Source organism: Uranotaenia lowii, chromosome 3 (genome assembly GCF_029784155.1).
Source record: "Uranotaenia lowii strain MFRU-FL chromosome 3, ASM2978415v1, whole genome shotgun sequence".
Lineage (NCBI taxonomy): Eukaryota > Metazoa > Arthropoda > Insecta > Diptera > Culicidae > Uranotaenia > Uranotaenia lowii.
Window position 1 is genome coordinate 334,652,351 of NC_073693.1, and position 122,007 is coordinate 334,774,357.

General features: G+C 34.6%; 3 protein-coding genes across 3 annotated transcripts; all 3 read left to right on the forward strand.

Moving 5' to 3' along the window:
- The first annotated feature begins 37,547 nt into the window (after positions 1 to 37,547).
- LOC129757713 (uncharacterized) lies at positions 37,548 to 94,180 on the forward strand. The gene is made up of 2 exons (XM_055755002.1): positions 37,548 to 37,792; positions 92,834 to 94,180. Exon 2 carries the CDS (start codon positions 92,847 to 92,849, stop codon positions 94,092 to 94,094), a length of 1,248 nt encoding a protein of 415 aa, XP_055610977.1. The 5' UTR covers positions 37,548 to 37,792; positions 92,834 to 92,846; the 3' UTR covers positions 94,095 to 94,180.
- Positions 44,673 to 45,815, forward strand: LOC129753854 (uncharacterized). The gene has a single exon (XM_055749702.1). The coding sequence runs from the start codon at positions 44,673 to 44,675 to the stop codon at positions 45,813 to 45,815; it is 1,143 nt and encodes a 380-aa protein (XP_055605677.1).
- A 13,796-nt stretch (positions 94,181 to 107,976) lies between the features above and the next one.
- On the forward strand, positions 107,977 to 109,721 carry LOC129755871 (32 kDa beta-galactoside-binding lectin lec-3-like). Its single transcript, XM_055752561.1, has 3 exons — positions 107,977 to 108,542; positions 108,631 to 109,004; positions 109,078 to 109,721. Exons 1-3 carry the CDS (start codon positions 108,445 to 108,447, stop codon positions 109,083 to 109,085), a joined length of 480 nt encoding a protein of 159 aa, XP_055608536.1. The 5' UTR covers positions 107,977 to 108,444; the 3' UTR covers positions 109,086 to 109,721.
- Positions 109,722 to 122,007: the final 12,286 nt, after the last annotated feature.

Sequence of the window (122,007 nt, forward strand, 5' to 3'; positions counted from 1 at the left end):
TTTAGTAGGGACATCTAAAGATTATGAAATTTTTTTTTTTATATAGATGGATAGAAGGTTAGAAGAAATGAAAGATGGTGAAAATGAGCGGGTAGAATTTGTCTAGAAGCATTACCATCACATACCAAATTTTTGTTCCTCACGAGCCTACTACTATGAAGTGGTAGATACAGATAGAGTTGCATCTACCACCACACATTAGTAGGCTTAGCGTGGTCCGCGGACGGACGCGTGACGCGTGCGGACGAACAAAAAGATGGTATGTGATCGCTCAGATAAGCTCCCTTTAACTCAGAAACGCATCTATCGATGTTTAAGTCTTCTCAGTTTGTTATCTTCGCATTCGTTACATGCGGGGTTTCGCATGCAAACCCCGCATGTAACGAATGCGAAGATAACAAACTGAGAAGACTTAAACATCGATAGATGCGTTTCTGAGTTAAAGGGAGCTTATCTGAGCGATCACATACCATCTTTTTGTTCGTCCGCACTACAAGTTCTCGCTTGTGGGGCGGACCACGCTAAGCCTACTAATGTGTGGGTGTAGATGCAACTCTATCTGTATCTACCACTTCATAGTAGTAGGCTCGTGAGGAACAAAAATTTGGTATGTGATGGTAATGCTTCTAGACAAATTCTACCCGCTCATTTTCACCATCTTTCATTTCTTCTAACCTTCTATCCATCTATATAAAAAAAAATTTCATAATCTTTAGATGTCCCTACTAAAAAGGACATCACTTTTCACCGCTAGGCCGATAAATCAAAGTAACAAACAAAAATTACGGTGGTTAATCTCTTCATAAAGTTATTTCTAGTATTAATGTAAAATCTGATTATTGAAAAAAATGTGTAATATTCGAACTTTAATACACCGTTGAAAATATTTTCGTGTATCAGATCTTCTGATAAATTATAAACCTTATGACTTTTTGGTATGGGAGAGTGGGGAATCATGGGCCACTTTTTTTCGTTGTTTCATAACTCCTTTATTATAAAAGATAAAATGAAAATAAAAAATGGTATGGTTTTCTACATTTTCAAGGTATCATAAGGTATTTTTTTTTTAAATTTGTAATAAGTTATTTTCTCCAAATTCTGACTGTTTGGAAAAAATCAAAATTTTTTGGATTTTAAAAAATGGTGGGAAATCGTGGGCCACCAAATCCAAATTGACCAAATAACATGCAAAGTTTATGAGTTGACCCAAAACTGTGATTTCCTAATTCATTTCGTTATTTTAAAGCTATTTCAGATGATGAAATAAAAAAGAGAGCTGTGTATGATCGCTTAGATTCCAAAACCTGGCTCGCGAACGTTTTGGCAAAATTTCTTATATAGGATGGACAAAACATTTTTCATAACTCTTCATTTGGTATAAGAAAACTGTACAGATAGGTAAAACGTATTTTAAGTTCTGAATGTGTATAAAAACATAAAAATATAGGTGATTCAAGATGTGTGGCCCACGATTCCCCACCAGCTATGATTTACAAATTGGTTGCGTTTGTGTGACTTATTGATGTTTCATTAAAAATTCCTTTTCCATGTGAAAGATCATGACAAAACTAAGATCATAAGCGTATGAGCATATTAATGTTATGCACTTTAGGTTTCCCATCGATGAAATTAGCGGGTGTTTTTTTTAATTATGTAAGTAAATTTTTCTACCTTTTTTTAGTTTGATAAATAAAAGAAGCATATGATGCGTATTTCAGTCAACAACATATAGAAATATATGCTCACGCAAAGCGACGACGATGACAGTTGGTTTGAGATTTTTATCTCAACACACATCTGAGATATTAAAAGTGGCCCACGCTTCCCCATGGCCAACGATACCCCACTCTCCCCTACTAAAATTTTATATATGTAGATAACTAACAGATTCAATTTTGAAATTATTTTTATCCAATCGAAAAATATTCTAAAATTTATTAAAAAAGATTTGTCTAATAAGGGTTGATAATTGCTGGAAGCGAGATTCAAATTCTCAACAATCGGGTAACGTAACATTTTTTCCATCCACCCAATAGCAAAAACGAAGGCTAACCGCGGAAAACCTTCAAATTTCCATCGTAATAATCCATCAGAGTTCTTGCGCGCTGATGATGCTCGGTGCCGGCTGCCGAGAGAAATCTGTTGAATTTTCAATCAGAAACAATTACTTTATCTTCTTTCTTCCTTCCTTGGAAAGAATCGCTGGGTTTTTTCTTCAACAAGGTGATACCACTCTGTAAAATTGAAACCTCCCCAGCAGCAGCAGCAGAATGAATGGATGAATGATACACATCACTCAAAATCGCTCCTCCTCCCTCTCGTCGCTAGGCGGATTTTCCTCTTACAATGAATCCACACCCTATGGGAAACATGGATCAGGGAGTTTTTTTCTCTCGACGAAAAACGGTTTTTCTCCCATTACCGTTGTATTTAAATCCTCGGTTCTAGTTTTGATGAACGGCAAAGTTTGATGGAAACAAGCAAAAAAAAGACACCTTCACTTCATGCCCATCTCCTGATCCTGCTCGGTTTTCCAGCTTCAAGTAGCGGTACAAATCTCCGGCATCACAATGCGACAATGTGATTCGCGTGGTTGATTTCCTTCCGCCTTCTCGCTTCGCTCCATTCGAGGTTCTTTCCTGTTGTCAACAATTACACGATTCCATCATCATCGTTCCGGGGGGATTATTCCACACGTTATTCAGTTGAGCTGATGATTATCAACTTGAGTAGGTTTTTTAACTATCATTTAAAAAACACTTGAAATTTGAAAATCGTTTGTGAATATGGACAAAACATGTTACAAAATTTAGAATATTTTTGTATGGAAAAAAACTGGATTAGCCCCCTACCTTTGAAACCATTAACAAAAACCAACGAAACGCTAAAGGTGGCATAAAAAAATTGTACATCGCTTTGACAACCGATGATGATGATGGCCAATCAGCAGCATCCAATAGCCAAAAATTTATTAAGTATGAAAGGACTTCCTGTCAGCCTTCCTGAGCCGGACTTGGATTTTGCCGAAATTGCCTTGTTGCGAATAGCGATGCGATGAAGATTTTCGAGTCTCCCCAACTCACAAAATCACACAACCGCACCACGATTTCTTCCAGCCAATTTATGGAAAAGCGAAAAGTTTTCCCCGGCTGTCGTTGTTGATACACCTGCACAGCCTGCACAGCGGCGCGAAGAAAAAACGGGAGAAAAAATCTCGGTGGGAAAATGGGAAAAATAAAAATCCACTTTGAAACGCTTTCCACAGGGAACGGAGAGGAAGTCTGGCAAACAATCTTATCACATGTGGCTTGGGTTGCGGTTATGCAGGGTGAGTTGCAAAAAAAAATATATATATCGTAACATCATAAATTCATAACTTTGTCAGATTTAACGAGTCAGATTTAAAATTTTACTATTTATTCGTTTTTTTTTGACAAAATCTAAATTTTCTACATCAAGATCTACGACTTTACACATTTCACGGCCGGTTTTAGCTCATTGTCATAGCAGTACTCTTTCAAAGTATATGTACAAGTGTTTTTGTTCTATACTAACTGTAGGTATCATCAGTTAAAATCAGGTTGACAATGTAAGTTTACAGTAAATCGTTTAGGGAAATAAATTCCATCGTTAATTTGATTGAAATAAGTTTAACGTGATTTCCTTACATATAGAACCCTTTCAATTTTAACACGGTTTGATTTTTGCCAATCTGCCAAAATCGAACGGTTTTCCGAAATAATAATTCCTAATGTTGTTCGTTTTCATTGAATAACGTACAGTAAAGTATTTATACATGACAAAAATATAAAAACAAATACGAATAAACGACAAGAATTATTTAAAATTTACTTAAAGTGTCAATAAAGGCTAGCCGTTTTATTTTTAAAACCCAGAGTATTCGGTCGTATAGCCAAAATCGAAAGGGGCCTGTTTTTGTAAAACTATATCTAATACGACGAAACGATAATTGGCTTCCATCCTAGAAAAGAAACATCACAAAATTGATAAAACTGAAAAAAAAACATAATTGACATAGATCACAAAAGTGAATTTTGTCGTTATTGTCATTTTTGTCAAAATTCAGAGAAAATTGAATTTTGTCATTCCTGTCATTTCTGCCAATTTTGTAATTTTTATCATAAGGAGTGTATTCGAAAAAAATGCAACACTTTGTTTCGTGTATAACTTTTGAATGCATCGATGGAAATTGATAAAATTTTCAGAGAAGCTACCTACACGCAGAGAAAACTTGGATTTTGAAACAAAATAAAACTGACTTTGATTCAAAAAATTCATTTTTTCGATTCAATCTCCTGTTTTCTTTGAATCAATGAATTATGGTTTTATTTCAAATAAATAGTTTTTGAAAGAAAGTAATAATTTTTTGAATCGAATTATTTTGGACTTTGATTTTAAACAAATTCTTTGATTCAAAAGACATTTTTTCAATTGCAAATTTATTTGGAAACAAAGTAAATTTTCTTTCAACCAAAGAAAAATGTATTCAATGCAACGGAATAATTTCTTAAAATAAAAACTTCAAACTTAGAAGGTTTTTTGCATTGAGCAAGAAGAATTAAAAACGAAAAATCGGTTCAAGTTTGGCTGGTCGTGTTAAAATGTGGATCAGAATTAACTTGGTTAGCAGGATTCCGGATAAACTATGGTAATTGAATGTTAATTAAAGAATAAATATTGAAGAATTTCAATAAGTGCTTGCAATTTTACAGGACCACGGCCGATGAATGGTTTTCCAAGTCCATGGATGCCTCATCCGAGGTGACACCGCTCCAATCCAACGATCAGGTCCACGAAAATTGAAACCAGATGATTCGATTAAAGTAAACCAGTTTGTGACCTAGTGTTTAATTTATTTGTGAATGAAAATAAATTTTATTTTTAAAAGCGTTTCTTTTTATTATTTGAAATTCCTAATAGGAATTTCAAAACAACAGAAAATATTTCTTCCAATTGGAATAAATAGAAAATGGTCCAATGAATTAATGCTTTTAAATCTAAATTAAATTACCTTGTGGCATAACAAAGCAACTTTAAATCAAAAGAAACTGTTTTTTGTATCAAAGTACTAGTATTTTGAATCAAAGATTTTTCAAAAGATAAATTCTTTGAAACAAACGAAAATTCATTTGACACAAAGAAATTTTTATTTATCCCAAAATCAAAGGAAAAAATCCTTTGTTTTTGCGGCACTTTCCTTTGAAATAAAAAATCTTTTCGCTGCGTGTAGTAGTGTAATGTGTACGTATACAAAATTTGATGACAATCTTTCAAGTGGTATATAAGATAGCGTCCAATACTTAAGTTCATGGACAAATTTTTTTGGGCAGGATCGAGAAAAATCCATAAAACTCCCAGTGGGTGAACCAAAAACAGCTGAAAATCAACTGTTCGACCAAGAGAACCCAATAGTGAGCTAAAATTTGAATAAAAGTGAAAATTATTGATTCCAAGAAGTGAAAGAAATGTGAGAGTTTTTTAAGCTCAATCCGAAAATATGAATAGAGAAAGTTAAAAAAAAAGTCAAATTATTCTGACTGGTTTGGCATGACTTCATTTCTACAAGGCAAAAAAGCTGCCCACCTATAAAATAAACAAAATACGGTGGTCAAATCGTGCGCAAAATATTTGGACTGCTTGTGGGAAGATATTTAGAAAAAATTCTCAATGGACAGAAAAACGAACTCTAAAGCGGTCACCTGGTAGGTTTCCAACCAGGAACTTTTCGTTGACTAGTCCCGCCTATATTTCCCGGAGATAAAAAAAATTGCAAAATTAAATATCTGGTACTTGAGGAGGCTAACGATCTGTGGAAACTGCAAATTACTCTGTCTTTCATAAAGATTGACACGATGAATGGCTAACAATACAAAGAATTCTGCCTCCAACCAAATGCGACCACTTTCTATGCAAATATATGACATATTGTGTAAAAGTCAAATACAGTACTTTTTCGATTTTATCACGGTCAAAAAAAAATCACCGTGAATTTGGCGAAACCGTGAATTTGGCAAAGCTAAAAATTAAACTGGAAACTGGAAAATGTATTTTTTTTTGTCTTTAATCAATAATTTATATTGTTTTCAGTAGTGGAAACGTTTTGTATCAATAAATTTGGATCATGAGATGTAATTATCAAATTTAACTAAACACAAAGGATCGATTTCAATTTGAAGATATTCTTGTCGAAAGCAATTTTGAGATTTTTTTTTATTGAAATAAATCAATTTGATAGTCTACATCTTATTGAAATGAATTATTTAGTTTTTATGGAACATTTAACAATTATCTCATATGTCCATTTTTTAAAGGAACTTAATGAAAATTGCATCACAAAAATATCTTCTGAAAATTTCAAATTTCAATATTTTAATCTTCACATATTTGATTGACTGAAAAGTTTACCTTTTCGAAATATGTTTTTGAGTTTGATCAACTCAGACTCTTAAAGTTTTTTTTTCTCGAACTTTGCTTTATGGGCAGGTCATCATTTTTTTTTCATTTGTAGAAAATTAGAAATCTTAGTCCTTTTAACATATTTTAAGGCAAAGCAAGCAGAATTTTATTTTGATAATCCAAAATAAATGAAAGAAAGAAATCTGAGACACTTACCTCTTTTCAAAAACGCTTAAATTCACCCACATCTTTATATGATTCGCATAATGAAAAAGTTTACTTTTCTGGAGCGGCTCACCAAGCACAAATAAATTGTTATTTGTGCTTGGTGGGCCGCTCCAAAAAAGTAAACTTTTGCGTGACGTTAAAATACTAGTCGATAATTACAACTATTTTTAAAATCCAAATGACGATTTTAAAAACTATACAGCTAAAGTCAGCAGTTCAATAGCATTTTCATATTATTGAATACTTAAATACCATAACATAAACCATAAAAAATATCATGAACAAAGATGCCTTATGCTTTTGAAAGAAACCTAAGGTCCTGGAAATGGTTTCTAAATGATTTCTTAAAAAAAAAAACGTGATAAAATCGAACTTGAATTTGACGAGTATTGATAAAATCGAAAAACTACTGTGTATCACATATTTGTGCCAAAGGATGACAATCGAATAAATTTGTTAACACTTCGACCAAATTCAAAATTTTGAGTTATTTTGAAGGTAAAGCTTCCAAAAACAGCAAACGTAATCAAAAATAGCCTTGATTTGGAAAAAGGTGGTTCTTAGTATGCCTTATAGATGGCGCACGTTTTGCCCCAAAATTCAGGTCGAATTTTTTTTTCATTGGACGCCATTCAAAAACCACTTAACCGTCACAAAAAATTGCATATGTAAACATTACATTATCGGATAACTTCACTGAAAATTTCATCATGTTACATCCATGCATTCAAAAGTTATTCAGTAAAAAAGTGTTGTGTTTTTTTTCGAATATAATCCTTTTTTGTCATTTTTTTTCTCATTATTGTTAGTTTTTGTCGTATATTTCATTTCTGTCAATTTGTCATTTTATGTCATTTTCGTCAATTTTGTCGTTTTGTCTTTTTTTGACAATTTTTTTTATCAATTTTGTCAAATTGACCCATTTTGTCAATTTTGAAATTTTTGTGAAATTTGTCAATTTTCTACTATGTTTTAATTTTTTTCAAATTTGTAAATTCTATCATTTTTGTCAATATGTCCATTATGTCAATTTTGTGATTTTTGAAGTTTTGCCACTTTTTGAATTTTTTCTACTGTCAATTCGGTTAATGTTTTGTTAAAATTAGTCAATTTAGTTGATTTTGTCATTTTGGGGAATTTTGTTAATTTAGTCAACTTTGTCAATTTTCACAATTTTGTACATTTGGTATTTTTTGACAATTTGACAATTCTGAAAAGTCTGCTCTCATGTGAAAACTGTTTGCAAGTTTTTCATAAATTTTTGTAAAATTTAAAATATGTACAGAATCTGTACCAAAAATGAGTCCAAAAATCTGTACTTTTCTAGATAAATCTGTACATGTGGCAACCATGCTTAGGAACAAGCTTCTTGAGCGGCATGTGGATGTGAGAAGATGGAATGGTGTGCTTCGTCCGCATCTCCGTGTCGTTTTCCCTTTTTAGGAACAATCTGTTCTTACGATTTTAGCGGTGGGCGAAGGATGGGATTTACAATCGCTATCAAAGTATACGATGTGAGAATCAAGTCAGCCTGTTTGACACATTGAACTTCTGGTTTGAATTTTTGAATCCGGTTCGGCTGAAAGCTGAACTAGAAACAAACCAAAATTCACCAACTTTGTTGGTTTTGGAAATACGTAGTTGTCATTTTGTCAAAGACATGCAGAGCAAACTCGACGACCTCACCGAAAGCTCCAAGACAGCACGTCTCAAAATCAATGTCGGAAAGACCAAGTCGATGGAAATCAACCCAGAAAATCGCGCCAATTTCGTGGTAGCTGGACAAAAGGTTGAGAAAGTGGAGTGCTCCCATTATCTTGGTAGCCAGATTACGCCTGCTAATGGTACTAAGAAGGACATCGAAAGCCGAATCAGAAAAGCCCGATTTGAGTTTGAGAGTCTGGCGCTCACGCCAGATCTCTCTACGAACTAAAATCCGAATCTTCAACTCAAACGTAAAATCCGTATTGTTTGTTGTACGGGTGTGAAACTTGGTGCACATATGCGGTGACGACACGAAAACTGCAAGTTTTTGTGAATCGCTGCCTACGAAACATCATCCACGCTTGGTGGCCTGGTAATTGGATCTCAAACGTGGAACTTCATCGCCGGTGTCATTAAAAGGCACTGGAGATCGAGATTCGTGAGTAAGTGGAGATGGATTGGGCACACTGGAATTGACTGGAATTCAGATGGGCATCGAAGAAAAGGCAGGCCCAGAAGCTCGTGGCGGCGCAGTCCAGCCGCTGAAATCCGCATAATTGACGAGAACCTTGGCTTGCAGGGCAGCAAGTGAAGACGCTGGCTGCGGATCGCCAGCAGTTGAGATCTTTTATCTCAGCCCTATGCGTCGGTCAATCGGCGCCGGACCCTTAGGTTGGTAGGTAGTTAGGTTGTCGAAGGCTTTCCCCTCGTTTACTCACGAGATATCGCCTATCGTACCTATGACGTCATTAAAAAATTACGTCATATTTTTGATCATCTTGAGTAGTTATTGTAGAGATTGAGTAGATATTGCTATCAAGCCAAATGGTAACGTTTTTTTGAAGTGATCGTTTTATTATATTTCCTATGAATTTTTTTTTAACTATTTTGTTTTTTTGTCTTTCTTTTAAAGATTAAAGAGGGAAAATCCATTTCTTTTAATCATTTTAATTGTGCAGCCCAGTTTCGCAAAAACATCGGGAACAAAGGGTACAAAAATTCACACAAATACACAGAAATCTTCGGAACTCGTCGAGCTGATTCGATAGGTACCTATAAAGGTATATCAATACATAACAAAGAAAGGCAAAAAACCTTTGCAGGCAGCAACAATAGCAATATCAAAGTGAAAGCGGGTTTGCTGGCACGAGCAACAGTAGCAATGAATGCGTGTCCAGTTCGACTGCTAATTGAACGACTTGATGGCAGGGAGCGGGACATGTCCCGCTTTTTAGTTGAATGTCCCGCTGTCCCGCTTTTTCCTCAAAATGTCACGCTTTTTTCATGGAAAACTTTTACAAAGTTCACTGACTTACATTGGAAAAAATCCTACTTTATCCTCAATTTTAATTCATTGCATTGCATTGGTTCAACACAAAAAAATCTTACGAATACGTCTTTTTTCTCAAAATAAGCAACAGAACACAAAAAAAATTGAATACGTCTTTTTTTTTCTTGAAAAAAAAAACATCAATTTTTCAGAGTTCACATAAGGGAACATCCATAAATGACGTAGCATTTGGGGGGGAGGGGGGGGGGGGTTTGACTTTGTGTTACGAGTGGGGGGTAGGGGTTCAAGTAAAGCTACGTAGCTTTAATAAAACATCGAAAAAAAATCAAAATTGTTTTGAGAAATTATTACTTTCACGCGCCTCTTGGTTGTGCGTTTTACATAAATACGCATACAGTCGCAGATTTTCTATTCTGTCCCTCTCTTTTGGACGAAAACGTCAAGTCTGTTGTCGCCGTCGCCACGATCGACGCCCAACACGAGAGAGGCAAGAGAGAAGAAGTGAATGACGGTTTCGGTCTGAGCGATTAAATTAAAAACCGATTTTTAAAAAGGGGGGGGGGGGGATTTATTAAAGCTACGTTATTATCTAGGGGGGGGGGGGTCTATTACTTTGTGACGAAATTCTACGAGGGGGAGGGAGGGGTATAAAAACTCAAAAAAAGCTACGTCATTTATGGATGTTCCCTAAGGCAATACTAAATAACCCTAAAGTTACAGTAAGATTCTTCTTCAGTTTAGCGTTTTTGGAGCTCGTTCAACAAATTCAATGATTATAAATTTTTTCATAAAGAAAACATTGTTATATTGGAGTATTGGAAAATAACCGTGTTTATTGAAAAAAAAAACCGTGTAAATAGAAGTCATGTAAGGAAAACTGAGCAAAATCAATCCGCTTTTAAAAAAAACTTTCTATGAATATCTTTTGCTGATACGTGTAAGTTTGACAATACAATTAAGTTTTTTAATAGTTTTTAAAATGTACCGCTTTTTTTCGGCTGTGTCCCGCTTTTTTTTCTGAAAGTATCTTGGAAGCCTAGACTGGATGGATCGCTTCCAAAATTTTTATTGCTATTTCTGGCAGCAAAAACAACCAAAAAATGTTATGGGAGGTATAAAAATTTAAGAATTTAAAATTTCTATACAAAGATTACAGCGGTCTAATGAGCATTTTCTTTTGTTCGTTCGAACGCAAGTTTACGATTGCGGGGCGAACCACGCTTGGCCTACTAATGTGTTGTTGTAGATGCAACTCTATCACTTCAAAGTAGTTGGCCCGTGTTGAGCAAAAAGATTGGTATGTGATGATTTTTTTTGTTATGATGATGCTTCTAAATAAATTCTACCCGCTCATTTTCAACATCTTTCATTTTCTTCTAGCTTTCTATCCGTCTATAGTCTATAAAGTTTCATAATCTTAAAAAGTTCTTACTAAAAAGGACATCACTTTTCACCGATAAGGCGGATAAATTAAGTACCCAACATAATTCTCATAAAATAATAAAAAATATACGTCATAACTTCATGAACTCACGTTTAATGAATTCTATAGAGAAAGGTTTTGAAAAAAAAACATTTAATTGTCACCAATTGTCCATGCAAAATACATAAATACAAACGAACATACTACATACTTTTTTTTTCAATTCTATAGATAAGCCCATAATTTTTACATCGAATCGCATTCTAAACAATCTGGATGTAAATTCGTTAAGTTCTCACATTCTCAGGCATTTCTTTTTGCGGTCAACCCCTAAAAACGTAAAAACAAAATATATAAGCCATAACATACATTTTTATCTCGTTCGAATCCTATATATTAGGCCGGAACAAATGCTTCTTTTGTCACTTGTAGTTTGATCCTCGTTGGGGAGGATGTATAATTAGAATAATGCAAAAAACTAATAAATTGGAATAAATTGCAGCTTATATGCTGCAATTGCAGCTTGTATGCCACAAAATTACATTCTATATCATTGCACAAACCAATAAATCAAGTATGTTATATCGAAAAATTCAATAGAATCAAGAATACAGAAGACGATAAAACACCCAGCTTCCATAAATTCTTTTTTTTTTTGTTGCTTTAGTAATCTCTCGGATATTTTTCAGAACTTTTCGAAATCTCCATAAAATACTTCAAACTTTATTTATTTCCCCCTTCTGCTTTTTTGGAAATTTCGAAGGGTGGGGTGACAAAAGAAGAAATTTATATTTGTCTCGGCCTTACATCCGTGTACACAATAAGAACCAAGTTTCATACATTTGTCCGGTCTCCTTTTACGTTTATCCAAACCTTATATGAACTACTTATACTGACCGAAATTAAAAAATGCCAGGATTCAAGATTTTTTTAACTTAACTTAACTCATTTGAACTCACTGTGTGGCGTGCAACAGCTGCCGGGAATTAGCAGGATCTCCGTATTATTGTTCCCGAGCCGAGTCGGTAGAGGCTTGGTTCCCCAATAGAGAAGACACACCGCTTTGAGCAACGACGACAGCGACGGACGGTGCAATGCCATCCGTGAGTAGAAAGTTGAGAATATCACTGATTGTGATGAAGGAATCCACCCTGCTCCATCGTCGGGATGAGCTCCTCTGGTGGGTTGAAGAACAACAATAAAAATCTTTCGCCCACCCACGCCGCTTTCCAACAGCCGACTTCCCACTGGCACTGAAAAATATCAACGAACGGAACAAAAACAGGATTTCCTCTCACCAGATGGTGAGTGGAGTGTATTGTCACTGCCGAGGGATTATTATTGGAAAAAGGATTTGATGGGTAAATAAAACACATGTGAGGGATGTGTTTGCCTGAATGCTGTTTCAAGTTTTGAAAAGTTTGAAAAATTCAATTAAATAAAATAAACGAAAACGTTTCATTCATGAAGTATTGACTGTTTATGGTTTAACTTGATTTACTGAAATTATTTGAAATTTTAAAAAAGATAGACAACGGATTTACTTGCCGATTTCTTACTTGATTACTTTCAGATGTCACAGCAAAAAGAATTAAGGGTTTTTCTCTCCAGGTCAGCTCCAGCTTTAATTATCGCTTTTTATAAGGACTGTGTTAATGAAACCCGAAAAGTATTCATGAAATAACATTTATTTTAGTATGTTTACAATTTCAAAGCTTTTTGGAAGAAACCATCCGATCATTACATGCAACCTTTACTGATTTATTCTCTGATTTAACATTCACCCAACAGCTGTGCTACGTAACCTTCGAGATGTGCCATCGAAACATCCCATGCAACGATTTTGCGATTCTTCATCAGAATAACGGTGGGAAACTTGTGGATGTTGAACTCCATAACGACGGCTTTGCAGAGGGTTCCGTCGACCTCGAGCACTGCAATTCGATCGGCGTACCTGTTGAGCTGAGCCCGCAGCTTGTCCGGGATGCCCATCTGGTACACGACACCGCACGGAATGTCCAAGTACAGCACGATCAGCTTATCGTCCGCTTCGATGACTCGGTTTTCGTAATCCACCGGATTTTCTATGAAACGAGACATTGTTGTTCGTTGGACGAGAATCGATCACTGCATCGAGCGAAATTTGTTTTAATAGATACACAATGGAGGAACGAGCGTCACTAAGCGTTATGTTATTGTTTCTGACACTTATCATCAGAAACATTTGATAAAAATTTTTTTAGGGTAGAACCAATTAGCGTTATTCTGAACGCAAGTCGTAAGTCGTAAGCCCTGCTTTGGCCAAGATTTATCCAAATGTAACAGTCTGTCATCAAATTAATAATGCCATATTCGTTTTCATCTTGGTGGTGCACCGGTAGTGCACCAAGTGCTGTCAAAGCGTTTCTTTTATATGAAGATGACAGCAGTTGGTGCACAACCATCTTTCCACCAGATGAAAACGAATATGGCATAAGTGATAGTTTTAAACAATTTGTTAGACCAATAATGACATTACATTCGTATTCAAAGTTTATGTCTTCGGAAGGTAAAATTGGTCAGAGGGTGTTCTATTTATAGTATGGCCAGAATATTGAGTCGATTTCGGGTCATTTTTGAATTTCTCAAATCCTGAGGTCTTGAATGCATTGTTTGGTTCAAAACTTATCCATGACTTTTTGCAGGATTTTTGAGTAACGTTCACAAGAGTAAATTTGAACTTTTAGGTACGCATAGGAAAATTGAATATTATGTATATACTGAAAAATCAATGTCATTTTTATTTCTTCTCTGGAACCGAGTCTGCTAAGGGCTTTTGTGCCAATTTATGAATTCTTCAAAGGAAATTTTCCGCTGAACAACTTTATCAAAAACCGTAGCTTCGTATCTTATAAGGCAGAAAAGTTATCAGCTATTTAACAGGGGTATGTCTTTTGCCACTGAAAAACAATAAATTCAATTGACATCACTGCTGGTGCCTCGCGAAGTATTGCATGAAAAGTAGTCATGCAATACTTCGCTAGGCACCAGCAGTGATATAAATTGAATTTATAGTTTTTCAATGCCTAAAGTTATGCCCCTGTCAACACCTTATAACTTATTTGTCTTATAAGATACAAAGTTACGGTCTTCGATAAAGTTGTTCAGTAGAAAATTTCTTTTGAAGAATTTATAAATTGGCACAAAAATTCAATTTTTTCATGCAATCCCAAAAATTTAAATTTACTGATGTAAACGTTTCTTGAAAATTCTGCAAAAAAAATAATAAATGGGATTTGAATCAAAACGAAGCTTTCCATACCCCAGGGTTTGGGAAATTCAAAAATGAACCCAAATCGACTCAGTCTAGTGGCAAGCCAACCTGGAAAGTCTGAATATCAGAGGAAAAACCGTGAGTAGTAATGGCGCCTGGAAAATCGGAGAAAATGGCAAAAACATATGAAATTTGTCAAGAGTGAACTGTTATACAGAAGTTTTTTCGAAACTGTAACTTAATTTTATGAATACAAGTGAATATTTATGCGTTATGCCGTTTCCTACAGTGCTTTTTTTTATCAAATGTTAGAAATAAGGAGCCGTAAATTTTTTGATTAACAAATCTTGCATAACAAAATCATATAAAGGATTCAGAACTTAAATAAAAAGTCTAATTCTAGAAACCAAATTTCAGAGTCAGTAATAGTAATAAATTTTGGATTAGAAATTCAGCCTTGAACGGGTTCTAATAAATGGTAAATTTAATTGATGTGATGTAATTTTTTCATGCAAAATAGGAACTTGTGTTGCTTGAACAGCAGTCAAGTCTAGCGCAGAGAACAGACGTACAAGCTAGCCCACGAAACTTGTGTAAAATTTCCAACGACTGTTTTGGATCATTTTTTTGTTTTTTGGCTGGGCCACCAGATGTCTCTAAACACACAAGAGAGAACTGTCAAAACCAGACTGAGAAAAAAAAACAATATTTTGGTCAGTTTTGAACAGTTCGTATGAACTGTTTGGCATGTTTCGAGAAAATCGCTGTTAAAGTTTGTTAACACTTTCATCACGCTGCATAATGGTAAAATATCTTAAAATCGCTATTTAGTTCAAGCTAGGAGTACTAAATTTTGAACAATGGGATGCAAAAAACTTACTTGAAAGTAACGTGCTTTGAGATATCTTGAACCAGTTCTGATGGGTAAGAGTGATCGCCAAGAATGATTCTAATTGACTGAATATAGTCGATTTGTCCTCTGACGATAACCGTTCAAGAAGTGCAAAAACTTATTCCAAAACTGTTTGTTATTTTGTCTGCATCAGATGTGCAAAAATAAAGGAAGTGCAATTCTGTCCAGTCAAAAGGACTCTTATTGCTTTTATTTAGCAATAAGGCTGGAACAAATATCAATTTCTTCTTTTGTCATCCCCCCCTTCGAAATTCCAAAAAACCCGAAGGAGGAAATAAAAAAAGTTTGAAGTAATTTATGTAAATTTCGATAAAAAATTCCAATATCTGAAAGATTACAAGACCAAAAAACAAATTTAAGAAAATGGGAGTTATTACGCCTTTTGTTTTCTTGATTTGATTGAATTATCTATATATATAAAAAGCAATTTCTGTGGGTTTGTTTGTTTGTCCTCTATAGGCTCAGCCGTCTTAAGAGATAGAGGTTTGAAATTTGGCATGGATGTTCATTAGGACCAGGAATGATGAAAAATGTTTTCAGATTTTCGGATGACCCCTTCTGAAGGGGGTCGTCCATACAAGACAAATATTGTTTTCGCGTTTTTCACGTCATTTTTCGTCGGATCGTGATGAAAATTTGCACATGAGGGTTTTGAGAGATGAGAAATCGATTTTAGGTATTGAATTTTGGGTCAGGGGTCGGCAAAAAGGGTCGTCCATATTAACTTTTCAATATTTTTGTGATATTGACGTTAGTGTACATCGGATTGAGATAAAAATTTGTACTCGGTTGGTTTTAGAGACAAACAATCGATTGCCGGTTTCAAATTTTGTGTAAGGGGTCAACCAAAGGGTGCGTCCATATTCACTGTTTGCTATTTTTGTTATACTGACGTTATTATACATCGGATTCAGATGAAAATCGATACACGAGAGTTTTGAATGATAAGCAATCGATTCCAGGTATCGAATTCAGTTTAAGGGGTCGGCAAAAGGGACGTTATTATGCATCGGATTCAAAAGAAAATTTGCGCTCGGATATTTTTAGGGACACGCAATCGATTGCCGGTATCAAATTTTGTATTAGGGGCAATTCGAAGGGGTCGTCCATATTAACTGTTCGCTATTTTTGCGATATTGACGTGATTATACATCGGATTCAGATGAAAATTGGTTTTTATGATATTGACGTTATTATACATCGGATGGAGATGAAAATTTGCACGTAAAGTCTGCTTCATTTAATATTGGAACAAATTCTTTTGCTCATTGTGGCGCTCCTAGTGGACGGATTTGGAAACTTTTTTCACCCACGTGTCGAGAAATTCATTACCTTTCACCATGTATTTATGTCATAACATCAAACGATAGCATTTTGTAAACAACCGCCATGGAAGCCGAACGAAGAGATCAAATTGTGCACAGTTTTCTTGAAAATCCATTGTTGTCGGCATCGAAGCTAGCTAAACAGCTTAAAATGCCCAGAAATACCGTATGGTGTGTTATCAAGCAGTACAAGGAAACATTGACGACGGCTCGGAAGCCGCATTCGAAGCGTCGGAGTGGAACTGTCGACCGGAAACTGCGTGGGAAAGTCATCAAGGCCGTCAAGAGGAATCCCAATCTTACAGACCGCGATTTGTCCAATAAGTTCCAGGCCGCTCACAGTACGGTGCGACGAATTCGTCTCCGGGAAGGAATAAGGTCATTCCGAGCCAGCAAACAGCCAAATCGGACGCTGAAGCAGAACAATGTGGCCAGAATCCGTGCTCGAAAGCTGTACGACTAAGTGCTGACCAAGTTCGACGGATGTAAAGTCTGCTTCATTTAATATTGGAACACAAACAATTGCGTGTAGTTCAGTCATTTATTAACGAATTCATAATTTGTTTTTCATACAAATGTAGCATTTTCTTTACTCTTTTATAAAAAAAAAAATAAAAAAATTATTCAATGCTGTTTCGAAGAAATTCTCGTACTCGTACTCGTAAGAATACTGTGCACAATTTGATCTCTCCGTTCGGCTTCCATGGCGGTTGTTTACAAAATGCTATCGTTTGATGTTATGACATAAATACATGGTGAAAGGTAATGAATTTCTCGACACGTGGGTGAAAAAAGTTTCCAAATCCGTCCACTAGGAGCGCCACAATGAGCAAAAGAATTTGTTCCAATATTAAATGAAGCAGACTTTAGAAGTTATTAAGGACATTGATTTCAATTATAAAATTTTGGGTCAGGGGTCGGCCAAAGAGGACCATATTAACTATTCACTGTTTTTTTTTGCGATATTTACGTTACTATGCAATAGATTGGTTTGAAAATTTGCGCACAAGAGTTTTGAAGGAAGCCAATCGATCTTAGACATCAAAATTCGGAAAAGAGGCCACTGATCTGCAACGATCGAGTCGAAATTTATACATGGTTTATTGGGGTTGGGACGGTCAATTTATTTCTGATTTCAATATTTGTATCAAACGACAAACTGTCAAATTTGCTTTGCAATAATTACGTGAGTATGTATCGCATCGAGACGAAAATTCATATACTTGGGTTTTTTGGCACGGTCAATTGATTCCCGATTTCAAATTTAGTAGCATACGACAAAAATAAAGTGATCGTACATATAACGTGTTCAACATTTTTGTAATTATTGCTTAAAAAAACATTCGGAATGGCATCTGAAAAATGCCTGTAAATTGACATTCATTCAAACTGTTCATGACATATTCTAAATTGAAAGCGAAACGGAGTTCGTATGGGATCAGCTAGTTCGATATAAAATTACTTGATTTATAGGTTTTGTGCAACGATATAGTATGCAACTTTGTTGCATACAAGCTTCCTTGCAATTTATTCCAATTTATTTGTTTTTTGCATTATTTTTTAAAAGAAAAGAAGGATTTGAAATTTGTTCCGGCCTAAATTGAACCCGTCTATTTTAGAGCGGCGTTAGTTTAACAATTAATTAGTTCCTATGCGATTAGGCCTTTTCGAAAACCAAGCACTTAAAAATTTCATCTGTAACTTTTGAACGGCGCAATGTTTAAAGTCAATTTTCAACGTATTTTTTGGATGTCAGAAATTTTACACACTTTTTTGAAGATTTTTTGTTCGAGCTTGTACGCCTGTTATCTGTGAGTCTAGTTCAAAAGTAGCATAAACAGATTGGATTCGAATTTTTAGCAACGTAAGATAAGCGAAAAACGTTTAGCTTTTGCCTCAGTAAGGATTTTATTTTGTTGACCCTCTACTGCATGGATTATGAATCCGTTGAGAAAAAAAAGTTGTCTATGCACGGAGAAAAAAGACTATAAATAACTATACATATAATAGATACAAACTGCTGATTGACCTTACGCAATCTATTATATATATAATAGAGTCAACTATATTGGTATAATTATATAACTGTAAATACGTACAGTACGTCCTCGGTGGTCGAGTGGTTAGCGTGGTAAGACGGTAATCGCTGGTCCACTGATGGCATGGGTTCGATTCCCATCTCGGTACTGGGTGTTTAAATGTTAATCTTAAGTTGTCCACGTCATTTATTCAGTCTGTAAAGCATAAATCGGCTAAGACGGTGTATGTCTTTTAATATGATCAATTCAACTACTATTGTATGATTGATTTTTGGCATTCAACTATAAATGTGATAGATTCAACTGTTATGGTATAATTGATTCAACTGTAAAAATGATAGATTGAACTACAATTGTTTGGTTGATATAGGGCATCAAACTCTAAAAATTATAGATTCTACTATACTTTTATGATCAATTGCATCGCAGAAAATAAAGCCAACCTGATTTTTTTCTCAATCAGGTAGATTTCACAGAAATCTGGGTATCCTTACATATGAGTATATAAAATCTTCGGCAGCGAAAAACGACAAAGAATCCTAAGCGAAACAACGACGACAACCGGTAAGATTGTGATAATGTTTGTTTGTTTTTTCAATATTTTTTTTTTATGTTTCTTCAATTGTTCCATCTTTTAGATTGATTTACGTCAGCCGGGACACCTGTAGGGCACCTTCATCAAACTCCCAAGGCATCATCACCATCATCAAAGCGAACCACTCAATGCTGATGGCGGTCTCCTCTCGAGAGTCGCCTTTGAACGAGTAGACAAAAACGGGAAAATTAGGAAGTGAAAATAGTGAAAAGTTACAAGAAATACAATGTAAATGTAGTTAAGAAAAAATAAAATAAAAGATTGGTCCAAAACCAACTCTTTAGATATGATAACTTCTAAAGAACACTTAAATATAATCTACTATATGTATAGTTGAACGACCAAAATCAATTATAGAATTATAATTGAATCAATTATATTAACATTTAAATCAACTATGCTTGTATAGTTGAATTAACTATATTTATTGTTGTGAGCACAACAATAAATAGTACGATTCTAGTTGAATCAATTATATTTATAGTTGAATACATAAAACTGTAGTTGAATCTATTATATGTATTATTGAACGTAAAATATCAATTAGGTAATCTATAATATAATATAGTTTAAACCTTCAGATTTAAAGTTGGTTGAAAATTAATCAGAACTATAGTTGAATAAAGGCGGAATATTGTTGAAAAACTATACACGCTAAGAAAATTGTACATATTGTTTATGTAAAAAGTACATAATTTGAAGTTCGACAACTTTTACGTAGAAGTGAGTTTCAGAAATTACATACTTTGTCAGTTCTTTCTGTTCTACAAAACCCTCTCTGTAGAAAAAGCTGCAATTTCAGTAAATTTGTAGTTGACGGCGTTTTGCTTCTCACTCGCACCACCAAGAGTCAGTCTATGATTTACATCCTACTTGCGTGCACATAAAATCCTCGCAAAACTTCCCGGTGTGTCTTTGCGGAAACTGTTCGCTTCTCTCGGTAAGTTTAGAAACATTTTCATTTGCTGTATGTTTTTTTTTCTAATTTTTCTCCATAATTTTAGGATAGTAGTTGGTTTCCTCTGGATCCAGAAGCGACATGAAACCGGACGATTCCGCAATCTGATTTCAATATAGTCCTGGCCGCAGTCAAGCAAACCGAAAAGAAAGCTTTGGGGTATGTACTTATAATTATTTTTTTTAACAATTTTGCTAACTATTTTTTGCTTCTACCGGATTTCTAACTTCTGCGGCCAGTCGGCTACTGAATCTTATAGACATCGTCCAGTCCCAGATTTTTGCCTCAATGACACCAGCTCAAGCAACTGTCCCGAAGTGGCCAATCATCGTGTCTTCCAGTTTATCCATCAGACTATGGCCAATTCAACAGGATCCCCAGCGAAAAAATTCTCAATGAACCAACGAAGACAGTTTGCTAAAACAAACAGTTGGCCCGGAAATGATGGAGGTGATTATAACTTTGTCAATAGCTTTAATTTTATAATTGATAGACAAGAAATAAGCATACTCAAAAAGAATTTGAATCAATTTGAAAGAAAATATCTCTGCTTCTAAATTTCTTATTTGAATTCAGAAATTTTCCTTCTTATGTGATTTTAACTTTTTTTTCAGTTCACAGAGCGCTACTTTGTTTTGCGTATTTTGTTTTTACTACATACTACATACTACATAATTTTTCGTACCAACATTTTTACATACTGGTGGCTTCCTGCACTTACGGGTCGTTTGTGTAGGATTTTCTAAGGGTGTACTTTAATCTCCGTGCGGAAATAACTTTATTGACACCTAACTAAGCAATTTTTGCCAAAAAAACCAAAGTTTTGTTGAAGTTTTGATTGTTTAAATAGTGTAAAAATTGAGAGGTTCCTTTGATTTTTTTTAAAGGTTTTAAAATTTCTAATTCAGTTACTGAAAGTAGAGGAGAATGGGGATACTTGATCTTCTTTTCTTCGCCCTCTTTTGCCTTTTCTGACAGCGTGTAATTTCAAGTTTGTGTAATCCAAAAGTGAGAACGATACATAAACTACAAGGATTTTCGTGGGTCGAAAAAATCTGAGATATTTTTAAATTAGGCTTGACCCTAGGCAAAAATCTAGCAAAATTCAAAGATAAAAGGTCCGTTGACTATATTTTTGCCTTGTTAGTTTGTTAGTTAGTCTCACAATTTGTAAGTATCAGACAAAGTGAATTCTAAAAGTTGGTTTACTACCCTATAGTCATTGCATACTTTAAGGCGAAATTTTCTAGTTTTTTTTAAGATAAATAAAGTAATTTGAGTCCTATTTAACAGATAGTTACTGGATGAACATTAGTTATGGGACAAATATTAGTCATTTCGTGATAATCAATGATCACGATCCTTTCAAAAGAAATTTTTTTTTTGAACTGTAGGGATCAATTAAACCAGGGGTGAGCAACCTTTTGAACCAACGGGCCAGTTCTGTTTCAAAATCTTCTCAGCGGCCGCACTTATATAAAAGAACATTCATGAATTATTCGCAGAACTCTAAAGATTATAACAAAAAGAGACGAACTCCTCCTGTGGAGTTAAATTCCCAAAAAAAAAAAAAATTACAAAAAAAATAACAAAAATACTTGATATTTGAAAAAATTTAAATTGGAAAAACTACAAAATTTTAGCGAATTTCTTTTTGATATTGATAATGATATTATCATTGTTATTTATTTCACATCTTAAAAAAAATTTAACATCGTTTTTATATGATGCAAACCGGACAAAATCATCCAAAACTGATAATCTACGTAACTTAATGAAAGTCAGGGTTTCTTGGTGTTTTGGAAATGATTGAATTTTTTCTGGTCAAAACCCACAAATTACTTAACAAAAATCAAGGAAAAAAATTGATAAAAATTGTTTTTTCATCAAAACTCATGTTTTGATAATACTAGTTGAAAAAATTTCGTTTTGGAGGCATAAATTAAAAAAATTTACAACATAATTTGTATTTTATATCGATTTGTCCAATAAAGTTAATGAAGCCGGGCAAAATGCGGACATTCCGGCAACCGGGCCGAGCCGGGCTGTTCCCAAATTTTGTATTAAATATCCGGACAAACCCGGATAAAACCAAGCAACCTTAAGCTAAGTATAGCACACTTATAGCTTTAAAACGAAAGATTTTTTTTTTTAATTTTGTGGTTCAAACTCACTGATTAAAATTTCGGTTTTCTTTACATATTTACAAAAAGTCTTTCCACAGTTAAAAGCCCTGATTTTTTCTGCTTTTAGTGTGAAAATATTTTTAAGATAACATATTGATCAAACTTGCTGAAATCTTGGGAATAGCAATAATTTCACAGATTCCTAAGATATATGAGAATTCAGACAGAGTTTACATTCTTTATTGTTAACTTTTTAAACATTTGTAAAAGGTTTTATAAAAAAAGATTTGAAAAAATTTAGTGCTACTTGGATAGGATTTCTTACGCTAAGAATATTTTCTGACGCTGTTAATATGAATTGTTATTTACCAAGTGAAAAGACTAAATTTTTCAACGTTTGGTATAAAATCAGCAAAAATTTTCACTGATTTTTTTGATCAAATACCGAATAACAATATGTGTTTTGTAAAGAATATGGATTTTTAGGCTAATTTTAATCTCAAGTTTTAAATCAATTACCAACGAAATAAGCGTTTTTGTTGAACTTGATTAAATAATTATATAAAAAAAATCTGATTTATCATCCAATTTTATCTTTGACAGAAATATAAAAAAATCATTATCATGTGCACAGCAATAGTGTTCTGATTTTTTTGGCCATTGTCGACTCGCTATGAGTTATTGATTTTGAATTTAAAAGCCTTCAAAAAATAAGGAAAATTGTATTTCTAATTAGAAAAAACTTCCATATTACGTTTTTGACAATGATGTTGGACTTATCGCTTTGAAAAATCACATTGAATGTTAGAATTTCTGAAAAAAAGAGTCACCAATCTAAATGATTGTTGAATAAGTCCAAACAAAAACATTTAAATTTAAAAAAGTAATTGACACATCAACTATTTCTGGTCAATAAGAATCCAGTCAATAAGAATTTTATCATAACTAATGATCTATCGCAGAAAAAAAAATCGAGAAATTGATTCAATTTTAGAAAGGCTTCGCGGGCCGCACAATGTGGCCTCGAGGGCCGCATGCGGCCCGCGGGCCGCGGCTTGCTCACCCTTGAATTAAACCCATAACAAACATTTTGGAAAACTTAAAAAAAAAATGGAGAGTTTACTATTGCTTTGAAAATATGGCATTATAAAATTCATATTATTCTCTAACGATTGACATATAGGAATGAATATTTTCATTTTAATTTTTTCATGTGGAAAACATTTTAAAGTGATAAAAAAAATCTTCATATCATATTTTGTAAAAATTTTCAAATAAAGTTGAATAATTCTTAAAATAAAATTCTTAAAATTTGTTGAGATAACAGCATTGTTGTTTTGTTCCATTTTGCACGTTTTTCTAGAACATTTGATATTCAGTTTTCGAGATATAGCGAAGGAATCAAGTATCCTCAGTGATCAAGTATCCTCATTCTCCCCTACTGAATTAAGCTCAAAATGTGAAAAAATCTTCGAGGACATACGTATATCGGCTTGTATGCAGTAGATGGTTAGAACTGCGACAATGTTGGTGAAGATACCTTGTTAGTTTTTATGGCATATTCGGTTGTCAAGCTTTATATAAAAACAATAGTTTGCACATGTAACGTCTAATAACTTCAGTCTGACAATTATTATTGTTGTTTTAATTTGTTCCGATTTTTTTTATAAACTATCAATCATGCATCTAAAGTTGATGTTTTACATGTTAGCATTGTCAATTGTGCTTTTACCAACGGCTGAATCAATAGAGGACGTTATTATAGATTGTAAGTGAATCGAAAAAACTATTAAAAAAAAATTGCTAAAAATACTGTTTCACTTCAGGTGGTGAAGATGCAGTATTCGAAACCTGTGCCAAATGCGAACCACGAACGTGTGAAAATCGAGCCCTTAAGTGGTTGGTCTGTACTCCAATTTGTTTCCCGAGGTGCGTCTGCAAACCGGGCAAAATTCTGAAGGAAGGTGTCTGCGTCAGTCCGAATGAGTGTTCCCTGTTCCAAGGATGAAGGAAATTTTTCGGGGGAAGTGATGATTATGTTGAAACTTCCCAAGATATGACTGACTTTTAATCATTTTAAAAATAAAAGTAACATTTTAGAAACCATGATTGAAATGCGATTGTTACTTACAAAGTTTGATTTAGAAAAAGACTGGGGTGATACTTGTGTAGGTATTTCACTAAGTCCAGGAACTTTTAAGAATTCCGAATACAGGATAAATATTTGTAAAATTTAAATTTGTTCTGTCAATTTCGTATTATGAATCCCAGGATCCAAATTTCTATTTCATTAACATTTTTTTCAAAGTAAATTGTTTACAACCACATCTGAAAACTTTCTGTGATGCATGCATCTCACGTCACCGATTACCGATGACAATTGTTACGCGACGTGGCTGCGGCTAATGATGTTGTCGCTGATTTTATACGGCACAAAATTACTTCCACCTTCCGAATCGATGACGACGACGCTGACGATGATGATGACGATTCCATATCCTGACCAGGAACTCGTCCATACATACGTACACATGTACGTTCCTACGTTTTTCCTTGAAAGGGACACCGTTTCCTATATCCACGAGGACGAGCAGCCGGATGACAATAGAAAATTCACAACTGTTGAGCTGCCGCAATTTGCGTTAAACAGTCGAAGAGTTGAGGAAGGGTTGTTGTTCTGGGTGTTCTGAGCAGTAGGGTGGCAGCGAAAATGGACATGTCAAACTTCAAACACAGAGCGAATGCATTTGGTTGGTTGGCACAAATCACAGATCTGTGTCAAATTTTAGCTCAATCGGACCTGTCTCGGGGTGTCTCAAGGCACTAAAAAATTTTGTTTTTTGGCTCTCCAGATTTTCTTTTTTTTTGTCTCCACCTAAGTAAAGAGTAAGCGAATTGGGGAAATCGAAAAAATATTAATGTCAAGTGATTTAAAACTGCATTAAACATCAACTTTCCTAAATAATGCTAAATACGGGAATTTTGACAAAATTTTTAAAAAGATTTTGTCCAATTGGAATCTTTGATATTTCTTAAGGCCTAATTTAAATGGTTTGCAATCTTCACAAAATTGATAAAAAAGATAAAACCTTCAATAACAAATATTCAAAGTTTGTATTATTTCAGAAATAGTTGTTATATTATCTGTTCAAATTTACAGAAATTGTTGAATTCAAGAAGTTGCCAAAGATAGATGGTACTCAAAACTGTTAAATTTCAATTTTTTTGGTCCTTTTGTTTTTTTTTCCTTTTATTTTTCACTGGAACTTAATAGGTTGTTTTTATTCGTTTTTGTATTTTTCTCATTCCCGTCATTTTTATGATTCATATCCTTTTTCATATTTTTGTCCTTTGTCTTCTTTTTTGTTAGTTTTGTCGTTTTGTTTTTACAACATTTTCGTCTTTTCTGGCATATGCGTCAATTGTGTCATTTCTATCGTATTTGTTTCCATTGTTAGTAACCTAACAAACCATTAAGTACTGTTATAAACCGAATTATAGATGTATTATATCAGCATGTGAGTGTCTATTAGTCGTAAATTATGTTTTTAAATGCTATTATGCATTGTGAGAATGAAGCCGCTTTGAAGCCCTGTAAATATGCAAGAGAATCGTCAAAGCTTTTTTACGGCTTTCAAAATGTCAATTTGGATGCAATCAAACAACAAAAAGAAAATACAAAGTGAATGAACAATTAGATAAACAAACATGAGATTTACGGTTTAATGGGTACTTGAGTAGTTTTGTCATTTTTATCATTTACTTTAAACTTGCATTTTTGTTTTTATTTTTGTCATTTTGTTCGTTTTTGTCATTTTAATTTTTGTCATTCTCGTCATTTTTGTAACTTTTATAATATGTTTTTCTATTTTTTTTCATTTCTATCTTTTTTTTTGTCATTCTTGTATGATTGTCTTTTCTCATATTTGTTGCCGTTTTTATCTTTTATTTTCCATTTTGCTAGTTTGGTTTTTTTCTCATTTCTGTCATTTGTTTCATTTTTGTAACTTTCGTCATTTTTGCAACTTTTGGACATATTTTTCTTTTTTGTCGTTTTCGTCATTGTTCTCTCATTTTAATTATTTTTGTGAAATAGCAATTTTCAGTTATTTTAGATTTTTTTGTAAGTCTAAAGGTGGTTTTTGTGAAGGGGGGCTCCTGTACAAAACAAATAGATACATGATAAATTCGAAAAATTTTAATATTTGATAAACATAAGCGTTTTGTTTTCATGAGATGAATTAATGATTTTGCAAACAAGTTTTGCTGATATTAAATGATTGTATTGGAAGAACCTTCCCACTTTAATTTTTAAAAGCTCGGATATTATATTAATGTAGCATACAAGTAATCAACAGAAACAAGTTTGTCGGTGTTTTTTATCAAGTTTGTAAAATTTTTTAATAGATGGAAAATCTTCTGTATTGAAAGACTCCTTCCACTTTCAAAAATGTTTTTTTTTTCATTTAATGAGATAGTTTATTGTAATATTGTCATAAAGATCCCTCCCATTTTTTCGTAAAGAGTGGCTCCCATGTACAATCAACATTAAGCATTGCAGTAATCGAAACATTTCTGAGTTCTGATAGGTATAAACGAGTATTGACATAGTTAGATGATTTGTTGTTTTGAAAAATCTCTCGAATTTGTTAAAAGGGGCTCGCATCCCAGTTGCAGAATATCCCCCTTATATAAATTTTGGCACTCGACATAGGAGGCTATGGAGGGAGATGGAAGAGGTGCGATGGGATCTCATGAGGAGTGTATTCGAAAAAAATGCTACACTTTGTTTTGTGAATAACTTTTGAATGCATCGATGGAAATTGATGGAAACTATCTAGTGATGTAATGTGTACGTGTACAAAATTTAGTGACAATCTGTCAAGTGGTTTTTGAAGATCATTGACCATACTTTTTGGGCAGGTTCGAGAAAAATACAGAAAAGTCCCGTTGGGGGCCCTAGAAATAGCTGCAAATCAACTATTTGATCAAAGTCATAAGGTAAATCGTTTAAAGAGTCTCATCCAATAGTGTGCAAAAATTTGAATGAAAGTGAAGATGGTTGATTCCATGAAGCTAAGGAATGTGAGAAGTTTTTTTCAAGCTCAATCCGAAAAAATCAATAGAGGTAGAGATGAATATGATAAATTTTACTGACTGTTTCATATAAGCTCTGTTCAACAGCCAATTGAAATCGGTTTCAATCGATTTCGATTGGTAAATTGTTGTTCACTCAGCAAATGTTGTGATCGAAACTAATCCAATTGACGTTCAATGAAGCCAATCGGAATCGATCGAAACCAATCGAAATCGATCAAGCCCGAGAGCAGGATTCGTTTCTATCGGTTTCTATCGCACTAACACAAAGGCAGTTGTTTACTGTCAAAAACAGCTGATTTGGTTTGTTTTTAACTTTTGATACAGTAAACAGTGCAGTGCAAGTGAAAGAGAAGCCAATCGGTGCAGCGTCAGTGGTGCCTGCCAGTGATGCAGTGTTAGTGGTGTGGTATCATTCGGTTCGGTGTACTCTGTCGGGTGCTGGCTGAGTCGGTGATGCTGTTCCAGTCATACTAAGTCGGTGGCTGGTGGGGCTGTGCCACTCGTGCTTAGTCGGTGGTGCTGTGCCAGTCGTGCTGTACAGGTGGTGTTCGCGTTGGAATGGTGCTATTGAAAGGGGTGTCGATCTATGTGGAGTCGGCAGTGCTGTGCCAGATGTCCTGGGCCTTATTCTGCGAGGCGAATGACGTGAAGTGACTTGGTTTTTCAGAGTCACCGTATTCTGGCAGGCGAATGCCGTGACTTGGATGAATTTATGTGACTTTGAATGAATACGCATGCACTGTCACCGTATGCTCAGAGGCGAATGGCGTGACTCAAGTCGGTGGCAAGTGACTTTTGGAGTCGTAACCTATTTTGCAAGTGACTCGGTAGGAAAAAAAAATTAGATTATCTAAATTTGACACAATTTCAATAAAAATTTACGACTGAAATTCAAAACATATCTAGTTAAGATGAAAAATGTTAAAAAATAATACAACGAAGGTTTTCTTAGAAATTCGGTCTAATTATAGTAAAAGTTTGTTTCTTTATAAGCAACTTTAAAAACAACTCTTTTATGCACACAAAAATTCTCAGTTTTGCTGTCCAGAATTTAAATGAAATACATTTTAATTCTGAAATTTAAATCAGAAACCCAATTTCTTCACGCACACATACAGCAATTTATAGAAAAAAATTCGGATTCAGATTTTAGAATTTTTTTATTTGCTTCTTACTTCATTGAGAACCACAAAACTATCCACTTTACAAGGCACTTTATGGGGGTTTTTGCTCGTGTCCTCCTAACCAACACCATTCCTCTATAAATTTTTGAGCCGGAAGAGTTTGCTTCTGTCTGCTGGTGCTCCGAACGAGCTGGTTCCATTCCGGTTTTCCACTTTTGTTCTGTTGTCCAGCAGCACCCGGGAGTTTTCTGCGTTTGGCCTAGTTGGAAGTTTCGGAGCTGTGGTGACCGTTTCCGTCGTCAAGGCCATGGACGTCTGCATCCTTCCCTGGCGCAGTAGCTGAGGGAGAAAATTTATCTGAAATAAATTGAACATGTTAATATTTGAACAAGAAATTCAATTCAAAAGAAATTACCTTTTCGCAGCGTTAAACGTTTATTTTTGTAGCAATTTTTTACTCTGTATACATCCGCCAGCTACAAGATGAATCATCTTGTAGCTAGAGAATGAATACAGCGGCAAAAACCATAGAAATATCAAGGAAGGTGAAGCAAAATTTTGTGAAAATTTAGTTGGAAACTAAACAGACCTAAAAATCACTTTTTCATGCTAACTAGAGTACTTGACCTAGATGCTAACACAAAATAAAATACTTATCAAACAAATAAAAATGTGTTTAGACTTTAATTTTTTAAGGCCAGTGAGCAAAATTGTGCATGAAAAAAACTGATTTGCATCACCTGATTATGTAAACACGTTGGGAAAAAGTCATTTTGGATGAACTTCAACGAAATGTCAATCCAACAAAATAATATGATTTTTCAGGTACGCAATATTTGTTTCTGCATATGTATTAGAAGTTTGGAAAATTTTCAACTTTTAATAAAATCAGTCATGCACATATTTTTATATATATGATCATTTTTTCTTAATCGAATTATTAACTGTTTAAAGTAATAACCAAATAACCGAATTTTTTAACGCAACATATTTATTGCTGGAGTTTTTTTTTATCGAACTCGTTACAACAGCATAAAACTTTTACACGATTTGATTTGTTTGACTAAACATAATTAAAAAAACAAATTAAAAATCCAAACTCTACGTAAAAATTATTGAAGAAAACCATGTTAAATTTTCATTTTTCAACAGATTGTTTTCTTGTAGTGCTCATATATTCGAACAATAGAATGAATTCAAAGCTTATGGAAAACATAACTTAGTCACTGAGTTTAAGATTATTTTAAAGGAAATAAGTAATTTTAACTTAAAACAATTGTATATAAATCATTGGCTTATTCAGATTTTAAAAAGAAATATTAAAAATTAAATCCACCTGTTTGATTATTTATTATCAATAATTGATATCTGATGAACTAAGAAGCTTTAAAAAAACTTATATTGAATCAATTTATCATCCTCCGTTTGATCACAGTTTAGATTTTTCCTAGATATCCGGATTTCAGAGATAAAATATTTGAAAATCTAAGAATAAACCTACACATTTTTCAACGATTTATGGGTTCTGATTGATTTAAAAATTTCCAAGATTAAGTTCAATTGAAAGCGTAACTTGCGGACATCGCCTTAGCAGACAACAGACTTGCTAACTGAGCTATATCACAAGTCCAATTTATTTTGAATATTTTTTTTTATTTGATATAATGTCTTATTTAAATCAGAAAAATTGAATTGAACTTTTTTATCTTTATTGCAAATAAAGATATAAATTTTGAGACCTGAATCAGAAATATTACAAAGTTAATCTAAAATTCTTGTTTGAAATATTAGTGCGGAAATTAAACGGAAATTAAACCACTGATTACACGAAAACTTTGCTAAAGTATACAGAAATCAAACAAAACTAAAAAGGTTGTTAATTTTGAATTAACATGGATTTTAACGAAAACTAAATTTAACTGACAATCTATAATACAGAATGAAATTTTAAATATCAGTTTTCAATCTTAATTTGATCTTCGAATTTGGAATTCTCTTTCTATTAAACGTTTTTATTCAATATTTTTAATCTATATCTGAAATTTTATCACGTACAAAAATGCAAACCCCAATTCTCAACATGAACTAGAACGAAAGACAATTTGAATTCCACTTGACGACTTACAGCATCTTTGATAAAGATTTGTTAGATTTATTTAAGTCCACATTTGGTTTAATTACATAAAAATTAAATACATTATTTTCAAACTCTTCATGAATGTGACGTCATCCAAGAAATTGAATATCACACTACCTGCTTTGAATGTTCCTTACATGTTTGACAGTTCGCATGGTGAACCCGATGAAACTGGTTCATTGTCTCTGGAACTTCAAAATGAACATCAAGCCACCGAGGCAATGAACTAGTCACCGTGAGTGAGTCGCCTCTCGGAATACCCCGACTAGAGTGACGTGACTACGACTAATGTGACTCCGAGTCACTTCATTCGCGTCGCAGAATAAGGCCCCCTGTGTCAGTGGTGTAGTTTTGGTAGCATTTTTCAGTGAAGTTGCGGTACTGAATCAAAAGAAACTTAAACAATAAGGATAAAATAAAACATTTGATAAAAAATTTGAACTATAAAAGAAATTTATTTATAATCTTAATATTCCCATGGGTTAAGGTGACACGGAAGGAACGATATTTGCGTTGTTTTTCTTCTGAGCGTTGTTTTCCAGCTAGAATTAATCTGCCAGGGTCGAGCTTTCTGTGTACAGTATACTGAATTATGGAGGTGCACATTCTTGAGTACCGTAAATGAAAAATAATCAGTGAACCAGAAAATAACATATTTTGTTGAATTTTAAAAAGCTGCAACTATTGTTCACGAAATTTTCGATACTTTTCATTCTTTTTCATAAAAAAAAACTCTCATAATAAAACCAACATTAATAATTATAACAGTCATTTTTCGTAACAATTCAATTGGATTAAATGAACTTTCATTTGTTTTAAAGCGTATACAACATACTTAGTATAATTGTTTATTGATTGAATATAATGAAAATTAACGTTAAAAGAATATAAAATAAATTAATTTTTTTTTTCAAGAAGTTTGCTGTTTGTGTTCCACCGGGGTCCTTAAGAAAACATGATATATGACTTAAACACTGAATGCTGTTTTTGAGTTTTGTCGCCATTTGGTAGATATTTAACAGCAATGATCGGTCTATCCACAGTCACAGCTTCGACATGTGCTAAGATCCCACTCGCTGAACAACCGTACTTTCCGCTGCATGCCATCGAATTGAATCTGCACTCAGTCAAACGAAGGTGATCCGCGGGCCTGTTGTGAGTTTCCAGTAAGTGCCGGCTTTGGTGTTCTAGTTAGGGACCTAAACTAAAAAAACACCACTTTTTCTCATAATCTGCTGAAAAACATCACACAATACTAACCTTTTTCGCTTTTGAACTTCAGGTGCCTCTGGAAGAGTGAGTACACTTCCTTCAGTTTCTTTCGGAATCGTTTTTTTCTGCCTACCGTCTTGTTTTGGCAGCTCATCTATCTTGGCGGAAACCTTATCTTCAGGCTTTGGATGAGGAACGCGCAGGAAGACAACGAAAAAATTCATGTGTTCTGCACATCGTTTTTTTACTGAAAAAAAAAAGATAAAATAGCCGTTAGTTAGGAATCCGATGAACGAGTTACAGATTGATCCGATTTTCAATGCCTATCAATTGCTTGGTCACTTTCTAATTGAAGAACAAGTTTATGAGATTTACTTACCAAGTTTTTCCCGATGCTTTGTTGGTATCTATTTTATAAACAAGGAGGAAAAACGGCTGCTTTTTTATAAGTTAAGAATCCTGAAACCTCAAAGCGCACAGCTGCAGCATTTCTTATTCATAAATAAGAAAATGACAGATGGCAACAAACACAGCGTCAATCCATTTCAATTGATTTCGATTGAGTTTTGTTGAACACACCTATAGCTGACTTATAAACAAGCCTGACTTCGTTGCTACAAGGTAGAAAAGCTGCCCACCGGTAAAATGTACAAAATACGGTGGTCAAATCGTGCGCAAAATATTTGGACTGCTAGTGGGGATATAATTTGAAAAATTTCGTAATGGACAGCAAAACGAACTCTTTAGCGGTCACCTGGTAGGTTTCAAACCAGAATCTTTTCGTTGACAAGTCTCGCCTGTATTTCTCGGAGATAAACAAGGAGAACAAATTGAAAAATTTAATGTCTAATACTCGAGGACGCTAACGATCTGTGGAAACTGCAAATCACTCAATGTTTCATAACGATTGACACGATAAATGGCTAAAAATACAAAGAAGATTGCCTCAAAATGCGACCGTTTTCTCTGCAAAGCACGTCAGTAGGTTCCACGAGGTTTTACTGTGTTTAAGTTGAATCTAGAATCTTGCCATTACGCAAAAACTGCGCTGGAGTGATAAAAACTTAAATATGTTGTTTTTGTGCCGAAGGAGGACACAAGCCGAAGGATCGGCTAAATTTGTTATAACTTTGACCAAATTCAAAATTTTGAGTTATTTGAAGAGGAGCTTCAGGAAACAGAAAACGTAATCAAATATAGTCTTGTTTTGAAAAAAAGGATGATAATTAGTATGCATTATAGATGGCGCACCTGTTGCCTAAATATTAAAGTCGAAAAATTTCTTCATTGAACGCTTTCTCAAAAAACACTTAAGAGTACATTACAAAAATTAGCACATTTAAAACATTACCTTACCAGGTAGCTTCTTGAAAAAAAACCCCAATTTCCATCCATGCATTCAAAAGTTATTCCTAAAACAAAGTGTTGTATTTTTTTTCGAATACACTCCTTACATTTAGAAAGGGAGAGTATTTGAGCACGAAAAATACTTGTAAGATGATTTGGATTGCTTTTTTGAAAAATAAAATGGCATGGGAGAATTACTGGATACTAGAAATGTTTCTAGAACTTTTTGAGACCCCTCATCCCTATTCCTTGTAGTAGGAAGATGAAAAGGGAGAAAGGAGGCTCTAATGCCTGGTTTTAGCATAACTATACCTAATTTAGCAAAAGAAAGTAAATCTTTTGTGATAGGGAATTAGGGTACCTACGTGAAATACTTCTATGATGATTTGAGACCTTTCCATCTATTTTTAAAGAAGAAAGAAAGGAAAAAAAACTCTCATACAACTTCTCTTATCTCTAATCTGCTGTTCCAAGCAAAATTGTTTCATGTGAAAAAACGTGCAAACGAGAAAAACGCGAATGAAATTTCAGCTATATTTCCAATTTATCTCTCAAACTGAAAATTCACCGAAAGTTTTTTCGCAGTGAACAGTTAAATTTAAACATTTTACAATATTTTCTATCTAAAAAGAATTACATTTCCTACGACAAACGAAAAATAAGAGCCAAAAATGATTTGTGTGATACCTTTGCGTGGAATCAGAACGCATACCGATGCTAGTTCTTCGAAAAACTGTTACACAGCTAAACTTTTTCTATCATTTTAAATGCTCGTATAGTTCCTGTTTTTCCAAGTTGAACTGTAATTTTTCAAGGTTGAATTGTAATTTAAGAAACACGTTCCTCTATGTTTATAAAAATGTTTAGTTGAGTATCGATCCTGTAAGTAGTGCTTACCGAAAGTGTTTGTGAAAATTTCTCGAAGTAATCACTTGAGGCTCTTCGCTCCAGCCCCACCCCCCCCCACTTCTTAGTGTTCATTTCGGTGAATAACATTACATTTTAAACTCGTCTTAAGAGAATTTTTTGATAAAATTGGAGTTTTTCATAAGATTTTCTGTAGTGTGACATTTTTGGGTAGATATATCAACCTTTATTCAGGCAAATCCAAATTAAAGAAAATTCTTCTTAGACCCTCAATAAATTCTCGAAATCTTTAATTTTGCATCATTACATTTTTCATGGGCGCACCCTGAAAGCCCATACAAAAAAAAACTCCCTAATCAGGTCTTGAGTGTCAATTTGACACTCCTCGCTTAGGACGCACTATCTTTCTTGTTTCTCAACCGATTTGTTCAAAATGTATAGGTTTAGAAACCTCGTAACGTAGCTCAAATATGTTTCTCAGACACTATTCAGCTACAACACTTCTTTTTTTAATAATTAAAAGTCTTAGAAAAAAAACTGACATATTTAGTTACGTTACGAGGTTTTTAAAACTATAAATTTTATACAAATAGGTTGAGAAGCAAGAGAGATATAGCGGTTTTAGTCAGAAGTGTCAAATTCACATTTCAAGGACTGTAACGGGTAAAAATTTCTGAGATGGTTGGGGGTTATACATACTTATACAACCCGATAAGGAGGGGAAAACTAAATTATATCAAGATGAGATATGTTGATACTTATTTTTTCCTATCTAAATGAGTTGTTATTCAGTACTTGTAGGATGTTAAAATATCTCAAATTATATCAAAAAATCTATGCGATCATAGTTTAATTATATCAATTTTAGATATGCTCCTTTCATGTTTATATCTCATTCAGATAGCTTAGTTTGATATTGGACAGAACAAAACCTATTAAAATTATAACTTATCAAGATGTGAGTGCTTCGAGAAAAATTTCTAGTGGAATTATATGCATTATATGCTAAAATCATGCTCCATTTTTGGTTTCCCAAAAATTGGATTCAATTTTATGGATCTGTAGAGCGAAACTCATCAATGCACGGTTTGGGCCGTTCCCGATCAGGAGAGCATATCAGAATAATAACTCAAACATATCTCATCAAGATGTTTACATCTGATTCAGTTATAATTAAGTGCTCCATATTTTCGATTTTAAGTTTCTCCAATCCGAATTATATCTTATTCTGATTGACAGACTTGAAAGGGGTTGAGCTCATTTTCAATTATGAAGTTTTTTTTTCGGATTGTCCCAAAATAAAATGATTATATCTTATTTTGATATACGTACAACTTTTCTGAAACACGGACATCGAAGTCAACGGCCAAAACCGTACATTAATGAGTTTCGCTCAACAGATCCATAGAATTGAATCCAATTTTATGGAATCCGGAAAATGGAGCATGGTTTTAGCAATTAATGTGGTTTATTGACATCCCACTAGAAAATTTTCTCGTAGTACTCATATCTTGATAAGTTATAATTTTGATAGGTTTTGTTCTACCCAATATCAAACTAAGCTATCTGAACGAGATATAATCTTGAAAGGAGCATATCTAAAATTGATATAATTTAGCTATGACCGCATAGATTTTTTGATATAATTTGAGATATTTTAACATCCTACGAGTACTGAAAAATAACTCATTTAGATAGGAAAAAATAAGTTTCAAAATATCTCATCTTGATATAATTTTGTTTTTCCCTCCTGATCGGGTTGACTTCGATGTCCGTGTTTCATGAAAAGTTGCACGTATATCAAAATGTGATATAATCATTTGATTTTAGGACAATCCGAAAAAAATCTTTATCATTGAAAATGAGCTCAACCTCATTCAAGTCTGTCAATGAGAATAAGATATAATTCAGATTGGAGAAACTTAAAATCGAAAATTTAGAGTACTTAATTATAACTGAATCAGATGTAAATATCTTGGTGAGATACGTTTGAGTTATTATTTTGATATGCTCTCATGATCGGGAAGGCATCTATTCCTTTTTTTTCAGAGGGGAGAGGAGAGAGAAAGAAGGAGACTTTTTTAAATATTTTTCGCATACGGCATAACTGTTAAACTAATGAAGCAAATAATTTAGTTACGAAAAATGTTTCTATTTTAATTCGAAACCGTACAGCAGGTTTTGACAGGGAAGAGGGGGAGAATTCCAAGTAAAACATACATTTTTGCATAACTAAAGTATTTTCGAAGCAAATAAAGACAGAGTACTGATTAAAGATTTTTTTAAATGATTGAAAATGCAAATATGAGATAAGTTTTTGAGAACAGGAAAACAATTTATTCAAGAAAATTACAATTAATCTCTTTAGTATTGCAGTTCGAAGCTGAGCTGGCAGCTTATATTAAAAAAAAAAAACAAATTTAAATTTGAATTTGACGGTACTGATAAAAATTTAAATAATTTTAAAAGATTATTGTTAGTATATCTATCATTTATGTCATTTATGTTTGTCATTTTTGTCTTTTTTTGTTTTTTTTTTGAAAAAAACATCATTGCTTTTTTGGTCTTTGTCGTTTTTGTGATTTTAGTCCTTTTTGTATTTTTTTTTGTCTCGATCAACTTAATAATTTTTTTTTATTTTAGTCATTTTATTATTTTCGATTTATTTTAATTTTTAACAGTTATCAGTATTTTTTATAAGTTTTGGCATTTTTTTATGTCATTTTATGGTATTTGCCATTTTTCATAGCATATAATTTTTTGTCATTTGTGTTATACATATCTGTAATTTTTCACAAATTATGTTATTCCCTTTTTTCGACTTTAGTTGATTTTCTGTGTTTAAAAATTGAAAATTTGAGAGTTTTGAGGCACTCGTTTTTCTAAGTTAATTACGGGTGGCCTGCAATTTTGCTCAGTCAAATTTTTGGGCTTATCAATGAAATTTTCCATGACTTGTCGGGTTTTTTTTAAATTCGATGATCAAATTTTCTATCCATCAGTTGCCACCCTACTGTGTAGGCTTCAGTCGGAATGAACGATGCAACATCGAAAACAGCATAAAAATTGGTGGATTTGAGATAGAGAGGGGGTGTAAAAGTGAGCCCAGCATGATGCTGTTGTCGGATCTTTTTTGTTTGCCGGTGTGATTTTCCTTTTGCGGTCGTGCGCTGATTTTCCACCCTCCCCAACTTCCTTTGGCTTGGTCGACGTCGTCGTCATCGTCGTCCTGCATGAGGAGACACTTGTCGCGTGGCATGGTGGGTGGGTGGCTGGATGGGTTGAATGAAAACTCGAATCCTGAAGTGTGTCCTTTACCTACCACCGTTTTCGGAAAAGTTTTGTGAGCGAGTGAGCAAGGCAGAGCTACCTACTACTCCGAACGATGCGATGTGGTGCATATTTTATCCTGGCGATGGCGCGCGCGTTTTCCGTTTGTTGGTTTTTAAGTCTGAGCCGGAGATTCATTTCGGTTTAAACGGTGTGACGGAACAGAACGGTTTGGTCAGGTTGTTCGGAAGGGTCGTACCAGATTTCAACAGTCGCGCTCGTTGGGAACCTTTCTGGGTGGAATAAGTGGTTTCGATAGTGAATTATGAAGTGAGTGAAAGTGAGCTTTTTAAACGGTGAAGAACAGGTGGAAATTATCTTGTAAAGGATAGCTATCCTGGGAGCAAAAACCAGAGGAACTTGATTGAGGTTCCGATCACGTTTCAGGAAGGTGTTGGAAAAGGTAGAAAATTCAATTACTCATTAACGGCTTATTAAATTAACGTCCACCGAAATACCTATAAAACCAGAAAAGGTATAGCAATAGGTTTTGAAAGGGAATAAAAAAGTTTAATTGGTGTCAAAACTCTTGGTGGGATTGTTCTGTGAAAATTAATTGTTAAGATTAAAGCTGATTTTTCGGTAGAATATGGGAATTAAAACCAAATTTTCCAAAAAAAAAAGATAATCTTTCATTATTTTTTAAACCAATCTTGTTTCTTTCTTATACATTAAATCTTTAAATATATAAAAATTAGAAAAACCATTTGTGATGTCAAAAAAAATTTGACTGTTGATTTTCTTTTTCAAAATGTGGAATTTCTTTTCTGTCTATGAAAATGAAACATCTAGGCAAAATTTGGAACATCATTTAAATGAGAGATAATCATCAATCCAATATCAGGTTTTGGGTTTTTTTATACAATGAGTTGACAAAAAATGTATTGCAAAGTATGACTACACCGTACGCTTATTTCCAAATCTTTTTTTACATTAAAGGCACTAAAATGTTGGTACCCAGGTACCAGTTCTGGTATTTCTAACAAATTTATTTCAAGTTAAATGATAACTCAGAGTTCAAATATACTTTTCTTAATTTTGTTATATTTCTAGATTTTTGGTTACCAATCAAAATATTGTCAGAGAAAAATTCATTTTAGAAATGAAGAGTTGATCACCGTAAATTTATTTTGGGAAATTATTTTATCGGCTATATCGGTGAAATTTTATATTCTTCAAGAAAGAATATTTAAGAATTGAAAGATTATATGCGGATATAAGATTAGAATAAGATGAAAGATGTTGAAATTGAGCGGAAGGGTAATTTTAATTTGAAAAACTTTTCATCACATTTCAGTCAGCCCGTGAGGAACAAAACGATGAAATGTGATGAAAAGTTTTTTAAATTAAAATTACCCTTCCGCTCAATTTCAACATCTTTCATCTTATTCTAATCTTCTATACGCCTATAATCTTTCAATTCTTAAATATTCTTTCTCAAAGAATATAAAATTTCACCGATATAGCCGATAAAATAATTTCCCAAAAGAAAAATTCATGTTTGAGAATTCACCACACAAGAAATTTTGAACGATGAAATCATCTGAATTTCGTCAATGTCATAATAACATATTCAGTTTAAATATTTGGGAAATTCTATCTTTTTATAAAGTCTTAATTACAAAAATTGAAGTTGAAAAATATCCAGAAAATAGAAGAAAAACAATAAAAATTTGATCCAAATTTGTTTTGAAGATGTTGATCAAGACTTCTGAGTGTATTCCCAAAAAATATTTTAATGTTATTTATGTGAACTCTAGTTCAAAGTTCCGTTTTTTGGTTCATTTATCATATCGATAATCAGTTTTTCAAAATTCAGCTTTCTTACTTTTGCTGTTTCTGAGTTCTTTATTTCTCATTAGTTTTTTTTTCATCTTAACTATTAAACATCAATTGAATATCAGTTTCATTATTCAATTGCATAGCTTTTTGGTTGTTCGACGGAATCTAAAATTATACTCAAACTTTTTCAATACACTTGAACAAACGGAATGCTAACCTGTTTTCATTACTGGATCTAAGAATATAATTATGAAATTGTTATCGAGATCGTAATTTTACACATTTACAGTTAAGAAGAATCAACACAGATTTTTGCGTTTTTAAACATTTGCCTTATACTTAAAAAAAGGGAATTTAACGAACCATAATAATATTTGTTACAAACTTACTTCACTGACTGGAAGAAAAATATATAAATCGTATTAAAATTGTTGGATTTCTGTTCCATTGTAAATAGATTTTGATAGCAAGAGGCGCTGATTTTGTATGGGCCCCTCCTTCCATAGAAAGTGAGTTTCTCGAAATTATTATACAAACCATCTCTGACCCGAAAAACCTCCGGATACCAAATTTCACTTCATTCCGACCGTCCGTTTATACGTGGTGACAAAGAAAACGCCTCCATTTTTATGTATTAGATTGTTTCTTGTTGAAAGTAAACATTAATCGGAAATAAAATTTTTTTTTTTTTTAGTAGAAATTTTCTTTTTTCTGAGTACAATTCAGACTCATTTCGGGCAGCAAAAATCTATTTTTCGCAATGTGTTAAACTAGGGTTAAGCAACCTTTTGAACCAACGGGCCACTTTTAATTTGAAATTCTTTCGGCGGATCGCATTAAAATAAAATTTAGGTAATAGGGGAGAGTGGGGATACTTGATCCCCTTTTCTTATTTTCACCATATCTTCCTGGAAAAATTTAGCAACTCGCCGTCTTTGACATTTTCTGACAGCTTGTAACTTCAAGTTTCTATGCTCCAAAAATTAGATCGATACTTGAACCCGTTGATAAACTAGAAGCATTTTCGTGTGAGTAAAAAAATTGGGATTTTTCTGAAGTTAGGGGAGGCTTGATCCCCTATTGAAGGAGACTTGATCTTTTATTCAGGAAGCCGTAATCCTTGTATAAAAATCAAACAAAACCCCAAGATAGAATATTAATTGACTATTTTGGTCATGTTTGTTCTCATTTCACAATTTATAGCAGACATAAGAAGAAAATTCTATAACTTTGTCTCAACGCTATTAACATTGCATACTTAAAGGCGCTATTTTTTATAATTAAGAGAAAATTAATTATTTTTGCTCTTTTCTTCAGACAATTGTTTGATCAATATTAGTTTTTGGATAAATATTTGTAATTTCGTAATCAGCAATCAAAACGATCAATTCAGAAGAAGAATATGCCGTTTGGAAGGGGGATCAATTGTACCCATAATCAACATTTTAGAAAACTTTTTCTGAAAAAAGTTGAGAGTTTTCCATTGCTTTTAAAATATGGCATTATAAAGTTCATTTTACGCTCGAACGATTGATACTTTGGAACAAATATTTTTTTCATAATTTTCCCATGTAAGGAATATTTTAAAGTGGGGAAAAAAGATCTTCAAGTTACATTTTGTGAAATTTTTCAAACAAAGTTCAATTACTCAAATAATTATTTTGTTAAAATTTTTTAAACTACAAGCATTGTTATTTTGCTCATTTTGGCACATTTTTCTAGAACATTTGATCTTTGTAAGACATTTCAGTTTCGAGATATAGCTAAGGAATCAAGTATCCCCAGGGATCAAGTATCCTCATTCTCTCCTATAGTTTGCAGAGCTTTAGGTTATTTTTATAACGACAAATTTTTAACAAAAACAAAACTGGAAAATACTCGTTCTTGATCATTTTTCAATGATTTAATTGTTTTAAATGATTTGAAATGTAAAGAGAATATAATTTATTTACAAAAAAAAAACATCATTTGCTTTCCTTTTTATATTTAACAACGAAATATTTTGAAAGAACTTTCAACGTACGTAAAAAGATTTAAACCGTTTTCTGAGAAAATCCCTTTTTTGTTTGAACCGATGGGATGGTATTTTTTGTTATCACTTCCATTTAAAAACTTTATGGAGCTTCTTTCTGTGCCCATTTTCGAAAAGTTTTTGTATGTACACTGCCGGCCAAAAGTTTGGGATCACCCACTAAAAAACATGCAAATTTTGATCGTTCATATCTCAGCCGTCTTAGGACATATTGCAAATCTCCTGATCTCATTTGAAAGTTAATGAGCAATAGGTATCTCGGAGGTATTTTGCGCAAATATAATGTTTTAGTTTTGAACTTAAAACTTAACCTTAAGTTATAGCATTTTCAAAAAATCGCACTCAATATTCAAAGCCGATCATCTCGGGATAAAGTGAACCAAATCTCAAAATTTGAGTGGCATTAGAATTCCTGTTCTTTACTTCTCAAAACACTATCAAAAAATTTTGTGAAAAAATTCAAGAATGTATTTTTAATAAATAAAATAGACACTTGAGTTATCGTCCAAAAGTTTGGGATCACCTCTTTGTATGGTGAGTTTGGGATCATTCTTATAAAAACATGCAAATTTATTTTATTCATATCATTCTCATCTAACATCGTATTGCAGATCTGAAGGGTTCATTTGGAAGCTAAGGAATTGTTGTTTTTTAATAAATTCATTCAAAAATTATATTTTGAAGTGATAACCATAAAAAAATCACCTGAAATTAATTGTTTTTTTGAAAGTTCCCAGATTTTTTTTATAGTTCTCACCTTAAAATATAATTTTTGAATGAATTTATTAAAAAACAACAATTCCTAAGCTTCCAAATGAACCCTTCAGATATGCAATACGATGTTAGATGAGAAAGATATGAATAAAATAAATTTGCATGTTTTTATAAGAATGATCCCAAACTCACCATACAAAGAGGTGATCCCAAACTTTTGGACGATAACTCAAGTGTCTATTTTATTTATTAAAAATACATTCTTGAATTTTTCCACAAAATTTTTTGATTGTGTTTTGAGAAGTAAAGAATAGGGATTCTAATGCCACTCAAATTTTGAGATTTGGTCCACCCTATCCCGAGATGATCGGCTTTGAATATTGAGTGCGATTTTTTGAAAATGCTATAACTTTAGGTTAAGTTTTAAGTTCAAAACCAAAACATTATATTTGGGCAAAATACCTCCGAGATACCTATTGCTCATTATCTTTCAAATGAGATCAGATGATTTGCAATATGTCCTAAGACGGCTGAGATATGAACGATCAAAATTTGCATGTTTTTTAGTGGGTGATCCCAAACTTTTGGCCGGCAGTGTACATATGTATGTATGTAGATAATCCACCATGGGTTCACGGATTCCCCGCAGTTTCGCCAACGTATGCGCTAAATTGCATTCTTTAGATTATTGGTTCGGCAAACTTTCAATGCAAATCACCACCTACCCGACACCATGGCTTCGTGTGAACTACAATAAGTATCTGCTAAATCCTTTACCCTTTTACTTTTCAAATCTCTGATTTCAGAAAGAAATGCTGACTTCCAAAATTCCAAAGACTCTAGCGTAATACAAGCAGTATTTTTTTAGTTTCAAAAGCTTTAATTCCAACATTTAAAACCTTTCATTTGAAGTTTAATAAAATTGATAAAAAAAAATCATTTCTTTATTCCTCAATCCTTAAATATCTCAAAATTTCAAATTATGAAATGTGTAAAACTTTAAAAAAATATACTTTAAAATTCTGAATTCGCAAACTTTTATTTATTTTTAGGCCAGCAGGGTGGCCAGTGAGTTTCCATTTTCAAATTACCGGTTTTCCCGATTGAGATTTTATGGTCTACCTCGTTTCAAAATGCGCAAATAACTATGTCTATCAGGTTTTGGACCAAAGCTGAAGATATGTTTATGCAAGTTGAATGTAAAAGTGTTTAATCTTGAATTCAAAGGTTATTCGAATTATGGTGATCATAATACGGTTAGAAAATAAATCTAGTTAACCGAAAATGGTTACCTTCTTTTCAATCTTTCATACCATCTTCGCTTTTTATATAGCATCCATGAACGATCTAGGCGTCATCGTAGATAAAAAACTCACGTTCAGCGACCATATCAGTGCCATCACAGCGAAGGCTTTCTCTGTTCTTGGATTGGTGAGGCGTAATTCACAATCTTTTCAGGATGTATACACTCTTATAGCTGTGTACTGTTCCTTGGTGAGAAGTGTATTGGAGTACGCCGCTTGCGTGTGGGCTCCTTACCATACATCTTGGAGTCTTCGAATCGAAAGAGTGCAGCGATCATTCATTCGTTACGCTCTCAGGTCACTTCCGTGGAACGACCCCATCAATTTTCCGGATTATGAGAATCGCTGCGTGTTGATCAATTTAGAAACCCTCTCTTCCAGACGTGTAAAACTAAAACGGCTTTTTGTGTATGATCTGGTTACCGGCAACGTGGATTGTGCAGCTTTACTTAATGAAGTATGCTTTCTTGCACCATCCAGACATCTACGAGGAAGACAACTTTTAGCGCTAGGCATGCACCGCACTACTTACGGACAGAATATTCCTCTGACCAGCTGTTTTCAGTGTTTTAATGTTGTGAACAATTTGTTTGATTTTACTGTGTCCAAAACGATGTTTAAATATAGGATTAAGAACCTTAGATATTAAGATCAGTCTGTAGGATATTTGAATCCAAGACGGTGTGTGAAATAAATTATAAAAGAAACTGCTATATTTTTATAATTTGCTTGGATAAATCATAGTTTTGATATGATGCCATATAATACTTTTAAAATTTCAAATTGAAATTCTAAATGTTTCTATTGAAATCTACTGACTGATATTCTGATATTTTTCTTCTAAAATTCTTACTTAGATGCACCTTATTCATCATAATCAATCTGATATTTTATTTCGGTTCTGATATTGAATACTGAGTCACGTTTTTGTTTGGATACCTTCAACATTTTTATTAGAATGCGCTGAGTTCTAGATTATCTGTCCTCTCAAAAATGCATGTTTTATTCGATTTCGTATGTAATGTAAAACAAAAATCACACAGACACTTGTTGTCTTGTTACATCTTCTGCCTTCTGTACGTTTACCAATTAACCGAATAAAAAGGGGGACTCTATTGAAAACAGCTGAAAATCAGTTAAGTCACGTAAAAAAAAATCTCATTGTTACATCTATTTAAAAACTACCATTGATCATTAGGTTTTTGTAAAAATATCTTTTCAGAAAGTTTGTCGACCGAGTTAAGACTTCATTGATGAATAACTGAATTCATATCTATCTTCTAGCATTCTATTAAAACTCTCATTCGACTCTTAGCTTTCATCGGGTCAACACGTATTCTTGAGTCCATCCGAAAGTGTAGTGTTTATTCGCAGTTGAAAAAGCTCTTTGATTTCTCTCTTTTTCAAGGTTAAAATAAACCTTTTATAGTTGGTTTTTATCCGTTTTCAAAATGGCGACCCCGCCGAGGGGACCTAAAAAATCGGCAAAGAAAAAAGATTCCTTTACCAAAACGCTCGACGGCCACGTGGAAGGGTCAAAATTCCTGATCATTAAACGCGCATCCGAATCGTCTACTTTCGACAATGTCAGTCCATTCCTCATCAATAAATTCATTTTGGCCAACGTGGGAGAGGTAGAGTCCGTCAAGAAGATCAATGGTGGATCTCTACTAGTCCAGGCGAAAAATATACGACAGGCGAATAAGTTGCTGAATTTGACGGTTATGCAAGACATGGAAATCATCGTTGAGGAGCATCGCAGCTTGAATAAAATTAAAGGTGTTATAACGTGCGGAGATCTAAAAAATGCCTCAGAAGAAGAAATTTTGGCTGAACTTAAATCTCAAGGTGTTTGTGAAGTGAAGATCATCAAGCGAAAAGTCGACGGAAAGTTAACAGATACCAACAGTTTTATCCTAACCTTCAATTCAACCACGTTACCCGAAACCATACGCGCTTCGTTTTATCGGTTAAGTGTTCGACAATACATAGCCAAGCCAATGCGTTGTACGAAGTGCCAGCTCTTCGGACATTACAAAAAAATTTGCAGAAATCCGGAAGTATGTAGCCAGTGTTGCCTTCCCGGGCACACTTCTGATAAATGTGAGGGACAGGTAGTTTGTAGAAATTGTCAATCGAACAGTCATCCATCATGGTCATCAACATGCGACATCTACAAACAGGAACAGGCAATCCAGAAAATGATGGTAATGATGAAATTATCATATAGAGCAGCACGTCGTAAGTATGCAGAAGAACACCCATCGTCTATAACTTATCGAGATGTTGTAGCACAAGGTCAAATGAAAGCTCTCTCCCGGCCACCAACTACTGAACGTCCAATGATAATAGACTCTACCCCAGACCCTAACTCTCCCATTATCCCACCTCCTTTTCCCAGTCCACCCCATTCTAATACTCCCGAAAACTTGCAATCAAGCTCATCCATATCATTGTTTAGTGACACTAATACATCACCAATTAAGCGAGCTTTAGAAACGAATAGTGATAGTGATAGCGATAACCCGAAAAAAATTGTAAAAGCTTTAGAAATTTCCACTACTCATCTTTCAGACTCTCCAACAAATCATTAATCCTCACCTACACTTACACACACAATTGTCAATCATCGGCTAATGATAATTTATTTGTATTTATTATTTAAGCACAATGGCTTATCCACGTATGTTGCAGTGGAATTGCAATGGTTTTTACAGTCATCTTCCAGAAATCCAAAATTTATGCCGATTGTTTGACCCTTTTTTAATGTGTTTTCAAGAGACGCATTTTAAACAGTTCCAAACTATTAATTTAAAAAACTATTCTTGCTTTCGATCTAATGTCATCACTGATGGCCGTGCCAAAGGTGGTGTTGCTATTTTTGTCAAAAAACATATTCACTGTGAACCGATAATTTTAAATACAGAAATTCAAGCCGTCGCTGTAAAAATTTCATATCCAATCGAGTTTTGTGTATGTAGTGTATATCTACCTCCAGGAGAACCAATCAATGAACATGAGTTTCAAAGTTTGATCCAAAGTTTGCCAAAACCGTTTGTCATAATGGGTGATTTCAATGCTCACAATTCAACCTGGGGATCAGTTAGAACAGACACGAGAGGTAAGATCGTAGAATCTCTAATAAATGATATGAATTTTAATATTCTCAATAATGGTAACCCTACACATTTTAGTATTGGCTTCGCATCTAGCTCGTCAATTGACTTGACTTTATGCACACCATCTCTGAATTTGAAGTTGGAATGGAATACACACGATGATCTTTGTGGTAGTGATCATTATCCGATACTAGTACACTTCTTAAGCTCTATACCTCCAGCAAGTAGACGTCCAAAATGGATAATTGAAAGATCGGATTGGACTAAGTTTCAAAATGCGGCAAGCTTTAAGCTCTCTCTTGATAACTTTGATATAGACTCTCTAAACTCTCACATTGCATCTACAATTGAAAACGCTGCTTGTACGAGTATCCCAAAGACTAAAAGCACTCCTCCAAAAAAGTCTGTCCCTTGGTGGGAACCTTCAATAGGGTACCTTATTAAACAAAGAAAAAAAGCACTTAGAATTTTCAAACTAAACCCATCATCTGAAAATGAAAAAGAATATAAAATACTTAAAGCCAAAACTAGAAAGAAAATCCGAGAAACAAAACGAAAATCATGGGAAGATTTTGTTTCTAAATTAAACCAGAATACTCCGCTATCTCGAGTTTGGAAACAAATTCGTAGTATAAGCGGAGTCCATTCATCTACTATGATAGCAAGCCTCAAATCCGATAGTGATATAATTACTGATACTAGCGAAATACTTGAGAAATTAGGTGAACATTTTTCTAAAATATCATCATCGGAAAATTATACAAAAGATTTTTTAGTCATCAAAGAAAGAATAGAAAAAACTCCATTGATTGTAGCCAACGATTGTGAAAACTATAACTCAATATTTTCTATAGAAGAATTCGAATATTCTTTAACAAAATGTAGAGGATCCAGTCCAGGATATGATGAAATACATTACAGCATGATAAAAAATTTAAATCTTGAAAACAAACTTTATTTATTAGCATTTTACAATAAAATTTGGCTATCTGGTAATTTCCCGGATGACTGGAGAAAATCTATCATTGTTCCTATAGCAAAACCCCAAAAAAATCCTTTATTTAGTGAAAATTATCGCCCAATTTCGTTAACTAGTGTTCTATGTAAAATTTTTGAAAAAATGATTAACAGAAGACTCATAAATTATTTAGAATCTACAAATAAATTATCGAAATTTCAATTTGGTTTCAGGCAAGATCATTCTACTTTAGACAATTTATCAATTTTAGAAAACGAGATAAGCGAAGCTTTTTGCCAAAGAGAACATTTGGTATCGGTACTGATAGATTTGGAGAAAGCTTATGATACAACATGGAAACGTCATGTTATAAATTGTGCTTTGAAAATGGGAATCAATGGAAATATGATAAAGTTTATTATTAATTTTTTAACTAATAGACGCTTTCAAGTTATTCAAGGTAATCAGTTCTCAAAAGAATACTGTCAGGAAAACGGTTTACCTCAAGGTGCTATTCTTAGTGTAACATTGTTTTTGATAGCTATAAATGACATTATTCAATGTAAAGCCTCCGAAAAAATTAACATTTTGCTTTATGCTGATGATATAATAGTATTTATCCGTTCAAAAAATCTCCGGCACATTAAATCTCAAATGCAAAAAACCATGAATAAAATTGAAAAATGGACAAAACAACACGGATTTAAAATATCCACTCAAAAAACTAAAGCTATTCATTTTTGTAGACGCTTAAAACCTCATGAAGATCCTGATATTTACCTTAACAATCAAAAAATAATTTATCAAAATTCTGTAAAGTTTTTAGGATTAATTTTTGATAAACGATTAAACTGGACTGAACATATCAAGCAAACCAAATCCAACTGTATGAGAAAAATGAATATTTTGAAATCTATAAGTAGCTTAAAGTTCAGTGCTGATAGAGCCACACTTTTAAAAATGCATAATGCTTTAATTTTATCTCGCTTAGAATATGGCTGTACTGTATATGGATCTGCTTCTGAGAATACATTAAAAACATTAGATAGCGTTCATAACACTGGTATTCGTCTGGCTATAGGAGCATTCAGATCGAGTCCGACAGATAGCATAATGATAGAATCAGGATATAAGCCATTAAATTATCGGCGGGCTGAAAAAATATCCAAATTTGGATCCAAAGTACTAAGTAAAAATAATCATTACTTATATCCATTTTTAAGAACGTCGATTGAAAACGATAATTTGAACCAATCTAAAAGAAAACCTAAATCCTTCGTAAAAAGATTCCATGAAATTTTAAAAGATTGTGAGATAAGTTTACCGGAAATTTTAACAATATCTGGTTCTGTTTTGAATTCATGGTCATATAAAAAATTAGACATAGATTTATCTTTTACAGAAAACAAAAAATCTTCTATGAATCCTTTGGTTATCAAAAGCAAATATTTGGAAATTATCGAAAAACATAAATCCTTCCAACTGTTATTTACTGATGGTTCGAAATTGAATAATGATTCAACAAGTTGTGCATTCTACGATCAAAGTAACAATTATATTTTCAAAACTAGGCTCGATTCCCAGACTTCAATTTTCAGTGCAGAACTCATGGCTATTAAGTTTTCGTTGGAATATATTATCAACAATGATCAAAGAAATTTTATTATTTTTTCTGATTCTCTTAGTTCTTTAATGAAGTTAAAAACAGTTGATTTAAAACATCCATTATGTAACATAATTTATAACCTTCACAAGCAAATTATAGATTCTCAAAGAAAAGTAAAAATATTTTTTATTCCAAGTCATTTTAACATTAAAGGAAACGAAAAGGCAGATGCCCTTGCAAAAGAGGCACATGAAAGTAACATAATTTTACACGAAATCACTCATTATGACTTCAGTTCATTTATTAAACGAAAAATTAACTCTAGTTGGCAATCTTACTGGAATAATATTACTGATAACAAATTGAAATCCATCAAATCGTGTGTTTCTAAATTTGATACTTCGTATATAGGAAATAGAAGGGATTCAGTTGTTCTATCAAGATTACGTATTGGGCACACAAACTTAACGCACGGATATCTGATGACTAAATCTTCCCCTCCTATTTGTTTGGAATGCGACTCGAGAAAAACAATTAATCACATCTTTAATGACTGTAAAAAATATGAAAACCTTAGATTGAAGTTTGATATTAGCGTTAAATCATTATCCGATGATATCGTCACACTTAACAGAGTATTAGAGTTCATCAAGGAATCAGATTTATATACACTAATTTAGATTTAATTTTTACTAATCTAGTTTATAAGAAAACATTTGTAAAAACCTTCGGCCTGAATAGCCTCTATGTGCTGATGGCCATGTAAATTATGAATAAATAAATAAATAAATAAATATTAAAACTCTATTTTTTATATAATTAATCCGTTATTTTAGTCGGACTTTTCAAAATAACTCCCCCAGTTTAAATGTGCTTGTTAGATTTCTACTTATTTTTCCAAGTTCCGTTTCAGCATAACGTGTTTTTCTGAAAAAAAAAAATAGCTCCTGATGCTTACTAGAACTTTATCAATTCTGAACTATTATATCATAATTCCAGCTAAAATCTTAGTTTTCGAGATACAAATTCAAGAGATAACTGTCTGATTTCAGCATATGAATTCACATCAAAACTAATAAGTAGCGGCATTTATTTTTTTTTTTTAAATTCCTGTCACTTATTTTTTCAATCAGATTTTAAAGTTCTATTTTTTCCAGTTATTCGCAAAGAAAGTGCACAATGTTAAAAAAATCTTTAATTAATTTACGCTATAAAAGTTAACTTCCAATACTTAACGTATTAAAAGTTCACAGTTGTGAAACGTTTTAATTTAAAAACTTTTTTATATTCACTGGTAAAAAAAAAACATGGCTAAGAATCGTTACCGCGGGAGAATAGCAATGCACTGACGTAAAAAATAAATCGCGAGAGAACAAAACGAAAACACGTCTGCACCCGACGAATGCCAAACTCCGAGTGGCGCCCATTTCCGAAAAGTTTTTTCATAATTTAAATTAATTTTGTCGTGAATCATTGCATTCAGACAGATGTTGAGCAAGGTTTCAAAATCATGAAAAATTTATAATTTCCCAGATTGTTAATCAGATTTGTCGGCTCGCGTTTTGCTCATCCCTGTGTTAAACAATGATACTGCAATACACCACACCCAAAATAACCTGTACGTAGCGGCTACGTGAAAAACTACATAATTTTTATCCAATTGATTTTCACGTAAATGCTACGCGATTATTATGTAAACGCGCCCCTATAGGAATTGATGCTTGATGAAAATCACCTAAAACTTACGTGAATTCCTAGTGAGTTCAACTCGATGTGACAGTGGAAGTTGTGTGAAATGATTTCAATTTAATTTTTCTTTCACCTTTTGTTGCTTTTATAAAATTTAATAATAATAAGAAAATTTAGAAAAATATCTTTGATTTTATTTTACAATCAATCACTATCACTATACTAATCACAATTACTGGATAAATAACTTGAACTCTAATACAATAAATGATTCCGGGTGGTTTAACGGCGCACTTTGGTTTTAACGGTCCTGTAGAATTGAAATATATTAATTAATTACAATTGAATACTTTAGCGAAAAACAATTTACCTTATCTGTAGACAGCTACATAGTTCCTTGTTCCAAAATCGGATTAAAAGCCAACCACTGCAATTTCTTTCCGGGGAAGGTTCAGAACGAGATAAAACCTTCTTCTAGCCTCTCATATTCTTTGAGTCGTGATGTAGCACTCACTCGTAGCCTACCGGGCGTCCCTGCTGACCCAGATAACACTTTAAGCTCTCTTTTAAAGAACGGCCACCTTGCCTGAAAAATTATCACCAAATTAGAATACATCGAAACAGATTACAAAGATATTATTTTAAAAACATTTTTAAATTAATCTCACCAGGACGGAGAAACTTGATATACTTGCCCTAAGCAACTGAAATTCTGTGCTGCCTCGGAAGATGTAATAACTGGAGAGCAAACCAGTTATTACCACTTATTACATCTTCCGAGGCAGCACAGAATTTAAGTTGCTTAGGGCCACTTTTGGTGTGCCGGAACTTGTTAAACGGTTTTTTTTTCGACCGGTGTGGAAAAATTGATTTTCTTTCTTCCACGCAATATTCGGGTCCATAAAAAACTTTAAACATCAAAACAGACACCGCGACCTCAAAAATCTTCAAACTAAACCAGCTGACTGACTGCCAACTCCCTTTTCTTATAAGAATTTGCGAATGATGCGACAAAACGGATTTTGAGTCATCCTCTTTGAATTTACGTGAAATTCATGCGCCAATTATTTGGAAGTAAAATACTTATCACCAGGTTGTTCTTGCAACACTGTGGTTACTACAGAATTCACGTAGAATCGATTTTATGCAACAAAATCTTATTTTACGTGAAAAATCCCGTAGAAAAAATTTCTAAATAATTTTGGGTGCAATTTACGATCAATGATTAATATTCTGTGTTCATCATTCTTTGGTTAGTTCTGAATTTTGAATTTGTGTTGATCTATTTCTAAATTGTGATGTAATTTTTTATGTTTATAATTTCTGTGCCCGGATTTTTTCCACAGTTTTTTTTTTTATTTTGCTTCAAGATCTTGTAACATTGACTCTCGATTTAAGGTATTAGCACAAGTGCTCTCTCGATTGTGACTCTCGAAATAATTATAAAATACGATTCTCAGTTATTTTTGTTAGATCATAATAATGAGATGTTTCTAGCACAAGCGTGTTATTATGATATAATAAAACGCTAAGCATGTCGTCGAAAACTGTAACTATTATTTTTGAGTTTATATTTACCTATACGCAAAAAACTACTTTCTGATTAGCCCCGAAATTAAAAAAATATCTAAAAAAAATCTTACTCACTGTTTAGAATATTTTTAACTCAAATAAATCTCTACTTATTTTAAATTGTTGCATTTGTCGTGCTGAAAAATATAGCAGAATCCATAGTGGATTATAAAGATTCGCCTAAAATGATGTCCAACCATATGCAACCCAGACAGCTCGCCTAAAGTATCACATATCTATAATTCCGTCTAATGTCAGTCTACACACTTTGTTTGTGAGTCCCAAACGAGCGCCGGCGACGATGATTTATATGTGAACACCAACATCGATATCATTTTCCTAATAGAAGGGGTTAACGCGAATGTTATCGCACTCGAACTCTCCCCTTCCCTTTTCTGGTAATATCCACGAAACACATTGTTGAGCCTAACATCCTTCATCAGACGACCGACGACGGCGTGTCAAGCATCCCTCTATTTTGTTGCCAGAACCGCAGCATCATTTTTAGAACATCATCATCATCATCATCATTATGGTTTCATCAGTTGTACTGTACCCTTTACACTTTACATCATCAAATCCACAGGTTAGCGAAACGGGATTTGATTGTTGGATTTGGTTATCTTTCAAAACATGTGGTTTATTAGATAATTTTGATTTTGTTGTTGTTAAGGATTGAGTAAAATGAGAGAAATTGGAAATTCCGCTGAGCATATTTAGTTTAATATTTATAAAAAATTGTGGCCGTTGTAACACAATACAACCTGTTTTACCTAAATGATACTAACTTGAAAACGAGTTTCAAATAGGGACATATTGCTATTCGTTTCAGAGAATTTTTATTTTGAAAAAAATTATTGAGATCCTCTAACTTTTCCTTGTGCATAAATAAATCAACCCAACACGTCAACATTGTCTGCCACGTAACCCCTCTTCCATTACCTAATTTTTACGCACCAATCAAACCGATGAGTTCCTTATTTGTAGAGCATGATGCCGTTGTTGATCCTGCTGTCGGGGTGATCACAGTAATGATGACGATAATGACGATTCCGCTGATGACGCGAATGATTTTTGATGGCAATTTGATGGGGTGCCTGTTTCTATAGATGAAGGTTTACCGAAAAATTGCGGTTCCCTCGCGACCGAAAATGTACGTTCCAGTTTTGAGCGGGCGCACCCTTAGTAGATTGATGGGGTAACGAACAGCGAGGTTAACGGTCATCGCGTTGGAATGGATATTATATTTGGGATATTGAAAATCGTCTAAAAGTCCACCTACCTATTTATGCACCCACACATGTGCTATCCTGGAAGTAGACAATAATAGGGGAAAACAATACGGTTTTTCGGATAACACAGCGTTCCCGAAAATAAGAGATTTTTTCTTCTGAAAATACCAAATTTGACATGGTTTAAGGGTAGTTCGCGACAACATTTTGGCAAAAACACATATCAAAACATGAACTATAATAAAGTACTATATTTTGCAATACACTGTAAGTTTGTTTGATCTTTCAAAAGTCATAATTTTGATGAGCTACTGGACCTAAACTGTCGTTTCAAGCAAAATTGTCCTATGTGAAAAAAAACGTGCAAACGAGCAAAACGCGATTGAAATTTCAGCTAAAAGTTCGTATAGTTTCTATTTTTTCCCAAAAAATGAAGTTGAACAGTTATTTGAGAAAAATACGTTTCTCTCTGTTTATAAAAATGTATAGTTGAGTATCAATCTTGTAAGCAGTGCCTATCGAAAAGTGTTGGTGAAAATTTCTCTAAGTAAATCACTCAAGGCTCCTCGCTCCTCCTCCACTCTCTATTTTAGTATTTTTTTGAATCAATGACATTATATTTACCAGTTTAAACACATCTTGAGAGAATTTTTCGATAAAATTAGCATTTTTCATAGCATTTTCTCTAGTGTGACAGTCTTGATCAACATAGAGACAACCCCTTTGATGAAAATTTCGTATAAGTTAAGAACAAAGTACATATACCAACTTGTTTGTATTTTTATTTGAAAGTTAACACTAAAAGCAACAATTCCCAGCAAAAAGTGAAAAAGACCTAAAAGTCACATGGGACAGTTTTGCTTGGAACGGCAGTAAACGTGTTGAAATAAGCCTTGAAGATCCAAGACAAAGATATCCCAAAATTAACACTAATACCAGAAAAAAGACGGGATGTTGTTAGATTGTGTAGAAAACCTATAGACAACCCATTAGGTAAACAATACATTGGCTGAAGAAAATGCTGCCACAATTTATAACATTATAATGTGAGAATATTTTAATTGATACATGAAATCGGAAAAATTGAAATTTTGTTAATACCAAAAGACATAATACGTTGAAATCTGGTGTGCCTGAGAAAAAAAAATTACCAAAAACCGATTTTCTGGGAACCAAAAATGACAAAAAAGACAGAAATGATAAAAATGAAAAAGAGAAAAAATAGGTTAATATTGAATCACAAAAATGATTAAAATAACAAGAATTACAAAAATTGTAAAAATCATTAGGTATAATAAAAAATACAAAAAAATAATGAACTGTCAAATTTCAAAAATGAAAAATAAATATCGAAATATAAAAGTGCAAAAACGACTAAAATTACAAAAAAAAAAAAAAAAAATGACAACAAGTACCAAAATTAAAAGAAGTGCAAGAATTACAAAAATTGGAAAAAGCGTAAAAATTACCAAAATTACTAATAAGGTTTTTTTTTATTATTTGACAATTTGCGCCGAGGTCATATTGTTCAAATAAGTAATCAGCCGCATTCTTTGATATATCTTGTGTGGCAATTAGTGAAATTTATGTTCAAAGGATTTAATTTTCTGACTATGAGACAGTTTTTCTTTGGAAATTCAACAGTATTTCAACAAAATATTCGAATTTCGGAAAGGATTGTGTTTGTAGTTGAAAAAATATGCTGAAAATTACTAGTTACAACTTGTAATGAATGCTACTTTATTTTGGATTTTACAAAAATAAAAATATTTCACTGAAAGGGGTGCCGGTCATCCGAATCATAACGCAACACGACTTTGATTCTATCAATTCTCTTTATTGTTCAAAAATTTCCCTTATATAAGGAATTAGACGAAATGCAATTTTTATAACTCGACAAAAAACTAGGGTGGTCGGATTTACCGGTTTTTTTCAAATCCGGTATTTCGGTATTTGTAATTTTTAAAACCGATAAAACCGGTAAAACCGGTATTTTTTCAAAGAATATCGAATTCATTAAAAGGTTATGTCTAATTGCAGTAGTAATGGCATAAAATGCTCAGAATTTATGACGCAATAGATTTTGCAACATTTTCAATTGAAAAAGATGGTATTGTGCCTTTAAATTATCCCTTTGTCATAAATCTACCATCACCCTCATGATACCTAATCATAATATTTATCATCGTCATTTTATTATTATAATTTTGCATTGATGTTGCAGAAATTAATGAAGTTTCATATATGTAATTTTCGACAATTTTGTTTTCCTAAACTCTGTACAACAGCATTCAGATTTAAGAAGAGATTTAACAGATTTAGTAAAAGTTTATACAGTCATTCATGAGAATGATATGACATTTGATATACAAAAAGATTTTTCGTTCAAAAAATTACTTAATTAACTAAATAAAACTCAAAACACTGTCACAAAGTTTTTGGTTGACTCACAAAATTTCAGATTATTGTTGTCTAAAATACGTAGATATGATTTTCCCGCAACCTAGGCCGTGATCGCATTAAATTTGCCTTTCCAAAATTAAAACGAACAAATAGAAATAAACATCCACATTAGAAAACCAGTCGAAATTCATCAATAAATAAAGTTGTTTGGATCTGATCCATACGCTCTTTGTTGCTATAATACTGTTGTAAATTTATAAAAACTTTGTTACTGCTTTGTCTGGAAAAAATGCTTCAACAGCGTCAAAAAAAAAAACAGAGTTTTATCAATTGCCTTGAAAATAATGACAGAGAAATTTCATACCAAAATTCTAAAATGTGTTTAAGTGCTGACTCTATTGAAAAGTTAAATGTTTTCAATTAAAGTAGGATGTTTTTAATCAGTTTTCAACATTTTTGGTTTTAAATTTTTGAAAGCCTGGCACCGCTTAGAACGATTTTGATAAAATTGGCCTGTTCATAGATAAAAAAAATTTGCATTTTTTGATCAAATTTTAGTTTTACAATGAAAATACAGTGATTATTGTGAAACATTCTTAAACTTCGGGTAGCTGTATCTTTCAAGAAATTTCAGAAAAAAAACCGTTCAATTTTGGCAACATTCGATTTTGGCAACACAAAATGTTCGGGCATGTTGCCAAAAACGAACGGGGTCTGTATGAGATTTTGTACTCATACATGTAGAGAATCGATCCCACGCCATCTAGCATGAGAGTTTAGGAGGCTGACCCCTTGACCACTAGTGAGCGTGAAATAAGTTAAAAGAAAATTCACTACAATACATATTTGGTAAAAAATCATTAAACTGTGTCAGTTTTATAAAATGCAAAAGAATGATGAAAATTAACCGGAAATACCGGTTTTTTACCGTCCCAAAAGCCGGTATTTCCGGTATTGGAAAATGGACGGTTTTACCGGTTTTACCGGTTTCGGTAAAACCGGTTAGACCACCCTACAAAAAACCCATTGTAAATACTTTGGTGAATATTTTTATATTTTGTGCAGAATTTTAAAATAAGTTTTTTTTTTAAAATAATATATTTAAAATTTTTCATATTTTTCTGTGCAATTTGTATAACTTGTTTTTGGTTGGCCTATTAATACATATGCAACGGAATAGAATACCTGAAGAATCTAGCTTTACTGCTATCAACCATACTTCTTTAGCATTTGACATTTAGTTCGGGCCCTTGACAGTCAAATGTCAAGTTTCAGGGGCCCAAACACTGTTGAACCTAAAACATTGATGGTTGTCAAATGCCCCTGATTTTTTTCAAATGCACCATTTAAAGTTTTTTTTTTACAATTTTCCATATTAAAAATCTTTATTTAATTTTTTTAAATATTTAATTTGGAAAGCTGATGAAATTTCAATAGGTTTTGATGTGCTATTTTATGATTTCCGTTGAAAAATAACAGAGTTATGTAGCTTTGAAATATGGTTTTGTGTTTGTAAGAAAAAAATCAAACCGAATCTAATTCAAACAATAAAAAATTAAGAAATCTGAAAAAATATGTGTTTTTTTAAGTCGTAAAAATGAGTCAGATTTTCAATTTTGGGGAAGATCTGAAGACCCCCGGCACAAACCCATCAGATAATAAAAAAAATCCCCAAATGTTACAGATTTGCAAAAATTACAGATGGCATTTATAGTAGGGGAGATGAGGGCATAACGAGCACCCGAGGCATAATGAGAAGTCCATTTTTCTACATAAGTACGTATTTTCTTAAACAAATTTTTATGAGGACTTGTTTCGTACAACCTATAGTATTAATTTTTCACCAAAAAAGAAATATCCTTTTCATATTTACAGAAATATTAAATAATAACCAGCTAGGTTCTCAAGTGACGAAAATATTATAATTTTTAAGCACCACCAAATAAGCTTTTATGACCTTTAAATCATCTTGATCTGAAATGTACGCACTGCAACATGATTTAGACATTGTTTCTCAATTTTCACCATCATAAAATTTTTGATTTTTCACTTTAATCAATTGTAAAACGCGTTTTTACTTTAATTTGTTCACTAGAGGCGAACAGAGCACTTTCAATGAAGGCATATTGAGCATTTTCTGCCGGAGAATCTAGCAGCGAATTCAACTCGATGAAGTCAACTGAATAATAGAGCTACAGCTAAACTTGTATCGTCTGACGATTTGGCCTATTGGTTAGATGTCGGAGAGGTAATCAGTAGACTCGAGTTCGATTCCTGTTCGAGGGGATTTTTTTTTTGCACATACCATTCATGATTGATTTTTTTTATTGTTACATTACACGGCTAATAGCATCAAAGCATCATCCGTCAAACAAAACACCAGAAACATAATGTATGAACATGTGTTAATTCTTTCTTTCTTTCTCTACAAACAGACCTAGATTATTTTGTTTTTGCTTTGTTTGATGAATCTACGCCTCATCGTTTAGTGCAATCATGATCATAAATGATAAATGAAGAAAAAAAAATCACCTCCACCAGGAATCGAACTCGAGCCTACTGATTATCTCTCCGACATCTAACCAATAGGCCAAATCGTCAGACGATACAAGTTGAGCTGTAGTTCTATTACTCAATTGACTTCATCGAGTCGAATTCGCTGCTAGATTCCCGGCAGAAAATGCTCATTATGCCTTCATTAATGGTGCTCATACTGCCTCGGGGGGTTTCTCATTATGCCTCTACAGTGACTGGTTTTCAGCTTTCGGCAAAATTTTTTAAAATGCATCTTTAAACGTTTTTATCTACTTTTTCAAGTTTCATCCAATTAGACAATAGACTATTTGAGTGTCGGAACACGAAACAATGATGTAATTCACATATTACAGCTATTCTCTATGGTTAAATAAGCATTTTCCTTAAGGTGCCCATTATGCCCTCATCTCCCCTACGACCCATAAAAAAGCGAAAAATTTTAGCAGTCTGTTTTGGGATGTTTTGACGATTTTTGAGTATTAATTTTGTTCGTGTTATTATTATTATTATTATTTATTACAAATTAACGGAACACATATTGGTCCAAATGATGACTTAAAATTAATATAAAAAGAGTACTAAGTCTAATTACAGGGTTCTCAATACACTTAAAACTTTAGTACGGAAAACATCTCTCGAAACGTCGAAATCGAAGTGCTCCGAAAAACGGTTGAATGTTTTCATTACACCGATGATAGCGCTATTAGCTCCATAATTGTTCGAACGAATGGGAACATACAATCGAAGATCTTGATTTCTAAGTCCACGGGGTCGCACACTTAGAGGAATGACTTCTAGGAGCGTGGGGCAGTCAATTCGCGATGTCAAGAGATCGGCGACGAAGGAAGCTCGTGTTGCGTTTCTGCGGGCTCTTGAAGAGTGTCAATGTCTATGAGACGGCATCGATGTTCATAGCTTGGCAAGTGAAACGGGTCTTGCCAAGGCAGGTGTCTAAGGGCGAATCGCAGGAAGCGCCGCTGTATAGCCTCGATCCGTTCGGCCCCATTCTGGTAGTAGGGACACCAAACAGCTGATGCATACTCAAGGATAGAGCGAACAATACTGCAATACAAACTTTTCAGGCAATACACATCCTTGAAGTCCTTGGACACTCGAAATAAGAATCCAAGACTTCTCGAGGCTTTGTCGACAACGTAGTTTGTGTGTGTCCTGAATTCCAGCTTCCGGTCTAGAATTACACCCAGATCATTGATGTGTTCTACGCGTGCGATTGGCTCATCTCCGAGGAAGTACTCAGCGGAAAAAGGCTGCCGCTTTCTTGAAAAGCTGATGACTGCACATTTACTGCGATTCAAAGGCAGGCAGTTTATATCACACCAGTGCACAGTGGTCCAAAAGGGCCTGAAATGGAACTTTTTTCCTGGTGACTTTGTCTTTCATTTTAGCTATTAGATGTCTTCAGAACATTTACTAGTAAGATTGTTTCCCATAACGTGAAAGTATCAAAAATAAGTCACAGCCTACTACGATAAAAATAAAAACACTAACTCTTTTGTTTGAAGAGATAGAGACCAAATTTGTTCTACAAAGTTGTAGATATCATCAAAATATGAAACTTTGCTGAAATAACAAGAGCTTTATCTCTATTCAGTGCAGAGTTATAAAGCTTTTAGTTCAAAACATACTTAAAATTTGTTTTTTGTACTTAACTATTGTAAATTTTGAACTTACATAAATATGATGTTCATAACATTTATTGCGATACTTAATACGCACATTTTGCACTAGATCTTAAGTCTCTACGACCTTGTCTTCCGAAGTTATCGCAATTTCAAGTTTTATTTTTGCTTAAATTCATGAATTTCTAGGGTAAAATGGGGCAAGTGGATCCAAAAACTAAATACCACATCTTGAAGTATAATTCAAGTACTACAAACTAAGCCAAAAACTACTTGTCTCCACGCGCCCGTTTTTGAGTACGGTCGGCAAAACTTTGTTGAATTCTTAGATTTTAACGAGAAAATAGAGATTGATTGTTTATAATTCTGTCATATCTTCTCAAGGAATGAACTATCTGTTTTGATGTCTTCAAATGAAAGTTGCAACAACAAACGAGCTATTGAATGGTATTTTTTAGAGAATTTTTGATGATACCATTTGTACCTTTAAACAATTTTTAAAGCGTTTTTACGGTTATAACAGGAAATGCTTCTTGTTAATTTTTTTTTTAAATATTAAATTTGAAAAGGTGATAAAATTTCAATGCGTTTTGATGTGCTATTTGATGATTTCAGTTGAAAACTGATAAAGTTATGTGCATTTTAGGCATGTTTTTATTTCAACGATGACAAAAAAACTCTATTTTCTCGTTAAAATCTAAGAATTCAACAAATTTATGCCGACCGTACTCAAAAACGGGCGCGTGGAGACAAGTAGTTTTTGGCTTTGTTGGTAGTACTTGAATTATACTTCAAGATGTGGTATTTAGTTTTTGGATCCACTTGCCCCATTTTACCCTAGAAATTCGTGAATTTAAGCAAAAATAAAATTTGAAATTGCGATAACTTCGGAAGACAAGGTCGTAGAGACTTAAGATCTAGTGCAAAATGTGCGTATTGAGTATCGCAATAAATGTTATGAACATCATATTTATGTAAGTTCAAAATTTACAATAGTTAAGTACAAAAAACAAATTTTAAGTATGTTTTGAACTAAAAGCTTTATAACTCTGCACTGAATAGAGATAAAGCTCTTGTTATTTCAGCAAAGTTTCATATTTTGATGATATCTACAACTTTGTAGAACAAATTTGGTCTCTATCTCTTCAAACAAAAGAGTTAGTGTTTTTATTTTTATCGTAGTAGGCTGTGACTTATTTTTGATACTTTCACGTTATGGGAAACAATCTTACTAGTAAATGTTCTGAGGACATCTAATAGCTAAAATGAAAGACAAAGTCACCAGGAAAAAAGTTCCATTTCAGGCCCTTTTGGACCACTGTGCAGTGTGCGAAGAGGTTAAATTGATTTTGTAGGAAATCAATATCGTTCTGGCCGTTGATGTTGTTAAATAGCTTTAGGTCATCAGCATAGCATAGCTTTGGACCGTCGAGGAGTGAGAGCGCATCGTTGAAGTAGATTAAGAAGATAATCGGCCCTAAATGGCTTCCCTGAGGCACACCAGAAGAAGCAGAGAATTGTCTGGAGAAAAAGTCCTCCGTGCGAACTGTTAATTTACGTCCTGATAGTTAGCTCTAACCTTCATCTGTCAATTGACGTTAACAGCGGATGCCACGGTCTGCATGCACTGTTAAGTTAAAGTGATAAAATCGGTCATGATAAAAGTGAAACAGAATCCAGTAAGATCAATCTGGAGGCTGGCTAAGCAAGAATTCTTTCATGCAACGAGTGGTCAAAGATGACTTGAATGCAAGGGACAAGAGCAAAGCGCCATTTGATTACAGAACGAACTTGAGCGCTCGAACCTGTCTAAAGTAGTGCAGAAGCAGCTGATCGTCTTGTACACGGGCAATAAACTTTTTCGATTTATTCGGTGTCCAATTCACGTACGTTTATTATTTTTTTTTTTATTTACATAGTATTCCGTCTCACGACATAACTTGACGAACATAATTCCTATAATTCACTCGGTCCATGGCAACCGTTCTCCAATTTCTCGGGCACCCCACGTTCGCCAGATCACGCTCCACTTAGTCTAACCACCTCGCTCGTTGCGCCCCCACTCGTCTTGTTCCTACCGGATTCGTAGCGAACACCTGTTTTGCAGGACAGTCGTCCGGCATTCTCGCAACATGTCCCGCCCAGCGTATCCGGCCAGCTTTTACCACCTTCTGGATACTGGGTTCGCCGTAGAGTCGCGCGAGCTCGTGGTTCATCCTTCGCCTCCACACTCCGTTCTCCTGTACGCCGCCAAAGATGGTTCTTAACACTCGTCGCTCGTATACTCCGAGTGTACGCAGGTCCTCCTCGAGCAATATCCATGTCTCGTGCCCGTAGAGAACAACCGGTCTAATAAGCGTCATATACAGGTTACACTTCGTGCGAGGGCTAAGTCTTCTCGACCGCAGTTGCTTGTGGAGTCCATAGTAGGCACGACTTCCGCTGATAATTCGCCTCCAATTCACGTACGGATCGGTACAATTCTCCCATGAAGGCTAATAATGTTCCAGAGAATGTGAAATTCAAGTTCACTATCAAACATCCCACCAGAGTCATGCGATTTGGAGAGATTGCTTTGCATGGATTGAAGATGCCTCTTGTTTTCATAAAATCTGGAGTGAAAGTTAATACTGAAGTCTACATGATCATTTGAAGAATCAGTTGCTTCCATGGATTCAGGCAAACTACGGTGAACTTAGGAATGTTGTTTTCCAAAAAGATGGAACCCATGCCATACCTCGAAACGGACCTATACCTGGCTGGAGGAGAATATAAAGTTTTGGCTGAAAGATCTTTATATTCTCTGGGATAGCATTTGAAAAAAAAAAAAAACAAATTATAGGGCCCCCCCGAAAAAAATTGTCCCGGGCCCCCCGATGGCTAAATCCGGCCCTGATTATTAGTGTTTCAATTTCAGTACCAAAATATTTCATACGTAATTTAAATAACGAAACGTAGCAGAAAAATTTCTCGTCAATAAACTATTTCTTATCTCACGGATATTGTGTATGAATAAAAATGAATTTTAAATTAAAAAAAAAATAAAATAAATAGAAAGCTTAGATTTTTTTTGATTTGGTCTTACTTAATGTGAAAATCATACAGTTTCATCATTTGCAATTTTCATATATGTAGATTCACAAGTTGAATTTAGAATAAGCAACAAAACAAAGAATTCATTCGAAAGCCAAAATTCAAATAAGGGATTTCTGGTTTTAGGACTCTGATACTAATTTCGCTTTTTGGTTCAAAATTAATAGGAATATTTGTCTGGAAATATGATTAAACAATCATTTTAAAATTCAGAATTCAGATTTCGAGCTCGGGTTCGAAAGGCAGGATTCAGATTCGGAAATAAAATTAAAAATTTACAATTTGATTCAGCTCTGTGGGAAATCCGTTCGCAAATTATCGGCTGAAAGGGAGACGTGCGTCCTGCCTCATTAGAGATCGTTTGCTAACTGAGGACACGTTCCAGCTGTATGCGTACAGTGAGGGAGAATGTGAGAGGAATACGATATCCTCTCGTTAAGATCTATCGGTCGAGGTCGAGAGACTTGATGAACACTCCGGTAGAACGACACTGTAATCCTAGGCTACACAAGCTCGAAATTATGTTTCATAATCCAGATTGAAATATCAATGTGAGAATTTCAATGAGGTTTCATATTGCAGGAGATTTCAGTTTTTTTATCTCTTTCATTGAAAATTGGATTTCGTGCAATGTTTTGCAGTCGCAGTTATCCGTACAAAGGTTGACTGAAAAGCGGTTAGCGTGTAGAACTCCGACAGATTTTACACTGATTTGACAGGTCGCACGAATGAACGAGTTCGCACAAATATCGCAGTCATGAGTGCGCAGTCCAATTGAGTGCGCTGCGATTAATAATTAATATTTTATATTCAATCAGAGTCAGTTTGGAAACAACAACCTGCAGAAATCACAAATATAAAATAAAATATGGATTCATTTTAAAGATTTCGTTCTTTCAAAAATCTAGATTTGATTTTTTTAACATATTTACAGGCTTCTAATTATGAAATAAATAATAAATGATACATTTTTGTTGGCTAAAGAGCTTGTTCTTAATCTTAAGTGAAAATTCGTCTGTTGTTTAACATAATTTATAGTGTGATGTATGCAGCATCATTGGTTTTTAGATTATAAGCATCAATTTCTGAACAGCGACGAAATCGATTTTTACATCAAATTTAAAGTAGGCCAATACATTTTTGCAACGATGTTTTACGTTCATAGGAGTCCAGTACTGGTTTTAAAAATATGAAACACTAGCTGATTATACCCGGCCTTGCTCGGGTTCGCATAAAATATAAATCAAAATGAGTCGTTTGAATTTGGAAGCTTTATATTCATCATAATTAAAAAAATTGGCGCATGTTTAGCCATGTAAAGTTTGTTAGTCTTTTTAAAGTTTTTTTTGAGATTATTCACTGTGTTTATCGTTTTCATATTTAAGACTAACTTATAGGTGTGAGGTTTTAATTTGAAGACATTCAAAATAATTTTCCTTGAATGCTTATTCATCCTATCACGAAAAATATTTTTTTCACCCACCATTTTCAAGGAAGCTTGAATGGATTTGGCCTTATTTTTTTTATCTTCAAATGATAATTTTTCTTATATCTTTCCTTTTCCTCATCTAATAAAAAATTCTTTTGGAGTTCATCCCCCTTTTCAAAATGGACGATCTCCCTGTACAATGGTTTATTCAAGTTTCTGTGCTTATAAATTTCTAAAAAGACTTCCGAATCTGAGTTTATGAGTACTTTTCCTTAAATGCTGAAAGTTCCACAAACAGTTTTTTTGAAGTTATCAAAAACAAATCATCTCTAAACCTGAAGTTACCATTATAATGTAAAGAGAAAGGTTTTATTTAAAACCCATTAATTTGGGTGAAGGGTGATCACTGTTAAAATTCTTAGATATCATGTGCTTGAATTCGCAGTACTAAACGGTTCCACCATAAGTTTTCTCAAAATTGGATGATAGAATTGAACACAATGATGACCAAAAATGATTCAAAAGTGACCAATTCAATTGAATTGTATAATTCTAAAAATTTGTTATATTTATTATCTTATCTATTTCATCAAGATATTTTTATATCTCATCTATTTTCTAATTCCCCGTTTAAGGGGGAAGTAGGGTCTAACTGGTAAAAAAAACACCATTTTCACGAATTTTTTTTAGAGCTATCGTTTCAATCAAATGTATTCAAATTTTTTGCATAATACAAAGCATTGTTAAAAGAACATTTTGTAATTTTTTCGTAGAAAAATATTGAAAAATGAGCCGGTGACGGAGTACTTTCGGAATGCCTTTTAGAAACCAGGATTTGCGGTGGACACTGTATCTCAGCACAGAATCATCTGAAGTCAAAAAATCAGAGCAAAATATTTTTAATAGATATTTTTCTGGACTCCAACGATTTTATTTAACTTAAAAAAAAATTATGAAAATTTTGTGGCTGTTTGAAGTAAAAACTACGATTTTTCAAAAAAAAAATCCGCCATTTTTTGTCTGTAAAATCTCCCCAAAGTAAAAAAAACAAAAAAAGAAAATCGTTGGGGTTTGGTATTTTATATGTAGAAAATATGATCCAAATTTGAAAAGACTCGGGGAAATAGTTTTCAAATGACGATGTCCACTGACTTTAAAAATGTGCTTTTGAGAAAAACGCGTTTGAAGTTTCTGCTCTAGAATTCTTGCAGTATTAGATAAGAGGAGATAAAAGCCTATAATTTCTACAGTTTTGCTTCGATTGACTTAAAAATTTGACACAACATTCTAAATATGTTTTACAATAAGAAAAAAAATCGATTTTTTGAAAGTGTCAGACCCTACTCCCCCCTTAAATTTCCCGACGGCTATCAACGCGTTGAAATCGAAGCATTCAATTTATAGATCAGAATCTTATTATTTTTTCTTTCTTTGTGGGGGATTCCAAAAATATGTTGATTCTTAGATGCTAGAATTTATTAAAAAATGTTCATTCGTTTTTCAGCATTGATTCCTAAAAGTTATCCAGCTGAAGAAGACAATTCACTATTCACTGATCAGTTCACTGTACATTCTTGTAGTCTCTCAAATTCCCTTGGCAGCGGTAGAGAGCACTTTGAAAACCACTACAATTCAAGTTAATATATTTCTAACAGGCTTGTTGTTTTTTTCAATGCAAAATGTAGACTCATTATTTCATCCAAATATATCCACGTGCTTTGAACAGTAGAAGGACAAAAAAAACCGCCAAAGTTTCCCCTTTCAAATCCTTAATGCTCAGCAAGCTTTGATTTGCTGTCCAGTACACGTGAACTCTGAATGGTCGTTTCTAATGCCTGGCCCATGGAGATGGTAAAAAAAACCCCGCCAAAGGGAACGAAAATCTGTTAGCAAAATGTGTGCCATGACTTTTGGTTTGTGTGAATAAAACCGAAAGTTGTATGGGAGGGTCCCTTTTCTTAGGTGGGAGGGGCTCATAACTATTACTAAAACCTTACCCTGGTTCAACTACATCTCTGTACCAATTTTCAGGCTGATCGGTTCAGCGGTGTGGATTTGTATAAGGTGCATACAAACAAACAAACATATATAGTCCAACTCATCTTTATATATTAGATGCCACATTCCCCTTAACAGGAAAAATAACTGAAAAATATTGAAAAAAAGTGATCAATATTACCCCGGATTACGGTACTGGATTTTTTTCTGACACAAGGGTATCCACTTGCTTTTATCCACTCAAAAGGAAGGCTGACTAAGGAACAGTGCTAAAATATAAAAAAAAAAATCTCAAAAATACAGGCGCAACAAAGTTTGCCGGGTCAGCTAGTCATATATATTTATATGAGTTTCAGAATCATATTCATTAATTTTTTTTTTTACAAAAAATCCAGAGTTTAAAAATTTTACTCCAAGTACGGTTTTGGAAATCTGGTTTAAAACTTCAAATTTAAAGTTTTCATTCATTTATTAATATATATTAGGGGCCAGACTGAAAATTCTTTGATATTTTGTTAATCTTGCAAATCCACAAAAAACTTAATTCCACCGAACATGAATCTTGAGCTTACATCAGAAGTTAAAGTTTAAATTTAAATTCGAATTATGAATTCCAATTAAAATTTAGTTTTGATTTATGGATCAGTAATTCAATCCGAAATTAATTGTTCATGATCATATTTTAAATATCAGAAGCCAGAGCTCAATAGAAAAATTCTGTATGAGGGCTAGAAAATGATAAACAAATTTTTCATTGGAACTTCAATTTTCAATTTTCGGATCACATGGCGTTATATCAAAGCAATATTTTATTAAATCCAAATAATGGAAAACAAAATTCAAAAAGCCAAGTTGTCGTCAAAGACTAAGAAAAAAATGGCAATTTTCGATAAGATTTCGCAGGATACTAGAATTATTTTCTACTAAAATTATTTTCTTGAAGCTTTGAATTTCAATTTGTTGATATTTTATTTTCTTAAAAATATCTTTAAAAACATTCATACACATAAATGTCCACTTTTTTGGTAAAAAAAACTATAAACAGATTTTTTCATGTTGTTTAAAACCGTGGAAGTAATAAAATATTATTCGTGAAAACCGGGAATTTAAAAATCCAAACTTGCTGGCCACCCTGAGTAAACACGTGAATTGATTTATTCTGTTATGTTTCGTTTATTTATGTTGAATCCTTATTTTTTTTAATGTTCAACTCTTATGTTTGTTTATGTTTAACTTTACATGTTAGAAATAAATTTTAATATATCGTTATCTTATTAAAGTGCAAGTTTGACGGTACATGAAAAAAAAAATTAAAATTGGATGATGAGTAGTGAGAAGTGAATGACAGAACATGACATATGAGAAGTGAGATATGAAAAGTGAGCAGCAAGATATAATATTCATTTCTCATATCTCACATATCACTTCCTACTGTCACGTCTTATGTTTTTAAAACTTAAATCATCAGGAATATTTCACTATTCAACAAAAAAATCGCGATATATCACGAAACCCAAGATAAAATATTTTCAAACCTAGGTTAAATTTATTGCTTTCACCTACACTAAAATTCTTCGAAGAGATATCTGAAATACATGAAATTCGAATAAGAATTGCCTTCAAACAAAGCGTGTGTCGTTGATAGAGCCCAAAATGTTCCTCACAGAGTATTGTTATAGTTAGTATGTTTTTGATCAACGACAGGAACTAGACTCTGGTCTTGCATTTCATAATTTGAAAATGTAGGTTAAAAAGTTTCTTTATCAAACAAGTCTCAGCTTAAACTGAAATTATTGGTAAACTATTAAGCTGATGTTACAGCCGAAGCAAACCACCTCTGCTTGTTGAATTTGCTGAATACAACAAATTTAAAACCAGAGTTGATCCCTCGTTTAATATATGTATATGTCGATATAACTCTTATAAAGTTTATTTACCACATTATTTCATTATTCCAACCCAGAACAACAATTTACTAAAAAAAATCTTACACATAAATCATCTAGCATTTCTTCGAGCGTCAGGTAATCAACGAGTTGCATTTGTATTTGACGAATGTGAAATTTTTATTTCATTCTGCAGAATGAATTAAAAATGCAATTTAAATCTGAGCATTCCTAATGCCATCAAAAAGTTTTCGGTCCTCCATGGCTGGTGGAAAGACCATAGAAAAAGACTGCAGCACAGTAAACTCCAATAAAACTCAAATAAAAAGCACCGTTGCTGCAAGCAGATTTTCGCCGTCGGATTTGTCGCGTTTTTATGTACACAGCAAAAAAAATTGTAACGTTGGACGATGTAATTTATGACGATGCGAGACAACCTATGTATTTTTATTGATTTTGGTTAAAATATTACATCTAAACGATGTACACAATCCGAACGCGTCATGTTGTGTAATATTCCAACTTTCTATGTACCATTACATCAAGTAGTCAATGTTTATTCCAATTGACATTTTAATTTTTTTTCGTGTCCGAAAGTTTGAAACGGATTGTGGAGTTCAGGAGGATTTGTTCTGTTGGTAAGTAATATCAATATTGAAAATACCTCTAAGCAAAACTATTGGTGATAATTTCTTAACATAATTTTGCTCTTTCAGGAATTTTGGTCATCGTTTATCAGAGATACAAAAGAGTTCCGGAGAAAAGAAAATAAAGAAAGTTATATTCGATGGTGAGTGTTCTGCGTTCAATTTTGTATTCTCCCTGTTAACTTTCTCATTCAATGTTTACAGAAATGGATGACAACGATGTTGCGAAGTTGTAGGACCAATGGCCATCAAAGGGACAGATTAATCGAATACGGAACTGTGCCAATCAGTGTTTATTTCGGGTGTGAATGTCTGGCTGAAGGTAGGATGCCCAGATATGCCCAGTTTCTTTCAAAGTAGGAAGGATACGATCAAACATTTCAACAGGATACTGAAAGGTTCAGCGAAGCAGATGTGACTGAATCCATTTGGATGGTTCCATTCTTCAGTTTGTCATAATTCATGGAATAAGTTAGTTTTTTAGTTTGTCATAATTCATGGAATAAACTCATGTCTTCAGTTTTTAATGGTTTAATTCAGTCTGAAAAAAAATTCTGATCCTTTTATACATATGTACATAAGTAGGAGCTTAAATTTTGAGTCCTTAATTTGAGTTTTAGATTTTTTAACATATCAGAAATTTATTCAAATTTTGAAAATGATAACGGTTAGTTTCATCACAAGATGTATTTTATCTCTGTGCTCGATCTTGTCTACTCCGTTACATATGTTTCGTGTATTTTTTTACATCTAAAACGTGTAGTTGCTTAGCACATCAAAACAATGTAATATTAAATACATTTAGCGACTCGAGTTATGTGCACGTTTTTGATGTAATTTCGCAACACTTTTTTTGCTGTGTAGGTTTTATTTCCCTTCTCGATGAATTATTATTGACCGTCTGTCGGAGCGTTGTTCTTGCGGATTGACTAATTTGCTTCCCTCATACTCTGCTGAAAGGAGTGGAAATTTCCCTTCAAATGGAATCCTTTCGATGGGGGAGACAATTCTTTTCCTCTAGATTTTATTAAGAAGACCAATTCGCTGGGTTATTATCACATTGGGAAATTTTAAGGTTACATTTAATAAATTATATTATTACAAATAACTAACGTTATTTCGAAAAAAAAAAAATTTCAATGGAAGTTAAGCAACATTTTTAATTGATTTTTTAAAGCCAAAAATTGTCATCTATGCCCACGATCCGGTGTAATAAATTCAAGAAATCGGAACTGAAAACTACCCGGATTGTTGAAAGATGGACACGTCACTGGAAGAAAACCCCTTTTTAATCATCATAAATTTTATTCTCTCCAGTCCCGCGAGAAGACATTTTTCTCGCGCTAAATTATACCGTCGGAAAAGATTTTAACCAGCAGGAGAAGGTTTCTCCTTACAGCGGAAAGCTTCTTGGAAGTTTTTCCCTCAAGGCTTACAATTGCGAAGAAGTTGGACAATAAAAAAGAAATCGTTTCACAAAATCGCAGCTCATCGCTAATTGCGTACTCACTTCCTCACACTTTTCCTAACTTAGAAAAGGAGGTGGGAGAATTGTTCTCCTTCTCTTTCGGTCGCGGTTTCAATTCACAGAACACGAACCCCGCGAATGGATGCGATGTTTGTTTTACGGATTTTCTCCTCGGGGATTTAAAAAAATCAATTTTCTACCGGCTGGCAGCATAAATCATCACTCCTGGACTGACTTGGCGTTTGGTTGGATTTTAGAATGATTTTGTAGCAGACATAGAGCGGGTGAAGTGTTTGGGTTGACATTCTTGAAGATTAATTTGAAACCGCAGCTCGGTTAATGAAGGAAAAGGAACCTATCCTGAGTTGCTTGTTTTCGTAGCTCTCTATTGAAGCGAACTGAAATGATAATTCATTCTCCCAAAACGTATCATTTGTCATTTATCAAAATTTGTGAAAATTTCTTATAATTTTCTTTACTATGAACAACTCAACGAAAAAACTGTGTACAGTTCACAAAAAAAGATCTCTTTTATTCGCTTAGATGGAATAAAAATATTGGCGAAAAATATATAAAAACGGACTCATGTGATTTACAATTTTCTTCAACTTTAAAAAATGCTACCATGTTTTGTGAATCGACATTTCTTGGACTTTCAAAAAAAAAAAATTAAAAAAAAAAAACGATGGGCATTTAAGTATTGAAAACTAAAGTGTAAGATCATTGATAACTATCTCGAAGTTCTCGGGTAATTTTGATTTACAAAAAACCAGCTACAGAAGTTTTCTTTATTTTTACTCGTTTTGTAGAATACTGTTATTTCGACGAATTTTTAAGCCAAAAGGATTCTAAATGATTTCTACTTCACAGTGAATAAATTAAAATCTTTAATGTCAAAAACTAAGTGATGTGAGAAAATAAAATAATAATTTTTATTTTTGTTTAAATTGTAGCATGAGGATTGCATTGCATTTTTGAAACTAGAGTACCAAACAATAAAAAAAAAATTTAATTTTGTAATCTTTTTCAAGCCTAATGTTTTGAGTTCGTCTTGGTACATGTTCGTCCCTGAAAATTATCACATTTTCAAAGGCGATGGAAAGTTTAAGAGAAACATGAGGTATCCAAGAACTCACCGACGCACAGTGGTCCAAAAGGGCCTAATGTGAATCTTTTTTCCTAGTGTTTTTGTCTTTCATTTCAGCCATTAGGTGTTTTCAGAACATTGCTAGTTAGACGGTTCCTCATAACGCGAACACCCCCCCCCCCCCCCCTTCCATCAAAAGCAAGCGAGGTATTCATCTCTACACTCAAATTTTGTTATTCTTAATCAAATTTTGATCTTGACTCAGAACTGATTTCAGATCCTCGAAAACAAGGTTCAGAATTCAGCAACTGTTTTTCAAAAAAAAAATCTGAATAATCAATTTTAAATATGATTTGACTCATTTCAGAGATTCTGGTTCCTTATAATCAAAATCGAAATTCTATTTGTGTTTCATATTTCGGACTATGTCCAGTTTAGAATCTTGATTTTCAGTTCGAATCATCATTTAAATTTGAAATGGAAAGCTGTGTTTGAAATCGTCGTTTAAATTTGGTTTTACATTTCCTTCAAAATTTGATTCATGATTTTCGAAACTCATACCCATTTTTAATATTTAGTTAATATTTTTTCCGAAAATGAGGAAAAAAACTTGGAAATCATTCTGAGTTTTTGTTTCATATTCAGATTCAAAGTTCATGAATTTGCAAATCGGATTAGAAATACATAATTTAAATAAAGAATAATCATTAAAATCCAAAACATCTGAATTATAATTATGGATTCATGATTGAGGGCTCTGAAACTGATTTCAATTCTTGGCTCATAATTCCAAATTCAGAAAACGTTTCATTGTTCATTTCAGAAAACGTTTTGGAATCCCGAAACAGATTGAAAATTAAAATTTTTAATTCAGGTTTAAAATTTAAATTCAGATTCAGCTCGTTAATGAGTTCCACAATCGAAATAAAATGATCAAGATGACTATTTCGGTAAGGAATTTAAATAGCAAGAGATCGCAGGCTCATAATTCCTATTGTTGAATCGATTATAGATATTTAACCAAAGTCAGTTAGTTTGCACAATTCAGCTGAAGATGACAAAAAATAAAAAGAATTTGAGTTCATTTTGCAAGTTTTGTCTTTTGAAAAATTTATTTTTAAAGAACCATCCACAGGAATTGATTTACAATGAAAGTTAATTGATGATGAGAAAGATGTATCTTCTAATAAAAAATTGCAGGGAATTCTATATGGTTTGGCGTATTGTAAAACATTATGAATATTACAGTTTTTTCAAGAACCAAATTTCAAGCTAAAATCTTTAATTATGATCGAGTTTGCATGAAAACGATTCGAATCGCAAATTTTTTATCCTTTACTTTTATTTTTGAAAATAAGATTCATTTTTAGATTTTTTTTTTAATTGAAGCCGTTCAGATTCCCGAGTTTTACCTGGACTTGCCCGAATATTAGTTAAACAAAATTGGAAAAGATTTGGCCTGGCCTGGTTGCCCAAATTTTGTTGAAAATCTCTTGATGTTGTCCTGGTTCATTCACATTTTTTTGGGTAATCGAATGAAAAATTCAAATTGCATCATTATTATTTTAAACTTTTTCGCCTAAGAATGGAATTTTTCAATCCAGATTTATAAAAATAAACATGAACGATTTTTCGGGAGTATGAAATATGATTAAAAATCTGATTATGATTTTCGATTTGAAAAAATAATTCGATTGTTTTTTTATTCTTCATTCGCCCGGCCCAGATAAATGCGGGAAAAATTTCCGGCAATCTTGAGCTAAGTTCACCGGATTTTGATGCAAATACTACGACTTCAACCATCGATGAAAGTAAGTTTCCTATAATTTTTACTTAAGGATTCTTTATACAAATCCTAATCATCATTTCAAAGATTTATAGATGTTTTTTTTTTTTAATTTCGATTCAAAACGAAAAAGTATTTATGTAAAAGAACTTCAAATAAATAATTAAATGATTTCCAAAATAATATTTTTAATATTTTTTATTCATGCATTGTCCCCCCCCCCATGGATCAGTTCTTCCTACGGCCCTGATACTTGGTGTATTTGTTCAAATTGTTAAAACACACAATTTTGTGGAACATGTCAAATACATATTTCAACTAAGAAAGTAGATATACTACAAAATATCCAAAATATTGCTTTTTTCAGTAAGTTATAACCTTAAGAGTTCGGACGAGTTCGTAAAATTTCTTGAGTGGGTTTTGTTGGTCAAGTTATTGGCTTTCTATTGATTTATAAATTTAACATTAGTTTTGGATAGATTTTTTGCAAACTAGCAATCAATAATGATCTTTTTCCTCTAGAAACACTTAAAATTCGAAGAAAAAAACCCTCAATTTTGGCTGTTTTTAGAGGAAAAAGCTCATTACTAGTTTGCAAAAAATCTATCCAATACTAATGTTAAATTTATATATCAATAGAAAGACAATAACTTGACCAACAAAACCCACTCAAAAAATTATACGAACTGGTCCAAAATCTTAAAGTTATAACTTACTGAAAAAAAATCAAATACCCAATTCCTTAGTGTTACAGAAAAATTCCTCAAAAACATCTTTTAAAACTTTTGAAATACTAGAAAACGCATAAAAATGCAGTTATATATTCAAATAGTTCGTAGAAGCATGACTATTCACTTTTACATAATGAATTTTAAGAAATAATCTCAATTTTTGTAGAAAAACGTAAGTAGTAGGTAAGTACTATTCTTATTTCGCACCCTTTTAACCCCCTCAAAAACCCTAACCAAAAAATCTCTTATTTGAATTTTGAATTTTTAATTTTCTATATGAAATTTTTCTCCAATTATTGATTCGTAATTCAACTCGTGAATCTGAATGATTATTTCGAATGATGTAACTCTGCTTTAATATTTCAATTCTAGATCGCCATTATGGAACTTTTTTAAGTTTCAATTCAGTGAAAATTTCAAATCCAAATCTTAAAAACTCTTTGTTATTTTAAATATTTTCCTTAATAATCCGAAACAATGAGTTTTGAACATAAAAAATGAATCTAATTTTAGTTTTAAATGCAAACCCAATATTCAAATCACGATTTTGTCCCAATGATGAACCGAACTGAAAATTGAGAATTTTGATTTTGATTCTATTGAATTAGAATGATTCAAATGAAGATGAAGATGAATGACAAAAATGATTCAAACCTTAGCTCACCAGATATTTTTCCGTACTGCTCTGGGCAGAGAAAATCCGGGCTATTTTATCTTAAAACCTTGCAAAATCCGGGCATACGATTTCAAAGTTTACAACCAAAAATCTGAGCAATATTAGGGCAAATTTAGGAATTCTTCAAAATCAAGAAGAAGAAAAAACTCGAAGAGTTATTTTTTTTATCGAAAAACCTCAGCCAGTTTATTTGGGAAACCTTTGTTAAAAAAAAATGTTTTGGACAGTACCCAAAATTCATGCGTTTTTCGAATATATCTATCAACAAGTGAGAAAATATCGGAAACTCTGTAGAAGAGTTGTGGACCTGGGATAAGATTTTGCCGTTTTGGCGTTTTTTCTAGAAACTTCGAAAATATACCCGCATAAGAGGCCCATATGTGAATTATCACGAATCAATTTTTAATGTTTATTTTCGGTGGAAAACCTTAGATTGATGGTCTAAATAAGTCATTTCAACAGAAAATTTATATTGGTTGATAACAAAATATTCAGAATAGTCTTTGAAAACTAGCTACAAAAATAGGAGGAATGACTTCCTAAGAAAAAACACACAGATACAATTAAACACAAAAAAGATCCATCTTACGGCATGGAACTTAAAATTTTTACCCAGAAGTATATTTTTATAGTTGATAACTGCTCAGAAATAATTAAATCCAAGGAAAAAAAAGTACAATGGTAGATGAAAATATATTCGGCATGGGACTGTTTTGCGAGTAGATTTGAAAAAAAGTCTCGTGTATACCCGCGTAACAGTCCCATAACGGATAAAAAAAATCTCGGAAATTTTATGTACTACGACTTATTATGACAACCTAGAAAACATTCCAATAAACGGTTTTGAAAGTTGTGGTCATAATACAAAAATACAGTTGCGTTCAAAAAAGTATGAAATATCGTGAAGCTGCGCACCCACTTCCAACTTTGACAAGCTGCCACTTCTCTCTTGGTTGATATTTTTCCATGAAATTTTCACACAATCTAGTTCAACTATCAAACTAACGTTTTACAAAGTTTGAATTCTTTACAATGACTGGAAGCCAAGATACAGCTATTCCCGTAAAAAAGGGAAATTTAGATATGTTTCTCTAAATTTGCTGTATCTTTGACAGTTTTCAATGGAAATTCTTGAAATATGGTTCAAAGATGTGAAAATGTTTGTAAATCGATGTAAATCGATGAACGCGATCAAAAATGGCGTCGGATAGAAAATGAGGTTCATTATCGCCCAGCAGACGATTTCATTCTTTTTTGGACGGATGTTCGTAGAAAACATCGAAATCCATTTTTTTCTGGTTTTTTCTTTCACAAAGTCAAAATTTACCACAAAGAATGTTGTAAATTGATAGAAACATCATTCGTGCTTTGTTTGGAATAAGAAATTGTTTCAAAAGAGTTCAAATAAGAAGAACAGAGTTTCAGAAATGACCTGCTAAATATACTGATAAATTTGATACACAATTAAAGCGAGTATTCAATTCGCTCTTGTGTTTCAATACCAGCTCTGTTGGAACACTTTCTATTTCTAAACAAAGCAGGAATGAAGTTCTTATTAATTTTCAACATTCTTTGTAATAAATTTTGATTTTGTGAAGAAACAACCAGTAATACACGGACTTCGACGTTTTCCATACGAATATCCGTCCAAAAAAGAATGAAATCGTCTGCTGGGCGATAATGAACCTCATTTTCTACCCGGCACCATTTTTTAATCGCGTTCATCGATTTCGACGAAACTTGGCTTGGTAATAGATCAAACAATTTTTACATCTTTGAACCATATTTCAAGAATTTCCAATGAAAATTGTCGAAGATACAGTAAATTTAGTGGAGCAATTCTAAATTTCCCTTTTTTACGGGAATAGCTGTATCTTTGCTTCCAGTCATTGTAAAGAATTCAAATTTTGTAGAGCGTTAGTTTGATGGTTGAACTTGATTGCCATAAATTTCATAAAAAAAATATCATCTGAAAGAGAAATCGCAGCTTGTCAAAGTTGGAAGTGGGTGCGCAGCTTTAAGCGATTTTATTCTTTTTTGAACGCAACTGTATATTCCAAAACGGAAAAAGCTCATTTTCTCGCTTGCTTGTTTTTTCATATGGAACTGTTATGCGAGTAGAGGCAGTTTAGTTGTTCATCAATATTCGGTAAGGAATTTAAAATTTTTGACATTTGACATTTGGACCCTCATGGGGGTTTTAACCCCCAAAACCTTCAAAACATGTTAATGTGGTCTAAATTATGTTGGTCCTGGTACAGCAAACATCATTAGGCAGGTAATCTCAATCATTTTGGCTGATTTATTACGACAATTCGCTGGACAAATGTTGAGTTAAAGCGTGGTTGCTGTTTCAGCTTTGCAGGCTGAATAAAAGCTAACTGGAGTGCTTTTTCAGCGTACAAAGAAGTTTTAGTACAGCCGATGGAAGAAGTTGAAAGTTGTTTCTGTCACTTTTTCAGTCTTTGTTCAACCATTTCTGCTATATACCATTGAAATTTGACAGAATGATTACACTTTCGCTGAATCATTTCTCCAAATCTAGATGATTAAGGGCTGAACAGCAGATTCTCATTGAATTTCGGTGGCCTTCTTTCAGCGAGATGGCTGATTAAAAACTTAGCCGCGAAATTTTCCCAGTGTTTTCCCAGCAAAAAAAATTGTTTATTGGAATGTTCTTTTTAAAACCCCACAAGTGCCAACATTGGATGTTTCCAAAAACCAACGGAGTCTGTATAAAATAAACGAAATTGTGTTCACCCTCTTTGTACAACACATTCCTTTTGAATTTAATAAATATCAATTGTAATTTAATTTAATATTATAATTTTTCAAAGCACTGCAAATTCGGCTTGGTGAAGCTTAGTTTTTTTTAGAAATGGGACACTTTCTTTTGCTTATAGTTCATTTATTAGTAATCGAATATTCCAAATTTTGCTGCCTGTGAAAAGTACTATTCGACCCATTTTTTTAATTTAAAATCAACGCTTTCTGGAGATATTTACGATGCAAGAGTTTCTTTCAGAATTTATTATTATCAAATCGATAGCTGGCAAAACCGTTGATTATTCAAAAATTACTGTGTGTGGGTGGAGGAAAAGCAATGTGGTACAAAGAAGGTGATTGACAAACACGCACACTATTACAGAACTCGTTATTCAAAAACTAAAAAAGTAAACAAAGCCTACGTCACTAGCCAGGGTGTTTATGTATCCTAGGCGAGAATCGTAAACAGCAGTTGGCAATGATTTTTTTCTCCAGTTTTCGCTGTTTGTTGTTTGTTTGAAAATGCAACTGACGTCACGAATTGTCATGGTTACAATGTTTACAAAAAAAAAAAAAACTTTTACTAACACTTAGCACGGAATTTCCATCAACACCTGAGATATGTATACAGGTTGGTGGAAAAGTATGCAAATTCTGTCGAAAATGTCCAAAAGTTCAAATCATGCATTGGAGTTAAGCACATGATCGGCAACTACGGTTAAGGGTCATCAGGGAAATCAAGTCTCATACCAGAATTTTAAATTTTGAATAAACGAAAAACTAAGTGTATATCGCTGAAATGTCCAACAATTTTTTGTCCCGTTAACTGAAAGTGCTACCTAGTTATGAGTCATTCAAACCTAACCTCAAGCAACAATTTTTCCTAGTTCCAGAGCTCGTAAACTGTATAGCCGGTATCGAGGCTATGAGACAGATGATTTATGGTGGACGACAAAGTTTTAAACCCTATTTCAAACAAATTCCAAGGGTTGAATCCTATAACATGTCTGCTCATGGTAAGGTCCCTAGCATATTAAAGTATATATTTGCTGGTTGTTTTGTAAAAAATATAATGATTTGCCAAGATTCTGCTCCTGTGGGTTTTCAAAACGAAAACTTTGGTTTTCGCTGTTTTTCAAAGCCCAAAAAGTGTAATCTTGGATGCGCTCTTCGCATCCTACGATCTATACTAACCGATTATACTTCTAATGCAATCCCATGATGGTTTTACTTTGTTGTTGTCAGATTGCCAGCAGCCATTCGAGTAAAAACGCTTTTAAGTGGCGCAAGAATAAAAAAGTTTTGTTAATTTCGAAACAGCTGTATCCACTAAATCGCCCTCAGTTTCTTTTAAAAGAGAAGCATTGGAAAAGTAGCAGAAATTGAAGGAGGAGGATGCAGCTTCCTAAAATACAGATAAGACAAAGTATAAGTTGGAAAAACTGACCAATATCATGACTGAAAAAAGTGTGGGGTGGCCGATGGGAGATGTCCAGAATAAAGTAAATTTTTTTCTTACAAAAGACGATTAATAACTTTTCATTTTTTTTTTATGAATTTTCATAAGATTATTTTTATTTCCTTCATAGAAAGTATTTCGATTCAACGATTGGTCTTTGAGGTACACGCATTCGACTGTCCAATTTCTTAATGAAATAAGCTTTATTAAAATGGTTGAGGATTTAGCTGTGTCCTTGATATTCTAGTTTCAGAATGTATTTAAAGAAATAAAATTTCCTCCATTTTCAGATAATTATATAAAGAAAAGTCGCATACAATCTAACTATCGCTGCAGGGCGTTTTATATTTTTGATAAGTTGGATTTATACTACAATTTACCACGAACCTACTTCTGAAATCTGATTCTTGTTTGATTCCACATCATAAAATTTTATCATGAGTATTCCATTTAAGAAACAAAAAATCTATCTAATCAAAACTTTGTATGAGTCTTATCGAAAACTTACAAAACAGTAATTTGATTCGAATGCGGTAATCTTTTCAAACATCATTCGGTTTAAAGTTTGAGCCAATCTTTCCCAGCTTACAATGTCAGCATCTGTTACAGTTGATTTACGGTGTGTAATCCTGAAAACGGGTCAAACCGTAGCTCATTTAACCGCCATAAACAATATTCCAAAGTACAAAAAGGATAATACAGCTTTGGGCCGACGAGGGTGGGAGCAGGAAGCCCCATAAAAATAAAGCTCATTAAATGCCGGCTGCCAACTTATCAGTTCAATGAATCTCCCGCTCAGTTCACCACCCAACAACAATCTGCTTCCTCCCCGTTCCAAATTTGATTTCGACTCCCAGCCGCAACAATAACGACGACACAGCATGGTGAACATTTCCGCGATAAACATCGCGGCAGCATTTCCGGCTGAAGCTGCTCAAACGAAAATAATTAACTCCAAATTAACTCTTTCAACACAAACACCGGCTGGCGGGCTTACAGAAGTTTTTAAACCGAAACTGGTGTAATCCGAAAGTTGTCCGAAATACGGAATAACATCGTTTTGTCGTTTATTTTTTCGTTTTGGGAATTTGTCTTAGTTTACAGAAACAATTCTGGGCGTCTCTAAGACAGTCGTTGTTTAACTTTCGTTGAAGTCACTCACTCCACAACATGCATTGCTCGGTCGCTAGTCCTGGAAGAAAAGTGAGATGGAGGCGATAAAAGGCGAATCTCAGAGCCTCACTAGGCAAACAATTTCAACTCGGTTTGTTTTATTTCATTTAACTGGCGCAAGTAAATAAACAGCTTCGAAGTTGCCACAAGTGCCGCCGCAAAATTAGCATTTTTGTAAAAAGTGGAACGCCATCTGTGCCGATTAACTTTTTCTTGTTGACAAATCCTTCGCCTCGAATCGGAACAACTAGCATCTCCCATCCACAAGAGCTCATTCGAGTGTGGATGGTTCTCTCATTCTTTGCTCTCAGTAGGAAAAGTGGAAAAAATGGGAACAAAATTCAAAAGTAGGGCGTAGGTATAATATTTGCTCGCTTTTCCAGGAAAGGCAAAACGAGCTGGGAAATATGGGAGCTCGCGTGTCTGCAAAACGAACGACCAACCACAGACGGTGACAATTTTCTTACCCATTTTTTTCAAGAACACAAAGTGGGTGGAGAGTAGTCGTTTCCTTCTCTGGCGAAAGTGACATTTAAGGAATTGAAAAGTTAGTTGCTTCCACTTGGGTGAGGAGTATGGAAATACTTTAAATGTATACAAATTAGAAGATAATGAAGTCAATATGGGTAAGCGAAGGAATCATAATTGAATATTACGAATGATCTTGGCGCATCGTTTTTCTGTTATGTTTGAATTTGAACAGATGTGTAAAGTGATGAGTAAAGTGGTGTCATTTTTAGTAAGAATATTTCAAGATTATGAAATTTCAAAGACAGATTGATATCTACAATTGAAACAATTGATAGTTCGATTCAGTGAACAAATTTGTGACAATTTTTGTAATCGGTTTAGATATACAAAATACCTTTGGCAAAACTTTTTGACTTTTCAACCCACTGCACAGTGGGATATCTCTGGCTATCAGCGAAAAAAAAAAGAGTTAGTCATTTCATATTTTTAATTTTTTGCTATAATCTTTATGTGACCACATTTTCATGTCCTTATTTCGTACTCTCCAACTCGTGTTTCCAGCCCTGACTACGAGAATTCTTCTGTCCAGTTTGATTTGTCTTTGCTGCAGGAAATCCGTAGAATCCCGGACACGCACCGTCCACTTTTGATTCCCCAAATTTCAAAGCTTAATATAGACACGTCGATGTTGGAAAAATGTTTTTTTACCGATGGGTCCCTGATAGAGCAATCAACGGGATTTGGAGTGTTCAACGAAATATCTAGCGCCTCTTACAGCCTCGAGTCACCATGCTCTGTGTATATAGCAGAGTTAGCTGCTAAATATTCCTTGGGCCTTGGATAGTATCGCCAGGAGACCTGTTGAACACTACTTTATTATAACTGATAGTCTCTGCTCTGTGAAGCGATCCGGTCTATAAGACCAGGAAATTTTACGCCGTATTCCTACCAAAAAGATACGAGACATATTGACTACTTTATCGAGACGTTGCTTTTCCATCACCTTTGTATAGGTCCCCTCACATTGTTTGATATTAGGCAATGAGAGGGCAGATTCCCTTGCAAAGGTGGGTGCGATGGAAGGCAACATATACCAGCGAATTCTACTTTTTGGCTCGAAGAAACTCTATTGTCTCTATTATCCCAAGGGTAAGTCTTAAGCCCTGGTTTAATAGATTGGACCTGAGTCGAGATTTTATTCGTATATTTTCCCGTCTCATGTCCAATCATCATTCCTTGAACGCGGTACTCTATCGTATGAATATTGCTGGCAGCAATTTGTGTGGCTGTGGCCAAAGTTACCACCACATCGACTTTTCATTTTCATATTTCCATATCTATTTCCTGTTCTCTTCAAAAAGTGAATGAGGTGATAAAGTGATGTAGACCTAAGCAAACAATTGTAAACATACATAACGAGTTTGGCTCCTAAAAGCCTCAAGGTATGAGCCGTTTTAAATAAAGAATTTACAAAAAAAAAAAAACTTTAAGTGCTTAATTTTCAAATTTTGGTGCAATATCATAACATTAACTTTTTCTAAGATTTTTCAAAGTCGACGTATTTTTTTTGTAAGAAAGTGCACTATTTCTTCTAACCCTCCATGATATACAGGGTGACAAAAAAGTCCGGTCACACTTTTTTGGGGTCGCCTGTAGCCTACACGTTGCATCTCTCTGGTGCCTTCTGTATGTTAAATGAAAGGGCTAACTCTGCTGCCAAATGTGGCAGAGTTTCGTTTCTGTGCAGTGTGTTTACATTGAGTTGTGAGCCATGACAGAGTTAAGGGCAGCTGTCATCGCTGCTCGGTTTGGCGCGCAGATGACGAGATTATTTTTTCGGACGAGAAGCTGTTCGATTTGGAGCAAACAGTCAATCGCCAAAATGATCGAGTTTGGAGCGTGAGCCTCAAGCAAGCTCCTGCGGACAAGCTGAACGTTTTCCGGTTCCAAAATAAGAAGTCAGTCTTGCTTCCAGACAGATGGCGCAGCATCCCACACCGCAAAGGTTGTTCAGGCGTGGTGTGAGAAAAACTTGACCGATTTCATTTCGAAGAATGAATGGCCTCCGTCGTCTCCGGATCTGAATCCACTGGATTATTTCGTGTGGAGATACATGATGTAGAAGCTGAACGACTATAAAATTACAAATTTGGAGCAATTCAAGCGAGTTATCACGAAAATCTGGGACGAGATGCCGATTGAGCAGGTGCGCGCAGCTTGCGACGACTTTCCGAGACGTCTGAAGCTGTTTCGATCAGATAAAGGTGGTGTAATTCCGAGATATCGTCTGTGAAGTATCTTTATGAGTTACTGAATAAAGCTATGAAAGACAGATTCAGATTTTCTTTTTATTCTTTGAGATATTGACATTTTCCTGTGTGACCGGACTTTTTTGTCACCCTGTAGATTAAAGAGACTAAAGTACATACAGAGGCGCCATCTGATCCTTTAGAAAAAATACATATCTCGCGTGAGCTTTCATGACGTCGTATGAAACATCTTAAATATTCACAGAGAACTGCTGCAAAAGTTACCAACACAACGTTAAAATTTGTATTTCACATATAGAATATGTTGTCCAGGCTACAAATATTCTAAATGGAAAAAAGTTTCGACTGGTTTATGGCAGTGTTCGTATTTTTTAAGTAATAAAACTGTTTGTTTACATTTTTATAAGACGTAATGAAAGCTCACGCGAGATGTATAGAAACCTTGGGGTCAGATCTATCAGATGCAAGCAACACTTTCGTTCCAAAGTTCCAGTCTAACATTTTATAAGGGCGAAACTGCCAAAAGAAAACAAATGGAGTTAACGGTTATTCTGGATGTAACTGATGGACATACATAAGTATTCGAAATTTTTAGTATTCTGTTGAAGTTTTCGATGTTTTATCATAATCCCTGCTAGTTATGGAAGAATGATTGAGTATAGTAAATTTTATGCCCTTAAATAAATAACATTTCACAGAAGCTATTTACATAAAAGATAAAATTCAACTGGGTGAAACTACCTGCATTATCGTTGGAACGTGGAATTACGCCTATTCAAAATGAGGTTAATTTTTCTGTTCATGTAGAGCCAATATGCGTTACTTAGTGTTTGGTAAATACAATAAAGAATTTAAATTTCTCTTTAAAGTTTTTGTTTTTGTTTCCAAAAATGAATTTGAGAGTTAATTTAAAAATGAGTATCAATTTTTGTTGAATCCTTTGATACGATTTGAGCGCTGCTGATGAGATTTGATTTTTTTTGTAATTTTATATTTTTTCATAAAATCGACTAGAATAATTGTAGAAAGTATGGTAGCTTAAGGTTAAGGATAATCTTTTTTTCTTTACATCTATTTTAAATATATCCTGCTCAATTTCGACTTTAATCTAATTCGGTATCAAATCAGCAATTTCAAATTGCTTGACACCTGTTTCGACATGTTTTGTCCCAGATTTCACTGGAATTCATTCTCTTCTGATAAACACCCTAGAAGCGACATGTGAGCTAATGTCCTTTCAGTAAATGGTAACATTTTGAAAATGATCCGATTTTTCAATTGAGCACGCTGAAATTAATTGGAACTCTTGAAATCTAGAATAGACGAGAGACGCTTATGAATTACACGTCTGGTTGAAAATAATCGACTCAAAAACATGGAGGCATTTAGATGGAAGAAATAGAAGGAAATTGCAATAATCTATTTTGTTTTTTCGTTTAAAACTCGACAGAATATTCGACCGAATATTCGTTTCACCGAATAGATGAAATGGCTGAATAGCACTTTTCGGTGCATCTTTAATTTTTTCAAGAAGATTAGATTTGATGTTCCAAAATTTCAAACGCGTTTTCCTCGTTTCGAGTTAACTGATAGTTTCGCCCTTCTTAAATTTTTTTTCCAATAATTCATAAACAAACGAATTTGACACATCTTTTGCTCGATTGGAATCAAAGTTTTTTGAAACACGAGGTTCTCGTTTCACAGTAAGTAGGCCAGGAGTGAGCGGGGCTCTCAATGAGTTTGTTTACAAACATAAGATTATTTGCTCAGCTTTTATGCGGTTTGTTGGTAAACAAACTCCATGAGTTCCGCAGGTGCGTAGCCTTAATAGCCAAAATGGCTGAGTCGGGAATTTGATATACGGTTACACCTCCCATATACACACACACGGTGACATTATTCTTTCTCTTCATAAGAAAAACCCTTTAGATCTGTTAAAAGTTGGGTGAAATTTTAGCTGCATCCCACTTGCACTAATGCAAAACCATCACCCAAATTCTGCAGCGCTTCCATCGTCTTTTGCCGGAAAACCAGCAATCTGAAAAATTTGCTTTCCTGGAAACCTACAAATGTTCGGTTCAAATAGATTTGTTTTTATCGCTTTACTTTTTTACAAAATAAGGAATATCTACATTGTATTGTTTCATTTATTCATTTTCATTCATTCTAAACTAGGGTAACCATATCCCGCAATACTAAAAAGAGTACAATGATAAAAAATTTCAAAAGAGTAAGATAAACGCTAAGAAAATCAAAATAAAGCAGATTTATTCAAAGTCATTCAAATGCTGTCAATTTGTTGGAAGTAGTAGGTAAGATTAACCATTCCAGATTGCCTGCTTTTTCAAAGAAAAAAAATAACGCCCGGTCCGGTTCTGTTTCCCAGATATCGAAGCCTGGATGCTTGCATTTATCCAAAATCTAAGCAAAATTCCATAACTTTTTTTTATATAATGCACACTTTTTATATCATGCATGATCTTCTGAGCTTGTTTCATCGAAAGACGAGTGCAAACATTTTTTAGAAATGAAAAATTGAACTGAATACCGCTGACTTTTTCTTTCGAATTTTCATGAGAAAAGGATGGATTTTGTTCAGATTTTCCCGGATATTGCCTGGAAAATTTTAAAATCCAATGCCCTAGTTTTGCAAGGGTTTTGAGTAGAAATTCCTGGATTTGCTCGACCCGAAAACGCTTAAAAAATATTCTGGAAAACTTAGGTATGACGTATATGATAATTATAAATTTTCTTATAAACTTTTTTCAACTAATGAAAAAAGAAAAGTCAGGGTCTGAACATTTCTATTTGGATTATTCGAAGCAAAAGTTTTTTAGATGTTATGCTGACAAACCACACCAAACCCGATAAAAAAAGTTGGTTTCAAAATAAGATTTTAGGTGCGTATATTTATATTTACATTTTATATTTCCTTTGCCCAAACTATATGTTTGATTTGTGCGCTACGAAACATTTGAGCATAATGCTTTTGTGCACTTCGATAACTGTTTGGATGTTTATTGCTTATTCAAAGGCGCATTTTGTTTGTTTACCACTTTAAAATGTGGTAAACAGACTTCAAATACTGAAACAAACAAGTTCAATTTTCTGAGTTAATAGCTCTCATTAAAAAATAGTACATTTCGCAAAATTTCACAAAAAGAAGAGTACGCCCATTTTTTTTTATCGAAAAAGAGTTCATGTACTCTTAAAAGAGTACGTATGGTAACCCTATTCTAAACTATAGTTCTTTCCTTTAATCTTGCCGTGGAACACCAGCAACTGCATTTTGACATTATTACGAATTGCTTTTTTCTGGAAAATAAAAAAAATTTCATCAGCAAAACAATGGAGATGAGGATGAATAAATGTTAATAATAATTATATGGATCGTTTGCTTCTAAACCAGCAAAATAAATAATGGTAGCTGGTTCCTAGCAAAAGTTTGAATTGTTGAACATTTGAAGTTTTTGCTGGAAATCGCAAAAAAATCTTAGTGTGCACAGCCTTTTTCTGATGCATGTTTTTCGTTATTTTTACTTTGAATAACAAAAAAAACTTTAGAGTAGGGGAGATAAGGGCCTAACGAGCACCCGGGCGAACTGGACGTCCCTCTTTGCTAATGAAATACGTATTTTCTCAAAAAAAAATTTTCACGTGGAACAGTTATAAGCTCTTATGATCGTTAAATCATCTTTATCTATAATCTGCGCACTGCGCACTGCAACATGATGTACACATTGTTCCTCAATTTTCAACATAACTAAATTTTTAATTTTTCACTGTAATCAAATTCAAAACCCTTTTTACGGGGTGAACAGAGCACCATTGATCGGGGCACGATGAGCGTTCTCTGCCGTAGAATCAAGTGGCGAATTCAACTCTATGATGTTAACTGAATTATAGAGCAACAGCTTGACTAGTCGAGGCGATCTTTTTTCATTTACCATTCATGATCGATGACTTGGATTTGATACGGCTAGTAGCATCATCCGCCAAACAAAGCACCAGAAACATAACGTATGAGTGTAGGTGAATTGTTTATATATACAACAAGACATACATTATTTTGGTATTGCTTTGTTTGGTAGATCTACGACTCATCGTTTAGTGCAAAATGCATCGATCATCTATATATATAAAAATTTATTTCTGTCTGTCTGTCTGTCTTTCTGTCTGTTCCCTATAGACTCAGAAACTACTGAACCGATTTGCGTGAAACTTGGCAGGTGGGGGTATTGGAGGCCGGGGAAGGTTCCTTTTATATTTAGGGACCCCTCTCCCTAACATGAAGGGGGGGGGGAGGGGCCTCCCAAACAAAAGACAATTTTTTTCATAACTCGAGAACCAATCAAGCAAATGGTATCAAATTTGGCATGGGGTGGTATTTGGTAATGGAGAATATTTCAATGAATATAAGGTACCCCTCCCTCCTCTCAGTGGGGTGATAGAAAGGGGGGAGAGGGGCTACCTTACAATTTTTCATGTAACTCGAAAACTATTCTAGATATTGGATCCAAATTTGGCATGGGAAGGTATTTTGATACGAAAAATATTTCAATGATTATTTGAGACCCCTCCTTTTTTGCAGTTGAAAGGGGGAGGGCCTCTTTAATATTTTTTCACATAACTCAAAAACTTATAAAGCAAATGGAACCAAATTTGTCATGGGAAGGTATTTGGATACGAAAAATATTTCTATGATTATTTGAAACCCCTACCTCTTTTTAGTAAGGAGATATAAAGGGGGGAGGGGCCCTCTTTTTAAGTTTTAAATAACTCAAATACTAATCAAACAAATGGAATCAAATTGGGCATGGGCGGATATTTGGGAACGTGACATGTTCTAATGATTGTTTGAGACCCCTTCCTTCTTCCAGCGGGGAGAAAGAAAAGAGGGAGGGAAGTTCCATACAATTGTATAACTCAAGAACTACAACAGCAAATGGAACCAAATTTGGCATGAAACGATATTTGGGTACGAGAAATGCTCCTTTGAATATTTGGTATCCCTTAATCCTTCAAAAAGGTGGATGAAAAGGGGGAGGAGAGGTCTCCCTTACAATTTTCAGTATATAGTTCAGATCTGATCGAGTAAATTTGAACCATGTGAGGGTATTTGGATACGAGAAATGTTTCTATTATAAATTGAAGCCCCACCTTTTTTCAGCAGACAGATATAAAGGGGAAAGGGGGGCTACCATACATTTTTGAGTACAAAAAATCTTATATATAAAAATGGAAGCGTTTTCTTTGTAATAACATCACGTATAAACGGCTGGTCGAAACTAAGTAAAATTTGGTATCCGCAGGTTTTTTGGGTCAGAGATGGTTTGTATAATAGTTTCAAGAATCTCACTTTTTATGGAAGGGGAGTCCCCATACTAAATCAACTTTAAATGGGAAAGCCGTACAATTTAGTACAATTTTTAAAAAATTCGATTCGCGATCACGATGAAGTTAAGGACGTGTGAATGAAACAAAACATTTATTACGATTTATTTATTTAAAGGTTAGACGAAGTTTACCGGGTCAGCTAGTGAATAATAAATGAAAAAAAAATCGCCTCGACCAAGGATTTAACTCGATTTCTCTGATTATCTCTCCGACACTTTACCAATAGGCCAAATCGTCAGATGAATCAAATCAAGCTGTAGCTCTATAATTCAGGTGACTTCATTGAGTTGAATTCTCTGCTAGATTCTACGGCAGTAAACGCTCATCGTGCCCCGATAAATGGTGCTTAAACTGCCCCAGGGGGGTTCTCATTATGCTCCTACAGTGACTGATATTCAGTTTTCGTAAAAAAAATAAAATGCATTTTTAAACCTTTTTATCTACTTTTTCAAGTTTCAGCCATATAGGAAATAGAATTATTTAGTGTCTGAACACGAAATACTGATGAAACTCACATATTACAGCTGTTCTTTGGTTTAACAAGCGTCCACCTTAAGGTGGCCATTATGCCCTTATCTTCCCTGGATCTTATCTTATCTGGATTTTTTTCAAGCATTTGGTTGCTAATATATAGCCTTTTTCTGAAGCATATTTTTCGTTTTTTTTACTTTGACAAACAAATAAAACACTGATTGTAGAGTAATATTGTTGATACTTTGCAAGGTTTCCGGAACTATACATTTTGGTCGAACTGATTGAAAAACAATAGAAATATATTGGTTTTATATTAGGAGTGTCACTCCTTGACACTCCTATAACTCAGAAGAAATGTATAAAATGGGTTTAGGATATAGCGTAGTTGGTAAGTTGGTAAAACACTTGCCTCCTGAGCTGGTGTCCACGAATTTGAGCCCAAGAGCGAATCGATAGTTCAATCGAAAATAGCTGTATCGGGTGATTTTTTCAATGACTGTTCGCCATCTGCATCGATATAAAGTCGCGAATGACACAAAAATGTTAAAACGACAATAATCAAAACAAAAAAGTTCATTATGCAAATGAGGGAGTTGAAAAAAGTCAACATTTGTAGTTTGAAAGTAAATTTAATTTTAAAAAGTATTCAAGTTGGATTAAACCTGTTGGTTATACTATATTCCTAATTATTTACGTGTATCGATTGTTTTCCGCCTACAGTCACTCAACTAAGCCAACTTTAATGGAGAAAACTCATCCAATAAAGCTCGTCTTCAGCCTTGACAGGCAGCTTTCTTCCAGTGCAAACAAATTTACTTTCAATTTATTTCCCCAATTACGTATGTAGGTAGATAGACACTGGCAGTCGTTCTTATTTGATTTTCCACACCTGCCCGAATGCGAATTCTCAGATCCAAAGGTGTCACGCCAGAAACAGCTATGCAAATAATGACTCTCTAGCCGTCGTCGTCGTCGTCTTCGTCGTCGTTCGAAATAGTTCTTGAATGTGTCTATCAAGATGTCTCCTATCCATTCATTGTACACCTCTTTCGGTTGGTTTGGTTGTTTGGGAAAACTATTCAATTTCAACGTCAGCATTCAACCTAAAAGCCGAGGGTGAGAAAATTGGGCTGGGCACACATTCTTGAAGATGTTTTGTTCTCTATTCAAGAATGATTTCCCACCGGAGGCGGCTGGAAAGATGTCGTTTTTCAACAAACTGTCCTTCACAAAAGGAATTTCCGGCACTATCGGAATGTCCTTTGCAAAGGGAAGGGGGATGTTTTTGCCTTTCTTTCAGAAAGGTATAGTTATCGGTCGATTTGGGAGATCCTTAATTATTGGTCTTAGATATACCTTTATAGGTACCTATCGAATCAGCTCGTCGAGTTCAGACGATGTCTGTGTATTTGTGTGTATTGGTGTGATTTTTTGTAAACTTTTTTGCATGTTTTTGCGAAACTGGGCAGTACAATAAAAATGATTTTTATCTTAAAAAATTTGTTTTTTTTTCTTCTTCGGTCTATAAAAGAAAGAAAAAATAACAAAATAGTTTGAAAATTAAATTTTCATAGTAATTATCATCAAATCATCACTCCAAAAAACGTGTCAATTGGCCTTGCTAGCCACAACCAGCAATCACTAAAATCAAGATTATCGTATCTATGACGTCAAATTATACGTGACGTCATAGATACGCGCTTGCTAACTAAAACTATGGTCCTGTCGATGTGTGGAAGGGAGAACAGGCAGGCTTCACTCCCACTCAGGTTTGATGTCATCGTGTCAGAAACATCAGTTTTTCATTTTAATGGTTCAGATTGAAACTGAACCATTTCAAAAATTTCGGAAAAGCTCCGAATTGTTAAACATAAAAATGGTTTTCACCAAGGGGTACGACTCCGAAAGTAATGAAGTCGTTGATGAGTAGGTCATGCCCACACTGCATGGTACGAAAGCGATAGTAACTTCGGCCAACATTATATTCAGAAACAGATTGCTCTGAGAAGGGGAAAACAACACGGGTACGCGGACGATGTATGCACATCCTCTCATCTTCTCACGTGCCGTTCGTGCTCAGGAAGCTTCTTCCTAGGCACGAACGACAGGAGAGAATTTCGCCCGTGGAAGCAAATCTAATTAGACAAATGCTACTCAATCCTCTCGAGCTTTAAGCTCTCGGGCAAATTCCCTTTTCGTTCCCTTTTCTCTTCAGATCTAACGTTGCGCAATGAAAGCTTTTCGTTCGCATAGAAAAACCTGTGCAATTGTTGCGTTTTGTTGTTGGGGTTGGTGTCTAACGAAAACGGCTTGGGAGTCAATCCAAACAGTGGCGCCACCAAGTTCTCCATAGTAGTGTTTGAAGCATTTCGGATTTTTTTTTGGAAAAGGCACATAAATACGAATTAACCATTTTGGCCAGGCTGGCCAAGAACAAATTTAACTAAATTGACAAAATTAACAAAACTGACAAAATTGACAAGATTGACAAAATCGCCAAAACTGAAAAAGTTGACAAAATTGATGAGATTGACAAAATTGACAAGATTAACAAAATTGACAAAACCGACAAAATGACAAAATTGCCCAAATTGACAAAACTGACAAACTTCACCAAATTGACAAAACTGACAAAATTGACAAAATTGACAATATCGACAATTTCGAAAAAATCGACAATATTGACAAAATTGACAAAATTGACAACATTCACAAGATTGACTTTACTGACAAACTTACAAAATTGACAAGATTGAAAAAAGTGATAAAATTAACAAAATTGACAAAATTGACCAATATGTGAAAACTGACAACATTCACCAATTTGACAAAAAAGACAAGATTTACAAAATTGACCAAATTGGCAAAACTGACAAAATTCACCAAATTGACAAAACTGACAAAATGACCAAATTGCCAAAATTGACAAGATTGACAAAATTCACAAAATAGACAAAACTAACAAGATTGACAAGACTGACAACATTGACAAGATTGACTATTTCGACAAAATCGACAATATTGACACAATTGACAAAATTTACAAAACTGACAGAATTGACAAAATTGACAAAATTGACAAAATTGCCAATATTGACAAGTTTGTCACAATTGAGAAGATTGACAAAATTGACCAAATTGACAAAATTTAGAAAATTGTAAACATTGACAAAATTGACAAATCTGAACAAATTTGAAGAAATTGTTAAAATTGACAAAAATGACCAAATTGATTAAATCGACAAAATCGTCCAAATTTACAGGAATCGCAAAATCACAATATTGATTGAATCGACGAAATTGAAAAATTTGACCAAATTGACAAAACTGACAAAATTGACAAGATTGACAAAATAGACCAAATTGACAAATTTTACAAAATTATTATAATTGACAAAATATATGAAATTGACAAATTTGACAAAATTTACAGAATTGACAAAATTGACAAGATTGAACAAATTGACAAAACTGATTCAAATAAACAAAAATTACAAAACTTATAAAATCGACAAAATCGACAAAATTATCAAAACTAGCTAAATCCATAAAATTGACAATATTGATTAAATCGACAAAATTTGCAAATTTGACATTTTTGACAAATTTGACAAATTTTATCTCCTATAGTTTTTTTTCATCCCCTATAGTTTATTCCGTTTAAGAGCTTCATTTAACGAAAATCATTTACAAAAGTGATTTTTGTAAACATTCTACCGTTATGGATTAAAACGCGCAAAACAAATACGTTTTGAATCTGAAAGAAAGGCTCAAATCCACTGTTAAGTGTATTAAATCGGGTTTTTCTCTTTAATAATAAATTTCACAAATCCTTTTTTGAGTTGGTATTATCTTAAGCAAACGTGAAGTTATGAGGTGTTTCGGAATCAGGTTTTCAATTTTGATTTTATTCAATTCTTGAGTTACTTGAGAAACTTACTTTACTTACTAGTTACTTTTTAACTCCACAGGAGGCATTCGTCCCTACTAATAATGAGATTCGATAAACTATTGTTCACACAAAAATAATTTTTTTTCTTCTTACAGAAACTCCCCAACAATGACTGAAGAACTCCAAACGGCGCAACAATCCTCGCCACAGTCCCAATCACCCCAACAACCGCAACAATCGCAGCAGCAAAAGCCTCGACTGGGACCAAACGATTACCGGAATTCGGAATTTGTCACAAAACTCATGGCCGCCAATCCACCCTACATGTACTCACCAGCGATTGGGCCTCACAACTTTTTCTTCAGCGAAATGTTAAGGTCGCTCGTTGCCAATAAACGTAACGAAAGTTTGAGAAACGCCGAGCAGCTCCATCAGCAGCAGCAAGCTCAAGCTCAGGCACACTCGCAATCGTTGGCTCTTCATTCAAGGAGGCCTAGGAAGCGGTCCTGGTCTCAGCACAGGATTTTCCCAGAGACTCTGAAAGATTCCAAGGAGCCGGAGGAGAAAATTAGTGGACAACCGGAAAAGCCGTTGGAGTTGACGAATAAACTGTCAGCTTTTACCCGAAATATAACCTCAAAATATGAGGATAATTCTGAGACTAAATCAGCTAATGAGAAACCTCCAATAAACAACAACAATCTTATTTCGGATCCACCGGCAGGGTCAATGCCTCCATCGGATTTAATTCTTCCTCCACCACCACCGGTATGGTACCCTCCTCTCTATCCACCCTATGGTATCGATCCGTTGCACTTTTTCATCGATCTGCGCGTTTCCGGTCACATCTACGATCGCAAAAAAGAATTAGCCTCTCCAAGCTCTGACGGTTCAGCTACGGTTAAAAATGAGCATTCCAAACTAATACCCGCCGGACCCGATCGCCAGGGATCGGCCTTCAGTGTTCCAAAACCCCGTGAAGGACTCAAACCAAGTTCAGCTGTCAATCTTTCTACCCCTCCACCCCAGCCAGGGCGAGACGATCAAGAAGAAAACTCATCACCAAACCAACAGCAGTCCTCGCCTCCACTCCTATTTGCGAACGATTTCAAAGAGAACAAATACGACATCATCAAAAACACAAACTACGTAATGCAGAATCTACCAAGGATCTACGGGGACCTCAATCACAACACCCATCTTATGCCGAATACGCAGCAGCAGCAGCAACAACATAATCAGAACCAGCAGTTGGAATCGGTTGAGGATGAGTCCAATCTGAGCGATGGAGCGGACGATTGTAAATCCATAACTTCGAACGATGAGTATGATGGGGTCGAGGGGAAGTTTCGCAGCGATTCGGATCTGAATGTGATCTCCGATGAGGACGAATCGATTGCCGTGGATGAGAATTGATGCTGATGGTTTTGCGAGGAAAATTGATAAATATATGTTGTTCAGATGTTGAAAGAATGTAATTCAATAAAAACCAAATGAATGTGTTTGTTCTGTAATGATTTTAGTTCGATGACATCTGAAATTTTTAATAAATACCTAGGGGTCAGTGAGGAATCAAGTGCCCTTATTAGTTAACGTGGGCTTCCTCAATATCTCGGCAGTGTGTTGAGAGAAAAATATCAATAATCGTCGCTGTGCATGAGGGGAGGGTGTCCCAAAATTGCATGATATCTGGGAATCTGGAAGCTCAACCTCAAAATGACTGATTAGGGTGTGAAGACTAAACATTTTTATGGGTCCAGAGCTAGAATAAAAATCATGTTTTGAGATTCCGTAAATGCGATTTTTGAAAAAAAAAGTCCATTATTTATTTTTTTAAATATACTAGTGTTTATGTTTCTTCTGAACAAAATGTCTCAGAATTCCTTTCACACTTATGATTCAGTACAGCCCGTCGTCAAATTTAACTCAAATTTGGCATATGGCTTTCTGATAACTCCCTTTAACCATCTAAGTCTTTTTTGGAAGTGTTTCGATTTCAAGCAGGTATTAGGCTATTAGCCTGATATTGCTTAGAGGAATTCGGATGTCCATGGTAATCGATAATAAGACAAAATAATTAATGAGCAGAGTTTAACTGACATGCAACGAATAAAAAACTGATTTAAAAACAAATATCAAACCAACTATTTGAGAAAAGAGGGAATATGACATCTTAGAATTTACGGTTTACGGTCTTTGCTCTCTCTTACTATATGAGAGTCATGTTTGAGACACAAGCTCTGAACATCTGCGATAGCAATCGCTATAATAACTGAGCTCTCAAGTATCTAGAGATCGATAACGTCAGCAACACATTAGTCTAGGGAGTCTCAGAGAATGAAATCCCGTACAAAAAAAAAATGCATTAATCTCGAGAGAACCCTGAAAAGGGCCCCTCGGGTTTCCACAGTATTGATTAAGTCGAATTTGATAAATTAAATAAAAAATATCATAAGTATATTCATAAAGTGATTTTTAATAAGGATTGAATCGTAAATAGCTCTGCACATGGTGATACAAACAACATAGGGTGATATGCCAATCGTTGCACAGCTTAGCGCATGGTATTGGTTTTTATGCTGTATTTTAGTCATTCCAACCGAATTTACTCGTTTTTTGTCGATTGTACTCATACAGGATTGTTCAAAAAGATCCATTAGTACTAGCGTTCGAACAAAGTGACACAAAAATTTAAAAAATCGTTGAAAACAGCTTGTCAGTGCCCAATAGTTGCACAGGCAAATTTGATGTCGTGCCTGAGGTTGTCCGATTTTTTTTCCAATGGTTGCACATTAGAGTGCCCTAAATGACCCGACTTTTGAAAAAGTTATGCGCTGCAGGCTTAAATTGATGCTAGGCTTAGTACAAGATCTCATGATCGGATCACGGGAAGTTGTCGCTCAACGAGCCTGAAGTTTTTATCGGATTTTGACACATTTTTTTTTTCGAGAGAAACATAAAAAACCAGTTTTTTATCAATAACTTTGGTTCCCGTCGGCCGATTCAAAAACGATTTTTCTTACAGTCTGCATTTCGATAAGAGTTAAGATGAAAAAGTTATTAGGCTCCAAAAATAGGCTAACTTTTTTGACGGTGGTATTCATCACTGTTAATGAGGCGTCGATATGTTCTACCGCCCCGACTCATTAACAATGATGAATACCATCCTTAAAAAAGTTAGCCTATTTTTGGAGCGTAATAACTTTTATATCTTAACTCTTATCGAAATGCAGTTTTCGGATGAAATATTTTCCATAATTTAGGCTTTAAGAAAAACCGTTTTTGAAAGAAATCGGCCGACGGGAACCAAAGTTATTGATGAAAAACTGGTTTGTCATGTCTCTCTCGATCAAAATGCCTCAATATCCCATACGAACTTCAGGCTCGTTGAGCGACCCCTTCTCGTGATCCGATTTGGCCCAAATTTAGCATGAGATCTTGTACTAGGCCAAGGATCAATTTTAGCCTGCAGCGCATAACATTACACAGGTTTTGAATTTCCCATACAAATTTGGGGCAGTCTATTGCACATCTTCAAAATCTTCTAAAGCCACTGTGTGGTTTAAGGAGCTGACATTTGGTGCGGAAGCTTATTATAAGAACTTCTTTTTTAATGCAACCCGAAGTTTGTGATCAATTTCAGTTTTACGAAGTTACTGTTTTTTTTCTGGATAATAAGAGCCAAATATTTTGGTCGTGCGAGGTCCATCTTGTCGCTAGAACGAATTTCATAGACTCCCTTCGGGCCCGAGAAAAACCACCCTATGTTCCAGTGAGAGATGTGCTGGCAGTGATAGACTTGGACTACATGTTTGAAATATATCTTTTCCTTAAAGCTATTGATCTTCGTCTATAATTCTTTTTAATTTCATATTTCCCTATCTATTTTCTTTTCTTTAAAAAAAAAAAGTGAACTAGAAGTAAGCAAACTATTGTAAAAAAAAACAAAAAGAGTTTGGCTCCTTAAAGCCTAAAGGTATGAGCCGTTTCAAATAAAGAATTTACAAAAAAAAAAAGAGCCAAATAACACTTTGCTCAGCTGTCTACGGTCTATGTCGGATTTCAATTTCTGAGAAAAATTTCACATAAGATAAGTAATATTTCTTCTAACCTGCGGCTTCGATGGTTTGGGATTTTGGGTCCGAATTTTCCAACTGTGCAATGTTTTGACAATATTTTCAGCTCGATTGGCCTTCAGCTTAGGTTTGCCTCAAAGTGCTCAAACTTTCGGTTTTATGACCCTCGAGAATCGCCAAATGGAAGACCAAAGGAAATCGAAAAAATCAAAACTTAAGGTTTGATGCCAAATTGCTTAAAATGCATAAAATGTCTGGTGTTATATCGAAAAAATTTTTGTCAAAAATCGACATAATAATATTTCTTACGTAATTACGTAAGAAGAGACCAAAAGAAATTCGGGAAATCGAAATTTTAATTTTGATGCCGAATTACTGAGAAATGCATGGAAAATTGAGATCTGGAATTACCTGGAAAAAAATTGATCAAAATCCACTTTCTGCGACTTACCCGTTTTTTTTTTAAATCGACAGCCCAAGACACTCGATTGTTTTTCGAAATAACACTAAATTTAAACGTGTTATGTATTTTGAAGTCATTTGGAATAAAAATTGAAATTTCGATTTTTCCAATTTATTTTGGTCCCTCCTTGGTTATTTCTGAGCGTAAAAAAACCAAAACTTTTAGCGCTTTGAGGCACCCTTAAATCAAGGCCGATTGAGATAAAAATTTGGACAGGTCAATTTTTTTGGACAATCTATAAAATGTTTATGGTCGGTTTTCGAAACTCGATCATTATTTTTTTTCCCAGACATTCATTGCCACCCTAGTGTACATGCCGTCATCTATATATGAAGATGTTTTTTTTATAATTTTGGTGTCGTCTGAAAATTTTACCAAAACAAAAGGACAAATTGGTCAAAAAAAGTTGGCATTTCGAACAAAGATTGTGTTAGTTTTCAAGATCATATGTCGTAAATCGGGTTGTAAGAAAAACTGTACCGTAAGGCTATTACTGACCATACTGACTGGACACTCGATTTCGTTAGTTGGATAATTTTTTCAACAGTACGCAATATCGATTTGAAGAAATGCTATCCCAGTTAGAAAGTGCCACCAAACTTTAAAAATAGGCTATTTCTACAATAAAATGGGGCTACACAGATACATTTTTCCTACAGGGCATTTTTTGTCAAATATTGCAGGTTCGCCACCTACCGTCGGTATTACGAACCTGCAAAATTTGCAAAAATAAATTAGCCAGAAAATGGTCGAATTTTTGTTTTAAGTGTCATGTCAGTGTGATCAGTGGTTGAGTATCGTTTGTTAACTGTTTAGTAATAGTTGTAACGATTGCACAAATAATTAGAAATTAGTAAAAATCGATATAACACATATTCGCTCCTCAACATTTTGAGATTCTAAGATTAAAAACAAAAATATATCACTCCTCTATCATAGTTAATTATTTTATTTATCACATTCAATTGGAAATAGAATTAATTGAACAAAAAGATATTTTTTAATAAAATTGCATTATTTTCATAAAATTCCAGTTATAAAAATTGTCAAGAATTCTCCAATATGAGCTCCTAAAGTTTCTGAATTTATGCTTATTAGAAGTTTTTAAATATTACTTCAGCAGACACTTGGACAATTTCGAATTTATCGGTTCAGTAGTTTTGATTTCATAATTGAAATAGAAATCCGTGTAAAACTTCTTATTTAACCCTCACCCGTCCCTGAAATTTTTACCCGTTACAGTCCCTGGAGTGTCAATTTGATACTCCTAACTAAAACCGCTATATCTCTCTTGTTTCTCAACCGTTCTCAAACTCAAATATGTTTTTAAGTCAATATTTACCTTCAACACTTCAGTTTTCCGTTATTCAAAGTCTATGAAAAAATATCCGAAAAAACATGCTTCGGAAAGAAGACTTTTTTCAACGGAATTTTTCACGTAAAATAAGATTTTGTTGCATAACATCGATTCTACGGGCGTTTTGTAGTAACCGCAGTTTTTCAAGAACGCCCTGGTAGTAAGTTTTTAACTTCCAGGTAACTAATGCATGAATTTTACGTAAATTCTAAGTAGATGACTCAAAATCCGTTTTATCGAATCATTCGCAAATTCTTTTAAGAAAAGGGAGTTGGCATCAGTCAGCTAGTTTTGTTAGATGATGGAAGATTTTGAGGTTGTGGTGTCTGTTTTGGATGTTGAAAGTTTGAAATGTACCCGATTTACAAATTCCGGCACACCAAGAGTGGCCCTGATCAACTGAAGTTTTGTGCTGCCTCGGAAGATGTAATAAATGGAGTGCAAACTGATCAAGTGTTTCCATTCTGGTGAGAATAATATTAAAATAGTATTATTGAAATCTGTTTTGATGATAATTTTCCAGGCAAGGTGACCGTTATTTAAGAGAGCTAAAAATTGTAATCTGGGCCGAATTTATGATCCCCGCAGGCTACGAGTGAGTGTTACACCACGACTTAAATAATACGATCGGCTCGGTTTTCCCTCGTTCTGAATCTTCCTCGGAGGAGGAATTGCAGTGGCTGGCTTTTCATCCGATTTAGGAACAAGGATCAAGCTGTCTACAGATAAGGTAAATTGTTTATCATTAAAGTATTTAATTTTAATTAATTTATATTTTTCGATTTCTACAGGACCGTAAAAAAAACAAAGTGCGCAGGTAAACCACCCGGAATCATATTTTTATGGATTAAAGTTCAAGTGATTGATCCAGTGATAGTGATCAATGTAGTGGTAGTGATTCATTATAGAATTAAATCAAAGATATGAATTTTTTGAATATTCTTATTATCTTATATATAAAAATGGAGGCATTTTCTTTGTAACAACATCACGTATGAATGGTCGGTCGGAATGAAGTGAAATTTGGTATCCGAGGGTTTTTTGGGTCAGAGATGGTTTGTATAATAGTTTCAAGGATCTCACTTTTTATGAAAGGTGGTCCCAATACAAATTCAACTTTATTTGTTACGATTTCCATGAGAATCTATTCGCGAGCACGATGCAGTTAAGGACGTGTAGATAAAATTAATCATTTATTACGACTTATACTTTAGAAGGTAAAACGAAGTTTACCGGTGTCGTGTCCTGCGCTTTTTTTTTCGCGACCCGGAACGTCCTTTCTGGTAATTCGGAAAATGTTAAAAACCCGAACGTCTACAGCAAACGTCGAAACTAGAATGACGGGTTAAGCTGCGTTCCCATAAACTCGAGATCGTTTATCTTTTTCCATCGAACCTCTCTTTTACTCTCCCATATTTGTAAGCAAAAGCTCTTTCCCAAAGCTTCCAACAGAGTAAATGAAATCTTCGTTCAAAAGACTGATACAAATCGATTTATGATACTATTTTGAAATAGTTCCAGATCCGATCATTTTCATTATATTATTTTCTAACTTTTCTCATTCACTACATTATTCCCCTTCTCTATTCTCGAATTGATCAGTGAAACGATCAAGGTTTATAAATTACGATAAAATTGTCCATTCAAAAAGGGAAAAAATATAAAGTTATCTTTCTAAAAACAAAAATAATAATAAGCCTTATTTTATGGGTTCTCATTGCAAATGTGATCAAGATTATTTCAGGTCACCAATGGGGATGGAAGCAGAAAGCTACACTTTCGCTTCTAACGAAAAAAATAATCATATGCTCTGTTAATATTCAGGTGAAATTTCACCTCTTTCTCATTTGTACTAATACAAACTCTTCAGGTATTAGTTCGCAATCATCTTTATTGAATCTACAGTTAGAAACTAATAAATTTAGCATTTTAGCATTAGCATCACTTTAGATTCTTCGCTCTTTTCTCTTGCGTGATTTTTTTAATACCTTTTCTCACAGATAAATTATTTATGTAGTGATTGCGTACTCTCATTCTCGCACGTGTAATCCATCTACTCGACATTAGTGTTCTAGACGAATGCCTGCTACCACAACAAACTCTCGTCTTATTTGAAACTACATCAACGTTAAAACAGAATTTGTGGTTATTTGAATTCTTTTTTTTAAGTCGTATTTCAACAATTCCACACAGTACAAATGTGTTCTCACCTTCAACGCTTTATTTTACTGTAGTATCGAAAATTTCGTTCTTCGCTAGAGAAACTGTTTCCATAATTTATTTTCCAAATCACAATCACACTTTTTTCATCCAACTAGATAAATTTTTCTTTTCTTGCAAATCGAATAGCCTGTCGCTTTAGAATTAACTTCGATGTACTTAACATCTGTGATTTTGGGCTATGCTCTGATTAGAAAAAAAATCAACCAATCATTCCATCTTTTGTTTTAGATTCGTAAACTTCTATAATCAAAAATTCGTTTGATGAATAATGGCATCTTACTGTCAAAAATTGAAGAAATAGTAGCCAAGCAAACAGATAAGTACTCAGTTCAAACAAATATTCCTTCATTCCTGCCATACATTCTTTTTTAATGGAGTTTTTTTTTACTATTATTGTTAATTCGGTTTTCTTCAAGTACAGTAAAAAAAAATTTTTTTTCACAATAAGTATCGTATTTCAACATTTTTTTCAAAGTATTAACAGTTTTTTTCAACCACAAGTGAACCAAGAATTTTATTTTTAATCTTTGAGATTCAAACCAAAAACGGAATATCTGTATCAACGCCTACATTGAACCTCAAAAATTTTCATGAATTCCAGCTTATCAAAGAACATCTTCAGAATTCTGTAGTGTTTACTATTTAGGTACCTATAATCACAGGTTTTCTTCAGAAATTATTCTGCATAATTTTTGTTTACCTAACTGGTCTTAGGATTCAAATCGAGAACTTCAGTGGGAAACTGGAACCAGGTCCACACGAATTGCATCATCGATATATTTCAATGACTCTCTCTGATATACATATTAAGGTCATTCAAAAATCGATATATTTTGTTAAAAAGTCTTACATATCAAGTTCAATAATCGATTCTTTTCTAATTCTCACGCTTTCACACTTCACAAGCCAAGCACCCTTTGTTCATAACATAAAATTAATAACTTTCATTTTGTTGAGGGAAATATTCTTCAGGCTTCAAACCGAAGATTTGTTTTTTTTTAATCTGCCGTCTCAGGATTTCAACCGAGAGCAAGGCAGTTTTCAAATGAAAATTGTTTGGAGAACTAACGAAAATTGTCGATTACCAATGCTAAGAGTCTCTCGCTCTTGCAATTGTAACGGCTCAGAGTACTCTCGCTCTGCCTTTAAGTCTTGTACTGAGGCTCAGAGATCTCTCGCTCTGCCTCCATTTCTATCACATTCCTGTTCTCAACTCAGAGTTCTCTCGCTCTGCCATATTTTAACACATCATCCTCGTCCTCGAAATTTTCGTCAGTTCTCCAACATTTCCAATTTCACTTCAATCGACATTTTGTGCACTAGATTTCCAAACGAGCGGTTCGAATACCGACAGCGCCATTGTCGTGTCCTGCGCTTTTTTTTTCGCGACCCGGAACGTTCTTTCCGGTAATTCGGAAAATGTTAAAAACCCGAACGTCTACAGCAAGCGTCGAAACTAGAATGACGGGTTAAGCTGCGTTCCCATAAACTCGAGATCGTTTATCTTTTTCCATCGAACCTCTCTTTTACTCTCCCATATTTGTAAGCAAAAGCTCTTTCCCAAAGCTTCCAACAGAGTAAATGAAATCTTCGTTCAAAAGACTGATACAAATCGATTTATGATACTATTTTGAAATAGTTCCAGATCCGATCATTTTCATTATATTATTTTCTAACTTTTCTCATTCACTACAACCGGGTCAGCTAGTAATTCATAAAAACAACAAAAGGGGAAAGGAAAATTTAAATCGATTAACGTTTCATACAGCTTCCACTGTCACATCGAGTTGAACTCATTAGAAATTCACGTAAGTTGTAACGTGATTTTTATCAAGCAACAATTCCTATAGGGTCACGTTTACATAATCATCTCGTAGCATTTACTTGAAAATCAATTGGATAAAAACTATCTAGTTTTTCACGTAGCCGCTACGTGCAAATTATTTTGCGTGAAGATCAGCTACGGAATGCTAAAAAAACATTTCATTTAGTGTTCAAGAAAGCTAAAGTTAGCAGCTATGCGTTGAACACAAGGATATATATTTTTTTAATTTTTCAAGATCATTACCACAAAAAATGAAAAAAGCGGTGTAAAACCGTTCTTTCAATCAATGAACCGTCAATCAATCCGTAATTACACCACTAGAATCGGTATGAAATTGGCTTACCGTAAAACGGGGTATCTTTGATCACCGGGGTAACTTTGACCAACAATGAATTTTTCCACATTATCATCAATAACTAAGTCTATAGTTTCCCGACCAGACTCTGATGCCCAAATCGATAGCATACTGACACCAAAATTAGGTGTCAACAGCAAACTGATAGCATCAAGTGCTATTGACGTTTTCTTGATAGCAAAAGTAGCTATCATTCAGCTTTCAATAATTTGGATTTGACAGCATGGGGAGACTAAAATAAGGTAGCAACAGCAAGCTGTTAGCACAATATGGTGTCAAAATATATCTGGCAGCAAAATAAGACATCGTTGAGGTGTCATTATTTATATTTATTTCTTTGTTAACAAATCGACCAAAACAACAGCACAATAGCATTATTTAGTGAAAAATTTATCCGACAGTAAAACTAGACATTTCGTTCTTAGCTAAACTAACAATATCAAAGTATCCTTCATTTTCAAAATATAAGTTACAGCTGTATGTTATTCTCTTTTCGGAGACAATTATTTTCTGTAATTCAAAAAATCGTACAAGATAATATGAAAAACGTTTTCCTCAAAAATATTTTTCTAAGGAACATTGACGATTTTGTTACATCTGATAACTTGTTAAAATCCATTGATAGTACAATAATTGTTAACACAATTACAAAGTAGGTACACAGTCGATTTTCTTGCAAATTTTAAAGCTTTAAGAATGACAATCAAAGCATATGTTCTTTTAATGTAAATACACATCAATGACGAAGCTGAATTTAAAATCTTATTTCATTTAAATTTGTTTTTTAATGCAGGCCTGTGGACCACAACCGACCTAGGGCACTACTAACTGCCCACTCGTCCTTGCTTACCGTATGTCGGATCGGAACCCGCTGAAGTGCAAAAATTTCACTTCCAGAACGAATAATTCGCAATTACTTTTCGGATGTGATTTTGAACAAAACTTTCGACACTGCTGTTGTTGTGACGGTTTTGACAGACAGCAAACCAACACGCGAAAGGCGCTGGGTAAAAAGTTTGGTTTGGAAAAACCTAATTCAGTTTTATTGTTCAGGGCCAATGAGATATGCTTTGAGGTGGCGAAGTTGATACACAAAATTTGGCGTCCGATAGAAGAAAAGAAAATGAACATTAACAAGGCTGGCGTCGCAAAGCTTTTTTTGTCAGGGAGCTTCGTTTAACATATACAATATTTGTCGCAAACATTGTCCGTTATAAAGAAAAAACTTCAATATCATGTGTGTTCAATGAACTTTGGTCGAAACTGATAGAAATGAATTGACAGCAGCTCCGCTCCATGTACCACCAGCTGATGCGCCTTTTCCACCACCGGCACCGTATCACTGAAATCAGCCCGTGCTGGAGATGAAATTGTAGCTGTCCAACGCGGGCAACTAACGGCAGAAGGAGCGCCCGGTTGACGGATCTTATTGGAATACTCTTTTGATTCCGTTTCCCGCGAATGCATCTTGAAATAATCCCCGAATTACCGGCGGTGTCGGGTTTACGCCACAAGCCATCGTCGACAAACCAATTCAGCCATTTTTTGACAGCCAACAGCTGCATGTGTGTTAGTGTGGTAGAAATGAATCCTGCTTTCGAGCTGGATCGGTGAATTGGCGCATTGAACAAAAACTTGTTAGTAGAAATCGGTTTAAACCTGTTTCTACTTACGATTGAACAAAGCTATCATCTACTGCGTTTCTTTTTCACCACCTCTCATTCCACCACATTGGTTGAGGATTGTCAGTGCTGTTTTGAGCCAAAATAACTGAGAAATCGAGAGCGTGTTTTATTCATTCGGTCGAAATTAGTTTGTTTTTATTTGTGCGGAACTAAATTTTTCCCCCGTTCGCTCGTTTTTAGAGGTTTTAAGCCTAGTCCACACTCGGCAACTTTACTGCGATTTCGGCTGCTGAGACTTTGTTTATGTTTTCATTTTTAACTAGACGAAGAGATGCATGTCTCAAGTCTCCCGACAGGTATGGGAGACTTTCAGCAACCAACATGTAAACATAAACAAGTCTCATCAACCGAAATCGCAGTTCATGTTGCCTAGTGTGGACTAGGCTTTAAGCATCGTGTGCAGTGTGGATGCATTTAATCCCGGAATTCGCGCGCTATTTGCCAAAATGGGTTGCTTTCACACTCCCGAAGAGGGATGTTAACATTTCAACGTTTGGTTCTATCCTGGCCGGAGCCATCAAGCTGTATTCTGACGAGCTGTGCAAAAAGACCCCGTTCCAGATCGGCATTATTGTGCTGGATTCACCAGGTCCGTTTCGTCAACTCGATGCGTCACATCACAAAACTGTGACATACGATCGATAATTACAAAATAGACCTGCCTGGCCGATGAGATGAACCGAACGGTTGCGGAAAGAATATCGACCGGAACCGACGGTTTAGCTCCAGTAAAATCTGCTCAGCCTAACCGAGTATACCGATCGCCAAATGTTCATACTGCCAGGTATCGTGTCCGTGAGAGAAGTAAATTTTTAAAATAGAATTTGACAGAAATCGTTTTATTTTTAGATTTAGCGGACCAGAATAACAAAATAAATAAAAAGATGCATGTAAAGATGGATTGCTGACGAACATTACGGGCACCCATTAAAGGAGCCCGGAGCGGCGGTTATTATGGTAGAGGAAATTGCACCAACGTAAACGGGGGAAGTAATAGAACCGACCGAATGAATCCTTGGAAAACCAACCATCTGGTCTCTCCAAGAATCATCAGTAGCTGTGGCATGTGTAATGTATAAGGTAGGTGTTTTTTTTTACAAAATCGCGGACTAATTTTTCGATCAATCCATTTTTAACTACAATTACGCCTGAGCATATTTTAACGTCAAAATTAAAGTAAAATTCGCTATCACGTCACGAGAGTAAAATTTGCTTTTATTTTTCTTGATATAAGCTGGTAGACAACCAAAATGAAAGCAAAATTTTCGTCCTTGATGAGCAACGTGATGCAAATTTCATTCAAACTGAAATCATAACTTCACCTAATTTATTTAAAGAGTTAAGAGCATAATTATGTCAACATTTGCTATCATACAAAAATATATGATGCCTTATATTGACATTAATGTGCTCTCCAAGCTCTCGAAAAACGAGGTGTAGTTGGGGTCTCAGTTTTAGCAAAATTTGGTATCATTTTGCTAACCAAGTATGAAAATCTGTGCTCTCATTTTTGCTGTGTACCACCTTATGTCAAGCAAAATGAAAGCACATTCGGCTCTCAGGGCGTGATAGCACAATTTGCTATAATTTTGCCATAAAAGTCTGCTCGGGTTATGATCAAGAAAACTCGATAAAACCATCAAAATAGAGACTGATCAATGTTACCCCAAAACATTAAATTCTGAACAGAGACGAAATCGATTTTTAAATCTAATTTAAATTAGTCTAATAAATTTCTGCAACCATGTTTTAGGTTCATAGGAGCCCAGTAGTGGTTCTTAAAAATGCCACATTCCTCTTAACAGAAAAAATAATCGAAAAATATTGAAAAAAAGTGATCAATCTTACCCCGGATTACGGCACTGATCAATATAAATGAATTGCGAAAATCTTGCGTTAATATACTCAAAATACAGTGCAAAGTTGAATTTAATTCTAAGAAAATCTGAAAAAAGTTGCTATTGCTATTGTAATTCGACAAAAAGTTCGAAAAACAGCTAGGTATTTTTGAAAATTCGTCAAAAATTCTGTGTTTCGTATGTGCCAAATTACGTCAAATTTTCAACCCTCTTTTCAAAATTTATCTGGTGTAAACAATTTTGACAGTTCATTGATTGAAAAGTACGGTTTTACACCACTTTTTTACATTTTGATCATGGTCATGATCTGAGAAAATTTCAACAAAATATATTCTTATGTGCAACGTATCTATAGCTTCTAGCTTCAGTTTTCGTAACAGTCTTTTTCTGGAGCATGTTTTTTCGGTTTTTTTCTTAGACTTGAATCACGGAAACTGAAACACTGTAGGATATTAATGTCTGAGAAACATATCTGAGTTACATTACAAGGTTTCCAAAACTGTAAATATTGTAAAAATCTGTTGAGAAACAAAAGAGGTGAAGCGGTTCTAAGCGAGAAGTGTCCAATTGACACTCTAGGTCTGATTAGAGAGTTTCAGGGTGCGTCCATAAAGAAAGTAATGATGCAGAATTAAAGTTTTCAAGAATTCATTGAGGGTCCCCAAAGAAATAGTATTATTTGCACCCGAATAAAGTTACGGGCCATCAAACTTCCAATAATTAGTGTCATATTGACACTCTAGAGCGGATTAGGGTTAAGGAAAAATCAAAGAATATCATGAATCTTACTTCAACCAAACTGATATTTCGCATCAATACAGTTCAGAATAAGTTAATAAGTTTGTGTCGCGAAAGATTCCGGAAATTTTTTAAAAATTGTTTTTATTTTTTAACACAGTTTATCGTAAGGCCGCTTGAATACTGAGTCTTACAGCTTGATAATTAGTTTTCAAAACTAATGGATAAAAACTATTGATAAGATTCTCTTCACAATTATTACTGTCAAATTTAAATATCCTGGTTCATAAAAGTTTTGATGCAAAAGTCCTTCCCGTTGTACTATTTTTACTAAATTTATTGATTAGCACCAGGTCCTCGAAAAAATGTTGAAACTGATAATTTTCAAATTTTAAACAGCTTGGAGATGTTGTTGGACGTCACATAAGGTTGAACTAAAATCAATTAAGGTACTTCTTTTGACTGTTTTACCACTGCATATTGTTAAATAAGAACATTTTTTAAATGAGAAATACTTTTTTCAAGCTGTTATTTAAAACATTCGAATCTGATGTTAAAAATATATTTAGTAACAAACGTTGATAATATCGCTTTCCAATAGTGACAGACAACATTTAGTTCAAGAAAACATTCCATCACAGGCCGCTTCCACACATGCGTACTGCAGGTATCCAAGTACTTTCGACCAACCCTGTACCCGCATGTTGTGAATGGAAAACCAAAACAAATATTTTCTCTCCCACTGCCGCCCCCTTTTACACTAGCTAGTTCTGTAATCACCCGACGACATGCCTGACCTACGACGGCGTCTACCCTGAGGAAGCCAGCCACAGGTAAACCCCATCTATACGCAGACTATCCGAAAGAGAGCCGTCGTCGTCGTCGGTGTAAACACACGTTTACTACCTCCTAGGTACTGTACTATACGTGCATCCATTAGACCATGAGAATCGGTATATCGGCATCGCTCTCATCCGTCGTCGGCTCTTTAGCAGTTCCAGTATTTGTGAAACATTGGCCGAATGTAGACCTACCTATTCGTGACCAAAATCTAACCGTGTCCTAATTCCTGGAATCGAAAACCATTACTGTGCGCGTTTTGGTAGGGAAATTGTTTCCGTTTTCCTGGACCAAAGCCCTAGAGTTCTATAGGTTTTTAGGAAGTGCAACTGCTTAGTAATCATTATGAGTAAAAATCGACCATTCAGGGCACAGCTGCCCCGAAAACCAGCAGCTGGGGACGAAATTGTGATACGAGGCAAGCTGAAACACAACGCTAGGTGGTAAGTAAATATTAAAGTTTGAAATAAAAAACACTTGTTCTATTGCCAGTGGATTGATACAGTTGAATTTTCGATTTCCCTCCCGAAGGTTCTCGGTTAACTTTTGCCTGCCCCGACCTCCTCACGTGCCAGACGATCAGACTCCGCCCTTTATCGCGTATCACTTCAAAACAATCTTCCACGACGATGGGAGCAGTGCGGTAATACACAATTACAAGAACGAAGTTTGGCAGGCGGAAAGCGTCGAACAGAACTACTGGATGATGGACCGAAACGAAAAGTTCACGCTAATATTCCGATTCCACGACGAGGTCTTCAAGGTTTTCGCAGAGGATACGCAACACACACCGGACTACGAGTTTACCCACCAGATACCATTCGATATGGTGGAGCAGATCGAATTGTGGGACGATATCGAGTTTGTCGAAGAAATTGCCTTCCGCTACCAGCATGACGATATAGGTGAATTTTTATTACATTGCGTTAGGGAAGCATTCCTATTTTTAACAGACATTCGTATACTTTATATTTTTAGATCACTGAGTAGCTCTACTGATTGGATCAACTTATGCTATCATACCAAAAAAAACGTAGAACAAGAATCTTATTCCTCGCAGCCGCGTTTCGGGAAGAACGACGGAAAAAGATGATGTTTGGTTTTTGGTCACGAAACGAAATCGGTCTGAATAGACGCAAAAATTAAACAGTGGGCGAACATCACGTTTTCTAGTCATCCGCTTAGTTACCAAATGTAACCCATACATAAAACAAACGAGACATGTCCCGGAGAAATTGATTTCCAAGAATCGATGAAACTAGTTCAGCTGAATCGATGCAAACAATCAATTTTATCTGTTCTATGAAACATCACCAATATTTGATGCAATAGAAACACTTAAGACGCTAGCCGATAAAATGCTTCAAATTGATGCAACCAACGGGAAATGACACGCCTTAAAAGCAAACTAACCTTAAAACAAACAAATGTGCACCTTTAAGTGAATGCGCTTTTTATTCGTAATCGGTAAAATATGTACCTACATACCTGTCTGTAGCACTAAATAGGAAGATAAGGATTGCCTACCATATACGATAAGTGCCTCTATCTACGATAGATTTGTTGTTTTTGTCTATAGATAACCGATAAATAAATAAATCAAAGGGAATATACAACACAAACGTGCGAAGAAATTGGTTGTCGGTTTTCTGGTTGAAAGAAAATCCTATAGGTATTCTTATAGGTAGAAAAAATCATTGAGAAATTCTTATCTTGAGAGCTTTTAAGCGTAACTGTTACGCCACCCAATAAACAAGTTCCTTTCTAGTTCTTACATGTGATGATATTTAAAACAAACAGACGACGGAGCGGTGTTTTATGACCTAGCTTTGTAATCTGTCAGGCTTAAACGAACTATTTTTTTACTGATATAGTTTAAGTAGGTAGGTAAATAACGTATGGAACCGAGGGCGCTTGGATGTTGTTACGAGGCGACCTTAAAAAATTGGTTCAGAAGTCTCAACTTGGATGCAGACGTACTCAATGCTACTTTTAAAAATTTAAGCGAAAGGCGGCAGCATGCTAAAATCTGTTCAGTTGATCCTTCAATTGTCCAACCACAGACAAATCAACGCGTCGATCAATTTAATACCTAGAATCGGGATGTAAATCTGAAGCTAAGCAATCCATGAAAAGGATTGACAAGCAATACTGAACTTTTTTATCTCATTCCTAACCTAACTCCCAAACCACCAAGAAGTTGGTTAATAAACCAGCTCAATCCCACGTGAAGCTTTTTATTGTTCTGTCCGCTGTGAACACCTCACGTCTTTAGGTTACGGGTTCCACTTCAAGAGACGGCATTTCGCTGCTGATTGACCTCAATTAAGAAAACTGGAAGTTCCGCATCTGTCTCATTGCGAGCGGCTGAATTTATGAAATGCGGCTCCAGCCAGATGGCAGCCCCATCGCGGAATAGGGACCTTAGGCCAACAACGTATTGCTCCTGAGAAATCAATCGTTACAGAAACTGAGACAAGAAATAATCGAATTGAAGCTTTGGCACCGACTTTAAGCATTGGCATGTTTTGACCCTTGGCCATCTAAGTAAGCTGACTCAACTTGCTAGAGAAGCTAGCCGTCTTAAGCTAGAGATATTGGGACTGACACAGTCCGGGCAAATCCTGCTTTACTGCATACGAGGAGAACGCGCTACTCGGGAAAGAGGAGTTGGTTTCCTGTTAAATCTGCAGGCCCATGCGGCCCTCATAAGAAAGGAACCGATAAACGAAAGAATAATCGTAACCAGATTAAGAACACGGGTTCTTATAATTGAGAAAGAGCAGTTTTACAGTCAATTGAACAGTGTGGTTGAGAAAATTCCGAAGGGTGACATTTAAATCCACTTAGGCGACTTCAACGCAAAGATTGGCCACGATAATCAGGACTTAGAACGCACCCTGGGGCGTCATGGTCCAGGACAGATGAGCGAAAACGAAAAGATGTTTATAGAACATGGTAAAGGGTGGATCGCTCTTCCCCCATCGACCAGCACATGAGGTCACTTGGGTATCCCGAGATGGCCGAACAGAAAATCAAATTGACCACATCTCCATCTGGAGAAGGAGCTTTCTTGATGTCCGCAACAAACAAAGCGCAGACATTACATCTGACCATCACCTCGTTCTTGGTGAGATACGACTAAGAGTTGCACGTGTCCAACGGCGAGAGGAGAAAGTTGGGTGTCGATACGTTGAACAGCTTGAATTCTGAGCCTTGGAACTGCCGACAGACGGAACAGTCGAAGAACAGTGGTGCTTCTATCACGAAAAGCCACGGTAATCTCGGTAAAATGTGTGAAAGAAGAAGTGAATGGATGTCGGATGAAACCTAGATGGTCGATGATCGGAGAGAGGCAAAAATCGGAATTGAGCAGGCATGTACCGGAACGGTCAATCATTCGCCTACCACATGTGGAGCTGGAAAAGGCAGTTAAACGAGCTTGTAGACGAGACAGCTAGCCGAAGAGGGAGAAGAGCCACCGCCATTGGAGATATCCGATTACTACATGACATTTCTCGCTGCCTCAGTGGTGCAAGGACTAAGGAGTGTATCGAAAATTAACTATAAACATATTTGGGCCTTCTACTTACTAACGCGTGAACGCACACAACTGTGCTCACCTATATGTAGCATCTTGATCTGTCAAGAGTGAACCAGCACTTTGTTTACGTTTGAAACATTCGTTTCTCCCAAAATGTCGCGAATTAAAAAAGAAGTTAAAATTCGTGTGTTGGACACTTGGATGCGAGAGAAGGGCATCTCGATGAATGAAGTGGCGAAACGTTTCTTCATTCATCCGGCGAACGTAAAATCCATCATCCACAAGTTCGGGAAACACTATACGTTCGATGATTTTCCAGGAAGAGGCAGAAAACCAGGACCATCTGACCCAAATCTGGACCGTAAGGTAATCAACCTCATCAACCGGAATCGATCGATGTTCGTACGGGATTTGGCGAAAAAAACTGGGACATCGATCGGAATGGTACAGCGGATCAAGAAGCGGTTTAACCTGAAGACATACAAGAAGCAGAAAGTGTCCTAATAAACGGTTGAACAAAAATCCGAGCCAAAATCAGAGCCCGGAAGCTGTATCATCGGATTTTGCAGAAGCCAGATGCGTGCATTCTCATGGACGATGAAACTTATGTATGTAAAAGAGCCAGTACTCTACCGGGACAGCAGCTTTTGGGGAGGATGTGAGTGACCACGAGAAGTCGATTGAGGTGGAAAAATTTGGCCAGAAAGTGCTTGTGTGGCAGGCAATCTGCTCCTGCGGATTGAAGTCGGCAAGTTTCTCTACAAAAGGAACAATAAATGCCTATATCTACCAAAAGGAGTGTTTGCAGAAAAGGTTGCTGCCACTATCTAAGAAACATACGACTCCACCATTGTTCTGGCCGGATTTGGCGTCAGTCCACTACGCTGAATCCACTCTTGGATGGTTTGAGGATAACAATGTAGATTTCTTTGAGAAAGATATTAACCCACCAAACTGCCCCCAGCTTCGCCCCATAGAACGATATTGGGCTATCGTCAGAGAGTTTTCAAGAAGGATGGTAAGGCCAACAGGACCATGAAGGTTTTTAGGAAAAATTGGAATGCTGCGGCCAAGAAGTGTGATCAATCAGATGTACAAAACCTAATGCAACGCGTAAAATCGAAGGTCCGAGAATATTACAAATAATTAATTTTTTACTTGTATTTCTTTATAAACTGTTAGAATAAGCTTTTTAAAACACTTCCGAACTGTTTCTTTGTTTGAATCATCAATAAAATCAATACAATGGAAAATATATTTTTTTAAACTTATTTTCGATACACTCCTTAATGCAAGCATGCCGTTAAAAGACCGAGCAGGTCAGCTGTTGACAAATCGAACAAATCAGCTCGAACGTTGGACTGAGTATTTAGAACAACTTTTTCAAGTCTATTTGTGTTGATGGCCAACAAAACCCGCAACTCGAAGCGGCGAAATAGAGTCGGTAGTCGAAGACATGAAATCCAACAAAGCGCCTGGAATTGATTGCAGTCCTGCTGAGATGCTCGAAGCCTACCAAACCTTGTCAGCACAAATGTTGCATCGTCTTTACACTAACATCTGGGATACTTCAACATTCCCAGCCGACTGGATGCAGGGTATCCTTGTAAAGGTCTCTAAGGAGGCCTGACCGAGTGCGGTAACTGACGAGGCTACGAATCATACCGGAACAGATCAACGAGTTCCAAGACTCTCTTCTGCTGATGCTCTTTGAGTCGAATAAGCATTCGACCGACTAAACCATGAAAAGATCTGGGCTGCTCTAAGGCGGTGAGGAGGAGTCCCAGAGAAACTAGTCCATCTCATCAAAGCATATTTAGTACGAGGCCTTTTCGTGCAAGGTCCTGCACGACGGTGTCTTGTCTGATCCAGTCCCGGTAACTGCTGGAATGAGATAAGGATCTTGTCGCCGCCACTCTTTCCCACCGTAATGGATGAGATCTTAACTGTATCGATTGACTGTAGACCGAACCGAGAATTGTCGTGGAATTCTTCGACAATGGAGCAAATGAACGACCTTGACCTGGCAGACAATATTGTTTTGCTCGCCCAGAGACAACAGGACATGCACAATAAACTAGACGACCTCACTGAAAGGTCCAAGGCAGCAGTCGATGGAAATCAACACAGAAAATCGTTCCAATTTCGTAGCTGGACAACAAGTTGAGAAAGTGGAGTGCTTCCAGTATCTTGGTAGCCAGATAACGCTTGATGGCGGTACCAAGAGAGACATCGAAACCTGATTTGCGTTTGCGAGTCTCCGGAACATCTGCCGGTCATGCCAGATCTCTCTACGAACGAAAATCCGAATCTTCAACTCAGACGTCGAATCCGTATTGTTATGCGGATGTGAAACTTTGTGCACATATGCGGTGACGACGCGAAAAATGAAGAACCACATCGCCTGTGTCATCAAAGGGCGCTAGAAATCGAGATTTGGGAACGGAGATGGAGTGGAGATGGATTGGGTACACGTCACAAAAGATGAGAACCAGATTTGCAGAGAGGCGCTTGAATGGGATCCAGAGGGACATTGAAGGAGAGGCAGGTCCAGAAACACGCCTAGCCGCCGAAATCCGAACTGTCGACGAGAATCTTGACTGGGACCAAGAGAAGACACTGGCTCCGGATCGTCAACAGTTGAGGTCTTTTACCACGGCCCTATGCGCCGGAGAATCGACGCAGGTCCTTTAAATAAGTAAGTAGTATGTAGATATGACCTTTTTTTACAAATTTTTGATTAAATCATCTAAATTACCCGACCGTGTGGTAGAAAGTATGGTATGCTCAAGGTTGAAAATCATCGTTCTTTTTAAACAACTATTTTGAAGATATCTTGCTCAAATTCGACTTTCATCTTATTCGATATCAAAAAATCATTTTAAAATTGCTTGGCACCTGTTTTGTCCCAGATTTCAAAGGAATCCATTCTCTTTGGTGATAAACGTCCTAAAAGCGACAAGTCATCTGATGTCCTTTCTGTTATTGGTGACATTTTGAAAATCAGGGAGACTTGAAACATATCATGAAATACATCATCTGGTATTATCATCTGGTTGAAAATTCAAAAACATGAAGGGCATTAAGATAGAAAATAGAAGGAAATTAATCTAATCGTTTGTACTTCTATTAAAAACTAGACAGAATGTTCTACTGAATATATGGCCGAATATTCGTTCGGCCACTATTTGGTACACCTCTAACGAAGACCTAATTTTCCCTACGAATAGTGCGAAAACCATTTTTTTATTCAAAAATCGGTTTAAAATTTCGTCGTATTCCGTCCAAGTTCCAGTTCTCAATCTCGATTTCTTGAAACCCAGGTAAACTTCCCTGCCATTTTTTTTTATTAGAACAACCGTCACCAGTAACCTGAGTGTTACTTTATCACCTTTTGAAGGGTGTTGCATTGTACCAATTTTCCATATTTTCCCTCCCGGATAGCCATCATTTGCGTCCCTTCTGAAAACGAAAATTTGAAGGCCTTCTCTTTTGGTTCGTATAACAGTTCGAACCGATTATTCGAGACAAGTTCTTTCTTGATCAAACAGGTGGTATTTTTCTTCATAATTTACTTTCAAAAGTCTGAAGCTATACCACAGCTATGACAAATAGCGTGAAAAATATTTTTTTTATTTTTAGAGAAATCACTGTCTCCCTAGCATTGGAAGTTATTGAAATTTATTTATTCAAAATCTATTTCTGTGCGTATCTTCGAGAAATTTCCCACGAAGCGTCGATTTTTCTTGCAACGGTGTTAAAACTATTTTTAATTCGAAGTTCAAGATATTGAGATTTTAATAATGTTTTCTCAGAAAAATTCATAACTTTACAGATTTACAAAAAAAAATCGCCAAAAAATACTGTTAAACATGATTAATTCTAGATGAATTTTACAGATTTCATAAATACAATCTGATACCAAGGGATCGAATTTTTAAAGCTAAACTAACTTAGATAATGTGGATTGCTTATTTCAAAGTAAAATGGCACAATTCACCAATATTTGGCATAATTTCGCTATGAAATTTCTGAAAATAGTCATCCCAAACTTCTTCAGTAAAACCACATTTTGCTTTCGTTTTATGAGTCATGTTGATTAGAATCCCAGCTATTCGACAAGAGCTCTCAATATTCAAGAACAAAAATAGTGCTCTTGTTAATGGTTTTATTTTTTGCCAGTATTTACCGGACTTAGAAATGTCTGTGATAATCTGTAGCCACCCGATATTTTGTTTGTTCTTTTGTATGTTTGTATCATCTGAATAAAAAAAACTCAAATATTGTGTTTTACCTATTAATAATACAGCACATTGGCCTTTAAAAGAACACAAGAAATGCCAGAAAAAAGTTAACCATCTGAATGGATGTGGGGAAAGTTACTGACATGCCAATTCTTTTTTTTTTTTTGGTTTATTATGGACTAGTGTTTTATTGCAATCTATCGAAGAAAAATTTGAAAGTTGGATAAAAGCTTGCGGGCCTCACAAGCACGCCTCGAGGGCTGCGCGTTGCTCATCCCTGTCTTATACGAAGAAATCAAGGTGAAACTGTGCACCCATAGTGTGGTGACAGCCAAATGGGTCATGTTGAATTTCACAAATCGACCATATAAATGTTTTTGGTTGATCAAAATAACTGACCTGTGCAAAATTTCAGCTCAATCGGACAAAATTTGAGTTTTGATGCCAAATGACTTAAAAATGCATGAAACTTCGTTATCTGGTGATATCTCGAAAAAAAATTTTTAATCAAAAACTGACTACAAAATTTCAAAAATCACGTCAGGGGGGAGCAAAGGAAATCGGGAAAATCAAAATTTTAATTTTGATGCCAAATGACTTAAATATGCACGAAGATTTGATGTTATCTAAAAAAATCCCAAAAACCGACTTTCTGGACTTAGTCGGTTGTCGGAAAAACGTCCGAAAAGTCGAAAAAACGTTTTTTTTTTCGAGATTATAGATCTTGGCGTTTCATGAATGCCAGTCATTTGGCATAAAAATTAATTCCGATTTTCCAGGATTCCTTTGGTCCGCTGTTATGTGGTTTGTTAAATGTTTAAGTCAATTTTTGGAATAAAAAATTCGAGATAACACCAGATTTCGACGTTTTATGCATTTTAAGTCAATTTTGGAAAAAAAAAATTCAAGATAACACCAGATTTCGACGTTTTATGCATTTTTAAGTCATTTGGCTTCAAAATTAAAATTTTAACTTTTCCGATTCCTTGTTCTCCCGTTTGGTGATATTTGAGGGTTAAAAAAACTCGAAACTTTGAGGCACGCCTAATTCACGTCCGATAGAGCTGAAATTTCGCACAGGTCAGTTTTTTGGGCCAATCTACAAAATGTATATGGTCGGTTTTTAAAATTCGACGATGCAATTTTTACCATACATCTATTGTCACCCTTATCGATAGTCAATTATCATACTCATAAAACAAGATTATGTTAATAATGTGCTTGAATTTTTTGATAATTATTTTAAATGCTCGATTTATGGTATCGTCAACTTTGCGAAAATGAGGTGAATTCGTGCACCCATGGTGAAAAACTTTTTCAATTCCATAACTCAGACACAATCGGAACTTTATCAGAAGAAAAAAGTAAAAAAAAATGGTGTTAAAGGGTGATACGGTCAAAATTTGGTCAATATCAACTTGACGTATTTCTTTCAATTCTTTATTTAAAAAACCCGATTTAATACACTTAACAGTGGATTGGAGCCTTTCTAACAGAGTTTAAATTATATTTGGAAATATATAAAATAATATAGAATATACATGATAGATTCCTTCCCTCTGAATCATATAAGTATGATTTCAGATATTCAAACACGAAAAATTCCAATCTCAATATAAAAAAATGATGCCTGATACGTTTTTTTGGGGAAAAGCGAACTGGTATGTAAGGAGCTCATTTTATGTATGGAAAGAATGGTATTTAAACAGTAGAATTTCCAAGATTTATAACACGCTGAAATGGTGCCGTGGTAGCAACCAGAACTTTCACGTTGCTGGTCACGGTTCGAATCTTACTGTTTTTTTATGCTTTTTTTACTGAATAAGTAAAACCAACTACAATATTGATGGATAGCCGTGACGCGTGCCCTAGCATGATACCTTTTTTAGAGCTCAACCATGCATAGAGGAAAAATTCCCACAAAAGGAGGGGAAAGTAATATGACTATTAAATGATTAATCTCATTCTGTAAACTAAATCTGAAATCTTATTCTGATTCTAAAGTTTGAATTTTGAGTTACAACACTTAGTCTAATATTTGAATATAAGTTCCAATTTCAAATTCCAGGTTGATCTTTAATCCAAATTCTTAATCAGAATTCTAAATCTGAATTCTCAATCTGAATTCTGAATCTGAACTCTGAATTTGAATTCTAAATCTGTATTCTGAATCTGAATTCTGAATCTGAATTCTGAATCTGAATTCTGAATCTGAATTCTGAATCTGAGTTCTGAATCTGAATTCTGAATCTGAATTCTGAATCTGAATTCTGAATTCTGAATCTGAATTCTGAATCTTAATTCTGAATCTGAATTCTGAATCTGAATTCTGAATCTGAATTCTGAATCTGAATTCTGAATCTAAATTCTGAATCTGAATTCTGAATCTGAATTCTGAATCTGAATTCTGAATCTGAATTCTGAATCTGAATTCTGAATCTGAATTCTGAATCTGAGTTCTGAATCTGAATTCTGAATCTGAATTCTGAATCTGAATTCTGAATCTGAATTCTGAATCTGAATTCTGAATCTGAATTCTGAATCTGAATTCTGAATCGGAATTCTGAATCTGAATTCTGAATCTGAATTCTGAATCTGAATTCTGAATCTGAATTCTGGATCTGAATTCTGAATCTGAATTCTGAATCTGAATTCTGAATCTGAATTCTGAATCTGAATTCTGAATCTGAATTCTGAATCTGAATTCTGAATCTGAATTCTGAATCTGAATTCTGAATCTGAATTCTGAATTCTGAATCTGAATTCTGAATCCTGAATTCTGAATCTGAATTCTGAATCTGAATTCTTAATCTTGTAAATCTCATTTTGATTGTTTTGCATCACACGGTTTTCAACATTGAAATTTCTTTCATCCAAATTTTTTTTTATGATTTCGGATTTTACAACTTTTAATAGTATGGTTTTACCCCTAAAAGTATGCAGCAAACTTAATTTCAGAAAAATTGTGAAAAAAAGTTTTCACAAAACAAAATCGTGTTTTCATGCGTAATGATCTTTAAGTCATCGCAAATTTATCAAAAACTGTGCAAATTGGTATTCTTGGAGAAACAATTCCAGAATTGAAAATTGATAAAGTGAGGAGAAATTTTACGGATGATGAAAAGAGCGAAAGAACATTTTTGCAAGGAAAATTTATTAACGTACACCATACTTTACCTCGCAACATCCAGCTTCATCAATTTTTAATTCTGATATTCTTTCTCCATGAATCTAAATTTTTCACCGATATGCCGAAAATAAATTTACAAAAATTCTGAATCTGAATTCTGAATCTGAATTCTGAATCTGAATTCTGATTCTGAATTCTGAATCTGAATTCTGAATCTGAATTCTGAATCTGAATTCTGATTCTGAATTCTGATTCTGAATTCTGAATCTGAATTCTGAATCTGAATTCTGAATCTGAATTCTGAATCTGAATTCTGAATCTGAATTCTGAATTCTGAATCTGAATTCTGAATCTGAATTCTGAATCTGAATTCTGAATCTGAATTCTGAATCTGAATTCTGAATCTGAATTCTGAATCTGAATTCTGAATCTGAATTCTGAATCTGAATTCTGAATCTGAATTCTGAATCTGAATTCTGAATCTGAATTCTGAATCTGAATTCTGAATCTGAATTCTGAATATGAGTTCTGAATCTGAATTCTGAATCTGAATTCTGAATCTGAATTCTGAATCTGAATTCTGAATCTGAATTCTGAATCTGAATTCTGAATCTGAATTCTTAATCTGAATTCTGAATCTGAATTCTGAATCTAAATTCTGAATCTGAATATGAGTTCTGAATCTGAATTTTGAATTCTGAATTTTGAATCCTGAATTCTGATTCCTAAACCTGTATCCTGAATTTGAAAACTGAATCTGAATTCTGCATCTGAAATTGAATCTAAATTATGTATGAGTATGTAGAAATGAAAAAAAAAAACATAAATTCATTCTTCAACACGAGTAAAAAAAAACGAGGGTCATAAGATCTTCATATAAATTCCCCCCCAACGCAGTTTCCTGTACGGCTCTGCATTTTGTTGACACCCGGCATGGCTTTAGACACTATAATTTCATAAATGAAATTATAATGTCTATAGGCATGGCGGACTCTGAAGGAAACGCCCATCCGCCATTTGCTGCATTGAAAAGCAAGAAGTGTAAGATATAAACACTGTTGCCGTATTTGCCCCAGCAGACTGAGAAACTGCCCAGACCACGGTGCGTCTTAGTAATGCCTTTTACCTATTTGAGTTTGAGCCGCTTTCAATCAAGCGTGCCGATGGTTTATTGGATAGCGCTTGCAACTTTGGATCTGAAGGGTTTTGGTTCAATTCTCGAGTTAATAAAAATATTATTTTTTTATTTTGATTATCTCCAATTTATAAATGATTGCTGGTGCTGCTGCTTCGAGGCGCCACTAGCAACTTTTTTTTATGCCATAATAAGTATGATATGTATTTGGTAAAGAAAACGGTTTCAACTATTTTGTTTTTTTCCCGTTTTTGAAAGGGTTGTGTAGAAAAAAAAATGCATTCTTTTGAGACTAAAATCATTTTAATTGTGCAGCCCAGTTTCGCAAAAACGTTCTTGACATTTTTAAAATGGCACATACAAATCCACGGACATCAACAGAACTCGTCGAGCTGAGTCGATAGGTACCTATAAAGGTATGTCTAAGACCCATAATTAATGATCTCTCAAATCGACCGATAACCAAACCTTTCTGTTAGAAAGGCAAAAAACCTGAACATCCCTCATTTTGAAGGTGTGTGTGTAGAATGTTGCTCCTATTTTGATTTTGGAATTTACTCTTCAGTTGTCAAAATGCCGTCTAAGGAAGAAGAGCAGCGTATCAAAATTTTGCTCGCGCATCGCAAAAATCCGAGCTACTCGCACGCAAAGCTGGCAAAATCGCTAAAATTGCCAATTCAACCGTTTCAAATGTAATTAAAGTGTTTGGGGAACGTTTGTCGACAGCCAGGAAGTCTGGATCGGGGGGAAATCGAAAACCGGAAGCCGCTGAGACGACAAAGAGAGTTGCCGGTAGTTTCAAGCGAAACCCTAACCTCTTTCTCCGAGATGCCGCAAATAAGCTGGGTTTATCGTCTACAAACGTGCATCGAGCCAAAAAACGAGCCAGAATATCGACTTACAAGAAGGTAGTGACTCCAAATCGCGATGATAAACAAAATACGACGGCCAAAGCGCGATCCTGAAGGCTGTACACGACGATGCTGACGAAATTTGACTGCGTGGTAATGGACGACGAAACCTTCGTCAAAGCCGACTACAAGCAGCTTCCGGGACAGGAGTTTTATACGGCAAAAGGAAGCGGAAAGGTAGCAGATATTTTCAAGCACATGAAACTGTCAAAGTTCGCGAAGAAATATCTGGTTTGGCAAGCCATCTGTACCTGTGGCTTGAAAAGCAGCATTTTCATAGCTTCCGGGACTGTCAACCAAGAAATTTACGCGAAAGAGTGTTTGAATAAATGTCTGCTGCCTTTCCTGAAGAAACAAGGTTGTTCCGTACTATTTTGGCCGGATTTGGCATCTTGCCATTACGGTAAAAAGACTATGGAGTGGTACGCCGCCAACAACGTGCAGGTGGTTCCCAAGGACAAGAACCCTCCCAACACGCCAGAGCTCCGCCCAATTGAGAAATACTGGGCTATTGTCAAGCGGAACCTAAAGAAGACAAAAAAAACTGCTAAGGACGAGCAGCAGTTCAAGGCAAACTGGCTTTCTGCGGCGAAAAAGGTGGAAAAAGGTAGCTGTTTAAAATCTGATGGCAGGGGTTAAGCGTAAGGCCCGGCAATTCGGATTTGGAAAAGCGGAAGCCTAACTGAATATTTTTCCTGAATTTTATACTAAGTAAACTTGAAAAATAAATTTAATTTGATTTTTTTAAATAAACGATTTCACCGATTTACACGCATTTTCCCTTGACTAAATTTTGACCGTATCACCCTTTATAAACAAGTTTTCCATAACCAGGATATTTTGACTGATCCAGGGCCGAATAGTTACACCAAGGTTATTTTTATACACGGTATGAAATGCGACGTTCTTGCTTGGCTCTTGAAATATTTTCAATAAATACCAAA

What these genes read in the sequence shown, in the direction of transcription:
- LOC129755871 (XM_055752561.1), top strand. Translation starts at nt 108,445, where the DNA reads ATGAGTAAAAATCGACCATTCAGGGCACAGCTGCCCCGAAAACCAGCA. An exon ending in CTGAAACACAACGCTAGGTG is followed by an intron (nt 108,543 to 108,630) that starts GTAAGTAAATAT and finishes TCCCTCCCGAAG; the next exon opens with GTTCTCGGTTAACTTTTGCC.
- LOC129753854 (XM_055749702.1), top strand. Translation starts at nt 44,673, where the DNA reads ATGGCGACCCCGCCGAGGGGACCTAAAAAATCGGCAAAGAAAAAAGAT.
- LOC129757713 (XM_055755002.1), top strand. Translation starts at nt 92,847, where the DNA reads ATGACTGAAGAACTCCAAACGGCGCAACAATCCTCGCCACAGTCCCAA.